Source organism: Sceloporus occidentalis, unplaced genomic scaffold, assembly GCF_023333645.1.
Source record: "Sceloporus occidentalis isolate IW3139 unplaced genomic scaffold, rSceOcc1.0.p SCAF_126, whole genome shotgun sequence".
NCBI lineage: Eukaryota > Metazoa > Chordata > Lepidosauria > Squamata > Phrynosomatidae > Sceloporus > Sceloporus occidentalis.
In genome coordinates, this window is record NW_028317106.1 from 362,559 (window position 1) to 493,367 (window position 130,809).

General features: G+C 53.2%; 5 protein-coding genes across 5 annotated transcripts in view; 3 read left to right on the forward strand and 2 right to left on the reverse strand.

Moving 5' to 3' along the window:
• LOC149281888 (voltage-dependent calcium channel gamma-5 subunit-like) overlaps nt 1-784 on the reverse strand; it is a 3,239-nt gene extending 2,455 nt beyond the window's left edge. Inside the window, exon 1 of the mRNA XM_089498885.1 lies at nt 577-784. Coding sequence (XP_089355011.1) covers nt 577-784 — 208 coding nt within the window. The remainder of the gene's footprint in view (nt 1-576) is intronic.
• An 11,961-nt stretch (nt 785-12,745) lies between these two features.
• LOC149281889 (protein kinase C alpha type) lies at nt 12,746-54,150 on the reverse strand. Its single transcript, XM_089498807.1, has 18 exons — nt 53,978-54,150; nt 50,333-50,364; nt 30,055-30,137; nt 21,726-21,837; nt 21,416-21,544; nt 19,730-19,886; nt 19,448-19,582; nt 18,967-19,063; nt 17,487-17,510; nt 16,253-16,396; nt 15,999-16,172; nt 15,801-15,892; nt 15,622-15,684; nt 15,197-15,335; nt 14,955-15,035; nt 14,439-14,546; nt 14,027-14,167; nt 12,746-12,910 (listed from the first exon to the last, which is right to left on the reverse strand). Exons 1-18 carry the CDS (start codon nt 54,148-54,150, stop codon nt 12,746-12,748), a joined length of 2,049 nt encoding a protein of 682 aa, XP_089354933.1.
• A 4,478-nt stretch (nt 54,151-58,628) lies between these two features.
• Nucleotides 58,629-62,250, forward strand: LOC149281890 (beta-2-glycoprotein 1-like). Its single transcript, XM_089498808.1, has 7 exons — nt 58,629-58,705; nt 59,182-59,258; nt 59,512-59,700; nt 60,229-60,408; nt 60,773-60,951; nt 61,534-61,642; nt 62,165-62,250. The coding sequence occupies exons 1-7, from the start codon at nt 58,629-58,631 to the stop codon at nt 62,248-62,250; spliced, it is 897 nt and encodes a 298-aa protein (XP_089354934.1).
• A 1,741-nt stretch (nt 62,251-63,991) lies between these two features.
• Nucleotides 63,992-94,375, forward strand: LOC149281891 (centrosomal protein of 112 kDa-like). The gene is made up of 25 exons (XM_089498809.1): nt 63,992-64,091; nt 64,388-64,578; nt 65,079-65,242; nt 67,124-67,187; nt 67,637-67,714; nt 69,213-69,260; nt 69,551-69,628; nt 70,563-70,649; nt 70,846-70,945; nt 71,061-71,179; nt 71,330-71,473; nt 72,605-72,759; nt 72,959-73,088; nt 73,258-73,350; nt 73,735-73,794; nt 77,030-77,109; nt 79,874-80,009; nt 80,114-80,221; nt 81,731-81,913; nt 86,388-86,618; nt 87,971-88,033; nt 89,625-89,774; nt 93,215-93,304; nt 93,797-93,898; nt 94,307-94,375. Exons 1-25 carry the CDS (start codon nt 63,992-63,994, stop codon nt 94,373-94,375), a joined length of 2,823 nt encoding a protein of 940 aa, XP_089354935.1.
• A 6,033-nt stretch (nt 94,376-100,408) lies between these two features.
• On the forward strand, nt 100,409-114,430 carry LOC149281892 (axin-2-like). The gene is made up of 12 exons (XM_089498810.1): nt 100,409-100,584; nt 101,071-101,165; nt 102,138-103,023; nt 106,243-106,383; nt 106,685-106,787; nt 107,854-107,994; nt 108,736-109,226; nt 109,360-109,533; nt 109,797-110,006; nt 110,922-111,005; nt 113,240-113,395; nt 114,304-114,430. Exons 1-12 carry the CDS (start codon nt 100,409-100,411, stop codon nt 114,428-114,430), a joined length of 2,784 nt encoding a protein of 927 aa, XP_089354936.1.
• The last annotated feature ends 16,379 nt before the right edge of the window (nt 114,431-130,809 follow it).

The following is a 130,809-nucleotide window of genomic DNA, read 5'->3' on the forward strand; positions in this document are numbered from 1 at the left end:
GCCGTGTCTGTTATGTAGATCGACGTAATCTCGCCGTGTCTGTTATGTAGATCGACGTAATCTCGCCGTGTCTGTTATATAGATCGATGTAATCTCGCCGTGTCTGTTATGTAGATCGACGTAATCTTGCCGTGTCTGTTATATAGATCGACGTAATCTCGCCGTGTCTGTTATATAGATCGACGTAATCTCGCCGTGTCTGTTATGTAGATCGACGTAATCTCGCCGTGTCTGTTATGTAGATCGACGTAATCTCGCCGTGTCTGTTATATAGATCGACGTAATCTCGCCGTGTCTGTTATATAGATCGATGTAATCTCGCCGTGTCTGTTATGTAGATCGACGTAATCTCGCCGTGTCTGCATAGGTTCTATGTATATCATTGCCCAGCATGCTTTGCTCCAATGGCCGTGTTTTACCCAGAATTCCTACAGTAAAGAAACGTATTACCCAGAGTCCCTTGCTGTAGCGGTACTATAAACCCCTATATCGGCATACAGTTAGCCACGGTCCCTTGCTGTAGCACTGCTATGGCATACAACCCAATATCACCGGCTTCCCTCCTGGCTCCGTTACCTGCCAGGAAGCAGACTCTCCACAGACCGGAGTGCAGGGACATGGTGACGTCCATGGTCTGGTTTTGGGGGAGGATGTTGCCCTCTTCCAGGTACAGCCAGTAGTCTGTGCTGACTGCAATGCCCAGCAGCCCCAGGCTGCACACGGCGAACACGCTGCTCAGGAGGGTCAGGGCTCGTCTGCTGCAGGCGCCCATCCCGCAGAGCATCAGATCCGAGATGGAGCAGGAGAAGACCTGAGGGGGCACAAGGCAGAGCTCGGCTGCGATAAAACCACCTAAAAGCGTCACAACTTACTGCGGAGACGCGAAGCTCAATTCAGCAGGAAAACCCCTGAACGGGAACCGGCAAATATCACCGTAATGCCGTGCTGGATGGGTAAAGCTTTGCCGCTTTATTCGCATAAATTAGAACATTCTGGTGCGTATGAACCCAATTAACCCCCTCATGTTGAAGTCTTAATGACCGTGCAGATGTGTGCCATCGATCTCCTGCTAGAAGCTTATTGATGACGAGTAGAACTGGCACCGCAATGTGTCCTCCGTCAGATTAATGGACTGGAGGTGTCCCCAGGGATGACGCAGGACATATCACACGTTCAGTGCGTCCGGGGTAAAAGGGTCAAGGCCTTAAATGTTTGGGCCCTTGATTTCAGTCACTGCAAAATGCAAAAGTGCATGCAGGTCCTCGAAGATACGGTTTTGCTGGGGGTACCAACCCCAAAATACTTCAGTGGGTCCCCCTTTGTTCAGGGCTTCCTCCGGGTCACTGTATATTACATATGACCAATACGTAACCGCACACTCCAGGTTTTATATTACGTATGTGTTACAATTGGTTAACTGTCACCCCGTAAGCTGCCACCCCATATTACACCATCTAACATTACATCCTCCCCATTAATATTACACCATCTAACATTACATCCTCCCCATTAATATTAAACCATCTAACATTACATCCTCCCCATTAATATTACACCATCTCATATTATATCCCCTCATTAATAATACACCATCTCTTATTACATCCCCTCATTAATAATACTCCATCCCATATTACATCCCCTCATTAATATTACACTATGAAATATTACATCCCCTCAATAATACACCATCTCATATTACATCTCCTCATTAATAATACAGCATTACGTATGTGTTACAATTGGTTAACTGTCACCTCGTAAGCTGCCACCCCATATTACACCATCTAACATTACATCCTCCCCATTAATATTACACCATTATATCCCCTCATTAATAATACACCATCTCTTATTACATCCCCTCATTAATAATACTCCATCCCATATTACATCACCTCATTAATATTACACCATCTAACATTACATCCTCTCCATTAATATTACACCATCTAACATTACATCCCCTCATTAATAATATACCATCCCATATTACATCCCCTCATTAATATTACACTATCAAATAGTACATCCCCTCATTAATATTACACTATCAAATAGTACATGCCCTCATTAATACACCATCTCATATTACATCCCCTCATTAATAATACACCATCTCATATTACATTCCCTCATTAATAATACACCATCTCATATTACATTCCCTCATTAATATTACACCATCTAATATCACATCCCATTATTATGACATCCTCTCATATTACCTCCTCATTAATAATACACCATCCCATATTACATCGTCACCATTAATATTACACCATCTCATATTACATGCCCTCATTAATAATACACCATCTTATATTACATCCCCATTAATATCATACCATTTAATAGCACATCCCCTCATTCATAATACACCATCTAATATTACATCCCCTTATTAATAATACACCATCTCATATTACATCTCCATATTAATATTACACCATCTAATAATGTATCTCTTCATTAATATTAATGAGGGGTTATAAAAACAGATGGTATAATATTAATGAAGGATGTAATATTGGATATTATATCCTCATTACTATTACACCATCTAATATTGCATCCCCCATTAATATTACACCATCCTATATTACATCCTTCTTGTTAATATTACACCATCCTATATTACGTCCTCCTCTTAATATCGCACCATCTATTATTATGTCCCCGTTACGATTACATCATTTAATATTATTTTCCTGTTAAGATTACATCATCTAATGTTGCACCCCCCCATTAATCTTACACCATCCCATATTACATCCCATCATTAATACTAATGAGGGGATATAATAATAGATGGTGTAATATTACACCATCCCATAATACATCATCCTCTTATTATTATATCCTCTCATATTATGTCCTCCTCATTAATATTACACCATCTAAAATCACATCCCCCATTAATATCACGTCATATTACATACCCTCATTAATACTACTCAAAGACATTGATCCAGTTACGAGCGGATGCACCATAATCGGTGGGAATATTTATCTCCGTGTGACAATGGAGGGAATGGATACAGACAAAGAGTAACATTACAGCTCCTTTCCCACACACAGCGCTGCGCCGGGGAGAGGGGCAAATTATAGGCTTCCATCCATCCGCACTGTGCAATAACTCCTGAGGGAAGCTAGCTGCCGGAGCGCCTCTCTGGTGTTTAGAGGGTTAAACCTGCCCAAAACACAACAGAGATCAGGAGGAATGAGGGTCCAGTGGCTCTCATCGAAGCTCACCTCTCATTGGCTGGAAGTGATACTGACCGAGCCACAACTGTTATGGGAAGAGCCCAATGTTTTAAGAGAGTCGGTGGGTTTCACATCCCTTTTGGATTTAAAGGGTTTAGAGGCATTTGGGCATCCGGGGCACCCTCTGTGAGGATGTAGACCGGATGTGTTAGAGCCGCCATTGAATGTCAATAGCGCTGTAGCGTCCTCGCTGACCCGCGCCGTTAGCCAAGCGTTTTAAAAGCCTCTCTGAAAGTGAAGTGCTTGCGGCAGGAAGGAGGCTCTCCCGACGGCTGATTGCAAACTCTGATTGCAGTCGGTGGCTGGGTGCGATTACTGATGGCGAGAGGCAGCCGAATCCGCTCACGTACCCAAAAAGTGTGTTCGATTAGACAGCGAGGTCCTTTCCCTCCCCAAATCCCGGGATAAGTGGAGCCACCGCTTCTTCTGCTCTGTTACGGTGAACATTTGGTGCTTATAATAAATGAGACCGCACAGCAACTGCGAGGCAAGCGACGGGTATTGACTATACCGGCTTATTACATCAACGCGGCCTGGACCACAAAGAGCATCCCACGCTCAAAGCAATGTCTGCAGGGAGGTCCACGTGTAATGGGGGTTGTTCAGATGCATGTCCACGTTACTGTTGGTCAGCCATGTCTACCGGCCACGTTATTGTTGGTCAGACACGTTTACTCTCCACATTACTGCCGGGGTTATCTCCAGATCATGCAGCGTGTATTTTGTTTGTGTTGCACGTAGACTGACGGGCATTTCTTAATGAGACTGATAGCACGGCGTGGAGCGGCCCCATCGGACAGATTCTATGGGCTGGTAGAGCCGGGTGCCAGAAGTTACCGGTGTTCCCGAGTGGTTATGGTTAGGACTGGTCCAGACCGGCGAGTTTATGGGGAATCAGCGGCCTGCTGGGAGATTATCATTATTTATTGTTTTATATAGCGCCATCACATTCAGTAGCGCTGTACACTGATAAAATCTGTGAATTCCCATGGACTGAGACACGGGAAGATCACGCACAGCTCTCCCAACATATATATTCTGCTTTCAGGTCCGCTGTCTTCGCGGTTCATATGGCAGAGAGGTTGGGTGATGCTTTAATAAACTTCATTGCGTGTCTCAGACGTGTCAGGGAGCAGTGATCACGGGCAGTACATGGAATACCGTCGGGTATTGGCAGAGGCGCGGTGCGGGGTAAACTGGGAGCACGAAGGGGTCAGGCAGGGGAAACAAAAACCCAGGCAAATAATGGACTACTATGTTACTACGCATCGCTGTGAGCTCAGCGGGTGACATCATTTTATTAAAATCCAAAGGAAATGTTTCTGAAAAACCCAGAACCTGCTGGCAGATCAGCCCCATTCGGCCCGTCCACTCTGCATTAGTCTCTACCACTTCTGCTGGGAGGCTGTTCCCCTCTCTATATTCAGCCATGTGTCTATTTAAATTCCTGTTTTTGTCTCTCTGCACTTGGTATGCAGTCCCTGCTCAGTGTAGTCCTGCGCGACTCGCCGATACGTTCAATTCCTGTCCGCTTTACAGTTATTGATCCGCAGCAAGTTTTACGTAAATGAAGATCTTTTGGGCGTTCGCCAGAAAAGGGGACTGTTCAGCAGGGCCGACTGTCCCCAACCGGGGGGAAAAGAGAAACGGTACACAGTGCTGCGCACACTGCCAGCCCCTGTAACCTGTATAGAAGAGCTGCGCACACTGCCAGCCCCTGTAATCTGTATAGAAGAGCTGCGCACGCTGCCAGCCCCTGTAATCTGTATAGAAGAGCTGCGCACGCTGCCAGCCCCTGTAATCTGTATAGAAGAGGTGCGCACGCTGCCAGCCCCTGTAACCTGTATAGAAGAGCTGCGCACGCTGCCAGCCCCTGTAATCTGTATAGAAGAGCTGCGCACGCTGCCAGCCCCTGTAATCTGTATAGAAGAGCTGCGCACGCTGCCAGCCCCTGTAATCTGTATAGAAGAGCTGCGCACGCTGCCAGCCCCTGTAATCTGTATAGAAGAGCTGCGCACGCTGCCAGCCCCTGTAATCTGTATAGAAGAGCTGCGCACGCTGCCAGCCCCTGTAATCTGTATAGAAGAGCTGCGCACGCTGCCAGCCCCTGTAATCTGTATAGAAGAGCTGCGCAGGTTTCTAATTCTCAATAATCTTCTGTGCTTCGCATTAATGCAACATTATGATTGTAAGATTTAAGCCTCTCCTCTCCATCTCTCCCTTCTCCTCCTCTCCATCTCTCCCTTCTCCTCCTCTCCATCTCTCCCTTCTCCTCCTCTCCATCTCTCCCCCTCTCCTTTCTCCCCTCCTCCCTAACGGATTACATTATGGTGGGACCCGCTCTGGGCATTGAATGAAAGTTTCCCCCCTTGATATTTGAAGTCGGGTACCGCTGATGTAAGGAACCTGCGTGCAGAGAAAATAACGAGTTTGGGACAAAGAACTGCGAAGGCAGAATGTGCGGCTCTGGCAATCGCATCGCGTGAAAAGGGCCCGGGAGGCTCCATCGTCGCCGGTGATTTATAGGAGAGCAGACGCACTAATGTCGCTTTTAAGATCATCTGGGTGACCTCACTTAGAATCCTTCACTTATAGTCCGGTACCAGAGACCATGAATTCAGAAAAATAACTTACAGAATATGCTACACGGTCTCGCTAACAAAACTGAGAGGGTGGTAGATAAGTGGAACAGCCTCCCAGCAGAAGTGGTAGAGGGTATTGCAGTGAGGGGATTAAACATGCGTGGGATAGACATACGGCTCCTGAATCTAAGACAAGACCAACGACTGATTAAGGTTTGAGTCTTTACAGCAGGAGAAATGAGTGACTAGGGAATAGGATTTAAAGTGACACTGCCTGCAGCAAAGTCGGTGTACCCCCCTCATACAGACTGAGCGCGCGGTGTACCCCCTCATACAGACTGAGCGCGCGGTGTACCCCCTCATACAGACTGAGCACGCGGTGTACCCCCTCATACAGACTGAGCGCGCGGTGTACCCCCCTCATACAGACTGAGCGCGCGGTGTACCCCCTCATACAGTCTGAGCGCACGGTGTACCCCCTCATACAGACTGAGCGCGCGGTGTACCCCCTCATACAGACTGAGCGCACGGTGTACCCCCCTCATACAGACTGAGCGCGCGGTGTACCCCCTCATACAGACTGAGCGCGCGGTGTACCCCCCTCATACAGACTGAGCGCGCGGTGTACCCCCTCATACAGACTGAGCGCGCGGTGTACCCCCTCATACAGACTGAGCGCGCGGTGTACCCCCTCATACAGACTGAGCGCGCGGTGTACCCCCTCATACAGACTGAGCGCGCGGTGTACCCCCTCATACAGACTGAGCGCACGGTGTACCCCCTCATACAGATTGAGCGCACGGTGTACCCCCTCATACAGACTGAGCGCGCGGTGTACCCCCTCATACAGACTGAGCGCGCGGTGTACCCCCTCATACAGTCTGAGCGCACGGTGTACCCCCTCATACAGACTGAGCGCGCGGTGTACCCCCTCATACAGTCTGAGCGCACGGTGTACCCCCTCATACAGTCTGAGCGCTCGGTGTACCCCCTCATACAGACTGAGCGCTCGGTGTACCCCCCTCATACAGACTGAGCGCGCGGTGTACCCCCCTCATACAGACTGAGCGCGCGGTGTACCCCCTCATACAGACTGAGCGCGCGGTGTACCCCCCTCATACAGACTGAGCGCGCGGTGTACCCCCTCATACAGACTGAGCGCGCGGTGTACCCCCTCATACAGACTGAGCGCGCGGTGTACCCCCTCATACAGACTGAGCGCGCGGTGTACCCCCTCATACAGACTGAGCGCGCGGTGTACCCCCTCATACAGACTGAGCGCACGGTGTACCCCCTCATACAGATTGAGCGCACGGTGTACCCCCTCATACAGACTGAGCGCGCGGTGTACCCCCTCATACAGACTGAGCGCGCGGTGTACCCCCTCATACAGTCTGAGCGCACGGTGTACCCCCTCATACAGACTGAGCGCGCGGTGTACCCCCTCATACAGTCTGAGCGCACGGTGTACCCCCTCATACAGTCTGAGCGCTCGGTGTACCCCCTCATACAGACTGAGCGCTCGGTGTACCCCCCTCATACAGACTGAGCGCGCGGTGTACCCCCCTCATACAGACTGAGCGCGCGGTGTACCCCCTCATACAGACTGAGCGCGCGGTGTACCCCCCTCATACAGACTGAGCGCGCGGTGTACCCCCTCATACAGTCTGAGCGCACTGACCGCACACAAGGGCTTACCTGGGTGAGGTGGGACAGGCAGGTCTCCCAGGTTATATTCTGGATAAACTTCCTGGATTTTCTTTCTGCCAGGAACCAGCTGTCCCGAAGTAGCAGGCTGCAGCAGCGCATGGGAGGGTGGGCAGCTGGGAGAGCAGGGTCCTGGCTGTGTCCAGTCGGGGACTGTATCCTTATGGCATGAGACTGTCCTGCTCTCTCTCTCTCTCGCGGTCTGTGTGGCTTCCCAGCTCTGCACATCACACCAAGCGAGCTCCTCCCCCGCCTGCCGAGAGACCCCACACTGAGGGCTGGAGCTGCACGCAGAACAGTCCCGCTCAGGGCATTTACAATAAACAGTGTACCCCCTGTGCCCAGCGGTGTATGTGCCAGGAACTTATAAACCTTTTTCAAGAGGACTTAAGGGTGGCAGTCCCAGCTTAGACACTATATGAGGAATTGGCAAGGAGCTGGTTACAAGAGCTGACACTCATCATGCTATCATCTGATTCCCCCTACTCCCTCTTTAGCATTTGGACAGATCTTGTCACTCTGCTCCAGAGCTGCCTCCACCCCCATCACACACTGAGCCAGAGCTGCCTCCACCCCCATCACACACTGTCCTGGAGCTGCCTCCACTCCCATCACACACTGTGCCGGAGCTGCCTTCACTCCCATCACACACTGTGCCGGAGCTGCCTTCACTCCCATCACACACTGTGCCGGAGCTGCCTTCACTCCCATCACACACTGTGCCGGAGCTGCCTCCACTCCCATCACACACTGAGCCAGAGCTGCCTCCACCCCCATCACACACTGTGCCGGAGCTGCCTCCACTCCCATCACACACTGTGCCGGAGCTGCCTTCACTCCCATCACACACTCTGCCGGAGCTGCCTCCACTCCCATCACACACTGAGCCGGAGCTGCCTCCACCCCCATCACACACTGTGCCGGAGCTGCCTCCACTCCCATCACACACTGTGCCGGAGCTGCCTTCACTCCCATCACACACTCTGCCGGAGCTGCCTCCACTCCCATCACACACTGTGCCGGAGCTGCCTTCACTCCCATCACACACTGAGCCGGAGCTGCCTCCACCCCCATCACACACTGTGCCGGAGCTGCCTCCACTCCCATCACACACTGTGCCGGAGCTGCCTTCACTCCCATCACACACTCTGCCGGAGCTGCCTCCACTCCCATCACACACTGAGCCGGAGCTGCCTCCACCCCCATCACACACTGTGCCGGAGCTGCCTCCACTCCCATCACACACTGAACCAGAGCTGCCTTCACGGTCTCCCGGCGGTGCTCATGGAGATTATTCTGTGAATACTAATGACCTATACATTATCCAGGGCCAGCTCGGCCCTTCATGCAGGAGAAGCTTCCCATGGTCAGTCCTTCGAAATGCCCAATGAAGTCGATATGAAATGTTTTGGCTCCGGGGTTGGTGAATAAACCCTGTAGACTGTATTGTGGGTGCATCTGCTTGGTACTGGAAGAGTTAAGCCTATGGGCCCCCGGCTCCTGTGTGTGATAAAGGGGGTCTTTTCACCTGCACTTGCCCTCCACACTGAGGCAGATACAAACCAGGTAGGGGATGATACATCCATTGTGTTTCTGTCTGGAGGATTTTTTGTTACCATAGCAACTACAAAGCAGCCCCCCCAATCTTTATCTTCTGCCCCTTAAAATACTGGCTGTTTTCATTTTCAGCTCCAGCAGGCGACACAGTGTGAGCAAGACAGACCCTTTACCTGCCGCGGACCACCACAGGTCCAAACCCCAGAATTTATACAGAAACCCAGACCCTGCCGGCAGATCGGCCCCCGTCTGGTCGCCCGTGTCTCCCGCTGTAACGACTCAAACCTTAATCAGTCGTTGGTGTTGTCTTAGATTCAGGAGCCGGATGTCTATCGCACGCGTGTTTCTGCTGCTAATGCCCCTCGCTACGCGCAGGTGTTGCTTTTTTCCACCCCTTTGTTGCACCCCGATCCTCCCTTCTTATTTTACATTTATCAACATTAACCTGCAGCTGCCGCTCTCCCCCATCCCTCTAGTTTGGTTAGATCGCTTGCCACTTGGCGTGTCCCACCAGGAGCGTCTCCCCCCACCCCGTATGTTGGGGTCTTCGGTGCGGCGGGTATTATTTCAGTTCCTCTCTTTCAGGCCCTGCAATTGGAATGAGTAAACTTTCAATTCTTTGGAGGGCGAGTCCGGTGCTTGGGGGGCCGCGGTAATTCCAGCTCCGATAGCGTATATTAAGGTTGCTGCAGTTAAAAAGCTCGTAGTTGGATCTTGGGATCGAGCTACCGCCTGTCCCAGCCCCTGCCTCTCGGCGCCTCCCCGATGCTCTTGACTGAGTGTCCCGGGGGTCCGAAGCGTTTACTTCAGCTAGGAATAATGGAATAGAACTCCGGGTCTATTTTGTTGGTTTTCAGAACTGGGGCCATGATGATGGCCGGGGGCATTCATATTGTGGTAGAAAAGTGGAACAGCCTCCCAGCAGAGGTGGTAGAGGGTAATACAGTGAGGGTATTAAACATGCATGGGATAGACATACGGCTCCTGAATCTAAGACGAGACCAACGACTGATTAAGGTTTGAGTCTTTACAGCAGGAGAAAAGGCGGGACGGGCCGACGGGGGCCGACCTGCTGGCGGGTTCCGGGTTTAAGGAATGTGGGCCAAGTCATGGAGTCCTCAGAATCTCCTGTGTTGTTCCGTCTCAGATTCCCAATAATTGTTCCTGAATACAGCGAGTGCGTCGGTGATCTGTTGGGGGAAGCGCTCCCTCGGACGCCGATTGTGACCCCCTTCCCTCCACGTACGGCGGCGTCTCTTGTCCAAGTAGACTGTTACCCCGCGGCATCTCTCCCCACGGCGACAAATGCAAGACTTTTACACATTAAACAACAAAAACATTTATTGAAAAGACATCGCTTGGGTACATAAATGTATTGGACGCGGAACGCGATGGCGGGCGAGCGGAGGTAAATAATTCCACGCTTCGCATGGAGGATCGGAGCCGCTCGCTGTCGGGACGGACTGGTCTTGGCTGAAACCTTAGTTCTAAGGGGTAACGTTACGGCTTAGACCGGGGGTCCGCGCCGGATTCTTTATTGAGCAGGGAGGTGTTTTGGGCAAATCTTTGCTGAATATTTACAGCGGTGGCATGCCAATGGGGGGGTTATGGGGAGGCATGCCAATTGTGGGTGATTGGGGGGGTATAGGAGGTGTGCCAATGGGGGGGCTTGTCCGGGAATTTCTTGGCGCCAGTTGCCAAGGGTAAGTTTTTCTGCGTTTCGCTGGACCAGCCCGTCTAACAGCGACCGGAGCCTCGTACCGCTTAACAAAAATACAGAGATGGCAACTAGTGGCCCGTGTCACATGTTACACGCAGCATCTGTTGGCTTGGCCGGCTCTTGCACGGGATGCGCGATACGGGGGCCGCTGCGCCTGTCTGCTAAACTGCCAAAGCTTTGATAAGGAATAGTGATCTAGGCCATTCATCTGTACGCGGGTTCTAGACTCCGTGGGACAGATTGGCGGATTGTTCTAGGTTCTCTCTGTATTCCGCTTTCTATACGCAGCTCGGCGGACGCTGCGCTACCGGCGCCTATGCCGGATTCAGAAAGTTTAATATGGGATAGTTTGCGGATTTTGGGGAGCCTGGCATGGGGAGGAATTACCGGTAAGAGGTGCGCCTGCTGTATCTCCAATCGCAAGAATTGGTGCTGAACAGGTTAATTGTGCCGTCATTAACCCTCTCCTGTCTGGCATTAAACCCGGATACGAATGCAGCTAAGCAAACCCTATATATACATATTTCTTGGTAATCTACATGTGGTCGTCGTGGCGATGTGCTCTGGCGGTAAATAGGCACTTTCAGGGTAAATACTGCGTTCTCTATGTGTTTGGCGGGGTCTGAGGGAACATCTTTTGTGCTTTAACTCTTGGTGTGCCAGGAGCCTACAGCATAACTGGCACCGCGGCCCCTCTCATCCCACAATTCCAGCTTTACGACAGTCACCGGGGGCCACGCCGTGTCTGCTTCATAAAAAAAAAAAAAGGTTTGGCACAAACTTCGCTGGCGACTTCTTATGTTTCAGGAAACACTCGGGGTTTCAGTTTTGTATTTATGGCAAATAATCCGGCATTTCCATGAAACCGTAACCATGCACGATAAGCCGCAGCCTGCGCCACATGCGACATTCACGGCATGCACCAGCCTTCCGCATGCAAGAGGGGCATTAACTAAATAACATGAAACGCGGCAAAAAAGGGAACCGGAGCAGATCTCGGCGTGAAAGAATAGAAATCCGTACATTCGAGAACGCGGCCCCGGAGCGTCCCCCCTCCCCCACCACCACATATCCCGTCCCACCGAGGTCCGTGGGACCCCCGCCACGTAATACTCTTAATGGAGGCAAATCATATTACTACAGAATCAGTAGATAAACATGCAAAAAGGTAATTATACTGCCGAGAAATGGTGATGTTTGGCGGAAATCTTCGGTTTAAGCCGCAAAGTGATTTTTTAAAACGAAGTTCCGTTAATAAGAAATAAAAATAAAAATAAAATGAGCGATTTGTGCTCATCCTAGAAAGGCATCGCGGGACAATCATGCTCCCCCCCCTACCGGATACATATATATATATATATATATATAGTACCTTCGTGCGCATGTAGAACCACCCTATCCGTATATAATATTCCACCGCAGCGGGACCACAGCCCCCCGGCCGCCAACGTCTGTATCTACAGCGCTAAGCGGACCGTCCAGGGACCAAGTACCTCAACCCGCCGGTGTGTGGACGTCCGTAGCATGCGCCGGGACTCGGTACCGATACCGTAACCAGTTCTTGCACCGCAACGGCGGCCAAAGCGTACTCGGGAATCGTAGGAAGACGGGGGAGAAAGCAGCCGCTGCGCGGGGGTCTCTCAACCTTCACTTTAAGGGTCCTCTATCTATGAAGGGCTTGTGCTGCCTCTCGCTGCCGTGGCACGTGGTTTCTCCATGGAGAGAATCGGCGGCGGATGACGCTGCCCACGGCTGATGGTCCCCGCGCAACACGTTCTTTCAGTAACACAATCGAGTTTTTATTTGATTAGATTTATAAATTTATGTAACCCTAGAATTTTCAGGCTCTGGTTATCTGGAGGTCGCGACCTTAAAATTGTAGGGTTATTGGCAAATCCCCCGGTGTCCGCGCTCACGGCATGCTCTGTAGGCTGGGGTGAACAAACTGCTGGTTGATGTAGGAGAAACCTTCGAAGTCCGCCTGGTCGATGTTGGAGATGACGAGCTGGTCGGGCGGTGTTAGGACGGGTTGGCCTCTGGTGAAGAACTTGTCGAAGTTTTCTGCGCCTTTCCCACACTGCGGAGAGAAGCAGACGTGAACTATGTACCGGCGGCACGAGCGCGGCATGCGCCCGGGTCACGCGGGTCCTCTGCCGGCACGAGCGCGGCCTGCGCCCGGGTCCTCTATCTAAGCTTTATTCATCGAAGCAAAGAGATTTCGAACAATCCACGCAGCAGGGAATTAAGGGTTAACAATTAACGATCACCAAGGATCACACGATGTGAGAATGTACGTTTAGGTGAAACGTGGCGCTAATCGGGGGAGGGGGAAGTGATTAACCGGGTATGTGGCGGCTTCTTTCCGACACAATCTTTTACCGCATTCATAGGCGTATTTGAAATGCAGCATGCGCGGCTCCCAGCCGGACACCCGCCGTGCGCGCCTTTTATAACACCGAGCAACTAGCTGATTAACGGAGCGCCGACTCACTCTGTCCTTCCCGAGAGTCGCTCAACAAACCCCCCAAGCGTAATGTGTGTCTGAGGTCTCTCGTCAGCGTAATGCTGCCGGTGGTCAGTGTGTGAGGAACGTTCCGGCACAAATAAAGCCCTCCTGTCAGCGCATCTCGTGTGACTCAGCTTCCTGCCGCGTTTGGGGGAAGCTGAGATCTGGCGCACTATATAAAGCCGAGGTGCGGTAACACATTGGGGAAGGCGAGAGGCTGATCTCCGGGACTGCGGGGGCTGAAAACGGAGCCGAGAAACGCAGAGCTGCGCATGCTGCGCCCGTCTGCTGCCTCCGTTCACTTACACGTCCATTCGGTAATTATCGGGGAGGACGCGCTGGGAGCAGTCGTGTGAATGAATTTCATTCGGTAGGAAAGTAACAACCCCACGGGAAACCTTCCCACAAACATTCTCAGGACCCCCTGGGGCGAGGGTCTGCGCCCCCCAATGACTACACTCTCCCTGCAGCCGGTTCATTTACAGAGAAATCCGACTATTAACAATCCTTGTGAAGGGGAGAGAAGAAACTTCGAGGCTGAAGCTTCGCCCGCAGAGCGCCCCCCCCCCCCAATCCGGTAACCTGCAGAGCTCCCCCCGAACCCGCAGAGCAGGTCGTTCTCAGGGTGCGGCTTGGAAGCCTGCGCAAGAATCCGCATCCCAGTCTGCAAGCCTTTCGCTCACTCACCACTTTTGGTTTAAATGGCGGCTGGATCTCTCGGTTCTCCAGCTTCTCCCAGTCGATCCTCCTGAAGAAGGCATGTTCTCGAATATCGCGCTCGCCCTCCGGCCCGCAGCCCAGGCGCTTGACGGGATGCTTGGTCATCAACTAGAAACCAGGAAGCAAAGCGCAGATTAGAGGGGACGCGGGGGCAGCTTAACAGCGAAGCCGCATCACTAAAGGCTTCCCGATGACATCATCAATACGCCGCATGCAAAGGACCCGCCGGACACTCCCGTAACACCCTGTACAGCCTGTGAAGCTCACAATCCATCCCTTCCCTCCCTGCGGGACCCTGAGAGAGTGCATCGGCCGGCGCAGGGGATGACGCATTATTTATGGGGGGATACTGCGCTGCTGCCCCCCGCTCCGCACTCACCCCTTTGCAGATGGACACGGCTTCCTTTGACATAGATTTGGGGTACGAGACATTGTGCTCCATTATGGACTGGAAGAGCTCATCTTCATCCTCTCCATCGAATGGTGGCTGCAGGAGGAAGAACATGGTACAAGATGACTGGCAGCTGCCGATTGGCCAATGGGGTCCGCCATGCGCGCAGCACAGCGGGTAACGGGTTTATTGACTAGCGTCAAATCTGCAGACAAACTGCCCCTCTAACCCAGACGCCCCGCGCGAAATAGACATAGAATATAAATATATTTCAGAGTGGAGGCACCGCGGGCTATCAGCAGAATGGAAGAAATCAGGAAGGGAAGCGTGCGCAGAGAAACGGCTTCCCCCGGATCACTTCCTGTTTTTTACTCCCCGCAGTAGACTTTAGCCAAAGACGTGGCTTTTGTCAATGTTCGGAGCACCTGTTGGGTGGTCCCACGCAACTCCTGATTGTTCCATTTAGGTGGCAGCCGTTCTAGTTATTATGTTATAACATCTTACCTGTCCGGCCAGCATCTCGTAGAGCAGCACGCCGTAGGCCCACCAGTCCACTGACTTCCCGTATGGCTGATAGGCGATGATCTGAGGGAGGAGATACGAGCGGCAGAGGATTATGCTTTTGGCTTTTGTTCGCCAACGTCCCCGGTAAATGCTGATTTCACTTTCCGCACCCCCATTATACCCACTGCTCGGGCTGCCCGTAAATGTCATTCTTTCCTATCGAATAAGCGCCGGCCACTCACCTCTGGAGCGATGTAGTCGGGGGTCCCACAGAACGTGCGAGTGGTGACCCCGTCCACCATGTGCTCTTTACACATCCCGAAATCTGCGATCTTAATGTGACCCTCGGAGTCCAGCATCACATTGTCCAGCTTGAGGTCTCTGCGGGAGGAAAGCCGCGCATTTTGGTGATGAGAATTGCGCTTCACTGTATGTACCCCCAACAAAACACTCCATGTGACACTCCGGCACACGCGTGTGTGCATGGGGCAGCTGAGTAACAGCACACACTAGATTAACACACAGGAGAGGAACGGCCAGCTCGTCGTACGAGAAGAGAACGCGGACCCCTGACAGAAACCTCGGCCCCCCACTGAGCCGCTCACCCCAACTACCTGCCTCATTCTCTGGCTGAGCGGGGCCGGCCCAGGGGCCGCCACACACTGACCTGTAGACGATTCCTTTCTTGTGCAGAAAAAAGAGTCCGACTGATATCTCTGCCGCGTAAAACCTGCAGGGGACGGAGGAGACATTACGAGCGTGTCGGCACATGTTTATTAGATTGCAGGCTTCTGCGCACAGGCCGTATACCACGTTACGCGTACAGATTCTGGGGGGGGCACTTACACTGCCTGCGGCTCCTTGAACTTCCCCACGTGCTGGATGTGGTACATGAGGTCTCCCCCGTTCACGTATTCCATGACGAAGTACAGCCGGTCCTGCCACAAGACAGCAAGAATGAGATGTGGCCCCCTGGTCCGTGTCGGCCCCTGGAATTGGGGGAGGGGGCAGTGGGATCCTCAGGGATTAATCTGTGTCACTCACCACGGTCTGGAAGCAGGAATGCAGCTGGGTCAGGAAGGGTGGCTTCTCCTGAAGAGCTAACACTCGCTTCTCCACCATAGTGCATTCCACATCATCATCCTGGATAACGACGTCCTTCTTCAGGATCTTGATGGCGTAAAGCTCGTCTGACCCCTTCCTCTCCGCCAACATCACCTGTCAATCAACAGCATCACACCCCTGCCTGCGCGGCCTGCCGTGTCCTTTAGCCCCCCCCCCCGAAGCATGTCACCCACCTTCCCGAAGCTGCCTTTGCCCAGCACCATGAGGAAGATGAAGTCGGTGAGCTTGACGCTGTCGATGTTGTTGGACGGGACGTAGGACCTGCGCTTGTCCGTCGGGCCGATCACTTTGTTGCCGGCCGGCCCCAGTTTGGCTTTCTGCAACGAGTGAACAGGTCAGGCTTCCCCGCTGACGGCATCAACCTATCCCTCCCCAGAACCTGCGCATCTCCCATGTTTGCCCCCCCCCCCCACACCTGTACATTTGTTACCCCCCCCCACACCTGTACATTTGTTACCCATCATGCATTGTGAAAACAGGGTCAGGTTCACGCGTCACCCCAAAAACACATTAACTTCTTCCAGCAATAATTGACAGACCTCTAAAGGCTCCAGCATAAGGAGTTAATCGGCGGTCTTGTCAGTTGGGTAATGCAGCCGCGATATCGCAGGGAACCGCCAGCGTATGCAAGAGTTATGTGGGCCCCGGTTGTCCTCATCCAGGGCCCCCGGATGGGGAGAGGAGTTAATAAGCGATGAAGCGGATTGCCATGGCAACACTTTATTTTTGCAAATTAGACAAAGGCTGAGAAGATGCGACGCGCCGGACTGAGTGTTACTTATCGCCGGAACCCGGCCTCACGGAGAAATAATTACAGGAATCCCACGAGCCAAACGGCATGCGCAGCCGCAGCAATCAGCGCTCCGCATATATTACAGCAGCCAGCAGATGCTCCGCATTTCGGGCCCTCTGCGGCTGCGCCGGCAGCTCTTTCTGCCCTCGACCCCCATCACTCCTTCCCCACTGGGCCTGAATCCGGCGGTGACTCGGGGCAACCGGCGGATCTTGTTATTCTGTGCAATAAATACCAGCTTTTGTTATAATATTGACAAAGCACAACATTGCATTCCAACACAACCAATCACAGCGCACGCTCCCAGCATGCGCAGCACGGCACCCCGACACAACCAATCACAGAGCCCACACTCCCAGTATACACCGCACCTCAACACAACCAATCACAGAGCTCACGCTCCCAGCATGCACAGCACCCCAACACAACCAATCAGAGCGCACGCTCCCAGCATGCGCAGCACCGCACCCCGACACAACCAATCACAGAGCACACGCTCCCAGCACACCCAACACGACCAATCAGGACGCACACGCTCTTAGCATGCGCACTCTTTAGCACGCGTGTTATCGCGGGACATGCAGACGTCTTACTTCGTCGGGTTACAGACGCACCTGATCTCGGCTCGGCCGTTTATCCTGAAACCGCAGGGACAGAGCTGTGATGTCAGAGTCCGCTGCCCCCCCACATGTTATCAGCTGCCACCGATACTGTATTATTATTATTATTATCTCTTATTAATATTATTATTATTATCCTTTATTTATATAGCGCCAACAGTTTACGCAGCGCTTAATACAATCCATCAAGACGAGAATTGACAGACTAAGACAAACCGATACATTAGGTGGAGAGACTCGGCTCGCAAGCTTACAATCTAGAGGCCCTGTCTGCGGCACACGACGGGCTAAACAGCACTCCACGTCCCCCCCCACCCTTACAGGTAACAAAGGGTTAAGTGAAAGCGGCGCTTCCGGGCCACCAACAGCATTAACCCTTTCACAGAACTACCGTTAAACCCTTTACAATTCTGCTCCATTAATATGTGGGATCTGGCACCCTCTGGAGGGAATAACGCAGCATTTACCATCTGTACTGAGTGCATGCGTGGTCTAAGCGTGAGTGTGTGAGTGTCATCGCATGGTCTAAGCGTGCATGTGTGCGTGTCATCGCATGGTCTAAGCATGAGTGTGTGCATGACACAGTGTATGGGGCTCAATGGGTTTCATTATACAGGGGACCGGTCACTGATTTATCTATACATTATACAGGGGGGCGGCTCGCTGATTTATCTATACATTATACAGGGGCCGGTCACTGATTTACCTATACATTATACAGGGGCCCGGTCACTGATTTATCTATACATTATACAGGGGCCAGTCACTGATTTATCTATACATTATACAGGGGCCAGTCACTGATTTATCTATACATTATACAGGGGGCCGGTCACTGATTTATCTATACATTATACAGGGGCCGGTCACTGATTTACCTATACATTATACAGGGGCCCGGTCACTGATTTATCTATACATTATACAGGGGCCAGTCACTGATTTATCTATACATTATACAGGGGCCAGTCACTGATTTATCTATACATTATACAGGGGGCCGGTCACTGATTTATCTATACATTATATATTATAATATACATATCACAGCAGATGCATGCGCTGCAGCCTCTGAGTCGCGCTGATAAAAGCTCCAGGCTACCAAATGACTCCCACTTTTCTGATTGGTTAGCTAAAGCATACTTCTCCCCCCAGCAGGGGAAGGGTTTATGCCCCGGTCTGGATATCGGAGGCACCAAACCAAACCTGTCTATTTCTGTCCGCAGGTGCAGCGAACGGGCGCCTGAACCAGTGACCGGTGGCCGCCATCTTTGGAAACTGTCCAAAGCCAATGAGGCTACACAGAGAACAACCCTGCCCTGCTTGGCGCCCTGAACGTACTACTCTTTCAGCACCAGACACTCCTCTACCTGTTTGCTGCGATTGCCATCAGACCCCGGCACGGACGCAGAAAATCATTAGCGTGATAAGAATTACCTGAGCTGGTCCCAGAGCCCCCCAGCTTTATTCTCACCTCAAATTTTTGCCGCAGTTCCACGTTGCCGTCGTCGTCGGCCTCCGGGATCGGGACGTTGTAATACTCGCCCTCCTCCTGATTCAGTAATTTGTACCTTGAGACAAAATGCGAGAGATCAGGGCTTCCTGCAATTAAAAATTACAAGAACTGGGGACCGCCCGCCCCCCCCCAAAGCATAAATAGCAAGTCTTGTGCAATCACCATTCACCATGGAAACCAATGTACACCCTGCACCATGTATAGCTCACCGATAAGTCTATGTAACGTTTATGTGCATGAAATGTGTTTTTATTAATCTCTGGGAATAAAGTCATCCTTGCAGCTGAATTTACAGAACTTTATCTCATCATCAGTGGCCCCCAGGTACTAATGACATGCTTAAGGGCCGGTCCCTCCTAGGGCCCCGGGTACTGAGTCACAGCGACATGTTCAGGGGCCGGGCCCCCCGGGTACCGAGTGACACCAGCAAGATACTCACCACCCACACGCTGGCATTTTCATCAGCTCGGACACCCCAAAGGAGAAGGAGCCCATGAAATCGTTTCTGGTCGTCCGGTCCCAGTCCCAGATCTCTATGGAGAGCCGACGGTCTTTATCCGACGGCTTCAATTTGCTGCAACAAGAGAAGGGAGCGGGTGATGAGATGTCCTCCCGGGGTGGGTCCAGGAGACACAGAGAAGGCGGGGGGCAGGTCCCCAATTTCAAGTCTCTTTGGAGCAGAATGTATGTGCAATGGGGGGGGTCTATATGAGGTACTCACAAGGTGAAGGTCTCGTTCCAGTGGGGGTTCAGGGAGGAGCGGATAGTTTTGGTTTTTTTCTTGCTTTCATTCTTGGGGTCGGGAATAAGTTTGAGCTTCACGTAAGGGTCCGACAGGCCATTGGGGTCCATAGGGATGAGGTTCCTCGCCTCCCGAACTAGAAACGACAGACACTTAAATTAACCAATAGACGGACACACAGAGGGGCCGTCTGCTGCATCCAGCCATCGCCCCTCACCCCCCATCATCTGCCTACTTTACCACCCAATGGGGGCCAAACAAAATCAGCGGGCCACGCGCCTCCAGTAACGCGTTCTAGCCAATGCTGTTTATTACGCCGCCAGGGCCCTCGGCCAGCAGAACGCGAGTGGCTCTTCAATCACTGAAATGGGATTCATGCAGAAAGCCGAACCTGGCGCATTTCGCCATCACTGTGGATAATACCTCCTCTGGCAGCCCCGGCTTGCACTCAAATGGTTAAATACATTGTCACCTATAAGTGCCGGCTGCACATCCTCCGTGGAACCGGCTCGCAAGTCCCACCAAAGCCGCATTTCAATTTGCTGCAGATAACCACAGCAACAGAGTGTGCGGCCACAGGAAAGAGCCGGATGTGTGTGTTTTGGAACAAATTCTGCCCAAAACCCAACAGAACCGGCAAACCAACAATGAAACGCGGCATGGGTCCCCTGTGCCCGCATCATACAGATTTACCAGCAGAGGGAGCTCTGACACCATGCATTACCCACGCCTGCCGGTGCCACAGCAGACACTGCCCATCGCACTACCCGCAAAGGGTTAAAAGGTTTACTCACAGCGGTGGCGGGGCCGCGAGACCCTACCAACGTCTGCTTCTCTATCTCTCCTATTCTTCCGTTACCTTAACGGTTATCTTAACGGTTAATGCTCCCAGAAGCAGGCGGCCTCTGTGCCGACCCAACCGGGAAACACCAATCTGCCAGAGCTGGAGAAGCCACCCTGAGCCACCCCCCCGGCCGACACCGACCCCCGGGAAACACCCACCCCTGGAGGAATCAGCATGTTAAACAAATGTATCCATACACATGTGCAGCCGCGGGCTCAGTAACGGCTGGATTACCGCTAAAGGTAGCTTGGTGATCCCAGGGGCTCCACCCCCTCTTCCTCTCCTGACACCTGTGAGCCCGGGGGCTCCACCCCCTCTTCCTGCCCTGACAGCTGTGAGCCCGGGGGCTCCACCCCCTCTTCCTGCCCTGACAGCTGTGAGCCCGGGGGCTCCACCCCCTCTTCCTGCCCCCGACACCCCCCCGCTTACCGGTAAATCAGATCGACGCACCACGCCGTGCAGGATAGAAGGGAAACCATAAGGCTGGTTCTAGGTCTCACAAGGAAATGAGGCTCAGATCCCCAGATTGGATGAGTCCACGTGCCAGCAATCCCTGTCCAGTAATCCCGTGGCCTTTATAGGAAGTCATTCCCATCAGGCTGCGATTACCACGTGTGCCACATCACACGGCCAGCGGTGCGCAAACAGCAAATCTATATGGTTACTGGTGTCGTGACTTGTCAGGACCGGTGTGCCGCCTGCTGTTCTCGGCAGGCCCTCCGGTGACTGCACGAAGCCGAGGCCCCGGAACGTCTTTAGCACATTTACCCCTGACTCAAGAGGACCGTCCGTGGCCGCAGCGTCCCCCTCCCCCGGCTCACCTGTGACGTTTAACTTGTCTTCATCGACTTCGGCTTTCAGTAAAATTCTCCCCCTCTTCTCGGTGTGATCCATGCCACACAGGCTCGGCACGTTCACCACGCAAACCTTGTGGACGTTCATGTCGCATGCTGCGGGGCAGAGAGACGAGCGTTAGTACATGAGCCCAACGGGCCCCAGATAAAGCCATGACCCACCCATACCCAACGTCTACTAAATCCACGGACCTCCCCCCCACAGATCCCGCCACGGACCCCACCACTAGCGGAATTAAAAGCTCTCAGTCCTAGAGCAGAAATATGTGGTACTCACTTTCACACTTCATGCCCTGGTGGATCAGCCCGTAGAGCAGCGACCCGCAGTGGTCACAGAACGTGGGGCTGCCATACGTGTGGATTTTAAACTTGTGTTTACTCCTCGGATCCTAGAACACAGAAAGAGAGGCTGTCGGTTTACACGAGAAACACGGAACACACAGAACATACATCGGCTTAGAACCACCGGCCCCGTCTGCTCTCACAGCTCACACCGGTACCCGCGCAGGCCGCCGAGGAGGGGGACCGGTACCCGCGCAGGCCGCCGAGGAGGGGGACCGGTACCCGCGCAGGCCGCCGAGGAGGGGGACCGGTACCCGCGCAGGCCGCCGAGGAGGGGGACCGGTACCCGCGCAGGCCGCCGAGGAGGGGGACCGGTACCCGCGCAGGCCGCCGGGCACTTTCAGGACTCCTGGCCCCCGGCGCTCTGCAGAAATCAGACAGATCAGCTTAAGATGTCGTAAAGATGACGAGCCGAGTCCTCGCTGCCAGAACAGAGAGAGGTTTCCATTCGTTTTCTCTGGGGCTGGAAGCTAAAAATACCGGAAAACATCTATTTTGGCTCTGGTACATTCACTGGGGCCAGTGAGAGCTCGCACTCCCACTCATACTCCCACTCGCTCGCACCCCCACTCATACTCCTGCCCGCACTCACAATTCAAGCCTGAAATCCAAAAACCACTTCCAGGTGCATAACTGCCACAGATCGCTGAACGTGTGCCGTAAAGCGAGGCCACGGGGGACCCCGTAACAGCGCAGGGAGCCGGGGCATCTACGGGGTGTAAGTAATTCCCGACACCCAGCAGACACAACAAGTGACACGCAGACCACAGAGTATCAAACGCCACAAACAAGAAGCGGAATCCCCGGGACGGGGAGGAAAAAGAGAGGCCAGAAATCCAGTACAGGAAGGAAAAAATGTTACAATATCCCACACGCGAGAGACGGCGGAGGGGCGAGAGACGGGGGAGGGGCGAGAGACGGCAGAGGGGCGAGAGGCGAGAGACGGCGGAGGGGCGAGAGACACGCGCAGCTGGCAATCACATGGCCTACATGGTCTGGAGCCCATCACAGGATTCAGCGATGGCGCCACACACCGGGGTTACCCCAAAGAGCACAGGAGAAGGGGGAACATGATCACCGGGGCAACAGGATGACCGGGGCAAGTGTGCCGCCCACGCTACACCTCGGGGTACAGGAGGCTCTCGCCGGACCGCGCCAATCAGCAGGACACGGCTGGGAGCCAAAAGTTAAATCTCGTGAAAAAAAATGCTCCGTGGCGACCCTCATCGGGTGTGGAAACCAAATAAAGGAGTGACTGTCCTAACACAGGGTACCAAAAACTAACAAGGGGTTAACAAAGAGTGCGTTTAATACCCCAACAGACGTGACGCGCGGGGGGGGGGGAGGCCGGGGGAAATGCGACTTCGGAGACTTTGGAGAGAGAAACGCACTTGAGACGAGATGTAAACGCGGCGGCGCGCCAGGGACGGGGGGCATGCGCAGCGCCCGACCCGTGTCATCAAACGCACCCCCCGGGAGAGAGTAACGAGGCAATGGGGGGTCAGAGACCTGTGCGGACCGGGAGGGGGGTACAGGGGGGCAGAGGCCTGCGGGGCGGGGGGTTTAGAGAGAGACCTCCTGCTAACGGGTTATTTTCTTTAACGGGATTTAGGCAGAGGAAGACGCTTGAAAAGCCCAGAACCTCAGAAACAGGGCTAATTGGCCTAAATCCTTCCGTGGCTGGGGAGGACGGCGCGGGGTCCTAAAGCTCTTGTCTACGGACCCCCAAACACATTTTGGGATTATTTTCACCTGTCGAGCCCCCCAGAAATCACACCGACCCTGCAGAGGTTAAAAATCCCTGAAATCTGTGACTTTTTGTTACGTGGCTGCACGGCACGTGGCAGATTTATCTCTTTTTAATCCCCGCCGTCTGAGGGCTTCCTTATAAAGTCAAAATCTTGTCTTATTTGGACTCGCACCTTCGGAGGAGCAAACACACGAGAACATACAATAACATTTACACATACTTTCTGCCGATAACCCTTCGCCTCCCAGACACTCCGTGTAACATGGCTACCACGGGCCATATGGGCCATCCGGTCCAAAGGGCTGACAGTCAGATAACGGCGGCAGCTGCAGAGCTGCAGCTTTCCGCCCAAACCGCCCCATCTGTCATTATCAGTATTTGTTGAGTGGGTAGTGGAGACCGGCCTCGCTCTCCGGAGTAGACACGCCAGCTCTAAATAGACACCATAAGGAATTGCAGAACTGATAAACATTATCGGCGGCCCGGCCCGGCCCCTGAGGCGAGTGTTGGGACCCCACGCCGGCGCGCAGCGTGACTGCCCAAAGACAGACAGACAGACAGACACGTGGACAGACACATCCGCACGCGTTTCCGTTTTATGGTGAATACATAAGCCACGTTTTGGGGTAGTTTAGGGGCCCCTAGCCCCATCGCAGGAGCCCGGGGGGGTGGGGGTAGAAATAAAAACAATAAACAGGTTGCCCCCTCGCCATCATAGAGGCTCTCTGGGTGGGTGGGTTACTTCACCCCAGGAATCCTATCACTAGATTGTAAGCTCTTGTGAGCAGGTCTGTGCTCCCCTGTGAATATGTACAAAGTCTTGTATATTTGGAGATGCCCCCCACTGCGCTATGGCATATGTTGGCGCTGGAGATACACCCAGCAGCCCAGATCACATCACGAAGCGGCAGGTCTTATGCCATGATATTATTAACCCTTCTGAAACCATTTAACAAAATTATGTTAAACGTTTGACAGACGTGGCGGGACAGCGGGCCACGCGCCGCTCATATACTGGAAGGGGTTAAAAAGCGTGACGCCGCAACACACCACCGTGTCGCAGCAAAGCATCGCACCTTCAGCCTCACACTCGCCTGCTGGCCTGCCACACGGCCCACATGGCCCCCACGGCCAGCGGACAGACCCCGCCAAACCCCCAGGGCCCAAGACCAGCAGATAAAGGGTGTCGCGATGTGCCCCTCACCCGCCGTCTCAAAATAGAATGGAAAAAGGTCAGGACTTTAGAATAAACACGGGTGTCACTGGAAGAGTCCACGTCTCGGGCGGACCCTCGCTCCTGTCCCAAAAGGTCACCACGTCTTAACCCCATGTCTGCCAGGGGATAACGGAATAATTTTTACCCTAGCTATGATGTAACGCGCCGGCCCCGGACCCTGTATTCACCGCGCCAAATGGGCTGGTGCCTTATATCTCTGGGGTGTTAACCCTTTCACAGCCAGAGGGACCAGGAGCTCCCCCTCCCGTCCAATGAGCTGTTTGTTCTTTACCCACCAAACAGCGCTACAGAATACGATGGCGCTATAAGCAATCTATGAATAATAACCCCGCGTCTCGCAGTGATGTCATTTGATAAGATTCCTCCTGATTGGGTAATAAGCGGGGTCAGGGAAACCGCCCCCAGAGACACATTTCATCTCTCTTGGGACGGTTAACCCTTTACATCCCACAGTGCAGGAAGGCATGGCACTGCAGCAGGGAGAGAAAGGGTTAGCATCAGGACTGGTCAATAACCTCCAGGGGCGATAACGAGAAGTCCACACAGAGTTTAATCCGCGCCGTGGCCGTCCGTGCAGGAAACTATTTCACAGCCCAACATACCCAAAGCCGTTACATAATGCAGGGTAACCGGGGCAGTAAAACACTGATGGGGCAATTAATGGCTCCGATAGCTGCCATGCGCAGGAAAAGTGCTTCGCCGCGTGAGGTCGGCAACTTCACAGCACCTTTCGCTTCTGAATGCCGTGTACAGCGCCACGGCGCCTGTCGGATCCTTGACGCACAGGGCAAGTGCCGCCGATAAAGTTATACGGCCCCGACCCAGGCTGCTGCGGCCACGGAACGGGCCCACGGAGGCTCGTGTCCTGCACCGACTGCCCTCACCCAAACCTAGAGCGCCAGCGGCTGTGGCTTCTCTGTACTAGCTGCTGCTCTAGAACGTGAATCTGTTACATGCTTTGTTCTAAGGAATGTTCTGGGATCATTAAGACCCGGGTCACGGGATTACCAGAGAACGAGGATTGTTTAGGTACACAAAGCCATCGCCTCCCATAAGGCAAACACGGCGGCTTCCGTGGCCTCGCTCCGTGTTCCTGGTGCATTTATGGAGGTTACTGTCAGAGGATAACGACTTCCATCTCCTCCCAACGCAGCGACAAGCCACGGATCCCCCCGGCAGCTCCGCAGCGCAGCGGGACTCGCATCCCACATTCCTTTGGGCTGAAAAAATGCTGTCTCTCTGCTCCCAGGATGAGCTTCGCAAACACGAAGTGCCACGGGATGATGCCACATATACGCCGCCGGCTGCACCCAACGCGGCCCAGTCACGCATAAACCTCTCTGGCCGGCGACAGCTGCTGTGTCTGACGTGAGCCGCAACATTAAACACGGAAGGTGGTGCCAGGAAGCCGTGAGGTGCATTGCGTGGCGTTATGCCACACGGCAGGGGCAAAGCGTGGCCAGGGGTTACCTCCGCCCAGCCACGTGTTGCATTGAAAGTAATAACTTATTACAGGACCCTCGCGACAGAGTCTCCCGCGATATCATTAGACTGTGAGCTCTTTGGCGCAGGGCCAGAGTTCCTCCGCACGCTGCGCATCTCGTCACCGGTCACCACGCCCCGCATCCCGCCACAACGCCCCGCATCCCGCCACCGGTCACTACGCCCCGCATCCCGCCACCGGTCACTACGCCCCGCATCTCGCCACCGGTCACCACGCCCCGCATCCCGCCACCGGTCACCACGCCCCAAATCTCGCCACCGGTCACCACGCCCCGCATCCCGCCACCGGTCACCACGCCCCGCATCCCGCCACCGGTCACTACGCCCCGCATCTAAGGCAGTAAGGGGGGGGGCAGCGGCCCGTCAGGACCAGCACAAGCAGTAAGCGCCCCATGAGAGCAGCAGGCGAGGGATGCCACGGGCGTGAAGAAGGATCCCAGGGGGGCCGAGGATCAGAGGAGCTCCGGCATCGAGACGGCAATGCGGACAACTGCCCACAGAGCGGCGTGGAACGCGTGGTGGCCGAAGGCTCCGTGTCACGCAAAAGCCCACACACTTCACTCAAGGAGCCATGTGAGAACAGCGTACCGGCCCCTGCAGGGTTAACTGGGCACCACGAGGATTAAGACACACGTGGTATCACGCTCTCCAGGAGCTTATTCCCTCCCATGCCTTTTATATCATTAGGATAAGTGCTCTCTCGCGCCACGATCTCCCCCGCCACCCCGGGATTGTTTTATAACAGCTTGTGGTCAGAATAGGACAACGAGGAAACGACCGGGATTCACGCGAACCGACGTGGCCACCGCCACACAACGCCCCGGCCACTCAAAAACCCGGCGCTTAAAGAGACAGTACCCCCCCCCGTCACTAAAAACAACGCTCGGGGGCTCCGACACCGGTGGTCACAGGAGATCTTTACGTTTATATTTTCCAGGATGGACGGGGGGGGGCTCTCAATCAAGCAGTGACGGGAGAGAGGCCGTGGAACGAGGTTACCATGGCAACCGCAGGGTGCCCGGGGGGATGCTTTATACAGGACCGGCATTTTTTGCTGTGTAATTCGGGTTTTTGTTGAATGGCGCCTGTAAAATAGACAGGTTCCCCGCGCCGCAGGCTCCGCTCTGACCACGGCCCGTGGCGTCCCACACAAGACGCTTTGCAGATGGAATTTAAGCAGATTTGCTTAATTCTGCGCCTGACGCAGGGAGCAGGACACGTTAACCCTGCGAGTGACAGAATAAACACATCGTCACCTACGACGGAGGGTCCTAGGAGAGCGATACAGAGAGAACGGGAGAGACAACAGAGCGTCACACAGAGAGAGTGACATCAGAGTGCGATATCAGAGAGTGCGACATCCGAGAGAGATCAGAAAGTGAGACAGTGTGACATCAGAAAGAGATCAGAGAGTACTACAGAGTGTGACATCAGAGAGAAAGATCAGAAAGTGTGACATCAGAGAGAGTGACCCAGTTAGTGCGGGGGGATTTTCACCATCCATAAAGCCGTCGCTATACACGACCGCAGGCCCCGGAGCGGCCCGTCCCACCGATTATCTGTCATTAGCCCAAATCCTCCTGTAAGCGATCTCATGGCCCAGGGAGGAGGCAAATCCCGGAGCCATTAACACTTACAATGCTGGCCAGAAATTCAAATCTCATGCGCAGAAAAGGAAAGGCAGAGACTTGGTGAGAGGCGAGAAGCTTGCCGAAGCCTTCGACGCAGAGGCCAGCCGTTAAAGCCGGGCCGTTTACCTGATCCCGGCGCGGTCAGCCAGGAAATGCCGCCTCCTCGCAGCGAGCCATCGATGTCCACGCGGTCACATTCCCTGCTTGGGGTACATCAGCTAAGCGGGATTATTCTCAGGGGCCCCTGGATACCCAATCGTGTGCCAGTAACAGGGGGCACGGAGCGCAGGACCAGCGGAGACGTCTGCTTTTTCTCCATCGCATCTTGCTTTGGGCGACTCTCATAATTCATTGAATTGGATTATTTGGAACCCCCGTGCAGGACACGCGCAGGACCGGCAGCCACGAATCTCCGCAGCCGGAAATAAATAATAGTTGATTTCTATAATGCGATGAGAGCCGCCGATACCCCCGGGCAGCAAACACAGGGTTACATGTTTTATTATTTTATCCCTCCCCGCACTGTGCGGGGGGGGCACCTGTGAGTGTAGACAAAAAGCCGGCAAATTTGGGGGAATTAGAAAGAATAATCTCTCCGAGAAGCGGCTGCCGCCAAGAAGGAAGAAATCATGAAATGATTGCACGCATAAGTTTATTACTCGCTTTAGTACATCCATGGGGTGGGGGGTACTTTAGATAAACTGCCCCGACGCAGCGGAAGGGGTGATAAGGCCGGGTCTCTTATCAGGGATAATTAAATATACTCAGCAGCACTATAACCCCACGGGAAGCCGCTAAAGGCACGTGAGCCATTATCAGCTTCCACATACTTACAATGCTTCTTCCGAGGCAATGGCAGAGGGCGCCGCGCACGGGACCCCAGGGCAGGAGTCTGGGCCGCCGAGGGTCATTCTGCGGGCACCACCGACACGCACGGCGGATACCGGAATACCGCGCAAAAAAACCCCCCACATTCCACGTATTCAGGTTCTGCGAACGCAATCATAAAGCAGCCACCGCTCGGCTCGCAATACGCACATCGCTGGCAGCTTCATCCAGTTATCTGCCGGTCTCCATGGCGATGCTCGCTAGACACGGCCGGAAAATGCTGCGTCCAACAAAATCACTAAATAATTATTCAGAAACTCGATTCGCTTCTAACTAAGAAAACGTGCGCGGTCCCCAAAGCGCAATCTCCTGCAGCGGCAAAAAACACGGGAGAAAACAGAGCGACGCTCCAAAGGGCCAACCAGGGGCTAAAGAAGTGGAGTAGAATCCTTCAAGCCCCAAACCACACAGCGGTACCCCAATACCCGAGACAATGGTACAGCGCTACGGAATATAATGGCGCTATATAAAACAATAAATAATAATAATAATGGCACCCGGCTGATCCTCAGGCCTTTGGGCCAACAGACAGCGGGCGGGGGGCAGAAAGCCAGACGGAGGCAGCGGGTAGACGCACAGACAGGGTGGCAGACAGACGGCTGGCGGGCGGCAGACAGACAGACGGCAGACAGACAGCGGGCGGCAGACAGACAGACAGCGGGCGGCAGAGAGACAGACAGCGGGCGGCAGACAGACAGACAGACAGACAGCGCGTAACAGCAGGTTTTATAATTGCGTCTCTTTTTAAGCATCACCATTAACCCCGTAACCTCACTAACGAGACTGCGTGGCTTCCCTCGGTCTCCGCTGGCACTAATCACTCTACACGTGTCACTCGTCACGCAAACCGCTGCCGGTAGGAGAAAGCCAGATATTTGGTTACATCAGTTCAGTGATGCGGCTTTCAACGTACCAACCGGTGGTCGCGTCACGAGTCACGTGATAAGCCGCTACGCCACCGAAAACAGCAGTTATTAGACTGGGGGTAACGCAGGCGCCATCCTTACGACCCCACGGCAACACGTTAACACGACCCAGGCAGCGGCACGCGCTTTTCACACCGCACACGCAGCACGGCCGTGTCCTTCACTTTAATCTACACGGCCGGCCGTGGGCTGCTCCACGCTTGGGATTCCTTCATCTTCTCATCAGTGGCAGAGGGGGAACCAACTCATCCCTGCGCCACGAGCCACCCCAACGGCGTCACCGAGCTGGTACCCCACATCCCAAACACACAGTAACACTCTTTACTTACGTCCGTATCCGGCCCTTTGTCTGCCCCGGGGCAGGTGAAAGTGACAAATTCATGGCACCTCTTGTGAACCACAAAGCAGCAAACTGCAAAGAGAAAAGCAAGAGGATGTCAGAAGAAAGGCAGGGCCACGGGGGCAGCCGGCCGGCCATCACACAGAGGGGGGGCAGCCGGCATTCATATAGGGGGGGGGCAGCAGTCACACAGACGGGGGCATCTGGCAGTCATGGCAATTCGAGTCGAGTCTGGGTTTGTTGAAAATGACCAATAAGACCCGGAACATGCGCCTGCGCAGCCACACAATATTAACTCTTTCAAGGAGGAGTTTTAATTCAGCAGCCGCACTGTTTAAAAAGTTCAAGTAATTCCAATAAAAAATGAGAATTAATGTCAAACGTCCCTGAAAGCAGTTTATTTACCTGCGAAGCACGGGCCGCGGCGCTAATAGTCTCGTCTCTCAATGCCAAAGCTGAAAAGGGTTAAAAAGCCAATCCAAGGACCCAGAAATAACCCGGCGATCAGCCCCCATCTCCAAAATGCCCCAATAATTTGTATTTACCCTTTCTAATAACCGGAAGCAGCGCACGCGCCGTATCGCGTTCTGCCAACGGGGGATTCATCATCTTAAAATATGCGACAGATGCTACCAGCGAAGCCTCGTAAAGCCGCTATTCAGTCCGTGAATCATCATCTTCCTTTAGAGCCAGGAACTCGAATTCATAAAAGTGACGCAGCTTCCAGCGTTTCCACGTGTAACGGACGTGGGGGAGATGGCGGCCACGGCGCTTTATACCGAATGCCACCGTCCCTTATTTACCGCGTGGTGTAAAACGTAACACCTGCACAGGTATTTTTGGCACGCAGTCGTTCGGAATTCTGCCGGTGCTTCCAGAAACTTAGTAAAAACGTCCATGGTAAAGCGCATGCGGCGCCTGCTGGAAGCGTCACAGAGATGTAAGCGGCACCCGGCAGCACGGAGATGTAAGCGGCACGGAGATGTAAGCGGCACCCGGCGGCACGGAGATGTAAGCGGCACCCGGCGGCACGGAGATGTAAGCGGCACCCGGCGGCACGGAGATGTATGCGGCACCCGGCGGCACGGAGATGTAAGCGGCACCCGGCGGCACGGAGATGTATGCGGCACCCGGCGGCACGGAGATGTAAGCGGCACCCGGCGGCACGGAGATGTATGCGGCACCCGGCAGCACGGAGATGTATGCGGCACCCGGCGGCACGGAGATGTATGCGGCACGGAGATGCGCTCACCTCTTTAAAACAGTTAGCGTAACTAGCGGGCTCAGCAAAGACACAGAGAAAATGTCTCACCGAGGACGTTATTCCACCCCACTCTACAGCGATATCCAAAAGCTGCAGACACGGGATGTGGAGGCCTGATAACACAAGACGGACTCGACACAAATCACACATATTATACATACAAAACCATCAGCGTTTACACAAAGAGGACACAAAGTATCACCGGATAGCAGTAATCACAGGGAATGTCGCACGCAGTGACATCACAGTGACATCACACACAGCAGCCATGTATAACCATGTGTCTAAAAATGCTGGCAGATAACACACAAGAGGGAACAATCGTAACATACACGCACACACACACATACACACGCATGCACACACATACACACGCATGCACACACACGCACGCATGCGCACACACACACACGCACACGCATGCACACACACGCACGCACGCACACACGCACACGCATGCACACACACGCATGCACACACACGCACACACACGCATGCACACACACGCACGCACACACATACACACGCATGCACACACACGCACACGCATGCAATGCAGCTGTAGTTTCCCAGATAATTTGGGAAATGTAATCACTGCAAAGAGAAGCTTAATGAGGTCTTCCTGTGTTTACCGAGGGCATAATTAAAAATAATCCTGATTACCGCCGTGGTACTCATCTCTGTGAGCGCAGGGAACCCTTCGCCACCGTAATTAGTGCATTAAAACGACAGCAACACATGGAGACGCGTGCCCTGGGGAGGCAGAAGTCACAGAGAACCTCCGTCACGCAGCTGGAAGAGGGGGAAATCCGAGCATGGGGGTCTCCAAACCCCGGGTCTGTGCCTGTGACCCCCCACACACACACACACTGCCCAATGGCGACCCCTCATTGGTTTGGCTTTGACCATAAATCTTATGATGTGCATATTGCCAGCATTGAAAGGGTTAGCCTTATTATAAATGGGGGCAGGGAGGGAATCTCGGGGCAAATTGTCCCATTAAGAGACTTTTGGGAGCGGCTCTCGTCTCCTCCGCAGCTGCAGGGATTGGGTCTTTGTCGGCAGAATCTTCCTGAATACGAACAAAACACCAAACGCTCTGAAATCCCCCAGAAACAGATGCAGATTATTCGCACTGATTATATTTCTGATGATCAGGCTGACGCTGTCTATTTGCCAAAACATCAGAAGTGCCACGGGGTGAGCTGCGCAGGGTTATTATAAAGACCAAATCCTGCACTGGGTTTGACAAGCGGTCTTATTACCATAGCAACAAATGACATTGTGCAATCAACAGGAGTGTTCCAATGGTTGTGATGGTAACAAGACCACACCAAAATGTTCTTTCTTCATAACCCTGAGCAGGTGGCTGGGGGAAGCCGTTTCACGGCGCACCCTTCACTTCCTGTTCAGCCTTGGAGCAGTGCTCATGGCGATAGACGAATATTCCACTGATGTATGTATGTATGTATGTATGTATGTATGTAGTATGCACATAAAACTTCATATCCTCTCTTACCCCAAGGCCACAGACTCACGGCCCACTTTTGTCGAGAATCTATCTTTATAATGCCCCAATACCGGGCTGGGCGGGGACACACTTTTTGTCTTAATCCAAAGCTCCCGAGAAACAACCGAGGCCGGCGTGTCGTGTGATCAGCGGGCGTAGAAACGATACCATGAAACGTACCGGCTTCCAGATAAGACCGACACACTATCTAACCCCGGCCACGCACCGGATTTTATACGTATTGATTTATCAGGTACGTGTTTACAGCCCATGCAAATCACGGTTTGGACAGGTTAGTGTTTGAGCAGGAGACTGATGTGCAGGGCGCGATTTGAATACGTTCCGTCCCTCTGGCTCTTTGCATACCGTTTGCTGGGAATAATGGATGTTAAATGGCGGCGATCAATAGACAGCAGAAGACGCGGGGGGGGGGGGGTGACCACGGGGCCGTGTTAATGAGGTGGCGCGTGGGCTCTCTGCCCGTCACGCATACTTATTGGTATCGAGCAGCACGATGGCAGCGAATCAACTGGGAACAGTCAGCAGGATCTAAAATCTGTTAAATAACTGGAAACATCCCCAAATTGTATCCCCCATTACACCCGGCCTGCGGGGCTCCATTATGAGATACAAAGTACCCAGCGAGACACTTCGGAGGGGGGTTTGTACCGCGCAGGATTAAGGCAGCCGGGGCCGAACAGGTGACGAAAGATTAAAATTACTGCTGAAAACGGGGGGGGGGAAATCAACAGCCGCGGAGACCGCGGTGCAGATGGCATCGGCAGGGGTTCCTCACATTATCGTAACCAAACCCCAAAAGTGCCAAGAAGAAGGACCGCGCTGCCCCATGAGGCGCGTCTCCCCGTCAGCCGCGCAGGTTCATTAACGGGATTCCTAAGCGAATCATTTCCATTTAAAAGCGAGGGACGAAGGCGATTCAGACCGCGTTCCTTTTATCTGCATTTCTGAAGCTCTTAATCAAACGCCAGGAACAGACGACTCAGAAGATGTGAAGGAAATTATTCATCAACTGCATTTTATTTCAAATAAACCCCCAAACCTGGAGCCCAATAAACCATGTGACTCGGGGCAGATCCTGAGCCGTGAAACGCGGAGGAGCTAATGGATCCCGAACGCTGCCGTTTCCAGGTAGAAGAGCGCTGAATTATTAATGGCTCTGACCCGACGCGGACCCCGTCACGAGCGAATCGCGCTTCTGTAAACACTCACAGTAATTATCGGCAGCTCGGGTTAATCCAAAAACATTTCATTCAAAAGTGACCGTAAATCTCTGTGGAAGCTTTAAAGCCGCCTCGCAGATCTACTTTCCGTGTGCTTACACAGGCTGCGGAGAGCGACCCGACTAACACGGCCTCGGCTGCTGCAGAACATCGCACCCCAGAGCCACCGAAAGCCACCCAGGACCGCCTCACAGCGCCGGCAACTTTTCTATATATTACAGGAGAAACCAGATAGACAGGTGAGGGCAGCTGGGGGGATAAACTGGGACTGGGATAAACTGGGACTGGGAGAACTGGATGAGCCACTGAGCAGCTCGCCCTAATTGCTTGGGCGAGAAGCAGCTCATCCCCCTCTTTTGCCAATTCCTCGGCCTGCGCCCTCGGAGCTCCAGCTCTCCACGCAGATTCATGTTTCTCATCAGCAACATTCTTTACATTTCCAATGACAGGGTCTCCCATTACCCAACTAGACTGTAAGTTCCTTGGGACAGGGTCTCCCATTACCCAACTAGACTGTAAGCTCCTTGGGACAGGGTCTCCCATTACCCAACTAGACTGTAAGCTCCTTGGGACAGGGTCTCCCATTACCCAACTAGACTGTAAGCTCCTTGGGACAGGGTCTCCCATTACCCAACTAGACTGTAAGCTCCTTGGGACAGGGTCTCCCATTACCCAACTAGACTGTAAGCTCCTTGGGACAGGGTCTCCCATTATCCAACTGGGCAGTAAACTGAGTATGCTTGGAGGCGACAAACCGTCTGGTAGGAGTAGAAAAAGCCCTGCCCTGCGAAGCCCGTATTATACCTCTTTACGGGGGTAATTCCCGCACCCCACGGCACAGACCTAACGCCAGCAGCTACCTCGGAAAGACTTTCTAGCCTCACCAGGGAGAGGATAAAACTCCAGCTTTAAAACCCAATCGGCTCGTGGGGCCGGGGGCCGGACAGCTGAACATTTATTGTCCCTTTAACACCCTTTACTCTCCAAAACATATAATCAAATGCAGTTTTCAGCAGAGACAGCAGCAGAAATAGAAGAATGTGACTGGCGTATGAAGAGACATGCGATTAGACTGCTCCCTGTGACACGGAGTAAGCAGACATTCGCGCTGAGCCGGGCCGAGCGGCTGCCAAGTCCGCGTCGCTGTACTTAAACTTGTGGGGGGGGGGGGCATAAAGATTATCAGCGTAATCAGCTTCAATCTCCCCCATCCATGCATTGTGAAAATCAATACAGATCACGGCAGGAAGCATTAGGAGGCTGCGCAGGCTCCATTACCGGAACGCTCTCCGGTCTCTCGGTCAGCAATATGTCCGCTCCGGAGCTGGCGGCCGACAGCTGTGTCTGGCATAGCCTCCCCCGTGACCCGGCCCCAGGGCCATTTTCCTCCCATAAGGAGCAAGAAGAACCCCCGCGATTAATAAATAAAGCGGCAGAAATGTGTGCCCCCCGCCAATGGAATGCCCCAGAATGGCCCTTTATTACATATAACAACACTATTAGTGAACGGGTAGGATATGAATAAAGTGAAACGCATCAGGGGGGTCTCCTGTTACATAAGAATAGCCAAGCGCCCCCCGGTCTGCACCGAACCTCGAACCGCCAGGCGCAGCGGCTCCTTATTATTCCCTGGAATCACAGCGTAAAGCTAATATTGACCAATTAGGCCGGGAGCTGGGATTATCGACACGCCAGCGACAGGACACGCATTTCCTGCTTCTGTGTTCCAGGCGGTGGCTGCACACGCACCGAGGGGCCGAGTGCACGCAATACCCCAAGACGCGGGCAGAGGGGGCAGTAAGGGGTACAGCGTGACAATGAATGTGGGGCGCCTCTTATAAGGGTAAGAATATAAGGGGTGGATTTTTTCTCACTGGTGAAATTCCACGGGGCCACCCTGGGGGCCACACACTTTCTATTGATACAGAAATATTTCAGCAGCCAGGCAGAGGGAATGTTTGACGGATTGATTTTTCTCGGGAACAATGAGCCGATCTGTACAGCCGGTTAATGATTGGCAGCATCTGCGACGGGAAATTGAACCCGCCGCTCCCTGTGCGAGTCCTGCTCCAGTCCTCGCCGCCGGGCACAAGAACCCAAACATCTCAGGCAGCCCACGTATGCCTGGCTTAGCAAATCCCAGTACTCACAGCCGGCAGTTTCTTGCCGTTTTTATTAAAAGTCTTAAATTGCACAAACAGCTCTGGTTCATGACACGCGGATGGACTCTGCAAGCCTCGCACCTTCACGGGTGGCTGCTGATCAAAAGACTCAGGACCGCGTGATAGCACTGCTTAGCGGTTCCGGGCCAGTGCCTCGGGCGGGTTAAGCATATTTAACCCTCTAGAAAGCAAACAGATTCCCTGCACGGGGACCTAATCACACCGACGAGCGCAGCTTTCAGTCCTAGTGCAAACACTACTTAGTGAGGCAGGCCCGTCGCACTAATGCACGTAAAAGCTTCCTGCGCTCACGGTGGTAATTGGGGGAGCACTTTAAAGCCGCACGGGCACAACGCAGAGGGGCTTTAAGCTGTTATTGCACATTTTCTGCTATTGTTACGGAAGACAGGAAATTAAATCTTTCTAAAGCCAGAAAAAGCTTTTATTACGAACAATCTCATTATTTGGAAATGCAGAGAACAGACCAAACCAGGGGCCGGAGGGCCGACAGTGGCGGGTAAAGGAGGGGCAAAAAGGTAGCCAATGTGGGTAAAGCAGGAGACAAGAAAGACAATGGGAGTAGAGAGGGGGGCAGATGCCAGACAATACCAGGTAGAGTGGGGGTATGAGGGCAGGAGGGACCAGAAGGCAGTGTGCCAGGTGAGCTTGCACTCCACAGATCTGCGGTAAAAAGGAAGGAAACAAGCAGCTGATTCTGTCCAAATTACTTGAACTGGATCCCTCAGCCGCTCGGACCTTGGGCCATGTTCACAAACACGCTGGACGGCCCCCAGGGACGGACGTGCTCAGCGCTCCGCTGTTTGCTTTCCAAACGAACTTCACAAAAGCAGCAGAGATGGAGAATAATTTTCAAAACCGGCTCGAAAGAGCGAAAGCTGCGGGTCGGGGGTCTTCGAGCTGGGGGGTATTCCTGTCACCCACCGTGCAATTCCAATGGAAAGCAGTAATAGTGGGGCAGCAGCCAGGAACATTTCACTAGTTGCTATAGTGACTGCACCACTTTGCACCATAATTGCCCCACTCTCACTTCTTTTTATTGGCTGACTAATCAATCCCATTGGCTAAGACAGGCTGTATGGGTACAGGCCTTTACATCTCCGCACGGGGTGGGGGCGGCAATGCCTGGGGGCTTTTACCCGCCCAAGAAATGGTAGCTGTTCTTCCCACAAACAGTTAAACTTCTGAACACAGAACGTTCCAAACTCTTTGGCGGCCGCGGCGGAGAAACCAGTTCCGTCATTTTTCTGTAAACATCTAACGATCAGAAAAACACATTAAAGGCTTAAATGATTCAGTTGTAATTAATTAACGGGAAATAATCAATTAAATGGATCCCAGCGTCATTTGGTTCAGCTGCAAAGAATCGCCTTAATCGCTCCTCTAATCCTTAAGCCCCACTACGGGCATTCAGCCACGAAACCCCCGGCAGTCCGAGGCTCGGGACACCTTATTTACCCCAAAACAGGCACTTTCTATCCATTCCGACACCGAACCAAAACGAGGCGGATTTTTTTGGTGTTTTTTTTTTTTTATTTACAAAACTAAAAAGGTTTGCAATTTTTTTTTTTTTGAGAACCGACCACCAACTGTAAGAAATAAGCGCGACCTGGACCCTCGCGTTGCGTGCCCCGGTGCCGGTAGCGTGACGGAGCGTCCCAGCCGGGGGAGCGAGCGAGGCGCTCAGACGCTTTCGCTGCAGGCGGACTGCGGGAAGCAATAATTAAGATCTGAAATTGTGCTGGAATCGGGCCGGGCTTCAGACACTAATGATACGTCAGGAATTAATGGTACGATTTAAGTCCAATTAACGACACTTTCTCCACCACAACAATCCTTTCTCAACCAAACCTGTGATTTACGGCCGAGGATTTCTCGCTCGGATCCCAACCTCGCCAGTCTCCGGCTTGTTGAACCCCAGATGCCCCTCTGCATGTGATGGGGATCAAAGCAGGAGGTATAACTGCCTTGGCATGGTAGGAGAGCTGCCCTTACATGAAACCCCGTGCCCTATCAATACACTAATGTAGTAAGAGCATCAATAGCGTGATATGTATCTCCTCGCAGTGATCAGCAGATACCGTTTGTCATTCGGCGAACTTCCCCGACATAAAGACTTCAGGAAACATTGTTTTACAAAGTTCCAGGACGGCGGGGGGCCATGAGACCGCAACTCAGCACAGATCAATAAATACCCCCCAGGCTGCCAACAGACCCCAACCTGAGCGCGCTGGGGAGAAACTAGGGACCCCCGAGTTAAAGATAGCGGAGATCCCGCTCCCGGTGCGTTTCACTCCCCGAAACAAACACTTTGCTGTCTAATCACATGCCGAGAAATCACTTTGTTCACTCAGGGATATGGAAATCAACGTCAATATTTACTAGAAGAGCCGGTTCCCATTAACAGCTCCGAAGAGGAAGTTCATTCATAACAAAAAAATTCAAACTCCCCCCACCCCCCCCGCACCACATGAGAAATGAGTAAAATCTGGGATTTTATGCAATGCAGAGAACGGCCGACCACGGAGCGCGGAGATTAACGATAACCAGATGGGCAAATCAAATGCCTCTTCTAGCAATATATCTGCCCCGGCGCCCCAACAACGAGTGCAGCGAGTCATGACGCAGCCCTGGCGAGCCACACATCTCAGCGTAAATACGAGGAAGGCGCGAGTGTCTGAAACAGCAGAAAACAGGCCGGACTGGTTCCACTCCCACTCCACCGAGTGTCTGTCCCACACCTGGCGAGAGAAAAAGGGCGCACCTGCCACGCTCCAGCCACAACCGTAGGACAGCCATGTGACTGACACTAATAAGTACACTCGGCGACAAATACCACGGAGCGGAGGAAGCATCGCCCGAGTCTCCGCGATGGAGCGAGCCGGCCCCTGTAGCGTAAGCATCGCCCGCGTTCGATGGAGCGAGCCGGCCCCTGTAGCGTAAGCATCGCCCGCGTTCGATGGAGCGAGCCGGCCCCTGTAGCGTAAGCATCGCCCGCGTTCGATGGAGCGAGCCGGCCCCTGTAGCGTAAGCATCGCCCGCGTTCGATGGAGCAAGCCGGCCCCTGTAGCGTAAGCATCGCCCGCGTTCGATGGAGCGAGCCGGCCCCTGTAGCGTAAGCATCGCCCGCGTCTCCGCGATGGAGCGAGCCGGCCCCTGTAGCGTAAGCATCGCCCGCTTCTCCGCGATGGAGCAAGCCGGCCCCTGTAGCGTAAGCATCGCCCGCGTTCGATGGAGCGAGCCGGCCCCTGTAGCGTAAGCATCGCCCGCGTTCGATGGAGCGAGCCGGCCCCTGTAGCGTAAGCATCGCCCGCGTTCGATGGAGCGAGCCGGCCCCTGTAGCGTAAGCATCGCCCGCGTTCGATGGAGCGAGCCGGCCCCTGTAGCGTAAGCATCGCCCGCGTTCGATGGAGCGAGCCGGCCCCTGTAGCGTAAGCATCGCCCGCGTTCGATGGAGCGAGCCGGCCCCTGTAGCGTAAGCATCGCCCGCGTTCGATGGAGCGAGCCGGCCCCTGTAGCGTAAGCATCGCCCGCGTTCGATGGAGCGAGCCGGCCCCTGTAGCGTAAGCATCGCCCGCGTTCGATGGAGCGAGTGGCGAGACCTCTCCACGAACTGATCATCAGCTCAGGTGTCTGCTGGCGCCAGACCCAGGCTGAGAGCGGCTGGATGATTTCCCAAACTTACATGATGTTTCACACGGTGTTGGCTGAATTATTCAGAGCTCTTTGGATCCCGGCCATCAGTAAGTTCTCCTGTGAAGCAGGCTGAATACGTCTTCACGCACAGCGATACAGAGTATCCCCATGTAGCTGCGCAGGCTCTCTTCAGATATACAGCACCAAGACCCAAGAGTCTAACACGACACACGCACCTGCGCGCACACCACCACAATAAAAAATAAAATAAATAAAAAGTGCCCAAAATGTAGCCGAATCCGACAGCGGCGCTCTTTCGTCACCCTTCAGTGGTCACGGTGCAGATGGCGGGACTGCTCTCATTTTAATCATTTTAATGTTTCCTGAGAAGAACGGCCAGATCTGTGCCACGCGTTTCACTCACTAACACAACATTATATCTGGAAAACAAGCCCTCTGATACATTGTTACCCGCGTTAATCCAATGCCGGACGTTCCGTTCCCAATAAACAGAGTGAGCTTGGATTCCGCTGGCCTCCCTCTGCCGCAGGTCACAGACGGGGCGCGCAGACATCACCGAACCCCAAAACAAATGTTTTTCGGGCAATCCCCCCGCGCCCTCCTGCCCCACCAACTGTATAGGGGAGAAAAAAATAAAAAAAAAACCCACACAAATATTCTAGCTGTTGGGTCCATCGTGGCAGGATCGGCTCCCGAAACACAGGCTGGCACGGGCAGCGACCCAGGAGGCCAAGTGGCACTCGTCAGCCGCCACGGAAGGTACTTCGAAGCCCTTTCTAAAATAAACTATTTAAAGGGGGTGTTTAGGAGCCGCCATCGCTGTAAAGAGAGGAGACACAAGACGCTCAGATCTCATGTTTTATACGGAAGCCAACGAGCGGCCTGCGGCTCACTCACACAGACCCAGGTTTCTACTGGATAGACCACCTTGCTCAGGTAAGACCCTTACGGCCTTTCTCAGCTGGGGGGCTGACAGCAGATACAAGATGCGCGCAGACCGCCGACACGCTGGATATGGGGGCCGAACACGTATGATTTAGTGCGACCGAGAGGCGCTCAGAGATTCCGGAACGCGGCCGCACGCCCCTGTTTGGAAGAAGCTATAATATCCTCTCCAGACCCCGCGCATGGATCGCTGTTTACATTTTACTGAAGGTACACAAATGCCAACCTGAATTATTAATTATTTCTTTCCTGCATTGTAAAAGCCTCCAAATGTAAGCAAACCCCGCCGGGGACAGTTCGGTGGCCAAGTTATTTGCCCACATGATAGAAGGTCCAGCCCTGGATCAAACGGTTCTGTGTTACTAAAAAGACATCGGCCCCGGCCCTAAAAACATGGCAGACGCGGCTTTAGCCAAACCCACCGGCGGCCGCTACAGATGGTCTTCAATCTCTGTGATTAATAGCTTGCTTTATGCATCCGTTTAATCACTGCAAAGCGATCCATAATATCATTAATGCCGTTATACGCTTGGCACACACGGGATCAGATACATTAATTCCTACCCAGGGAGAACACATGCGCAGGACAGCCAAGGGCTCCACATGGGGCCACAGGACCCGGCAGGGTACATGCCAGGGGCAGCTGCAGCCCCATGGAGGGGTTTCTCTCCTCCCCACTATATATCATCACGTATGTAGTGTCGTGCAAACACTTCCAAACCATCAGGATCGCGTGAAAACACGGCTCGCCGCTGCCGGTGATTTACGGGGCGGGTTGGCAAGTCCGAGAGACAAAAAATGAAGCCCGGGGCGGTTGGGTGGGACAGCAAGCCCTACAATGGCGAAATCCTAATGAATTCAGGCCGCCATTGGATGTGCCAGGAATAGGCGATAATTGGTGCCGCGTACACCGCCAACGCTCAGCCCTGAAACCAGCACAAAGGAGGTAGAAATGTTTATTAGGGCATCCTTGACACACCGCGAATAAACAGGCGTCAGCCGCACTTTTTTTTATCTTAGGTTGCTCCTGGATGACTATTTACCGGAGCCACGTCACGGGGCGCACATGAAACTCTACATTATCTGCCGATCGGGACCACCTCCTCGGAGCGTCAGACCCAAACCCCACGCGCGGGAGTCGGTCACTTTATGGATAGACCGGTGGCCGTTGTCGCCGGGCACCAGACTGAAGCCCCTCACTGTAGGTTCTAAAATCAAGATCCCTTCCATATCTGATCCGGTGCCATAAAATCGGGCTGTGTCCGAGCGGCACCATGCGCAGGGCTGGAGGGGGGGCAGGGAGCGGCTGAATGACATCATCCCACTAAACTCTCCATTACCTCGGATGACATTCTCCCATCACTCTGGCGAGAACAGAAAGCGACAGAGGAACCCGGAGCAGGATCATATAACACGTTACAGCATTGGTGCCGCCAAAACGTACCCTTCCCAGTGCCAGAAACGCGTGCCAAGCAGGGGGGTCTCACACTTACCCTCTCAAGACTTTACTAACGCCTGCTGGAGACCTTATAGCGAGCCCCACGATCCGTGGTGTCATTTCAGGCCCCCCCATCGGCTGCTTTACAGTAAATACGGAATATTCAGCGTTTCCCGTCACAATAAATCCTCGGAAACGTCTCCAAGTGCCCCTTGCTCCGTTACAGACGACAGGGGGCCCTCTCGGGTTTGTGCACCAGACCCCCGCAGCTTCCCCACAAGTTCAGCTCCTGGCTCCAAAGCAAACTTTATCTACTAAGAACGCAGACCTCTGTTTATCCGCTAATTAGACCTGCCGGAAAGTCAGCCGAACGTGCAACTAAATCACGCGGCCCCCGAAAGCATCTGGATGTCACGGCAGGACCGGCAAGTCCCGCCAGATGCGACAAACCTTCCCGGCTGCGTCCTGCGGGGACACGACAAGGCTGCATGGAGCTAAATGAGCCGAGTAACTTCATTAAATAAGAAAGGGCATCATTAACAGCCACGGATCTGGAGGGGAACAAAAAGGACAAACCGCTTGTGCTAATCCCTCGGCAGATCCGGCGTCTCCGGTGTCCACGCAAACCCTACGCGGCGAGACTGACTTATTTTCACGTCTTCCCTAAAGGGTTAAACCTTATAATACTTCCCAAAGATCGACTGCATTTAACATAAAGCAGGCCCTTTCTGCTGATCTGCCCCTTTCACCATCCCCGTCCATATATCCCCGTCTCCCCGTCCATATATCCCCGTCTCCCCGTCCATATATCCCAGTCTCCCCGTCCATATATCCCCGTCTCCCCGTCCATATATCCCCGTCTCCCCGTCCATATATCCCCGTCTCCCCGTCCATATATCCCCGTCTCCCCGTCCATATATCCCAGTCTCCCCGTCCATATATCCCCGTCTCCCCGTCCATATATCCCCGTCTCCCCGTCCATATATCCCCGTCTCCCCGTCCATATATCCCCGTCTCCCCGTCCATATATCCCAGTCTCCCCGTCCATATATCCCCGTCCATATATCCCCGTCTCCCCGTCCATATATCCCCGTCTCCCCGTCCATATATCCCCGTCTCCCCGTCCATATATCCCAGTCTCCCCGTCCATATATCCCCGTCTCCCCGTCCATATATCCCAGTCTCCCCGTCCATATATCCCCGTCTCCCCGTCCATATATCCCCGTCTCCCCGTCCATATATCCCCGTCCATATATCCCCATCTCCCCTTCCATATATCCCCGTCTCCCCGTCCATATATCCCCGTCTCCCCGTCCATATATCCCCGTCCATATATCCCCGTCTCCCCGTCCATATATCCCCGTCTCCCCGTCCATATATCCCGTCTCCCCGTCCATATATCCCCGTCTCCCCGTCCATATATCCCCGTCTCCCCGTCCATATATCCCAGTCTCCCCGTCCATATATCCCAGTCTCCCCGTCCATATATCCCAGTCTCCCCGTCCATATATCCCCGTCCATATATCCGTCTCCCCATCCATATATCCCCGTCTCCCCGTCCATATATCCCCGTCTCCCCGTCCATATATCCCTGTCTCCCCGTCCATATATCCCCGTCTCCCCGTCCATATATCCCGTCTCCCCGTCCATATATCCCGTCTCCCCGTCCATATATCCCCGTCTCCCCTTCCATATATCCCCGTCTCCCCTTCCATATATCCCCGTCTCCCCTTCCATATATCCCCGTCTCCCCGTCCATATATCCCAGTCTCCCCGTCCATATATCCGTCTCCCCGTCCATATATCCCCGTCTCCCCGTCCATATATCCCAGTCTCCCCGTCCATATATCCCCGTCCATATATCCCCGTCTCCCCGTCCATATATCCCCGTCTCCCCGTCCATATATCCCCGTCTCCCCGTCCATATATCCCCGTCTCCCCGTCCATATATCCCCGTCTCCCCGTCCATATATCCCCGTCTCCCCGTCCATATATCCCGTCTCCCCGTCCATATATCCCCGTCTCCCCTTCCATATATCCCCGTCTCCCCGTCCATATATCCCCGTCTCCCCGTCCATATATCCCAGTCTCCCCGTCCATATATCCCCGTCCATATATCCGTCTCCCCGTCCATATATCCCCGTCTCCCCGTCCATATATCCCAGTCTCCCCGTCCATATATCCCCGTCCATATATCCGTCTCCCCATCCATATATCCCCGTCCATATATCCCAGTCTCCCCGTCCATATATCCCAGTCTCCCCGTCCATATATCCCAGTCTCCCCGTCCATATATCCCAGTCTCCCCGTCCATATATCCCAGTCTCCCCGTCCATATATCCCAGTCTCCCCGTCCATATATCCCAGTCTCCCCATATTAAAGGCACGCGTTTATTGCGGCGTTTCCCACATCGTCCCGTAAACCGTCGGGGTGACTCAGACCGGTTCCACCAGCTCGACGGGAACCCAGCGACACGTTTACTTTTCTCTGCTAAAAGCAGTAAACATAGGAAGGAATTTGGCCTCCGGATCCAAGTCCAATCCTAATCTCTTCTGTAACCGCCACAAACGGCTACTTGGTGTCAGGCGGGTATCGGAGAAGATGCCGAACGAGATAACGGGGGCAACCTTTAATCCCTTCTGCCCACCTCAAAGGTTAGGGAGGGACAGATCGCCTGGCTTATTCTCAGGTTTGCTCCATTAACCCTTCCCGTCACGGCTCATGTCAGTCACCCCTCACACAGTTTGGGTTTCTGTGTTTGAATTCTCTGTTGTATGGAAACTCTGGCCCTGATGATAAATCCCTCTGCACTGTCCCTCTCCAGCTGCAGTAAACCAAACTGGTTTGTGATAGACCCTAAAAGGGGTCCTAAACTGCGAAGCAGAGATCAGCCATGGAGCGTTACTTTCATACATGTGCGACACAGTGATCCCCAACATGGCGGGTGTCCCACAAAAGAAATTGATCGAAAAATAAGAATCGAACAGGGTGCGAGGGAATAGGTGCGATTTGTTCCCCACGCCGCGCCGATGGGTTCTCACAATACTTCTTTGTTTCTTCTGCTTTTCTTGCAGAGTTTTGTCGCCTGCCTCTGGTCCAAGTATACAGAAAAGCCATTTATTACACTTTTTGCTGAAAAAGCAGCGAGAATCCGGAGCCGCCCGCCACGGCCGCACAAAGCAGCCTATTCTCCAGCAACAAGGAGAGGATTATTCACAAACGTTGGGGGAGTGAGGCGGACGCCCCACTTAACGAGGCAAGAAGCACAGAACGTGCGGGTTTCTGGGGCAGACTAGCTGTGGATTGGTACAACCCGGGAGGGGTGAAGTTATATAAAACATACATGTTCCACGTGAAGGTGACACAGAAGCAGGCGCTCCAACCAACAAACCCCACACCCTAAAAGTGAAGAAACACCCAACAGGACGAAAGGGCTTATTTACGGATAAACAGGAGGGTGGCCTCTCGTACCTGCCCCAGCAACTTCCTTTTACACATTCGTATTCCGGTTGGAGCCGTGCTGCCCCTCCCCGATAACAAAGGGTTAAAGAGCGTGGTTTATCGATCGGCTCCCAGGAGACGCGGAGAGGCCAGAACGCTTGCTCTCGGACCTGGGACACGTGACCTGTCTGGGCCGTGACCTGGTACCTGCTCGTGGGGCTAAAACCACCTAATAAAAAAAAACGTGTGTCGGGTTTCAGTGGCTGCTTTGCGGTTACCCGCCGGGCGCACTCATATTTTCTCGGGCAGACCAGACGGGCCGAATGGTTCTTATCTGCCGTCACTTTCTATATTGGCGGCTGAGATTTATTAAATGCGATCGCCGGGAGAGGGAGGAATCGGTGCGATGGGGACAGATTCCTGGTCACCGCCTGCGTTTGATTGGATAAGGAATTTCTTGGCGTCTCGTGAGCTTAAACTTTTTCTCACCAAAGACTCTCCTGACGGCCTCCGACGAATGCAAAAACCCATCGAACCCTCTGCAATGAGTAATCCCGGCAAACAGCCGGCAACCGCTGCGCACACAGCAGCCGAAACCAAACAAAGGCAGGTGATCATCCCAACCGCCCTTTACAATCCCATAAGGCACCGGGGCGAGCCTGGGCCCCGCGGAACCGGACCGCGGGAACAACATAAGCTAATTACACGCGTGAACAGATCATCCCGCCAAACCCAATCCTAGCAGAGCACCGATGGGAGCCCCTGCCACAGCGTATCGGGTTTATCCCCAAATCCAGCAGCCCAGAAGCTGCTTGTTGGGGTATTTCAAGTTCACAGACCTGTTTAACCCACAGGGGTGTTTGGGCAGCCAAACAGCCCAAAACCACGGCCCGGCAGCTCTCGGCACACTAAGCGCAGACTCTATTCGGTGCATGCGCTTCCTGCGCTAGAACCGGGAAACCCAACGGATCCCTGCTGGGTACAGGTTGGGCGCCCTCCATGTCAGAACCGCCTAGGGGTCCTCATCTGGTAGGTGGAGGGGGCTTCAGGCAGATAGGGCAGCACCGGGGAAACAGCCATATCCAACCGAGTGCCGTTACTGCTGTCACCCGGTAAAGGGTTAAAAAAGCAAACGATCTAAATCCAAAGGGAAAATGATCAAACGGAGCAGGAAGCGCAAACATCTCTCCATCCATCTGCCAAAAATAACTCGGCCCTTCCTTCCACTGGTTACCAGCCTGAGGCCGGAGGGGAAACTGGATAGTTTTAAAACATGGGGAAAAAAACACAATATTGTGTCCCCAGCGTAACTAAAAATTATAACATCTGGAGCTCCTTGCTCTGCGGGGCCCACGATGGATCCTGCGCAACCGGAAATGCAGGAAACCCGCAGCTTGTGATGTTAAAGTGGATTTTTTGTGACGGACCTTTGCGTCCTTGGCGGGTACTGGTAGGTAGCGCGTGACGGACCTTTGGGGTCCTCGGCGGGTACTGGTAGGTAGCGCGTGACGGACCTTTGCGTCCTCGGCGGGTACAGGTAGGTAGCGCGTGACAGACCTTGGGGGTCCTCGGCGGGTACTGGTAGGTAGCGCGTGACGGACCTTTGGGTCCTCGGCGGGTACAGGTAGGTAGCGCGTGACGGACCTTTGGGGTCCTCGGCGGGTACAGGTAGGTAGCGCGTGACGGACCTTTGGGTCCTCGGCGGGTACAGGTAGGTAGCGCGTGACGGACCTTTGGGTCCTCGGCGGGTACAGGTAGGTAGCGCGTGACGGACCTTTGGGGTCCTCGGCGGGTACAGGTAGGTAGCGCGTGACGGACCTTTGGGGTCCTCGGCGGGTACAGGTAGGTAGCGCGTGACGGACCTTTGGGGTCCTCGGCGGGTACAGGTAGGTAGCGCGTGACGGACCTTTGCGTCCTCGGCATGAAGTATGAAGAATGAGCGGTTCCTAGATGAGGTTACGCAGGCAGCGTCTCCAGGACCCCCCAGTAATGCACAGGATCGGGTTCTCTTCAGTAAAAGAACGTTTAACGTGGAAACATTGTTGCTCTCGGAGACGCATGACTCGGAAAATAAAAGCCAAATAGTTGTGAAAGGTCAGAATTCACAGAATTTTGTGCCGCTGCCAAGAAGTGGAACTTCCCGTCCGGTGGGAACCAACGCAAACTCAACAACAGCCCTGCTTCTCAACGCGACGGCTTTCTGAGCACTTCTAATACAGCCCCACAGCTGCCACACTAAATACAGCTACCTCTGCTGGGAGGGGGCACCATGAACCCACTACTGTCTCTGTTTCTAAAGCAAGCTCCAGTTATATGAACAAGTCGCGTGTAAGATATTACCTGAAAAGGTACGTGTACACACCCCCCCACCACACACACACCCCCCCACCACACACACACACACACACACACACCATGATGGACGTGCCGCTCGTTTAGACTCTCATGGAATCGTTCCGCTGATGGGTGGAAGTTAAAAGGGAAACCTTTGGCCTCGCGACATTAGATGAGAGGCGGGCGGCATACACCAGACGGGGTCCCTGATCTGCTAAACTTTTCATCTATATAAACTAAAAAAAGGAGGCGGGGCAGCTGTGAGTGGCAGCTGAGGTCAGACAGAGGGGCGGTGCTCAGGCCACCCGCTAACGAACAGAGCCGCATCACTATGGACCTTTTTATCCATCCGCAATGAGCGCGGCGCAGGCGACCAGCGCGGTGTGGAGAAAGAAAATAATTATTCAGGTTCCTCTTCATTTCGGAACAAGCTAAAGAACAAGCAAAAGAACACGCACAGGAATGTCTCAACTTCCTAAAATAAAAAACTTTAAGTACAAATAAAAATGAACTAAAGAGGCGGCTGCCGGCCGTAACGCGCTAAACACGCCACGACAGACGATACAACGCAGGGGTAAGGAGACAGATTTCGCGTCTCCATGAGATTCTCTATACCAGAGAAATCTTCAAAGAGAGTGCCTCGTTACCACGGTAACCTCAGACATCCAGGAATGATTAATGCCATCATTATACGGCGATTATTCATTCGCTAAATTGCTCAGGATTTATAAAGCGACAGATTATTCCTAAATAAAAGCTCCAGGGTGAGGGGACAGAAAAAAACGTGCTTCCCTGTCCGGTCTCTGTAACCCATAAAGCGCCAAGTCCCCTAACCGCGCACCCCACCCCCCACGCGGTTCACGCGCCTCCCGTCACAGCCGCTCCTCGCTTTGTCACCTGGAGATTTATGGTTTTATTTTAGGAAAAATGCAGCTTTTTAATCGATCAGCTGCGGGGAGTACGATACGCTTTTTCATTCTAATGAGCCGCCGCTTTCTAATTACCTACATTATTATTTAATGCTTTATGTCGCGCCATTACATTCTGCAGCGATGTACAACGGGTATATACAGATTATATATATATATATATATATATATATATATATATATATATATACACACACACATACATACATACATACACACACTTCTAAAGGTTATAGATGCATTTGCAAACCCTTAATTCTCAAGCATCTGGGGTTGTAGATGCCTGGAACTGTCACCTAGTAAGAGAGTTAGAGCAACGCACACCAACCGAGAGCCCACAAGCCACCAAAAGCCACTGCCTCGGGGTCTGCGGAACACACATAGCGGACTTGGTCTCGGTTTCTTCAGTTGTATCGTTTCCTGTCAGTCTTCCTGGTTGTGGAGCGTGGGTTTATGTTGTAATATATTCGCTGACAGTGAATCCCGGCACATAACGCGGGTTGTTTAAGCCCGTGCCCACGTTTAACCCACAGGGGTGTTTGGGTGGAACGCGGCGGGCAGGCTGGGGTATTTCTGATTCTGCCTGAGTCAGCGCTTCGGAGTCTCCAGTCTGGGGGAAACTTGCAGCCGGTTTCAATCCTCCTACTCATGATTAAGCGTTTCCAGAGCCGGAGAAAACGTCTCCCTCCCGGCTGCGTCTCCTCGTCCTCCTCCACCAACTTCCTCGCTGGTTACATCCGCAGGACGCCTGCCGGGCTCACCGACGCTAAACTGCCGGCAACGCCGCACTCACTACGGGCCGAGCACGCCACGGCTGGGGGGGGGGGGGCGACGCAACATCAAAAAATGTAACATCCCTAAGGATCAATCTCCTGGTTCACGGATCTCAATGCCAGGAGCACCAAAGCCAAATCCCTGTGAATATAAAGTGATCTCCATCCGCCCACGAGAGGCAAGACCCCCGTGCTACAAATAAACAAGGGAATACGAACCCAGAAAGAAAAGCAATGCGTAGAAGATCCCCGTCCGCGGACCCACCAATCACATCTACCGGCTCATTCACCGTGGCGCTGAACAGATACCTGCCCTGCGGTCAGAGGGAAGACGGGCTACAGATAGAGGTCCCCTCCAACCCTTTCAACGCCGAGGGGTGTACGAGCAAAGTCTCCGCTGGTAGTGAAAGGGTAAACCAGCAGCAGTCAACCCCATTAATGCCCCAGGACACGTGCAGCATGGGAGAAGAGTGTGTCCAGGGGGTGTCCAGGGGTGAGTGAGAGAGATACTACCCTGGCAGCAGGACAGTTACTGAGACGTAAAATCTCCTTACCTTGGCACTGGAATCCCTGCTTCCCGAAACCCCTGCAGACAAGAGAGACAAGAAAGGGTTAATACACAAAATACGACACATTTACAGCAAAGTGAAAAAAGGAAAAACCCGTTGCGGCCGAATATGACATCATGAGTGACGTCTGCTGATAACAGGTGGGCGATTAGGGGACACTATCCCTGCGCTGCAAACATGTGACACAGCGTGGCCCTTCACAAGCAACCTTTCAGGGGCTTTCCTGACTCCTATCACAAGCCCGTTCCAGCAGGCGTCCACGCGTGATTGGTCAAGGCTGGCGCCTGCTTCACGTGTCACACTACAGACGGACACGCTCCTCCTGCACACGAACTCTGACCCCAGAGCTGGGTTAAGGGGTCCCAAAACACAGCTTACCCGTTATTACCCCTCCCCACACCCAAAAGGGAATCTAGGAGTCCCCGCCCCCCCGCCACTGTTATACTCCACTCCCCTGCATGGCAGCGCTCCATGTCACAACCACGGAGATAACAGAAGGACACGGAATATTACCCGTTATTCCACAGGTTACACGCCAGGACAATCTAACCCATTATTGTCACGTCATGTGGCGAAGGATGTGTTTGTAACCCCCCCCCCCCCCCGGGCAGTGTTGGTGTCCTTGGGGTAATCCTTTGGCCATTTACCCTGTGGGTATGTCCACTCATCCATTAGCCCCCAGCTGTGCAGGCTGTCAGGATCTCCTCACATGTGCACAGGTGGAGCAATCAGTTCTAACCAGAGACGTCACCGAGACCCCAAGCCACGGGACGACAAAAATGTTTATTCCCACGTAGAGAACGGGGGCGCTTCCTCAGCAGCAAGGTGTGCAGGGAACGCGTCGGGAGACACCTCAGAGTACACAGAGTTATATTCCACGGAACAGCCTCACCGCGTGTACTCGATTCCCCGGAGCAGGAAGTAAACGGATCCCACGCCCGTCTCCACTCGCCCACCCTGCTCTCCAGCTCTCACCCCTGCTCTCCTCTCTCCCTCCTGCACTCTAACTCTCCTCTCTCTCCGGCTCTCCTCCTGCTCTGTTATAAATGAAATGCAAACATCCAGCATTTCTCTCTCCAAACAGCACACATAAAAGGATTCCGCCGCGTTCCTTGCCAGGCCTGCCGAGCCGCTCCCGTCTCACCCGCCGTACGAGTTACTGAAACGCTGCCGCCACCAGATGCTGACCTCTCTACCATTAGGAAGCACGTTTCGCGTGCCCCCCGCCGCGCACCCACCTGAGCAGAGCCTCCTTTCAGGATAAAGCGTGCAGCTCAAAAAACACCGGTCAAACTCCACTGCGTTTAACCCCTTCACTGCCGTGGTTAAAATATATGCCACTTTCCCCCTAACAAAGCCGCCTGATGCCGCCCCGGGCCACCCATTTCCACAAATGAATAGAGAGCGGGAATTACCGCATCCTCACAGGAGCTCCTGCTCACCTACTCACGGGTGTAAAGCACCCTGGAACGCGGGCCCCTGCTCAGTCTGGACAGAGGGGCCCTGGGTTACCCAGCAGCAGGTACATCACCTGTTGGCTCAGGCCCCAGCGTACAAACCTCACCAGCAGAGCTTGCACTCCGTCCGCCGTCCCACAGCACACACAGGGAACTAGACGTGGAGGTAACGAGCAGCGGGCACACGGGTAACCCGGGGAAAATCCCTCATACACCAGGGGACAGAGCAAGCACGGGGACGCTGACCTGCAAAAACTACCCCCCGTGGGCAACCCAGCCGACTGCAGGGGCTCAGCAGCCACACACGGAAAGGCGTAGTACCGGTAGTATTATTACACACAGCCGTGTCCTATAAACCAAGAGAGCTAAAGGGCAGGGTATGTCCGTGACACACAACATACCAAGAGGTGGTCAGGTAACCCCTGCACACACAAAGTACACGCATGCTCACACAACAACATTATACAGTCGGGACTCACGAGGGATATGTACTAAGAATGGAACATACAAGATCCGTACTTATGCTTACGGTACATACATGTAAAGGATGCATGTGAGCAGAATTTCACATACTATGTGCTGTACATGGAGGGGATACACAGTAAGCGTGTTACACTCTGCATGGAAGTCACAGCACGCCTACCACTGCAGGAAAATCCGAGATGTATGGCGGTAACAGTACTACCCGTGTCAGTGCCGGCAGAACATGGAGCGGGGGGGGGGGGGGTGGAAGACAGCCGGTGGGGGTGTGCAGGGTCTGACAGAAATATGGGGGGGTGCGCGCAGGGTCTGACAGAAATATGGGGGGGTGCACGCAGGGTCTGACAGGAATATGGGGGGTGCGCACAGGGTCTGACAGAAATATGGGGGGGGTGCGCGCAGGGTCCGACAGAAATATGGGGGGTGCGCGCAGGGTCTGACAGGAATATGGGGGGTGCGCGCAGGGTCTGACAGGAATATGGGGGGTGCGCGCAGGGTCTGACAGGAATATGGGGGGTGCGCGCATGGTCTGACAGGAATATGGGGGGGGTGCGTGCACGGTCTGACAGGAATATGGGGGGGGGTGCGCGCACGGTCTGACAGGAATATGGGGGGGTGCACGCACGGTCTGACAGGAATATGGGGGGGGTGCGTGCACGGTCTGACAGGAATATGGGGGGTGCGCGCGCATGGTCTGACAGGAATATGGGGGGTGCGCGCGCAGGGTCTGACAGGAATATGGGGGGGTGCGCGCACGGTCTGACAGGAATATGGGGGGGTACGCGCACGGTCTGACAGGAATATGGGGGGGTGCGCGCAGGTTCTGACAGGAATATGGGGGGGTGCGCGCAGGTTCTGACAGAAATATGGGGGGGTGCGCACAGGGTCTGACAGAAATATGGGGGGGTGCGCGCAGGTTCTGACAGAAATATGGGGGGGTGCGCGCAGGTTCTGACAGAAATATGGGGGGGTGCGCACAGGGTCTGACAGAAATATGGGGGGGTGCGCGCAGGTTCTGACAGAAATATGGGGGGGTGCGCACAGGGTCTGACAGAAATATGGGGGGGTGCGCGCAGGTTCTGACAGAAATATGGGGGGTGCGCACGGGGTCTGACAGAAATATGGGGGGGTACGCAGGGCCTGACAGGAATGGGGGGGTACGCAGGGCCTGACAGGAATGGGGGGGGTACGCAGGGCCTGACAGGAATGGGGGGGTACGCAGGGCCTGACAGGAATGGAGGGGTACGCAGGGCCTGACAGGAATGGAGGGGTACGCAGGGCCTGACAGGAATGGGGGGGTACCCAGAGCCTGACAGGAATGGGGGGGTACGCAGGGCCTGACAGGAATGGGGGGTACGCAGGGCCTGACAGGAATGGGGGGTACGCAGGGCCTGACAGGAATGGGGGGGTACGCAGGGCCTGACAGGAATGGGGGGGTACGCAGGGCCTGACAGGAATGGGGGGGTACGCAGGGCCTGACATTACGGTGCCCCGTGGGGTGCCAAGCAGGGGGTACCGGCAACGAATTTGCAGACAAGGGGGTTGAAGTGGTGACATTAGGGGTGGGTGGAAATGGTGACATGGGGGGTGGAAATGGTGACATTAGGGGGGCTGCACGCACTGGCAGCAGGGGGAGACACTCGGGCATCCTGCGGACCGGCACCTGTTGCCTGCGTCCTCCTGCCCCTCTCACCAGATGAAGTCGGTGCAGTGGCTGCAGAATGTCGGCTGCTTGAAGAACCTGGCGATGAATTTGTGGTTCTTCACCTCGTGGACGTTCTTCTGCCTCAGGGCCCCTTTGCGGGCGAAGCGGTTGACCACGTCATGAGACGAGGTCGAGTCGTTGTGCTGGAAGACGTCGGCCATGTCCCGGTCCATCGGGGGCAGCTCCTCGGGTCCTGGGCTCCCGGGTCTCCCTGCGCGCACTGACAGCTCCGAGCCCCGGCTTCCTGCCCTACTCCGCCCGTGACGTCACCACACCCGCCCTCTGCGCGGGGACGGGGAGTGGCCCCTGGCGGCAGAGAGCGGCGCTGCAGCCACCAGAGAACGAAAAGGTGCGGTCTGACACTTGGCGGCAGGGAGCGGTACTGCAGCGCCAACCCAGCGATAGAGATGCGGCGGCCCCTGGCGGCAGGAAGAGGCACTGCAGCCCTAGCGAAGAAATATAGCGAGAGAGAGGGGCGACATCTGGCGGCGGAGAGCGGCACTGCAGCGTCCATTTATCCCAGTGGAGGGTATAAATATTTGCAAATATGTTACACTCTTCCAGCCCCGGGGGCAAGTCCACAGAGTGTACATGAGGCGTTCTAGTTATTTCGTGGCAGACCTTGCCCCAGGAGCTTGCAATCGTTTCTATTCAGCCCATAATGTGCCAAGTTTACTGGCGTACAGTGTGATGCATCTGGTAGATGCTGATTCCTGTTCTGTGTCTCTGTAATAAAGCAGATCCCCTTGTTCCTCTAAATATCTGAGCATGATTTATTAAAGTAATTTTCTTTACACAACAAGAAAGAGAAGATGTCCTCTGGGAACTCCCGGCAGAGTCATTCTTCATTTTTAATTTAAATCCGGGATACAAAACCTTCCCCCATAGCTCTGCACCCTGGTTCTGGTGTAAGAGAATCGGCAGGTTTTGCAGCGAAGGAAACAATGTATAAGTGAGCGGCCGCCAAGCGCTGATTTGTGTGTCAGCAATATATTATTTACAGAAACCAAAAGGAGCTTCCTCCCTCTTACCAGTCAGACCGAAAGGGCCCCCAAATCCAAACATGGAACCCCATACCCCTTAGATCAACGTACCCCCGATATTTACACCATGAAGCACCCTTCACTAGACAAACAGGGTCCCTACCGGTGGCCCCAAGATCCTGTCACTATCACCCCTCAAAGAGGTTGTCTAGATGAAAAATAAAATGGGAAAAAAGGAACGTAATGAAAAGATAATAAAGGGACAGAAGTGACGAAACAAAGGAGCAAATGGAAAAGGCTGTTTTTGCCCCTGTTCGTGGTCTGGTGCCATTACTGAGCCCTCCGCACTTCCTCTTATGTTAAACCCTGTGGGTGGCAGCCTTTCAGGGGGTATCTGTATGTGTTCTGGGGTCCTGCTGGAGGTGGGGGGTGAGCCTGTGTATAATGTATAGAACAATAAATAATAATGCATTAGCTAAAAAGGAAGGCTGGCCGCGGGCTGCTAATTACCCCTTCGCTTCCCGGGAGATGAGTCACTGAAAGCCTGGAAAACATACGCAAGGGGGGGATTTATGTGCCGCACGTCAAGCTCTCGGCTCAGGGGCTAACAGGCAGGTGGGGCAGGCTACAAGAGGTTAGGGAAGAGAAAGGTATCCCCGAGGGGGGCAGAAAGGAGTAAACGGCTGGGGCATTTCGTGATCGCAAACACAGAATTTAACAGCAGATGACACCCATTTGGCCCATCTGTCTGTCCGGTCCAGGTGCCCTACGTCTGTCCTGCGCATGTTTAAATGCCCTCACAGGGTTAAATCACGAACACAGAGGAGCGATTTGCTTTGTGGTCGGAGTTCACAGAGAGTGTTTTGGACTAACAGCTCTTCCGGTTAGTATTTGGCTGGACAGCGTGCCCTGTTTCTGTGTAAATGGGGGCCACTAATTGAATATTATTGAGTGGGATGCGTGTGACACCCGGACGGCCCCCACATTATGTGACATCATCACCTGAACTCGTGGTGGTACCTACAGAACCGCAAATTCACCGCATAATGTGTTTGGGATGATGTCACAAATCTCACCGAACGGGAGCCGTGACGATGGGACGGAAAACGCCTTTTATCTGCTGACAAATTCTAGGTTTCTGTGAGTGATTTTGTTACAAATCCAGCCTCTAATCCTCGAATTATTGATTTCTGACGGGTTCAGTTCCCTAAATATGCTTTATTTGCACCCAAATATTAAATCCCCAACCTTTACCGTCGCCCCTTTGGCTGGGGTATCTCGCGTCTGCCATTAATAATTAAATAACTCATTAAACAGTAACCCGTGTTACACAAACACAGACACCCTGTGTAGGGTCATCGGGCACCATCTAATCTCTCAATCAGGACCGTTGGTTAATATTTAAATTAAACGTTATAAAGGAGAAGCCGCAGCCACCGTCCTGCATACCCGGGAAGATGCTGCTCAGATTACTCTGTGGCCTGTGTCTGCTAAACAGTGCTACGGGACAAAAACGTAAGTGTCTGAGACCCTCCAACACTGATTATTCATCTCACCCCAAATTCAACGGCCCCTTGGCCGTTTGCATCAGAAGGGGTTTTATGAGTCACAGGTATGAGGGTATGAAAGGGTATGAAAGTCCCTTATAAACAGCCGTCCCCCGTGGCGAGATTTGTACATAAGGTGGAGAATATGTTGGTGTCCAGAAGATGAACTTAAAGCCACCATTCTCCACGCTGTAGGTTCACTAGATGCCTAGGTTCCCCTTTATAAACCGGACAAGGCACCGGGCAGACACAGCTACCTGAACCAAGTGTTCACAATGTCAGGGAAGGAACGACACCTGTCCCAAAGAGCTCACAGTCATAGATACAGGCCATGTCTGTGGTTCCCACTCCCTGGAACATAATTCTGGTCGTATATCAGCCGGACTTCACTCGCTTTATAATAACGCGTGATATTTACTATTATTCACAATGCACCTGTCCAGCCACCAGGTTTTAGGGGGAGGCGTGGAAGGGGCTGAATGTTGGCTCCATCTTTTCAGTTTTAACCATTTCATGCAGATCAGGGGTGCGCTAAGGGCAGTGCGTATAGTGTTAGAGTGAGTGTGTGTGTGCGTATAAGTGTTTTAGGTGTTTGTATATGTATGTGTTAGAGTGTGTATATATAAATATTTTGTATTAGTGATTGTATGTATATGTATGCGTATAGTGTTAGAGTGTGTATATGTATGTGTATAGTGTTAGAGTGTATATGCATGTGTATAGTGTTAGAGTGTGTATGTGTATAGTGTTAGAGTGTGTATATGTATGTGTATAGTGTTAGAGTGTGTATGTGTATAGTGTTAGAGTGTGTATATGTATGTGTATAGTGTTAGAGTGTGTATGTGTATAGTGTTAGAGTGTGTATGTGTATAGTGTTAGTGTGTATATGTATGTGTATAGTGTTAGTGTGTATATGTATGTGTATAGTGTTAGAGTGTGTATATGTATGTGTATAGTGTTAGAGTGTGTATGTGTATAGTGTTAGTGTGTATATGTATGTGTATAGTGTTAGAGTGTGTATGTGTATAGTGTTAGGGTGTGTATATGTATGTGTATAGTGTTAGAGTGTATCTGTATGTGTATAGTGTTAGGGTGTGTATATGTATGTGTATAGTGTTAGAGTGTATGTGTATAGTGTTAGGGTGTGTATATGTATGTGTATAGTGTTAGAGTGTGTATGTGTATAGTGTTAGAGTGTGTATATGTATGTGTATAGTGTTAGAGTGTGTATGTGTATAGTGTTAGAGTGTGTATATGTATGTGTATAGTGTTAGAGTGTATATGCATGTGTATAGTGTTAGAGTGTGTATATGTATGTGTATAGTGTTAGAGTGTGTATGTGTATAGTGTTAGAGTGTGTATATGTATGTGTATAGTGTTAGAGTGTGTATGTGTATAGTGTTAGAGTGTGTATATGTATGTGTATAGTGTTAGAGTGTGTATGTGTATAGTGTTAGAGTGTGTATGTGTATAGTGTTAGTGTGTATATGTATGTGTATAGTGTTAGAGTATGTATGTGTATAGTGTTAGAGTGTGTATATGTATGTGTATAGTGTTAGAGTGTGTATGTGTATAGTGTTAGGGTGTGTATATGTATGTGTATAGTGTTAGAGTGTATCTGTATGTGTATAGTGTTAGAGTGTGTATATGTATGTGTATAGTGTTAGAGTGTATGTGTATGTGTATAGTGTTAGGGTGTGTATATGTATGTGTATAGTGTTTTGTATATTTGTATATATGTTTATGTATGGTGTTAGAGTCAGTGTGTGTGTGTGTGTGTGTGTGTGTATGTGTAAATGTTTAGTGTATGTGTATGGATGTGTAGTGAAATATGACTAATTAAAGCTCTCCCACCCAGTCTGTTCCAGGCCACGGGAAGTGGATTTTGCCGTTTATAAACCTTTGAAAATATTTTATGAGTTCCGCGACTCTGTCACGTACTCGTGCTCTCCGGGATATGAAAAGGTCTCCGGCAAAGACAGGGCGGTTTGTTTAATGGCCGGGAACTGGGAACACGCAACAATTAAATGCCAGCGTAAGTAACAATTTCTTTTCTGCACACATACTGGGGCAATTCTGGTGTAAAGTTGTGAATGTGGAGCAGTCACCATGGAAACCGGGGGCTTATTCCTGCGGATTGCGTTGGTCAGTAAGCTGATGGCAGAACTGGTTTGGTTTCCATACAGGTAAGCAGTGCCCGAACCCCGGCGTGCTGCCGAAGGGGCAGGTGAGATACAGAGACCTGAGCTACGGCAGCCACATCCACTTCGCATGCAATGAAGGGTGAGTGAGCGGCGCATCCCGGCTTCTCCCTATTCACACGGCAGCGAAAGAGTTAACACCTTCTTACAATATGGGATTAAAATGTGGATGTTTCGCTATATCACAGGAATGTATTAACAGCGATTCTTCAGGGTTGGCTGAGCACAATGGGAGTTGCAGACCCAGGCTGGCACCCTAGACGCTGCTGTATAACCGGATTACCGGGGAACGCAGACTCCGTGCCACAGCCCAGTTCTGTTTCAATAATAATCGTGCAATCCGATACATTTTACCTTAAAAATCCCCTTTTGGCCACAAAATAAAGCAGCGTCGTCCAGACATGCCCCCCCCAACCCCCCCACACACGTGTCATCTCACGCCGGTTCCTGGGTTATTTCAGGTATAATCTGCGTGGAGCCAATGAGAGCCGGTGTACGGAGAGCGGAACGTGGAGCCCCGAGGTGCCGGCGTGCAAACGTGCGTAGATCCTCGGAACGTACAGCCTCCTATTACTTATACTTTATTTATTTACGTTTTAAAGACTTCACATTGTGGGCGATTTACATTTCATTTACCGTGCAGTAATTGGGGTAATCAGGCTGTAAATCTTTGTGTTACGGTATCGGTGATTTCTTAGTTATTTGTCATATGAATAACGGTTATTTAGTGATTTGGAGGTTTTTTAAATTCTTGCCGATTTCTTTATTTGAACTTTTTTTTTCTCTCGCAGCCATTACCTGCCCCCCACCCCCCGTCCCTAACTTTGGCCGTCTCGTCCTGTATACTCCTCGAGAAGGGAATATGTCGCAGTATTTGGATAATGTTACCTATGGCTGCCTGCCCAAATACGCCATGTTTGGGAACGCCAGCGCTTACTGCACGGCCAACGGGACCTGGAGCCACACGCCGGACTGTGGCGGTACGATGTGTGAGCCGGCCGTTTCCCAGGACGCGTTTCACATGCTGCCGAAAGCCCGTTATTATTCTTCATTGTTTTATATATCGCCACCATATTCCGCAGCGCTTCCGCGCGTTCTAGAACAGAGCAGCACCGGGGTAGGAGAGAGGGGCATTGGGGTTTTTGGGCAAACTAAACAGGGACATTTGTCCAGAGTGGCAGATTGAGTATAGAGCACTGTTGGCCAGTGGCCCACTGGGTATTTGCCCCGCATGCTTGATGGAAAGTCTGGGCCTGTGGAGGGCTCTGAAGCCATCACCTCAGTCTGAATCCATCACCTTCCGCTGGTGAAGCCGCTCTGTGTGGCCCCCGAGGCAGGGTCCACCAACTGGGCTTGGGAAGGCTGGACGAGGGGTTTAAACGGCTGCATGCGCATATTTTACCCCCCCCCAGGGGTATGATGTCACCGCCTGCTGCCTCGCACCTGTAATTTAGCTATTATTAATATTAATATTATCATTAATATTATTATGGCGTTATATTACACAGACGTGAAATGCCGGCGTCCGACCGAAATCGAGCACGGGTTCCTGACCTACTCCCCCCCCAGGCTGTACGATTATCAGGAGGCCGTCACGTACGGGTGCAAGCCCACCTACGTCTTGGACGGTCCGAAAAACTCATTCTGCGATAAAAATGGGGAATGGACAGTAAAGCCGAGCTGCAGAGGTAACCCGCGGGTGACGGGGGGCAGACGGCGCTCTGAATGGGTATATTAGTCATATACCGTCCAAGGGCTCGGGAAAGCCATGTGGGGGGTTATTCAGGGGTCCATTTGCCCCCCTATTCCAGCGAGATCCCACCAGCCCCGTCCAATGTGCTCTCCTAGGGGCTGAGATCACAGAATAGACCCAGTGTTGGGGCGACTGCTGCCTGGGCACCGGGGCTGATGGCTTAATCCATCATAAAATAAAGGCAGCCCGGCAGCTGCCTTTCTCTGCCCCTCGCTCTGGATCTGCGGGGGGCCGCTGATCAGTGTTCAGACCGATGCCTCAGCCCAGGGGCGCCCGTTAACGGGATCTTTGTCTTATAGCTCCTTGCCACGTAACCACGAAGAAAGCCACCGTCCTGTACAATGGAAGGAAAACCCGCGTGGATAAGATTTCCGACCAGTTAATCCAGCACGGCGACATCGTTACCTATTTCTGCAAAGACGATAAGGGGGATTGCGCCCACTCGCGGGATTCCATGTGTCTGGACGGCCACTTCACCGTACCCCCCTGCTACAAAGGTGGGCAGCAGCTGGGGGGTCTGTGTGCATACATTTACTTGTAGAGCGCCAGCAGATACCATAGCGTGGTACAGTAGGAGGGGAGTGAAATACAAAATTACATAAAGAAGTACAAGTGAGCTTGCAATCTATATATAGAGGGGTTATGGAGAGAGCCCTTGTTACTGTCGGGTAGTTACAGTCCTGTGAGTCTTACACCAGTTACAGGGCTGCTGGTGGGATTACAAGCTGATGTATCGGGGACTCGTGGGGGGCAGACATGTGGGGGCACAGACCCAACAGGTGGGCTCGTCGAGGACCCCCCATGCCTGAGCACAGCGCGCCGAGGGGTCTCATTACGATCAATCGCAAGGAAAGGGGTAGAGATCCCTCCTCCATGGTTATGTAATGGACGCTGACACCATAAAGCCCGCGTGATAAATAATAAATCTCGCTGGGACTTTTGTTTGTGTCGAGTAGCGGCTAATGGGCCATTATTTGGCGGCTCCATTATCACAGCTCCCGGAAGGGAAGGTGAACGGATCTGCCTTCCAGCTGATTCAGGGCTTTTTTTCTTTCTACAGATCCCGGACTATTCTCTTTCTTTTCCACGGCCCCGCATAAGCTGCCGCCCTGTGCCACGGCTAACGCCACGCTCGCTACGCCACCGCAATAAGCACGCGCTTCTTAGCGGTAAGAGCCCGGAGAGCCTTCAGGTCACTGCGCCGGTATCTGCTTACGTCACAGAAATCTCTCTGCTATATTTTTGCCAATGGAACCATCACCTTTAATCCAAGTTATTATGGTAAAATAAAGACTTGGCTGTCTAAGAGTTCTGTGACTGTCTGAAAGTTCTGTGACTGTCCAAGGGTTCTGTGACTGTCTAAGGGTTCTGTGACTGTCCAAGGGTTCTGTGACTGTCTAAGAGTTCTGTGACTGTCTAAGAGTTCTGTAACTGTCTAAGGGTTCCGTGACTGTCCAAGGGTTCTGTGACTGTCTAAGAGTTCTGTGACTGTCTAAGACTGTCTCCCAATACTCTGATTGGACCCGCCTGCTCCTGCGTAGGTCTGCATGAGGGGAGACCCGGGGGATTTGTAGGCTGAGGGGTAAAGGGGTATCTGCTGTGTTGAGCTTTACAGCATTGCCAGGACGGGGTTCTCTTTAGGGTCACGCTCTAGTGTATAACCCTGTTAGATACCCCCATGTGCCCCTCAGCTGCGCAGGGTGACGCCCTGGCTCAGGGGGTCTGTGTATTAGACGGGCCGATGCCAAATATCTGTGATTACCGAGCCGATGATTAGGCAGGAATCACAGAGGATGTTTTTTGCGTGTTGTGTTTGTGCGTATTGTGTGTGCTGTTTGTCTGCGTGTTGTGTGAGTTGTTTGTGCGTGTTGTGTGAGTGTTTTTTGTCTGCGTGTTGTGTGCGTGTGCTGTTTGCGTGTTTTGTGCGTGTGCTGCCGAGTCCTGCACTAGTTACAAAATAAACATACAGCCAATGAGGGAGAGGAGGCCAGGTGCATGGCGGGAGAGACAGCGAAACACTGCATCCATTCTTACAGCTGAAGGTACCTGAACGACGAGCCTCGCGGAGTCCTGCGGAACTTGGCGGTCTCTGGAGATCTCCTAATAGTCACAGCTCAGGACGTCGGTCAGCGACCAAATCCCTGCGAATCAGAGGAAAAGATCATCTTCCTGAGAACTTGGGCTGCTTTACACGTCGCAGACCAACATGTTAAATACATATATGAGGGAGAAGGGCGCCCACAGCATGGAGTCCACCGGAGAGCCAACTGCATGGAGCCCACCGGGAAGCTTACCCTGCGGGCTCACAGGTCACCTCATTCGTGAATTTGGCATTTTATATCCTAAAATTTGTCAGCTACCCCCCCCCCCCCCCCCCGATCCCCTCACCTGTAAACGGCTTTATGCAGCCACCCGTCTGTGTGTATCGCGTGACATCATCAGCTGGGAATGATGTCATCATTTTTTTAGGAGTGTATAAGCAGACATTCCCGGCACATTCTGGTAACCGCGTCAGTCTGACGATGTTCTAAATTACGGAGAACCCAGTGACGCTACGTAATAAGATATACACGGAACACACTAGAACACGTTATCTAGAACACACGTTCCTCACCTGTGTCGCTAATGTATGGAGGTCGAAGGACCAATAAAAATGAAATGTGTGCTGGTTAAATGAGGTGAAAAGAACACAATCTGAGTAAAAAGAGATTCTGGCGCACAAAGTGATTTTATTGCCATAGCAACCAGTGGTCCAGTCAGGAATGCACCATTGGTTGTTCTGGTGGTGAGAGCACTTTTCAGTTATTGCACCGGAATAAGGATAGCCCCCCCGGGGCAGCTAAAACTCGGTGCAGGACACCTAGTTAACCCTTTAATAGATGACGTCGGCCATGGCAGTCACACTCACCCGCAGTACCCCCGGAGATCCGAAGGGGGCGCAGGCGCACCGCTCGCCTCTGGCAGGAGCTGTCACATGCATCTCCATGGCAACCGCCCGGCGGTTTGGCGGAAGTACGTCACGGAGTCATCTCCTAGGGTGGGAGTTTGAACACAGTCTGCTAGTAACGGGTACGGACCGGGATATTTACTCCCTGCGCTCCTTCCTGTAACCCCTTCCCTGCCAGAGCCCCTGCACCCCGTTACTCTTTCCTGTAACCCCTTTCCTGCCAGAGCCCCTGCATCCCGTTACTCTTTGCTGTAACCCCTTCCCTGCCAGAGCCCCTGCACCCCGTTACTCCTTCCTGTAACCCCTTCCCTGCCAGAGCCCCTGCACCCCGTTACTCTTTCCTGTAACCCCTTCCCTGCCAGAGCCCCTGCACCCCGTTACTCTTTCCTGTAACCCCTTCCCTGCCAGAGCCCCTGCACCCCGTTACTCTTCTGTAACCCCTTCCCTGCCAGAGCCCCTGCACCCCATTACTCTTCTGTAACCCCCTTCCCTGCCAGAGTGTTCGGCCCTGGGCCCCTGTCACAGCTGGTTTTTTTACGCTTGTTGTTCTGTAGATCTCTTGTGAAGCGCGATGGATACTCCGGAAGATACCTGGGAAAGACTGGACACGGAGTTCGACCATTACCTCGTAGATATGAAGCCGTACGTTCTGAAGCTGCCGCAGAAACTAGGTGAGGGCTTTGGGGAGACGTTTTGCACGTTGCATGGGGCCAGCCGGGCCCTCATTCCGTGTGTCTTTTAATGAGGTTGTGCTCGGCATGTGAGCGGGCGAGAGGGATACATGCGATGCTGCATGTGATCAGTTGCTCCTTTTGCCTGTCTCTTTTCCGCGTGTTTCGTTGCGTGTTTCTTTTTGCATGTTTCTCTGTGTGTCTGTTTTTACGTGTCTCTTTTCCGTGTGTTTCTTTTTGCGTGTCACTTTGCATGTGTCTGAATAATTCCCTGTAATCTGTTATCCGGTGATCAGAGCGACAGAGGTGCGCCTTGTGGATCAGAAAGCTGTGCGATCCTTCAGGATCGGGGACGGGAATCCCCGGCAGAAAGAATCGCAACCTTTACGCCAAGCTGCTGCTTCACATGCTGAAACGAGGCGTGTTGGAGGGGCCGTTCACCCAGAGGCCAGATGGAGGACCCCTGAAAACCTTGCCCACTTACATGGTAGGTGTATAGATACCCGCGCGCCACTCCGCTGTTCCCGGCTGTGTCTCGGGACTGCGGGTTGTGTGACTGGTGTACAGCTGGTATTGTAGGGCACGATTGCGGGCCGTCGTCCATCAGCTTAGCGAAAGTGCGTGGTTACGTCGCGCTAAACCCACCGTGCTGACGAGTGGCTCCGCATGCCCACAGTGCCCTGCCTGTCACTCTGTCATGGAATGCATGTAGACGTTCTGTCATGCGGCTGATAGACATTGTGGGCTGTGGACAGGCACACTTGGTGGCCAGACCTGCTGTTTTTCAGTAACCGGCGGCTTAGTCTAATGTCCCGCTAATACATCAGGAACCTCTTATTGTTGGCATTCGTTACGAATACAAACTCAGGGGTCTCCTCTGAGAAGCAGACATGTATTAAGCGCTGCGTAAATTGCTGGCGATATATAAATAAAAGATAACAGTAATAATAATAAATGTATTACTTGATATTTCTGTTTCTTCTGCAGTCCATTTATTTTGATGAGCCGAATTCCACGCGTTTTCAGAGCTCTGTTTCTGAAGGGCCGCCTGACTGGGTCCTGGGAGAACTGGAGGGCAAAGACAGGCGATCAGGGGAGTCGTGGAGGTCGCCTCTCAAGACCGAGGCCGTGTTTGAAACGTCTCCATCCAGGTAAGGCTGCGCTTTCCACCTCGTCTTTAAAAAGCAGAGCACATGGCCGGTCCTCGACCAAGTCGCACCCCGATCTACTGATTGCATTTGGCTTCAAGCTCCTGACATACGGCTCCTGAATCTAAGACGAGACCAACGACTGATTAATTCTAGCAGCTGGAAAAAGGGGCAGATTAGATGCACCGACAGTTTATCCCTGATTGTTTCTGTGAGCGAATTGGTTCCATCTACTGGTTCTGGTAGATAGGTAGATAGATATATAATATATATACACACACACATTCTGTACCAACTTGGCGTTTGGAAGTGGCAGTTTGCTGTTAATATTTGCAGTGTGGGGTTTGGCCACTGGGGGGAGCCGTTATTCTGCGGGTTGTTACTGGTACTCGCTGCCGGAGGACGCAGCTCCATGCTGGGCGATCGGCGTTAGCTGGGCATTGCGAAGCCTCTGTCTGGGGTCTCCTGCATATTATCTATATAAACCCCTCTACATATCTATAGAAACTACTCTAACTCTTCTTCCGTAACCCGGACCCCTCTTGGTTGCCAATTGGTTTGATAAAGTTGAGGCTGGGGAAGCAGATTAAGCGTTGTTCCCAGGTCTGGTCTCTATTCTTGGCCTCTTTCGGTTAGATGCATGCGTTCCTGTCTCTGGTGACGGCCTTTAGTTCCAGATATTGGCAGAGGATGACGGCGAGGGCTTGGTGTAAATCTCTGACCACATATTCTGGGCGACCGCTCGTGGCAGGAGGAACGTCTTGTATCTTCCTCACCTGCAGAGCATTCATCTTTTTCCAGACACCAGGCGTTCGCGATGTAACCTCAAAGCGTTCTCCTCCGCACCCGCAGAGCCGATAAGGATTCTACATTAATTCCGCGACACAAATCTAACAGAAAATATCCCCGGAATGCTAATCCTGTTTCCATGCTGATCATGGCTGTCGCTGGGTGGGCTGGCTGGGATTTATAGGTCTGAACTAGACTCATCCTCCTACTCATAGCAGAATAAGGTTGCCTTAAAAATCAATGTAAAATATAAAGGAATGAAATATGGAGACCTAATAAAAAAATCTTTTTATTTCCACGCTGATATATATTTGTTTGTCGTGTTATTCGTAACGTGTCAGCGTGGTTTCCCTCGTGGGACCTGCGGTCATGTCTGAGAAGTGAACCATACCTGTAAATGGCCCGTGTCTGGATGTGACATGTACCGGCCCTTAACCCTGTGTACGCTGCAGCTTCCCTTTTTGCTCCCGCGCAGGGCGGCTTTTATATATTTCATTTAAGTAAACAGCAGAGTCTTTTTGTGAGATAATCGTTTGGAAACTGTTTTGTTGGATAAACTCTCATAGAATGAATGACGCGGCTCTGGAGGAAGCGCCTCGTGCCCCCATGTTTACATGGGAGATACACACGCTTTATCTCACCCCCTGGCATGACATGAATCGCAAACACACTTCGTGACAGTAGATGTTTCCATGACACGCATTTCCGCAATCGCAGATCGAGGGGCCGAGGGATGCCAACCAGACTCCCTGGGAGGGGCCCGTGTGGCCCCGGGGCGTAGGGCCAAATTCAGGTTCAAACATTGTTTGTTCTGTGGATCGAAAACGTACGGCAATGGTTTGGTGTCAGGTGTAAAGCTCTCAATGCAGTCTTCCCTGCGAATGTTAGTGTTGTTATTTATTGCGTTCTATAGCTCCGTCAAATTCTGTAGCGCAGTACAGCGGCCTGACCCGCGCGGATCCTCTCGCTGTGAGAATGTGGCGGGGTTGGAGATTTGAAAATGCCGTTGAATGTGTGTGTCAGTAAAACGAACGATTAGTACGCAGCGGCCCTGGGCGGCCGGATTGTACAGTGACCTTTCACCTTTCTTTCTAGATTCACGCAGAGGCTGAGCTCAGAACGATGCCCGGGCGAGGAGAATGCGGCCGCGCGGCACACGGTAACCATTGTTGGGCATTTGTCTGAATAACGGATCGGCAGAAGAATAAACCCGGTTGGGCTCAAGCTCCATAACAGTTGTGGTGTTTTGTTTGTACCCCGTGTGAAGGGTTAAGTATTGCCCCTCCGGAGTCATTCGGGCTACGGGGGACGTTAACTCCTTTAACGAGGCGAAAGCTCCACAAAGAGAAGCTGATAACAGAGAGATGACTTTGATCTTCCCAGGAGGTTCTCAGTCCCCTGCGGGCGCTCATCGTGGGGGTCTGTCGCCGAATGAGAATATCGTGGATCCCCAGCTCCCTGGAGCCCGAGTTCACACTGTGCAAATTCAGTAAAAATACACGAAAATGTTCAGAAATGTACATTCTTGGGCTTTTTGTCTTTAAGACGTCTCGTTTTCACGCCGTGTCTGTAATTTTCGGGCTTTTGTTTTCTTGCTTTCACTTTTAGGGCAGCCCTCCTAAAAAGCCGACAGCGAGTTTGGACAACGGCGAACTTGAAGCTCGTCTGAGCAGCTGGAATTTGGGGGTGCGTAACTGTGTACTGAATGTTACCTGGCACAAGGGGTTAAATTCACAGCTCCCTATAAGCCCCCGTAACACTCCAGGCGCTTTAATGCCCGTGGCAGCTGATTGTAACCTTTAGATTAACTTTTAGTCTTTGTATGCAAATGCGTAACGAGATTCACCAGAATCCCCTCTGTGTATTTGCGTTTCCCCCTCACCGGATATTTCTCTCGCTGGATATAAATTCCATAGAAATGAGGATACCGACGGCCCAGCAGCGTTGGTATTGGGGTATTGATCCTGTATGCATGTGCAGAGAGCCCCCTGTTTAATCTGCTGCTGCCCCCCATTCTCTGCCCAACACCTCACCTCACCCGAGCATTTCTTTTATGGTTTATTTGTCTTTTAAATCCCATTCCTCTTGGGGTTTTTTTGATGTTTGCCGTAATTCTATTCCATTTGATGGGTGATTCTCCTGAGATGATGATGTGTCTGTAACTGCAGCCAATCACAAACAGCCATTTAGAGGGTAATCCTCTGGCATTTATAAGGTTAAAAGTTGCATTAAGATAACCACATGCCTTGTCCTTGTGACGTCTCCATAAGGGGACAAAGGCCAGACGGCACCTGAGCCGGCACTTGGTGTGATGGCGCTCGGCGAGCGACTCTGTCCGCCGTTTGATGCCTTTGAATCGGATCCGTTCGTTTGGCCGCGAAGCAGCCCCTTCAGTCTCAGGCTTTGAATGGCGTCTCTGTGATGTCTTTTCAGCGCTCTCATTGTCTGACGCTCTCACTGTTTATTGTGTCTCCGTCCGCTGTGAAGGGTATATGGTCAGAGCTCTGTAGACGATGCTGTGCGCAGAACCATTTACATGATGCTTACAAAAAGCCCGTTGTATAGGAATAGGTTATGTGGGGATTATAACGCTGTATAAATGCATTTCATGTAAATGAATAATTCTGATTAGCGGATCAGACGCTTAATATACATTTTCTGTAGGTTGCTGTGCGGGGGCTGGATCTTCCTCAAGGGCCCAAATGACATTCATGTTTGAACCATTTTTAACTCCAGTTTCCAAGTAACGTTATGGCTCCCAAACCCCGCACCACTCACAATTATCACGAGTTCGCAATATACATCCGTAGCAGGATCTGCCCCTCTACCTGTCGCGCTGCGCTATGCAGCCGGCGATGCCCGTTCCCGTGCTCTGCGGCATGCACTGACTGCCCGTTCCCGTGCTCTGCGGCATGCACTGACTGCCCGTTCCCGTGCTCTGCGGCATGCACTGACTGCCCGTTCCCGTGCTCTGCGGCATGCACTGACTGCCCGTTCCCGTGCTCTGCGGCATGCACTGACTGCCCGTTCCCGGACTGTCCGCCGGCGCCCTTTAAAAAATGTAGCGTGAACGGCAATGATCCATCCTGTCCATTTCTCGTATCTACAAACACAGTGGATACCTCCGGGCGATTTCCCGAAGAGCCGCGGCGATGGTAACATCTCCCAATCTCTTTCTTAACAGATTGAAAACCCAAGGTATTTGCGAGAGAAGCCGATCCCGCGGTCTCTGGTGCGTTCTCGTTAACCGTGTCTCCATAGGGTTGGACACAGCAGACTTTTCATTCATTCATTCGCTTTTCTGTTGTGTGATTTCACCGCATTGTCGCTTACTAAAACGGCTGCGTTTCGGATGACGGCTCCGGTGCCTGTAAAATGACTGATAATGAAGAATTAACCCATTTCATTCTGAATGCAGCTGTGGCCCTCCGGCTCTCGATGAGTTACAGCATCTCGCAACCGGGGGGGCTGAGGTGGGGGGTTACTGGCCTAGACCTAGCTTTGTTTTTCCCTGTTTTTCAGCTTTCTGCAAAGTCTGGATTGGGGAAGATCGACAGTTTTCACGATGAGCAGGCGCTGCCACTCTTACATAAAAAAGAGGTATGTCTCGTAGGATGAGAGCGACGCTCTCGTACAGCACTGAGTACCGGGGCCATCCTCTGGGCTCGGAGCGCATGTAACCTGCACAGAATGCCTCGGCCCTTTAATGCACCTGATATAATGTTACTAGCCGACATAATGAAATGGTTGTATGGTTTTGAAGCTGATACTGGGCTCGAGGTCACTCGGCGGCCAGCCCCGGAAGTCGCAGGGTCACGCGTGTTATTGCAGCTAAGACATCTCCTGTTAGAGGCTTGGGATGTGTCGGCAGCGGGCGCGCGGCTCTCCCTACGCAGGGACGACTTATTGTATCACGCAGAGTTTGGCTACCGTGCTTGCCATAAAGAAGCTGCCATAGGAATTATTCAGATCGAGAGCCAGCCAAGAGCCAAACGGCAGCTCGAGGTAGCCGGCGAGCCCTCGGTGTCTCGGCATCGCACCCACAGCCTGTTCTGATTATGTCATTCCTATTATAAGCAGATTGTTAAAGAGAAACGGTGGCTTTCGTATACTGTGAGGTCACAGCGTGTCATTACGTGACCGCGTGGATGCGGTTTTATTGCATGTTGCAGAACTTGCTCTACTTTGTCGTTTAATGGCTGCATGCGCGACAGAATGCCAAGAACGTCCATTCAGCTGCTGTACAGAGAGGAGCAAAATCAGCCTTGGCAGTCAGGATACCGGCCCCCGGGGTCAGGCCAGGCACACGCTTGGCCATATGTTTGTAGTGGCCCCTCATTGAGTTCTCAGCCAACCTGATTTTAAAGGTACTGTTCCACTAACTGTGCTGAACGTAACCTTTTAGAACTAAATGCAGCATTAAAAAAGTTGCTGCCCACGTTAATTAAGTGATTTGCGCCCCCGTTACGTGACTGTGTGGTTTGTGCCCCGTTACGTGGCTGAGTGATTTGTGCCCCCCGTTATTTCTGTATAGGTTGACATGAGAATTAAGGTAACGGAGGCCAGATTTCACGAGGAGAAGCTGAGGATGCAGCAGAAGCACGATGCGGATGTGCAGAAGGTAAGGGGGCTCCGCAGACGATGGGGTCTCTGCCTGGTACCGAGCAGTCGGCTTCGTGACACGTGGCAAATATGGAGTTGTGGTCTGTCCACCTTTAGTTGTTCCCCTTTTTTATGTGGTCTTTCTATGTATTAAAAAGTGAAATGCTGTGAGAATACTCCCAGCACAGGTGGTAATATCCTTACGTCTCTTTAAGATTCTGGACCGGAAGAATAGTGAGACGGAGGAATTAAAGTCCATTTATAAAAGCAAACAGGAGGAGAGCGAGGAGACCATCCGGCAGCTTGAGAAGAAAGGTGGGCTACGGATGTAATGGGACGAGGGTCACGTCCTGATAGCTGCTCACATCACCCACATCCGTACCCTGTTCATATGACGCCCGGCTTTTGTTTTACTTTGTTCCGATTGCAGTCCAGACCCTGGTGCGCGAGTGTCAGGTCATCCGAGAGAGCAAAGAGACACAAATTACCGAGCTGAAGATAATGTGCGAGCGAAGCGCGGACTCGCTGAGGAACGAGTGGGAGAAGAAGGTGAGGACCACCCGGGTTACCCCAAAATCAAAGATCATCAGACCCTGGCTGTCGGGGAGGGCCGTCGTAATCATTTAATATACCTGGGTTGGGTTTGGGGGCGGTTTGCCGGAGTAAGCCCCTCAGGAACTGGTTTGTGATACCGTGCAGCTTCACGACGCGATGGCGGGCGCCGAGCGGGAGAAAGTCGAGCTGCAGAAGAAACACACGGAAAACATCCAGCAGCTGCTCGACGAGACAAACGCTCGGCTTCTCAAGATGGAGTCGGACTACATGGCGCAGACCAAGGCAACGGTGAGTCTTTGCCGTGTGTTGCTTCCGCCGCGTTGCCGCGCTCTGATGCTGGGGGCGTTTAGGGATAACTTACTGAGTAACGGATCAATTCCGTCTCTCCGTTACCCACCCTTTCCGTGAACTCGGACCCCTGGCGCTGGCGTAAAGCCCCGGCTGGTGACTTGGGGTCCGTTCTGCTGTAGCAATAGTCATCCTCCTGTCTCTCAGCGTTAGGATCGTCTCCTCGCACATCATGTTGGGTTAACTTCCCCACCAATAACATGAATGCGGCCCTGCTAGCGGAATCATTCACCCCCAGCGAATGGCCGTCCGCGAAGCCCGCGCGTTTCCCTCCCTTCTAGGACGAGACCCCCAGGAACGTGCTAACAAGATGAGCTAAACGGCGAGAGGCTCCGGCCTGAGCCCCTCGCTGGTGAAATTAGCATTCCTAGTCTGTCGCTGGCAACGGTAAACACGGCAAAAAATGCATGCAGGCTGTCAGCGGGGCGGAAAAAGCATCAAAAGCGGACTCCTGATTTCATAATTAAACGAGGTGGAGTTCAAGGCATGGCTGAGGATGAAAGGCGAGCCCGTCGCTGGAAATCACTTTTCGCTTTCTCGTGTTGTTTCAGACGGTTTTCTCGCTTTTCATGCCGTTCCAAGATGCCGCTGAGCTGTTTATTGCGAGGGAGAGGCGAGCTGTTTGTCTGCGACTATAACGTGTTTTGTCACTTATTGTCCACAAAACCCGTAGTCTGTTTAGTGTGTGTGTGTGTGTGTGTGTGTGTGTGTGTATATATATATATATATATATATATATATATATATATATATATATATATATATATATATATATATATATATATATACCGCCCCTCGCAGCCTTGGGGAAGTGCGTCTTTCTTTACTATTTCGTAAATCAGGCCTTGAAGGCGCCGCAGGACACGGAGCAGCAGCATTTCCGCCCCGCTCGTATAACTGCTGTAAAGGAGAGGGGTCTGCAAGACCCCAAGGACCTTCCTGCCCCCCTCAGCCTTGGTCACTCCGTAAATACTGGTCTGAGCTCCAGACATTGCCCCCTGAGATCCTGATTACCTAGAACCGTTCTCCTTCCTTCAGCCCGGCTTCACTTTCTCCTTCGATATCTCGCAGACACAGACCGTGAAGGAGCTGGAGTGTCGTGTCCAGCAGCTGACGGTGGAGGTGGAGAGCAGCAACTCGCAGCGGCAGAGATTATCTCAGGAGAAAGCTGACCTGGACAGGTCGTACCAAGCGGTTTGCAGAGAGCTGGAGGAAGCCCAGGCCAGGTGCGTGCGTCGGAGCTTGTGCATGCGCGGAGCCGCTTGTTGTAGATGCTAAAGGGTGGGTGGCCAGATCCAGTAGCCCCTGGAGGCCAAGAATATCGAGCAGCCGAAATGTTTTTAGGAAAACATCCGTAAGGGCAAAGTTAATCGGAGCGCGTGCTGTTTGTGTATACCCGCTCTCTAAAACTCGCTGCTCTTTTAGACTTGGTGCTTTGCAGAAAGAGAGGAATCGCGTGTCCCAGGAGTACGAGAAGCAGATCCAGCAGCTCCAGAGCAAACACGAGTCTGACGTGAGCTTCCTAACGCAGCAGAACGCGCTCTCTGCGGCCAAGGTGGGTGCGACGTAACTCCGCCGATATTCCCGGTGATATTCCCGGTGATATTCCCGGTGATATTCCCGGTGCTTCTGTGCGGCCGTTCTCTTCAGCAGCGGTTACTTCTTCGGTCCTCTTTCTTTGTGCGTGAATTTATTTCGCCCTTCCACGGTTTCCTTTCCCGCAGGCGTCCGATGTGATCGAGGAGCTGGAGCAGAGAGTTTCCCGGTTAAAAGAGCAGCTCCAGGAATCGGAGCATCAGAGGCTGCAGCAGCTGCGGGTGAGACCCCTCTTACACTAGGCTGGGGTGGGTCGGAGGGTTGGGGACCTGTCCCCTCCGTCCCGCCGCTACATGTTGACAGACCGTGATTTACACGCCAGGAGAGAAGCCCCTTTCAGATCAGGTCCGGAGGAAGGCCGGTCTTGGCTTGGAGGTTCCCAAACTATCCTGTGGATTGACCCCCCATGTCTCCCCCTCGTGGACAGTCTCCTCAAACTCATTTTAAAGCAATAACAATGAAGATGTTAGATCCCGTTTTACTCCGTTCCTGAGAGTCGCTGAATTTAGGTTCTGTGTTTCCCACGCAGTGAGCAGCAGGGGGGCGCATGGAAGGGAATGGGTGAAATAAAACAGTAATCGGCTAATCTGTGATTTCTTTTGCAGGACCAAGAGAACAGGTTTCAGAAAGAAAAGCTTCACTCTGAGCGTCTGAGTGAGCGAAAGGTACGAGGGCGTAAAGTTTTCTGTGCGTTAACATTTACTTCTGTTTATAGAGATGTGGATTTTGTCCAATTTGCTTTTCTTACAAAAACAAGGGCGTTTCTAAGTGACCCCAAACTTTTGGATGGTAGTGTATGTGTACTCCTTTCACCCCACGCGCAGTGACGGTGATACACGTTTTTCTTTCCACACGTTACCCTTCACCTGTAGATTGCAAGCTCCTATGAGCCAGACGACGTGGTCACTGCTGTCCGATTAGGCCAGGGCTCTGTTGCACACACTTTTGGGTTCCTGTCTTGTTCTGGGAGCTTGCAGTCTATTAGTTTGTATACAGTTCTTAGTATGTTATATATAATATATATTTATTTATATTATAATATATAGTCAGCCCGCTCGGTCACCAGGGACATGATGGTTTTGGGGTTCTGATAAATAAGCATTGCTGGCCCCAGATGACACTGAAGACCCCGACCCACCGCGTATCCGGCCAAACCGTACAGATCTCTGCGAGGCGTACACACAGCGTGGAGCCATCTCCAAAGGCGCTCGGCGTTCAGAGCCGTATTCAGCCATTTGTTGTAATAAAATGGATGTAAGCGGACGCTGCCGGAGCCGTGAGCTCAGGGGCCCCAGAACGTGCCTCGCGCCGGTGGCTGCGTTTATAGCAGATACCTTCTTGTGTCCACCCTGGACTCTCAGTGCCCCCGGGTCTCGGGCCCGATCCGTACGTTCGGTGTGAGCCGCGCCGTCACTTTGTAGCAGAGATGAAAGGATGCGGAAGGAGCAGACGCCGGATCCACCGAGGGAGGAATTGACTTTTTATCTTTATTACGAAGTAACTTCCCATATTTGTGTCTTTTCCTTCCTCTCCTGCTGGCCACGTTGTTGGCCACCTATTTAGTGTCACGCGTATTAACCCTTTGTGTACAGTACCCACCGTGCACACTGCGGGCCCAGCAGTGGCTAAAGAGCTGGATATAAAATCTGCTGCCATACAGGCGTAATGATGTATGGCGTTTACGGCCGGTTGGAGTTTTCAGCCAGTTGGTGTTAGGTTGGCGTTTACGGCCGGCTGGCGGTTGGTTGGCGTTTACAGGCGGCTGGCGGTTGGTTGGCGTTTACGGCCGGCTGGCGGTTGGTTGGCGTTTACAGGTGGCTGGCGGTTGCTTGGCGTTTACGGCCGGCTGGCGGTTGCTTGGCGTTTACGGCCGGCTGGCGGTTGCTTGGCGTTTACAGGTGGCTGGCGGTTGCTTGGCGTTTACGGCCGGCTGGCGGTTGGTTGGCGTTTACGGCCGGCTGGCGGTTGGTTGGCGTTTACGGCCGGCTGGCGGTTGCTTGGCGTTTACGGCCGGCTGGCGGTTGCTTGGCGTTTACGGCCGGCTGGCGGTTGCTTGGCGTTTACAGGTGGCTGGCGGTTGCTTGGCGTTTACGGCCGGCTGGCGGTTGGTTGGCGTTTACAGGTGGCTGGCGGTTGCTTGGCGTTTACGGCCGGCTGGCGGTTGCTTGGCGTTTACGGCCGGCTGGCGGTTGCTTGGCGTTTACGGGTGGCTGGCGGTTGCTTGGCGTTTACGGCCGGCTGGCGGTTGCTTGGCGTTTACGGCCGGCTGGCGGTTGCTTGGCGTTTACGGCCGGCTGGCGGTTGCTTGGCGTTTACAGGTGGCTGGCGGTTGCTTGGCGTTTACGGCCGGCTGGCGGTTGCTTGGCGTTTACGGCCGGCTGGCGGTTGCTTGGCGTTTACGGGTGGCTGGCGGTTGCTTGGCGTTTACGGCCGGCTGGCGGTTGCTTGGCGTTTACGGCCGGCTGGCGGTTGCTTGGCGTTTACAGGTGGCTGGCGGTTGCTTGGCGTTTACGGCCGGCTGGCGGTTGCTTGGCGTTTACGGCCGGCTGGCGGTTGCTTGGCGTTTACGGCCGGCTGGCGGTTGCTTGGCGTTTACGGCCGGCTGGCGGTTGCTTGGCGTTTACGGCCGGCTGGCGGTTGCTTGGCGTTTACGGCCGGCTGGCGGTTGCTTGGCGTTTACGGCCGGCTGGCGGTTGCTTGGCGTTTACGGCCGGCTGGCGGTTGCTTGGCGTTTACGGCCGGCTGGCGGTTGCTTGGCGTTTACGGCCGGCTGGCGGTTGCTTGGCGTTTACGGCCGGCTGGCGGTTGCTTGGCGTTTACGGCCGGCTGGCGGTTGCTTGGCGTTTACGGCCGGCTGGCGGTTGCTTGGCGTTTACGGCCGGCTGGCGGTTGCTTGGCGTTTACGGCCGGCTGGCGGTTGCTTGGCGTTTACGGCCGGCTGGCGGTTGCTTGGCGTTTACGGCCGGCTGGCGGTTGCTTGGCGTTTACGGCCGGCTGGCGGTTGCTTGGCGTTTACGGCCGGCTGGCGGTTGCTTGGCGTTTACGGCCGGCTGGCGGTTGCCTGGCGTTTACAGGGGGCTGGCGGTTGCTTGGCGTTTACGGCCGGCTGGCGGTTGCTTGGCGTTTACGGCCGGCTGGCGGTTGCTTGGCGTTTACGGCCGGCTGGCGGTTGCTTGGCGTTTACGGCCGGCTGGCGGTTGCTTGGCGTTTACAGGTGGCTGGTGTTTACGGTTGGCCGGCTGGGGGCCGGTAACATTATCCAGCTCGTTCACGCAGATGACTCTATTTACACCGTGTTACGTGAGGCTGTGTCCAGAGGGGCCGTTGATTCTTTTCACTACTACCAACAATGCACTTGCAGAACAAGTGTCCCTTTAATGCGTGGATCCTGGCGCAGAGGATACACGTGCAGGGAACACAATCTTACAATTAAAACAATGCTGACGACCCGTTAAGTGTCTGACCGCGGCCGATAAATATCCAGACGCCTGCTCATTAGACAGTCCCGGCCTGGAAGCCGAGTGACCCCTCTCACCATCTTCTACCCTTCGTTGCTCTGCGGCGGCATCGCCTGCCATTAATGTCCTTGGACATCAAACACATTACTAGCTGTTTGATGCAAATCCTTTTAATCAGGAGCCGGCCGCTAAATGATTTTACGAGCAGAGGAAGCACCTGTTTGGGGCAGATAACAGGCCGTGCCCTCCGGACTCGCAATAACAGACTGCTGTGACCTCTGCCATCCGGCTCCTGCCTCCACTACCCCCCCACTGCGCGCCCGAGACCAGGACCTCTCATCAGAACTGACGCCCCGTAACATAAATGTATTCCCAGAGCCCGATCTTAATATTCATACGTTTTATCAGCAGAAGGATAATAACGTTACTTTATACCCGGCAGGCGCACGATCTTCACAAGCAGCTCGAGGACGAGAGGGACTCGGCCCAGAGGAAGATCTCCAAGCTGGACAGGTTACTGAAGTGAGTAAAAGGGACTGGGGGCAGTTACTGAAGCAGTGGGGTAGCTGATAAACCCGCGGGTGCGGAGCGTGAGCTCTGCGGGGCAGTTACTGAAGCAGCGGGGAAGCTGATAAACCCGCGGGTGCGGAGCGTGAGCTCTGCGGGGCAGTTACTGAAGCAGCGGGGAAGCTGATAAACCCGCGGGTGCGGAGCGTGAGCTCTGCGGGGCAGTTACTGAAGCAGCGGGGAAGCTGATAAACCCGCGGGTGCGGAGCGTGAGCTCTGCGGGGCAGTTACTGAAGCAGCGGGGAAGCTGATAAACCCGCGGGTGCGGAGCGTGAGCTCTGCGGGGCAGTTACTGAAGCAGTGGAGAAGCTGATAAACCCGCGGGTGCGGAGCGTGAGCTCTGCGGGGCAGTTACTGAAGCAGCGGGGAAGCTGATAAACCCGCGGGTGCGGAGCGTGAGCTCTGCGGGGCAGTTACTGTGAGCGCTGTTCCTCGTACTTAATAAATAAAAGTTTGAGTTACTGATCTGGATGAACATCGATCCGTCGGTCAGTCGTAATGAAATAACACAGAGCAGTACAGCAGACCTGTAAGTCCTCCCCTGACAAACTGATAAAAATGGCGGCCCAACAGACGGCCGTTTTTTCGGACACCGATCTGCTTCGTTTCCAATATTCTGGTGTCTTGGTTACTCAGATCCTGCCAGCAATAGAAGGGTTAAGAGCCAGGTTCCCGTGGCAACGACCCACTGATTTCCGAATGTTTTTTTCCGGTAACGGATCGGAGCAGCTCGGGAAAGAATGTGCTGACTCGGCCATGCGCCGCGCGGAGATCTCCCCGAATCGTTTCGGATTGGGATCCGGTTTCTGAATGGCTGAGTTTAGTCCGGCGGACCGGGTCGCGGCGAGCCGCTCGTTGCCGGACCTGTTATTTGGGGGAAAAGGTTCCGTTTCTCGGCGTGTCGCTGCCGTGAGATTTGGGGCGAGATGCCTCGGTGATGGTCGCATCGCAGCACGGGGCGGCTAATCACCCCGCGGTGTTTGTCTTGTGGCATGAAGAGCTCCGATTCCAGCGGATTTAGCCCCAGTCAGCACTTCTAACTTTTTTTGTAAAGCGCAGTTTGTTTTGGACAAAAAAACGAAATAATGGCAGTTTCTGGGCTGGTGGGTTGCATGGGTTATATTTTGAAAGTTAACACAAAATTTGGATGTGAAATTTGCGTGGGACGTGTGAAATCGGCAAAGCAAGAGAGTGAATGCCGCGGCCAGAGAGCTTAAATAGTAGTGGCTCCGTGGCTGAGACAGCCAGCAGAAGGGATGACGGAAGTAATTTTTAAAGCCAGGTGGCAGACATAGGGCTGGAATCCGTGTATAGGAAGGGTGAAGTTTAAACACTTTGTGCCGGTCATTCCTTGGCCCCAGGACCCTGATGTAGCTGCGTTTACCCGCAGAGCCCCCAGGCCGTTACCGGGCCGTATCCGCCGCTCCTTTTAACGTCGCACATTCTGGAGGCGCTCGCTGAATTAGGAGCAGATTTAAGGATCAAAGTCAGAGAACCAGAAAAGGCCGGGGTTATTAAAAACAGACAGTCGGGGCCACAAGTGCCAAACACGCTGCGGATCGCCGCTAATCTGCCCGTCCGCACTAAAGGTCTTTTTTATTATTGGAGGGACAGGTGGGGGGGGGGGGGGTTCGGCTCGAAGTCAAACAAAGACCTGATTGAGCTTCACACATCAAAGGCCAGATCCTTTCTAAAGCGCTGTCCATGAGCCAAAGCCGTGTGTCGCGCATGCTCATATAGCTGCTTCAGAAATACGCTGGGGGGCCATTACTCGTCATCAGCCGGGGGTGTATGGGGGATGAGGTGCACGTCGTGATGATACATAGGGATCCGTTCTTGGATTCTTCAGTGCAGCTATGGCGGGCGGCATGGGGTCCGTTGTGTTCCCGAAGCCTCACGGACAGGAAATATATATATGTAATATGTAATATAATATATGTAATATAATATGTAATATATAATATATAATATGTAATGTAATATGTAATATAACATGTAATATGTGGTGTCGCCACATTAAAGGGACATGCATGTGAGCGTCTGCTCACGATACAGCATAGCGGGTGGCGTGTTGGTCCCAGGCTCTGCTCAGACTCTGCCTCGTTCAGTGTCGCCCGCTATTTACCTGACGAGTCCCGCGGGGAGCCGTTTGTGTGACTCTTAGGTGGCCCCCCGGGGCCGCGGCAACGTTTGGGAGGCAGTCGGTACTTTGCGCTTTGACGTTTGGTGGAGCTGAACGTTCTGCCCCAGTGGCCTCGCTCTGAAACCCAACTTACCCCAGCTCAACATAACAGCCCCTGGCTATCCCAGATGTGCGCTTCGTGTCCGTTTACGGCCCTCTTGTGTTAATTACCCGGCTGTAAAATGCCCTGTAATTCTCTGCATTCCAAAGCTGGAAGCGATTGTCTTTCCTTCTAAATTCACCGCGGCCCCGTCGGCTTTCCATGCGGCAGAAGCGCAGCTGTTGTCCCTGGGGGTGGAAGGCATCGAGAGGCCGAATTATTTGCCCGAGGGATGGGCAGAAGAACCTCATGCACTTCTCTTCGCTGGTGCTTTTACCCCACCAGTGGGCTGTGGGCACAGGGAACCGGGCTTAGTGTCCTCCTGGCAGCCCGTCCCGGCCTTTTCTCCCGTTGTATGTGTTTTGCGGTACGTAGCGGTGTGTGGGCCGAGGGACGTGGCGCGGCCTCTGACAGTGTACTTGGTGTCTCGCTTTCAGGGAGCGAGAGGAGCAGCTGGCGAGAGTGACCGAGACGCAGAGACTCCGGGCGCAAGAAGCCGACGCCGCTCTGGAGGAGTTTAAACGGCAAGTGGAGTCCAACACGGAGAAGGTGTACTCCGAAATGAAGCAGCAGGTGAGCCGGGGGGCCACGTGGCCCTCCGTGTGGTACGGACAACGTGTTCTTAAGTGTAGAAAAACGTTATTGAGCTCAGTGTCCGGCTTTCTCTTTATTCACAGATGGAAAAGGTGGAAGCCGACTTAAGCCGCTCCAAATCCCTCCGAGAGAAGCAAAGCAAGGAGTTCTCCCGGGAGCTGGAGGAGCTCAAACAGAGCTACGAGCAACAGGTAAGACGGCCCCGTGTGTGCGTCCGCCCGGCCCTCCGCGTGGCTACAGGGGAAAAGCGCTCCGATCCGAGACCACGCGCCACACGAAGCCGACGGCGGTCCGACGAGCGCCCGGCCGCCTCCTTCAGCGGCTTCTGCCTGATCCCCGTTTGTTAGAAGAGAGGAAACGTCCCGAACCGACGATTGTGTCCGGGCAGAAGACGTCGGGACATCAGGCGCAGCCACGAGACCACGAGACGTCTTTTTTAAAACCTGAACCGCGTAATTTTTTTAGAAATTCCGTTCCCCCGACGCGTTTTCATGGTGGTGAAGGGTTGAGGCAGGAGCTGAACCATGGGGCGTTCTACATTCAGCCGGTGTAGGTGGGATCCAGCGGACGCTGATGGGTGGCTCGTGGTTACGCGGCCCCCATAAGACTGTCACGTATAAGACGAGAGAGACCCCTTGAGCCCAGACGGCAGCCCCCCCCAGGACCAGCATCTTTTCATCCCAAGCTCTTCACAGTCCGGATAGATTACCGGTTCTCACGCCACACACAGAGCGACGTGGCCTCCGCAAACACGTCTTTTTTTTTTTTTTCTTTTTTTTTTCCTTATTCCTTCATCCCAAAATCCAGCAGATCTGAAGAAAACGCCAAGTGACGGTTGTCGGCAGCTGTGTGGCCGCGGAGAGCCGGAGAACGGGCTTCCCGCTGCCTTCATTCATCACCTGCTTGAAAGGCCGCCCGGCTGGGTGCAGCGTGCCGGCCAGGTAGGGTGCCATTGTGCACAGCGCGCGAGGATTAGCATCAAAGGACCGACAAGCGGGGCCCGAGACGCGGCCCGCCATTCACACGGAGCCGGGGTCCCCGGCGAGCGGGACGCTGGGAAAGGCTTCTGAGAGAAAAGACATTTAATGCGGCGGGGGTCCGGCCGTGACGCGCACATCGCTCGCTACCGCCGTGCACTCGCTAATTCCCTTCATTCCCTAATTATCTTACTGGAAAAAATGACAACTCTACTGACGGAAGCGACCCGGATCGGCCGAAGCCGTCCTTTATCCGGGAGACCATGAAGACGCACGGAGGGAGCCGCCATCTTTCTGCCCGCTTGGGTTTTCTTTTCTATAAACTCTTTTTTTTTTTTTTTTGTGTCGCATTTCACACCGAAGCTTAACTATTTATCCCCCGTTTGGTTGGTGATCGTATTGTGCGGCGCGCCGTAGTTTTCAGCACACGCGAGGAATTCTGTCTCCCCGGAGCGGGGGTTCGGTCCCCGCGGAGCGATCGCCCGTTGGAGATGAAACGGAATCGTCTTTGTCGTTTTGTATCTGTGAGGCTCGGGAATTATCGGCGGCGTGGTCGCGTGGTCTGTACGGAGCCGTATGGACATCACTTGGTTTTGAGGGGCATGTGAGGAGGAGGGGGTAGAATGGGGGGAGCAGTGGGGGGGCAGAATTGAACCTCTGCATGAGTTGTCATGGTGACAAGGATGTTCAAGTGATGAACTGTACCCTTCATTGTCCAATCAGATTGTGGAGCTGAGGCTGAAGCACGAGGAGGAGAAGACCTACCTATTCCAGCAGCACAACGCCGACAAGGACAGGATCGCCAAGGACCACGAGCAGGCGATGGATCGGCTGGAGAAGCAGCTCCGGACCACCATGTCGGACCACGAGACCAAGACCCAGCAGTGGCGAGAGCGCGACGCCCAGGTAACCAGCGTGTACGGCCTCCGACCGCGCAGGTTACCGGCCGTTCCCAATGGAATATTTGGCATGAAATCCGTAAAGCCCCGGTTTCCGGCTGCGTCGGGGGGGAGGGGGGTTCCTCTCGTTTTTGGGGTGTTGGGAAGCTGAGCCCTCGGCTTCTCCCCTCCGTGGATCAGAAGGCCGTGACGTGTCTTCTCTCTTCCTGCGCGCACCTTGGCAGGTAAGAAACCCCCCTGGATCTCCAGCTGCCATTTTCTTTGCCCCGTAGGGCGAGGCGATGCTGTCCATGTTGCCGGTTTCGCCTGTTTTGAGTATTTTCTTGCGAGACGCGCCCCGCCGGCATCCATCTGCGCATCCCGGCTGGAAGCCGATTTACCCCCCGCAGCTGGGGGCTCGTTTGATTGTTTCCGACAAAACGCGCGGCGTGGAGGAGACCGTGGCTCGAGTAACGCTGAATTCTCCCATTTTCCTCGTATATTTTATATATATATATAATTATTTGTCATTTTACCCCTTTTTTCTCATATATGGTATTATTTTTGATGTTACCCGTTTTTCTCCTATATATGGCGTTATTGTTAGTTTTACCTTTTTTTTTCTCGTATATGGTGTTATTTTTCCCCCTTTTTTTAATATATGGCATTATTATTGTTAATTTTACTCCTTTTTCAGCATAAGTGCTATTTTTTGCCCGTGCAGATGCTTTGTATAAAAGGATAATCCGCTCTCGCTTTGCACCAAACCAAGCGACGCTGCTCAGAAATGCATAAAACGTCATTTTCACCAAACTTTGTTAAAGAAAAACAATTTGCAGATTGCGTTTAAGGAGGGATTCTGCGGTTTCGGCCCCTGCGGACGTGTTCTTTTGAGTATTCCTCTGCGTGCGACGCGCTGCGGCCGCTCTGTCTGTTATTCCGTGGGGTTCTTGTTACGCGTTCGAGCTCCTTCCGGTTATTCCGTGCACAGAACGTGAAATCTGTATATCCTTGTAACGTGTAACGCGCTGTAACATGTAACACAACACGTTATAAGACGTGTCTTTACAAACCGACGCTGCGTCCGGCTGGCAGCAGCGTCTTCATGGAACCAGTCGGCCATTTTTTGCTGGCAGATGTTCATTGATGATGTCATTTGCTTTGTGATGGGTTGCTGAGTATGATGTCGTGTATATGAAGAGGGATATATGTTGTATATAAATGTTGGTGTCGCCGGTTCTGCCGCGGCTGCCACATATTTCCTCCCGCTGAATGTGACCCCTCGGCATTAGGGGTAACGTTAGTACCAGAATCATTTAACCACATCGGGCCCCGCTGTGGAGTTTCTGGGGGCCCGAGCGTGTCATGCTATGTCACCCATCACAGCGCTAGGAATCCCGAAGTAAACCCCTAGGCCGCGCCAGGAATATTTTCTTTCTCCCTGTTGGGACGAGCCCCCCACGGCTGCTTTTACCTGTGAAACGATGAAACGGGACATTAACCCCCAGCCTTCCCAAATCAAACGGCAGCAAACTGGGCCCGGTGGTAATTAGCGGATCGTTCTGATTGGCCGTTCAGTAAAAATAGGAACGTTTTAAGCCCCGGATCTTGTTGTCCTCGTACTAAATGCTAAGTTTAACAAATTGCAGTTTGTTGGTAATTTACAAACCCTAACCCCGCCCCCCCCCCCCCCCCCCCGATCACAGACCTCGGGCCCCGCCTCGGGGTATCGAGCCCCCCGATCCCTTTACATGTCGGCTGCGTGACCTCACAGATTTATCCCCTGTGGATCCCGGATACGCCGTGGGGGGTAATTGGAATAAGTCGTTGGTCTCGTATACACCGTGACGTAAAACGTAAAATCAGATTTCTCCCGTTAATAAAACGATCAAGCGAGGGCATGCAGGGGCTTAAATACAACAGCAACACCCATCACTCTAAGCCAGGCTGCATTCAGCCCCGGAACATTCTCTGTTCTTGTGTCTTTAAGGAGTAGTCACACCTGTGCAGAGCATTCTGCTGACTTGCCCCGGCTAAATACCCCATTGATGGGATAAATGGCCCCTAAAGCATCTGCCTCCTTTATAGAGTGTCAGCTCTGGGCACCGCGCAGACCCTCATTCTGATGCTATTGGTAGAATGTGTTTACCAAACGGAACAGAAATGCATAGAACGTGCGTCGCTGCGCTGCCTGGATATGTCGTTGCCATGGAAACGCTACATCACAGCATCTGCTTCTAACTTTTAAGATCAAACTTGTCTCTTTCAAAGCTCGGCGGTCTCGCTGTCATGTGAGTTGCAGGACGCGTCTAACGGGCGGGGGGAGGGGGGTATTTTAACCATCTCCTCTCCGAGCTGCATTATGAAGGTGGAAGCGAAAGAGGCAATTTTTGGTGTCTTTGGCCCTGAGAGACGCCAAATATTTCAGAGACTTCTGTGGCGGCCGCAGCCAGCGAAGCGTCAGCTCCTCTGAGTTATATTTTGAAATCTTTGTTTCACCATCGGGGGGGGGGGGGTTTGACACGCTGTAAAGGTGAGTACAATGCGCATTCGTCAGCCAATCAGAATGTGTAAATAAGCGCGGATCCATGATGTCATCAGGCGCTGGTTGATGAAGGTGCGGGTTACCGAGTTTATAAACCGCCGGCTCATATCGGCTCTCGGGATCCCTCGTCCCTCTGGGCGCTGGATGCCGGGTAGTATTTGATGAGCTTTGTGCCGCTGTCCATCGCGAGCACCACTTAGCTAACATGTCCCCGAGGACAGGAGCTCCCCATCAAACACAGATCTTCAGAGAGGAATTCCACGCCGTTTAACTCTTTATTGGCACGTGTCCTCTGCGTAATCACGGCTCTTCCGTGACGGAGCCACGAAGCATGTACCTGTAACCCCCCCTCCCTGCACCTTATTATCGGATGCTCTCATTGGCTGCAGAAAGGACGCAATCTTCATTTAAACGGATTATTTGATCTTTCCGCGTAAATAACGACGGGTCGCCTTATCTGTAACAAAAACAAGCCGATCTTGTAAATGGAGACAGAGACCCCGTATCAGATCTGGGATCCAGACCCTTCGGGGCGCGCATGCCCAGCAGGAGTAGATCCGAGCGCATCAGCTTTTCCTGCGAGCCCCGTCCCCTTATTCCGGCAAAAAAACCCACAAATTAAAAGCAGAGGACGGTCTGCCGCGGCCCGGCAAAGCGTTTAATGAGGCGGCCGGCCCGCCCGGCCCGCAGACTCCTTCAAAGTCTCTGACATCTGTCACCCTTTGAACTACCATTAAAAATCCCATCCCGCTCCCCTTCTTTTGTGCCCATTTTTTAATTCTAGCTTTTCTTTCAAGTCGGAAACTTGTTTGCTTCAAATGATTCCGTCCTTTTCCAGCCACCCAGCTGCAGTTTGAGTAAATTGATGCAAAAAATCAAAGACTGAGGTTTAAAGCGAAAAAGGAAGGTTTGATGGACTCGGGCTCTAAACCAGATGAGGTTTACTGATGAAAAGCCGCTTAATCCCGGCTCAGTACAAAGCGCTGCGCATGCGCGCAGGTCCCACCAGCTCACACCGGGAGCTTTCGGCCATATCAGAGCTCCTCCAGGGATCGGGAGCGCGCCCTACGCCCCGGGATCGGGAGCCCTCCGTACGCCCCGGGATCGGGAGCCCTCCGTACGCCCCGGGATCGGGAGCCCTCCGTACGCCCCGGGATCGGGAGCCCTCCGTACGCCCCGGGATCGGGAGCCCTCCGTACGCCCCGGGATCGGGAGCGCGCCGTGTGATGTCGGTGATAGCAGCGCCGGGTATGGTTGATGACGCCCGGGTTTTATTATAGGATTCAGACTCCAAAATGGCGCAATGAAGCAACGTGAATGTAATTGGTGGGAATAGCTGTGATCCCCGCATTAATATTTATTCCCGGGATCTCGGTTTTGCCCCCCAGTTAATGGATACCCTTTATAGGGACCGACGAAGAAAACCCAGTAAAAGCCGAGTGGTCTTTCCAGTAAATTCTCAGCAGGGTAAAAAATCCCAACCTGGCGAGTCACGGCTCCCAATGGCCCCCGCCGGACCCTTACTGCACCTCCTTTCATATTGTGATCCGTTCTACAGAGCAGATCCCGGGAGGACACAGAGCTAGTGATCCCACTTTACAGATCCCTGGGAGATCTCCCGTAGAGTATTGTGATCGGGTCTATAGAGCAGATCCAGGAGGACACAGAGATCTAGTGATCACACTTTACAGATCCCTGGGAGATCTCCCGTAGAGTATTGTGATCGGGTCTATAGAGCAGATCCCGGGAGGACACAGAGATCTAGTGATCACACTTTACAGATCCCTGGGAGATCTCCCGTAGAGTATTGTGATCGGGTCTATAGAGCAGATCCCGGGAGGACACAGAGATCTAGTGATCACACTTTACAGATCCCTGGGAGATCTCCCGTGGAGCATGGCGATCGGTTCTGTAGAGCGGGACGGTTGTGACGGGGTCTCTGCGTCTCGTCTTTCAGACCATCGCGGACCTGGAGGCGCAGGTGTACAGACTGAAGGAAGAGCTCATCCAGGTGAACTCTCAGCGCAAGCAGCAGCTGGTGGAGTTGGGACTCCTGAGGGACGAGGAGAGGCAGAAAGCTGCGCAGGAGCATCAGGCGGCCGCGAGCAAACTGAGAGCCGACATGGAGACCATGAGACTGAACCTGCAGAAGACACACGCGGCCCAAACCGAGGAGGCTCTGGGGAAGGTGAGATGCGACGCGTCATTTAACGCCTTTATTCCGTCATAATGTCTCGTCTCCCATCATGCACCTGCTTTCTGCTTCCTGATTGGCTGTTTATCCCGTTTTATGCGATGCCTGGGGGGGCCGCAGGTTTGGACCCCGTCACTCTCTTTTATGTATATTCTGACGGCTCGTCATCGCACCGCCGCTGGCGCTTTCCGAACGAACGCTCTGGAGTTTATTGCTTTCGCAAATCAGATTTCCATATAAAAGAAGAAAAATCCTTATCGTTATTCGGCCAGATGGAGCCGCATTAACCCCCGCGTGCGGCCCGAACCATCCCTAAATATAAAAAGGCTGCATCGGAAGGCGCGGCGCATAACGCCAGTCCTTGGGATGTATATGCACTTTACTGAAATGCTGTGCACTGTATCCACCACCTTTCTGTCCCGGCGGGGACTCCTGTAGTTTAATGTCAGAGAAGGACTGGCCTTTGGTAACAGATATGTGAATTTAGTAAATCGGGCCCCGCTGCTCTTGTCGGGCGACGATCCCGATAACGTATAACCGGTGGTAACGGCAGGCACATGGCGGCGGCGGTCTCTCTCGTCCACGGCGTGGTCGGCGCCAGCTGCCGGCTCGGAGTAAATCACGTTACGTTTGGTCACGGCTCAGACATTGCAGTAAATATGAGAAAACGGATCAAAGGCGTTTGGCAATCGCAGCTGAGCGCGGGAGGAACGCTTTACTGCTAGAAAATCTGCTTTAGGTGAAGCCGCCGTCTCACCCCTTTGTGCAATTTCCCATTACTGGGGTAAAATCAGCCACGGAAGAAGTCACTGGGAGCGGGGGATGGTAAGAATGCCCCCGGCTTGTGATCCTCGCCCCCTGATCTCCCGGACCCCGGTATGAATTTCCCCCCGAGAGGCATTTACAGGCGGCAGACCCCCAGAGTGACGGTCTCGCTGCCCCTGGTGTCTCGCTGCCCCTGGTGTCTCGCTGCCCCTGGTGTCTCGCTGCCCCTGGTGTCTCGCTTTCTGTCTCTACCTCCGCTTCTCCCCCCCCCCCCTCCGCTTCTGTCTCTCTTTCTCCCTATCTCTATCTCTCCCTCTCACTCTCTCCTCTCTCTCCGCTTCTCTCCTCTCCCTCTCTCTCTCTCTCCCTCCCTCCCTCTCACTCTCTCTAATAATTGGCAGCAGACCCAGGGATTTTTTCTCCCCCTCCTGTTACGTAATGAATAGTTTGTAAGGAGATCAAAGGCGTCCCGTTCTGCCTTCCTGGCTGCAGTAAATGGGCGTTGGAATTGGCCGAGTGCCTAGCGGCTCCGGGTCAGCTGCCTCTCACCCCTAATCCCTCTTCTGTGTGTTTATGCGCAGGCCAGGGCCAGGCTGGAGCGAGCCGACAAGGAATACAGCGAGAAGCTGGCCAAATCCGCGCAGGTACGGAACCAAAACCCGACGGGCCCCGCGCCGAGGACCGGTACCACCGGTACTGATGGCAAACATTGCCGGAGGCGCCCAGTTCTTAGCATCGATGATGCGTGTGTGATGTCATCTGTATGTGCAACAATCATGTGTGTGATGTCATATGTATGTGCAACAATCGTGTGCAATGTCATCTGTACATGGTGACACGCGTGTGCGTCCGTGCACTGGTACATCTGTATCATGTGTACAATATTACAGCTGGTTTAAAGCGCCACGTGCTCGATGACACAAGCGGGTCACCTACATTTCCATGGCAGTCACTGGGTCCGCTGACCCGCGCAGGTTGCTGGGTCTGGGGGGAAAGCGTGGCTGGGCGCAGGTGCCACGTCTGGGGGCTCTATGCCATGGGGTAAACACCTCGCCCTGTTCCTTGTGCAATATCGGGGGCCTGAAGAAATGACTTCATTATTCGGCCAAATGCCGGCGAATTCCACCCTCAAACGCGCCGAGTCGGCAGATTTGCCCCCGTTAGATCGCCTCGATCTGCCCCGAGGGGCAGTTATACTTTTTATTATTACTCGGACGGAAACGTCGCTCTCGGCTGTAGCTTGGGACTCGTCGGTGGGCCGCACGTCTCTCGCTCGGAGGGTTTGGGGGGAGATGCCGAGGGTCCGGCGGCCCTTCCGGAGCTCGCGTGTTTATTATTTAAGATTTCCCCGGTTTGGGCTTTTCGCGCGTCTCGGACTTTCCTCTCTTTTATCTCTTTTTTCTCTCTCTTTGTACTTTTGCTGTTTTTGGGGCACGTTTTGGGTTCGTTTCTCCGTTTTCCGCTCCTCTCTCGGTTTCTGGGCGCCGTCCTGTTCGTTCTCTGCGTTTTTCTGTATTTAATTATTTTGCTTTATTTTACCATTTTCCGTATTTTCCGAGCCTTGTTTGCTTTGTGCTTTTTTCTTGTGGCTCTGTTACCATGGTAACTGGATGTGGCATTTCATTTTTTTTGTTTTCCACATTCCTCTTCACTTCCAATGCTGATGACGGAGTCCTGATGCTGCCGTCCCATGATGCTTCGCTGCACACAGCTGGAGGAATTAGGGACGGTTCCATAACCAGATCCATATGGTCTCCGGCTTCCTCTGTTTGCCCTTTTATTTCGGAGCAGGGGCAATAAAACGTCCCGCGTGTCGCTCTGCGGGCTGGTATGCTGTAAGTCTCATCACTGCGATCCGTCCCGCTCCGCGGCGCGTGTTCAGTATAATGATGTTCTCCGCGTCGGGTTTATCTCCGGAGCGTCGGGCTGATATCGGGCGAAACGCGGAGGGGACGCCGCCAGGGAGCAGAAATAAGTGAGCACTGTGAGTTTAGGGTGAATTGGGCTCATTTTAATGAATTGTGTTATATTTCTCTGGCCCGTCGGGGGCCGGGTTCCATATTTAGGCACCCTAAATATGGAACCCGGCCCCCGACGGCTCACAGGTACATGTCACGGGCACGCGTATGTAACACGTATGTCGTGTGTCCGGTGCCGTCTGTCCCGTACTGTCGGCGTGTCAGTCCCGTCTGTCCGGTACCGTCCGCCCCTCACCCCCCGTCTGTGTGTCTTCAGGTCGCGTCTGAGCTCCAGGCCACCATCGTGGCTCTGCGGGAACAGAGCAGCCGCCAGCAGTCCGCCACGGAGAGGAGGCTCCAGGAGACGACCCAGAACCACGAGGAGCAGAAGAGGCAGCTGACGAAAGACAACGAGAAGCTGAGAAAGGTAAAAGCCGCGCGTTGTCACCCGCCACGTGTCCCGGTGTCTGAGGGGTACACGCTGCGCCGCGAGGTCTCGCCCCCCTCCGACGCGTGTATTCACCACCGCCGCGCCGGCTCCGTCTTCACCACCGCCGCGCCGGCTCCGTCTTCACCACCGCCGCGCCGGCTCCGTCTTCACCACCGCCGCGCCGGCTCCGTCTTCACCACCGCCGCGCCGGCTCCGTCTTCACCACCGCCGCGCCGGCTCCGTCTTCACCACCGCCGCGCCGGCTCCGTCTTCACCACCGCCGCGCCGGCTCCGTCTTCACCACCGCCGCGCCGGCTCCGTCTTCACCACCGCCGCGCCGGCTCCGTCTTCACCACCGCCGCGCCGGCTCCGTCTGCGTAGCTGTTAGGCGGGCTCCGTCTGCGTAGCTGTTAGGCGGGCTCCGTCTGCGTAGCCGTTAGGTCGGCGTTATCCGTTAGTCTTCCATGTTTCTTCTGCGAATATCGGCCGGTTAGTCTGTCACGTGATTGGCCGTCCTCTGAGGTTCCCGAGGACAGTTTAGATTTAGGGGATATGTCGAGTAAGGGGGGGGGGGGGTCTGGTGCCAGCGCGTGGCGGAGAAAGCCGGCGGGGCTGGTAGTTTGGCAGAGATGTTTTCACGATGCCCACGTCTTTCTCGTTATGTCACCATGTCAGCCGTTTAACCCATTCTGACTCAGAACAGCTGCACAGAGGCGAGCGGCAGGTCTCGGCAGTCTCATCCTCATGCAGTCTCATCAAAGAGCGTTTTATTGCAGTGAATCATCTCCGGCTTTCAAATAGAATTCCCCCGGGAGATCGCTTCTGAATTGCGTGTGAAGCCGACAGATCGTTGTACTTCTGTACTGAATACACCCGCCGGGTGGGTTACAGGTCACCAAATCCGCCGCCCCGTCAGTGGCAGCCGGTGGCACGTGCCTCGGTCCTGTGAGAAGCCGCAGGACACGGACGCCGCTTCCTTCCCGTTCTGGGACCTTTCTGTTAACACGGATCGTTGGGTGAGAGGCGGTCGCTCTGTCTGTAAAGCCTCCGACGTCCCGGCCGTTTCCGTAAATACGCGGCGCCCGTCTTGAGCTGGGCCGGCTCTGCGCTTTCACGCGTTCTCCCCTCGCTCTGTAATTCCGGGGAGTCCGTCCGTCCGTCCGCCCGGGGAGTAGTAGCAGCTTGTACCGTCAGACCCCCCACCGCTCACACCGCATGCGGCAGAGCACGGTGTTACCGGGCGGCCGGGCCGGGTCCAGAGTTTGTATCCCGCACTTACGTGACCTCATACAGCAGCCCCTGGGGAACACGGGACATCCACATACGTGCCGGAAAGAGAGGAGGAAGTACGGCGTGTGGAGCATTAGGTGCCACCAGGCTTTTCACCAGACCAGACGGATGTGTTTTCCGTGGGCCGTGTCACAAGTCCCTGTATCCGTACTTCATACTAAACCCCCGGGTAGCAGAGTGTTGCCCCCAGAAGCAGCAGCGCCTCTTATAGCCTCTGCCTACATCGGGATGGTTCGTGGCACGTGAGCCGCCCTGTCGATTAATCCGGCCGGGAATAAAAGTCAAATTTACTTCCGTTTCCCAACCAGATCCGGGATCCGCCGCCCCCGTTATTGGATCCTTAGCTAGATGGACGCTTCGCCGTTCGCCGACATCAAAGCAGAGCTCCCGGGATATAAATGTCTGTCCCAAGAACGAGTTAAGAGGAAGAAAACTTCCCACCATAAAGGAATTCCGTGTGGAAGGGAGGCACGTGGCTTCGAGACATTCGTGGGCTTAGGGAACAGACTGATGGGTGAGAAATGCCCCTGACACGCCCAAGTGTCACATGCTCCACGCCTACAGCCAATCAGGCTTCACGGGGCAGGCTGGTACCCCACCCCACGTCACGTGCGTAAGGATCGTCCAAGTCACCCGAACCCCCATACCCCAGGGGTTTATCCACGTCACCCTGACCCCCGTACCCCAGGGGTTTATCCACGTCACCCTGACCCCCGTACCCCAGGGGTTTATCCACGTCACCCTGACCCCCGTACCCCAGGGGTTTATCCACGTCACTCTGACCCCCATACCCCAGGGGTTTATCCACGTCACCCTGACCCCCGTACCCCCGGGGATAGTCCACATCACCCTGACCCCCGTACCCCCGGGGATAGTCCACATCACCCTGACCCCCGTACCCCCGGGGATAGTCCACATCACCCTGACCCCCGTACCCCCGGGGATAGTCCACATCACCCTGACCCCCGTACCCCCGGGGATAGTCCACGTCACCCTCACCCCCGTTCCCCCGGGGATAGTCCACATCACCCTGACCCCCGTACCCCCGGGGATAGTCCACATCACCCTGACCCCCGTACCCCCGGGGATAGTCCACGTCACCCTCACCCCCGTTCCCCCGGGGATAGTCCACGTCACCCTCACCCCCGTTCCCCCGGGGATAGTCCACGTCACCCTCACCCCCGTTCCCCCGGGGATAGTCCACGTCACCCTCACCCCCGTTCCCCTGGGGATAGTCCACGTCACCCTCACCCCCGTTCCCCTGGGGATAGTCCACGTCACCCTCACCCCCGTTCCCCTGGGGATAGTCCACATCACCCTGACCCCGTGCCCCCGGGGATAGTCCACGTCACCCTGACCCCCGTACCCCCGGGGATAGTCCACGTCACCCTGACCCCCGTACCCCCGGGGATAGTCCACATCACCCTGACCCCCGTTCCCCCGGGGATAGTCCACGTCACCCTGACCCCCGTACCCCCGGGGATAGTCCACATCACCCTGACCCCCGTTCCCCCGGGGATAGTCCACGTCACCCTCACCCCCGTTCCCCTGGGTATAGTCCACGTCACCCTGACCCCCGTTCCCCCGGGGATAGTCCACGTCACCCTCACCCCCGTTCCCCTGGGTATAGTCCACGTCACCCTGACCCCGTGCCCCCGGGGATAGTCCACGTCACCCTGACCCCCCGTGCCCCCGGGGATAGTCCACGCCACCCTGACCCCCCGTGCCCCACACGGTGTCTGTGTTTAACCCTCCGGCTGCCTGTTTCATGGTTTGGCGCGGGCCGCTACGCCGGTGATTGCCGCTCTTCCTGCCGCTGCGGCCCATTTACCCGATGACTCGGTGGCCTCGGCTCAGGGCTCTGAGGGTTCAGAGCTCGGCGGGGTATTTGGGGCATTGTCCAGGCAAAGAGTTTAACGGCATAGCGGTGCCGAGTATCACGTCAGCATACACATGTGAACATCCCACGTGTGTTCATGCACATGTATGTTTGGCATGCCGGGCTTTCCGGATATCAGTACAGGCAGGTTTTTAATCAGGGATCCGTGTCGTCGTCGGTCTGTCACCACGCTAGCGCTGCGCACGTGGCCCTCGCTGAGTAGACTGTCGGCACTGACTGTACTTTATAGTTGTTTTTTTTGTTGTAGCTGCTGAAGGAAGAAGTGGAAAGTTATCGCATGGAGCTGCGCTCAGCAGAGAAGGGACTTCAGGAGAAGGAGTTATCTGCGCAGGAGCAGGTGGGGAATTGGCTTTTTTTTATCAGAATCTGAATCTTTTGATAACCGAAGCGCAGGCTGCCGAGGAAAATACCGCGTCCACGTCCAGAAACGGGGCCCTCGGGGCCCTTCCTCCTGCGGGGTGGGATTCCGTGAAAGCCACGCGGCGTGCGGCGCCCTCCGAGCCGAGGTCCTACTCACGTGTGGATTGGGGCAGTTTGTGGTTCTTTGGCCTTTTCACGGCACCAAAATATATAAATTAAACGAATAATTGTTCTCATTAAAAAAGCCAATGAGCAGAAATCTGAATTCCGTGCAGAAAAGTTATTTCTCGTGAAATTATCGGATTTCTGCTCGTTATCCGCCGCGTGGCCCTTTAGATGGGAATCTCGGCCCCCGGCGCGTTTGAAGCTGCGCAGAATTCTGTGAGGGAGGGGCTGATGCGTCGTTTCCGGGTATAGGGGGTGCTGAGTGCAGACGGGGGGCTTTACTCTCCCCCCCCCCCCCCCCCAGGTGACAAACGTCCGTCAGGAGTACGAGCAGAAGATCCGAGGCCTCATGCCGGCAGCCATGCGACAGGAGCTGGAAGACACCATCGCGTCCCTGAAATCACAGGTGAGTGACACGAAACCCATTCAGCCGCTGAGCGTGAGTGAGAGCTAGCTCACGGGACAAGCAAACGGGAATCCCGATTAATGCTGACGTGGTAGCGTGTGTACATGGATGTGCTGCTGACGTGGTAGCGTGTGTACATGGATGTGCTGCTGTCGTGGTAGCGTGTGTACATGGATGTGCTGCTGTCGTGGCAGCATGTGTACATGGATGTGCTGCTGACGTGGTAGCGTGTGTACATGGATGTGCTGCTGACATGGTAGCTTGTGTACATGGATGTGCTGCTGACATGGTAGCGTGTGTACATGGATGTGCTCCTGACGTGGTAGCGTGTGTACATGGATGTGCTGCTGACGTGGTAGCGTGTGTACATGGATGTGCTGCTGATGTGGTGACATCTGCTTCTTCCAGGTAAACTTCTTGCAGAAGAGAGTCCACGTTCTCCAGGAAGACCGGAGCCCCCAGCAGAACAGGAGGTAAAGGGGGGGGGCTGATCCCTGGGCTGGTGCCGTGTCTGCGCGACGGGGGGCGCTGATCCCTGGGCTGGTGCCGTGTCTGCGCGACGGGGGGCGCTGATCCCTGGGCTGGTGCCGTGTCTGCGCGACGGGGGGTTCGCTGATCCCTGGGCTGGTGCCGTGTCTGCGCGACGGGGGGCGCTGATCCCTGGGCTGGTGCCGTGTCTGCGCGACGGGGGGCGCTGATCCCTGGGCTGGTGCCGTGTCTGCGCGACGGGGGGCGCTGATCCCTGGGCTGGTGCCGTGTCTGCGCGACGGGGGGCGCTGATCCCTGGGCTGGTGCCGTGTCTGCGCGACGGGGGGTTCGCTGATCCCTGGGCTGGTGCCGTGTCTGCGCGACGGGGGGTTCGCTGATCCCTGGGCTGGTGCCGTGTCTGCGCGACGGGGGGTTCGCTGATCCCCGGGCTGGTGCCGTGTCTGCGCGACGGGGGGGGGGGGGTCGCTGATCCCTGGGCTGGGAACCCCCGAGAATCCAACTCTATTATATAATAAAATAATAATATTTATTATAAATAACCTTCAGCTCCTGGCTCCCCGAGAGCGGCCGGGCTGTGCATGCGCGTGTCACCCCCCCATACAGGTGAAAACTGCCCCATCGTAGAGCAGACAGGGGTCGTTGTGCCCCGGACAGACTCCCCCACTGACAACGGCGTTTATTAACTCTCTCCTGTCTGCATTGCAGGCTGTGACCCAGGACTCCGGCGCAGACATCGGACTTGCCATTCAAACTGTGAGAACTTTATTAATCAAAACACAAGATTTCTTATTTATTCCGTATATTTATATTTATAAATCTCATCCATTGTCGCTTTTACCTAATAAACCATTTTCTGTTATTTCTTTTTTATTTACCAAAACCCGTTTTTTTTATTAAAGATTTCTTTCGTATAGTTTAGCGTTTTTCCATTATCCATCCACTTATTCCGCGAGCGCGCTGTATCGCTGCATGCCTGACGCCCCGGCCGTGCCGTGGAACACGCCTCTTTGTATGTATACCCGAAGCGCTCGGTGGGCGCTATTGGCTGGCGCTTGTATCCCGCCATGTTAATGCGCTATGAGCCTGTGTCTGATTGGCTGATTTCCCATGGATAGCGAATGCTGCAGGAAACCTGCGTGAGAACGCTGGCCCGTGTTACTCGCACAGGCGTGTAGCGGGCCGAGACTTCCCTGGTAGGTTATTAACCCCCTGCGGCCTGACCTTTAGCACATAGCCCCTCGGTAAACGGGGTCATACAGGGTAACATGGACGATCTTCCCTGTTCATACATGTAACGGCGTGGAATGTTCCCGTGTTTGCATGCGTGTGCAGTATATGGATCTCCACGTATGTTAGAGGCCGCTCTCCGGCAGCTTTAAGGAAGTTTATTAAAGCCAACGGTGAAAGTTTTTCATGCAAAAAGCCGGGGTTTTATCTTTTTTTTTTTTAATCTTTTCTATTACCGCCTCGCTAAATTCACGACGATTTCAGGCAACTTATTTCATCGTGCAGACGGCGGCATAAAAAAACCCATCAAATGGCGCATGGGGGGGGAGTTTGAGCCGCTAAGGTCGCCGCTTCTCAAAAAGAGGATTCTTTCCTAGACTTTGATTTTCTGCACAAAAAGGTCATTTCTTTTAAAGCGCGCCATTAAGCGGAAGGCTGCTCTTTAAAGCGCGCTATCAAAGTGATTTTTTTTTTCGCTTTAAAACAAAATTGCTCGTTGCAGAAACGAAACGCGCGATCGATTTGAAATCTGCGCCGGGAACGCGCTTCATATTAGGCGGCGGATCCTTTGATAACCTCCAGCTGAGACGAAGCGCTTTACAAACCGCGGCAAACGCCTCTAATGAGACCTTTCTTCCAAAAAGCGCCTGAAAATGGATTTCGCAGAAAACGCCATATTTTTTCCCCCCTTTTCTTTACAAACTAGAACAATAGATGGGGGGAGGCATCGTTTTTGGTAAAGGTCCCACGGTCGGGCCCAAATACAGGGGAGCCCTGTCCAGTTCTTAACCCCGCGTCGTCGTACCTGCCCTCGGGCCCCCATTTGCTTAATTTACTAACGCATTTTACTGACGGCTAAGTATTTTTTTTCATTCTTAAACATGCTTATTTTAGCAAAGGAACCCCCGTATTGTGCGTTTTCTGAACGGTTTCATCAATGTTTCTAGAAATATCCTCCAGGTTGGGGTACGGAAGGAAAGGCTCGGTGTCTGAGGAAGCCCCTCGCAAAACTGCCAGCAAATCTCTTGGCAAACGGACAAATGTTTCGAGATTGTCTAAAAATCGGAAGTCGTCAAGGCTTGGATCTGAGCCGTTTATAGCGGATTCCGTGTCCCACGTGACCCACGGAGCAGGAGGGATTTCCCGCGACGCCGCTCTCTGGGGGTGTCCCGGCGGGGGGCATTACCTGAGCTTTATAAATGGTGTTTGGGTCCGGCGGGGTGTAATCAGGACCACTTTGTGCTACCGAGAGCTGCCTGATGCCCCAAGGAGCTTCATCCCAACAGAAAGTGGCAAAGCCAAGCGTTCCGAAATGACCCGGCGCGCTTTAACCTGTTGCGACGTTCTACGGACTTGGCGATGACCGAAAGGGAAATTATTCCGCCCCGGCATTCACGTGCGGTTTTAGGGTCTAACACCTGTTTGCGATTGGAGGTCGCGAGGACACACTGATGGCCGCTGGTAACCCCGCTCCCAAAGGGCTCCTTAGGAGCATCAGGGGGTTTCAGCCCCTCCGCCTCCCGTTACCGTCTAACGGGCAGAATTCTGCCGAAAGCTCGTCATTCCTACATACTGTTACCCCGATGAAGAGCGTTACAAGATTCTGCTTCATTCCTTCGCATCTACGTTACCGGAATGATGCGACTCCTCCGCACAGGAAGGCGAATGAATACGGTTCTTACGTGACCCGGAACGGCAAACAGCGGATAGAGAAGATTTTAATCTGTTTGGTTTTCATTGGTTTTGGGTTGAAAAATCTCATTTTTGATCGAAGGCCTGTGGATATGGGACCTCCAATCCCTGCGCCTTTTTTGTTATTTAATCCTTGAACTCCGTGTGAAAGTTGTGTCGGCGTTTAGCGTCGGTGCTGCTGCCGGCCCGGCATGGAGAACGGGCCGCTGCCGGCCCGGCATGGAGAACGGGCCGCTGCCGGCCCGGCATGGAGAACGGGCCGCTGCCGGCCCGGCATGGAGAACGGGCCGCTGCCGGCCCGGCATGGAGAACGGGCCGCTGCCGGCCCGGCATGGAGAACGGGCCGCTGCCGGCCCGGCATGGAGAACGGGCCGCTGCCGGCCCGGCATGGAGAGCTGCTGCCGCGCGTGACATTCCCGGCCAATCAGAGACAGCGAGAAAGCGGCGTCCAGGAATCTGCATTTATTAGCTCGTGTTTAGCATTTGGTCAGTCTCGGCTAACCCCCCCCCCCCCAAATATCTGAATCTAATATCACAGAAATAACAGAAAAATAACAAAAAAATATTCTTTCCACGGGGGGGGCCATGGGGGCCGAAGGGTGCGACAGACACCATCCGGGGCAATACGTTGTTTGAGTGTATATAACGGGGGTCCTGGTCCTGGCTGCAGAGCATTAACAGAGACCCTGCGCGATGTTCAGCTGTCCTGCGCCTAGCACCCTTCCCCGATAGCCCCAGGGGCACAGAAATCTGCATGACAGAGGATTGTAAACAGAGCCCGGGGGCCGCCACTGATTGAGAGATAAAGCCGCCCTTTCATGTTTAAACTGAGGTCAAAAACTCTGACCCCGGGAAGGAGAAGCCGCTTCAGGAGAGACACGTGGGCCCCGTAGGCCCCGGCAGCAGCGATTAGACTGCTCTGCGAAGCTGCCGGGAGCTCTCCGGCTTCACAGGTGCAGAAACAAACACTTCAGTAACGTCTTCCTAAAAACAGCCGCCAGGTAACGGCCGTTTCTTCTGTCGCGCTGTGTCCTGGAAGCCTCGAGATCTCTCACGTCAGCCGGGGGGTCCAGTGACTGCCCCAGCCGGCATGTAACTGGTCTCTTCAGGTGACATCACAACAAACAATGATGTCATTACGGCTAATTATTGAATTTTATATATTTCAGGGAGGGGAATCTGTGGCCCCGCTAGGTACCGGCCCCGTGGGGGTTCTCTGGCTCTTCCGTCCCGACTCTGTGTCTGTTCGTCTCTAAGTGGATTAGAGAGCAGGACAAACAGCCCCCTTCCATTAGAAAATATCTGGGGCAACACCATACAAGACAAAAGGGCTTTTAGTCAGTGACCCCTCTCAGGCGACTCTCCCAGCCGGCGTCCCCTCTCATGCGACTCTCCCAGCCGGCGTCCCCTCTCAGGCGACTCTCCCAGCCGGCGTCCCCTCTCATGCGACTCTCCCAGCCATCGTCCGCTCTCATGCGACTCTCCCAGCCATCGTCCCCTCTCATGCGACTCTCCCAGCCATCGTCCCCTCTCAGGCGACTCTCCCAGCAGGCGTCTCCTCTCTCAGGTGACTCTCCCAGCAGGCGTCCCCTCTCATGCGACTCTCCCAGCCGGAGTCCCCTCTCATGCGACTCTCCCAGCCATCGTCCCCTCTCATGCGACTCTCCCAGCCGGCGTCCCCTCTCAGGTGACTCGTAATTGCGTAATGCTCTCGCTGGACGTCGTCTGCCCACAAACCGCGGCGGGTTTTTTTCCTGACACTTTTTTGGGGAAAACCTAAAAGTTTTGAAGTTCTGAAAGTTGAGGGAATTTCTTCCTTTCTGAATTTAGGAGGATCCAGCAACAGATTTCCTTTGGAATTTTTTAATCTGTTGCCCTCCTGCTCCAGAATACGATTCCCCGTCTGGGGCGGCCTTGGGGTATTTGGTCCATTTCACTCCCCGCGGAGCTTTTCTCTCTCTGTGGCGGAATTTGCCCACTGAGCCATTCAGAGGGGTTTAAATGAGAAAAGGAGGGGTAAAGGGGGTCCTGGCGGGGGGCAGAGGGGTTTAAATGAGAAAAGGAGGGGTGGAGGGGTAAAGGGGGCCCTGGCGGGGGGCAGAGGGGTATATCTGTCTGGGTGTGAGAAAAAACCTCCCAGTATAAACCAGTAGACACAGAATGTTTTTCCTCGCCTCCCGTCCGTCCCGCCAGCGGCCCCCGACGTCTTGTGCTTATATTCCAGTATTTAGCCCCGTTTTGCAGCAGGTTATGATTTGCCCCACAGGCCATCCTTGGGCCGCTTTCCGGCATCCATCGCGCAGGAATTCCTCGGCGTCACAGATAAAAGGGGAACGACTTCAAAGAGACGCGTGACAGGTTTAACCCCCGAGCCACGGCGAGCGAGCGGCCCCCAGTACCCGGCTCCCTCCCGGCGACCTTTCTATTTATCAGCCGCTTACTCCATATAACGAGTCCTCGCCCGCGGGGGTAAACATGCCACGTACCGGCCACATGCCGGGGTAGATTGAAAGCTCTGTTGGTTACACCTTGGTTATTGCCTTGTGAGTGCTAGCTCCTGGGCTCACTCTAAACTTTCACTCTTTTAAATTTTATGACATCCCGCGATAGCTAGATTGTGAGCTCCTGAGACAAGCGATTCCTCATGTCCTTCTGTGTCGGTCTCTGGCGGAGTCTTTGTACTGCGCTGCATGACTTGGTGGTGCTTTAAACAAACAGATAATAGTAATAAAGTTCCGTGTAATGCGTGTCTGGACACAGTCCCATGTACAGCCCCATTGTACAGCGCTACGGAATGTGATGGTGCTATATAAAGTAATAAATATAGAACGCACTGAACCTACGGCAGGGCATGCGCCCCACACTGCACCCAACCGCAGGGCATGCGCCCCACACTACACCCAACCGCAGGGCATGCGCCATACACTGCACCCAACCGCAGGGCATGCACCCCACACTACACCCAACCGCAGGGCATGCGCCATACACTGCACCCAACGGCAGGGCGTGCGCCGCACACTGCACTCAGCCGCAACACATTCACCACATAGTGCTGCAAGGTAGGCACAGCAGAAGGGCATGCGCCACACATAGCTGCAAGGCATGCATAGCACCACGCTGCCCGTCATTCGCCGTACCCGGCTGCAATGCATGAATGCACGGCTTGAAGGCATGCACCGCACACCATGCGGCCGGGCAGCGCTGGACGAGTCGTGCATCCGCCTCCCAGACGCAGCCTTTGATGTTGAGTTTGTGTTGGATGCAGCGCAGGAAATTCGGTAAAAGAAGTGAATGAGGAGCTGACAGGAGGAGGAGAGAGGAGAGCGGCCGGGAGAGGAGGAGGAGGGACTGCAGCTTTTGTAGACAGGGAGAGCAGGGAGCACATTTGCGGCAGCTGCTCGTGCTGCACATTGTGGGGGCACTTTGGGAAGACCCCCAGCCTCCCTGCGTGAATGGTAAGAAGCCCCTCGGCCTGGGATTTGCCCCTCTGCAGATTCTGCCCCTCGCTCTCCCCACAGTTATTGCAAGATGTGACAGATCTGCCTGAAGCCCCCTCCCTCCTCTGCTGAGCCCACCCTCCCTGCTCCCTCCTCTCCACATCTACCCCCCTGTGCATGTCTGCTGAGGGCTCAGTCCTTGCAGAGACAGTCAGTGGCAGGAGGGCTTTTCCTGGGGTCCCTGCACCTCCCCCCGAGGATGCTGCTGGCCGACCTGCTCCTGGGAGGCTGTTTAGATTGCTAGCCTTTGTGGCCGCTGCCGAGGAGGTTGGGATGGCTGCCACCAGGTAATGCCAGCTCCCCGCACCGGGCATCGCGCCCCAGGCTGGTGCACAACTTCTGGGGCCGTTACCTGGATTCTGGTAACGGGGGTCCGCTCTGTGTTTTGGGGTATTTGCTCTTCGTTTCATTTGGTTTTTTTTATGTTGTTCGGTGAGGATTGGGTTAACGGCCGGGTGTATTTGGTTGATCCGGATCGGGGTCTCTTTTTAAGGGGATTTTCCTTCTTTCGTTGATTTCTTTATAAATTTATTGTGTTTTGGGTTTTTTTTACTTACGTTTCGGAATGTGCTGTTGGCAGAATTCTAGGAAATCAGCATTTTTGCAGCCGGTTGTGGTTATGAAAGGGTTAAGCGTTTTCCCTTTCACGCATGTTTTTGGGGGGCAGTTGCCGTTTCGGGGGGACTCTGCTTTGCTGTTCTGTCTGGAATACAGATGAATGGGGCAGTTTGGAAAGCAATATACTTCCCCGAAGCGGGGGTCTCTGCGCTGCTGGGGGGGCATTTCCTTCTGATCTGTATTTGGGGAATGGAAACCAGATGTCCGCCGAGGATTTTGCCCCCCTTTGGGGAGGAGAATTCAAACCAAATGAATTTCACCTGCTAAGTCCTGCGTCCCCCCAAACTGCAGCCCCTCGGCTCCCCGGCCGCTTCTGCTTCCGCCCGTCTTTATATCAGAGCGATATGCGCGTTGATTAACCCTTTATGCCGGGAGATTACAGATATTGCCCCTTTTTGGGCTTTACGCGCTTATTAAACTGGCTCGGAATGGCTCAATGGGCTCGGGTGCAAAGCGATCGCGTTCCTGTTACTTTGTAGCCGGCCTGTTTGTGCCTGTGCATGCGCGACGCTTCACCCCCGAGATGTTTTTAACGAGCTTCCAGACGCGGGTCGTCGGCCCCTGCAGCCGATAAAGGGTTAAGCCTCCTCGCCGGGCTCATCCCTACATTTTTAGTGTGTACTGCACCCTGCCTTATGTTGAAAAGCCTGTTTGCGCTGCCGTTTGATGTCGGAGGATCTGGTTTTGATTAGATCAATACTCTCTTTCATTTCCAGAGGGAAGCAGTCCTGGGGATCTCCTGCTGACTAGAGAGGGGGGAGAGCCGATTACTGTGGAATTTCAAGCATACAATATGAGCGGCTGGTCGCTGGCCGCTCACCCCTTGCATCATAGCAGCAGCTTCAGAGAAGACGCCCCGCGTCCACCGGTGCCAGGAGAAGAATGGCAGACGCCATGCCAGCTTCCTCCAAGAAGCCAAAGAACAAAGTCCACGTCCCTCACGGCCAACCCTAAGAGGAACGAGGATGGTCTGGGGGAACCCGAGGGCAGCGCCTCCCCCGACTCGCCTCTCGTCAGATGGACCAAGTCGCTGCACTGCCTGCTGGCCGACCAGGACGGGGCTCACCTGTTTAGGACCTTCCTGGACAGAGAGAGGTGCGTGGACACCTTAGACTTCTGGTTCGCGTGCAACGGGTTCAGGCAGATGGATATAACGGACGCCAAGACCCTCCGGGTGGCCAAAGCTATCCACAAGAGGTACGTCGACCACCACAGCGTGGTGTCCAAGCAGCTGAAGCCCCCAACCAAAGTCTACTTACGGGATTCCATTAGGAGGCAGCAGATAGAGTCCTCCATGTTTGACCGGGCTCAGTCCGAGATCCAGGAGCTCCTGGAGGACAGCGCCTACCACGTGTTCCTGGCCTCGGATATATACCTCGAATACGTGCGGACAGGGGGGGAAAACCTGGCTTATTTGAGCCGTTCCGGGGCAGGGAACGTAAAGGTGGTCAGCGGATATCTCCCAACCTTGAATGAAGAAGAGGAGTGGAACCGCGTGGACTTAAAACACAAGAACGTGGCCTCGGTGCTGGGTCTGGCCGGTATTTCCCGGAAGGCCTCAGCGAGTTGGAGAGCCGCGGAGACCGTGGACGGTGGATGCAGGTAAGGCCACGTTATCCCGAGCAGCGTTTCTGTAACATCCGTGGGGCTGACAGGTCCTGATACCTTTTAGTGGTGAGCGTGGCTGCTCCTGACTCGACAGATGCCCATCATTTCACGTTTAATGGGATAATCCACGTTTTTCGGGGTTTATTGAGTAACGGGCTGTTGTTCAATTTGCGTTGTTTTGGGCAAAAGCACCAGACCCCCTCTTTCCCTTCTTCGTGGCCCCTTTCATAGTAAACATTATAACCAAAGACAGATGTATGGATTGAAATGTTCTGTCTGCGTCACGCATGCCGTGGCCGCTGTGACCCCAAACCAGACACGGGGGATACCTTTCCAGCCACGGGGACTACCTTTCCAGCCACGGGGACTGTCATACGTGTCACTGCGATATATACAGTTATTGGTCATACCCTGTATCGCTGTATACCGCGGCTGATACAGGAAGGGACGTGGCTGGTGGCAGTTGTGACGGATTAACCATGTGTTGGCCGCTTGTAAGGGGCTGACGTGACTCTGCCGTGGGAAGGGATTTAGTGGGTGAGCGAAATGCACTGCTGGGGGTCGGTTACCTTGAGTGCCGCAGACCAGGCGTCCCGCTGACCCCAAACGAACTCCGTCTCCTGGTGGCGGAGGGGGCCCTCTGCTGGCCAAACCCGTACCGTACCCATTCAAAGTAACGTACAAAGAGCTAGCAATCTAGTGTGTGGAGGACACCTGCCTGCCAAGGCTGACCCCGAGCGCCGCTGGCATTTAATGACCCCAGGCTGTATTTAACCCGTTCATCGCCCTTTTGCTCGTGTGCTTAAATAGTCATTGTGGGTAACCTTGTGTTTTTATGGGTAAATTTACCTTTTTAATGAAATCCTTTGTGGCCGAGCAGCACATTTCTCTTGGAAAGCCTGGCTAGGGTTTATGTTTGTGCTTCCTTCGTTATACGAGTCTTGTTTGCGTCTGACGTGTCCGGCTGCGGGGCAAACACCGGCCGGCGGGGGCAGATAGAATATTCGTTTAGAAAGGATGATAAGTGTCACTAAATGCACGTTATATTCCTCTGTGAACGGGATGTGCGGGCACGTTATGTAAATAATTATAATTAATAATAAAAATAATAATAATTAATAATAAAATAATATATAATAAATAATACATAAAATAATTAATAATACATAATAATAATAAATTAATAATATATAATAAATAAAATAAATAATTAATATTAATAAAATAATAAATAACTTAATTAATAATATCCCGTCTTGTCTATATCTCGGAGCTGACAGCTCTGGGATTCGCAGGGTTCATGCAGATTCTCCCCTCTGGTGGCAGGAAGGGGTTAAAGAGATTAATGAAGGAAGCCGTTAATTAGAATGAATGGCTTTCTTGTAAATGGCCGGCCTTTGATGTGGGGGCCGCAGTCAGACTGCCCGCCCCCCTGTGATCTCTTTTCTATAGCTGTGCCGAGTATCACTCCAGTGGAGGCTGCTGGCTTATGAAAGGCTTTGAAGGGCAAGATCAAAGAAGCCCCAATTTTACCCTGAAAAGGGCAGCAGGGACTGTATGAGTGACCACTTCAAGGCAGGAGGGGAGGGCTTAACCCTTTGGTGTCTGGAGTCTAATGGTGCTGGCTGTGAAGGAGTTAATGGTATTTGGGGTATATAGTGACCTGTTCTCAGGGTTAGGAGAACGGACCGAGCCAAAGGGGTCCAATGGAGTCTGTAGTAGAAGATTGTAGCTTTGGGTCAACATAGAATACGATGTAAAGTTATATAATCTTCTGAGACCTCAGAGGTCTCTTCTTCAAATGGAATCACAAGGTGTATTCACCTGATTCCAAGTAGCCTGTAAAAGGCGCAGGAAGCGGAGGCAGTTTGGGGACATTTGCCCCCTGTATGGCATTAAGGGGCTGAGCGCTCCCCTCCCTCTATCTTAACTTGCTGGATCCCTCCGGGTTCAGAGCTAAAGCCCCCAAAGGGGATATTTGCCCCCCCCACCCCCTATCTGGGAGGGAAGCTTTAAAGGGCCAGCAGGAGGGAGGCAGCCAAAAGCCATCTGTACCTAATATCCGGGGACGAAGCCACGGAACGCGTTGCCACCAACTCCCTGCGTCCCTGAGATGTGTTCTGGGGATGATGTTACTGGGTCTGGGTGTCCAACTGCTGTCCACCGGGGCCACCAGTGGGGCCAGCCTGCCCCTTCTACGGGGACAAAGGGACAGACATAGGCTAAGCCTATAGCCCCCAATATGGTGTCCAGTACCACCTTTATTGGAGCAGAATATGGCGCTGGGTTCCCTGTTACTCCCAGTTTGGGGTCCAGTATGGGGTTTGTGGCACTGGGTTCCTATTATTCCCAGTATGGGGTTTGTGGCGCTGGGTTCCTATTATTCCCAGTATGGGGTTTGTGGCGCTGGGTTCCTATTATTCCCAGTATGGGGTTTGTGGCGCTGGGTTCCTATTATTCCCAGTATGGGGTTTGTGGCGCTGGGTTCCTATTATTCCCAGTATGGGGTTTGTGGCGCTGGGTTCCTATTATTCCCAGTATGGGGTTTGTGGTGCTGGGTTCCCTGTTACTCCCAGTATAGGGTTTGTGGTACTGGGTTCCTATTATTCCCAGTATGGGGTTTGTGGCGCTGGGTTCCTATTATTCCCAGTATGGGGTTTGTGGCGCTGGGTTCCTATTATTCCCAGTATGGGGTTTGTGGCGCTGGGTTCCTATTATTCCCAGTATGGGGTTTGTGGCGCTGGGTTCCCTGTTACTCCCAGTATGGGGTTTGTGGCGCTGGGTTCCTATTATTCCCAGTATGGGGTTTGTGGCGCTGGGTTCCTATTATTCCCAGTATGGGGTTTGTGGCGCTGGGTTCCTATTATTCCCAGTATGGGGTTTGTGGCGCTGGGTTCCTATTATTCCCAGTATGGGGTTTGTGGCGCTGGGTTCCTATTATTCCCAGTATGGGGTTTGTGGCGCTGGGTTCCTATTATTCCCAGTATGGGGTTTGTGGCGCTGGGTTCCTATTATTCCCAGTATGGGGTTTGTGGCGCTGGGTTCCTATTATTCCCAGTATGGGGTTTGTGGCGCTGGGTTCCTATTATTCCCAGTATGGGGTTTGTGGCGCTGGGTTCCTATTATTCCCAGTATGGGGTTTGTGGCGCTGGGTTCCTGTTACCCCATTTCATGAATGAATCTCATCGGTTAATTTCTCTTTACCCCTCGCAGGGTGTATAAAAAGAGCGACCCCGCCAGCCCCTACCACGTGACCTCTGGATACGCGTTTGCGCCGGCGACCAGCGCCAATGAAAGCGAGGTGTCCAGCGATGCCATGACGGACGATTCTGTGTCCGTGACTGAGAGTAGCGTGTAAGTAGCTGCACATGTATGTTCATCGGGATTCCGTGTCACGGATAAACATACCACTTGCTGATGCTTTCATTGCTGAGCGGTGCACGTCGAGGAGCAGCTTTGAACGCTTTTTTGGGTGGGATTACGCGGGATTTGCGATGAGAGCCATGAATGCCGCGCGTGAAACGCGTTCCAGTCGTGTCTCTGCGGTCCGTGGGGCCCCCTTAATGTAATCTTTAATAAGAGATTATGCCGTCCATGCGCGGGAGCCGCTGCTTTGGTAGCCGTGGCCTCACGTTGTTGTTCTTTTCTGGCGCAGGGACGGGATTCCTCCATACAGAACGGGCAGCAAAAAGCAGCTGCATCGCGAAATGCAACGGAGCATCAAGGCCAACGGGCAGGTGTCCCTCCCTCACTTCCCAGTAAGTAGATTGGCGGCTGTGGCAGGCGTGACACACGCGTGTCGGCGTTTGGTTTATACGGAGAGTGTGTTGTGGTAGTCCGTGTTTGCCGCTCACGTGCCAGGAACAAGGGCCACGTACGCAGCGTGCTTCGGACGGGAACAGCTGTAATTTTCCAATGGCTGCGGCCCTGGGGCCAGCGGCAAAGTCCTGGGTTTTGGGAAATTGAGTCTGATGATCATACGTGTGCATGCAGAGGGTACCAGAGACGTGTCGCCGCGTGGTGCAGGGGCTCGTGGCTGGGAGAATCTCTACATTTTCAACCTATTCTGACCCCGTGGCCCCCGCGTTAGATTTGGCTTCTGTGGGCCAGGTGGGGTATCTTCTGTATCTGCGGGGCAGTGAGGGTGCCGTGGCAGGGGGCAGTGAGGGTGCCGTGGCAGGGGGCAGCTTGGTGTGTTTAGCGTGGGAGAGCCGCGTGTCTCGGGGCAGTCGTGAGGCCAGTTCTGAATGTTTCACGGACTCCGTAACTCTTTTCTGCCCGCTGCCCTCCCTCCCTCCATCAGCACCTCCGTGCCCTCTCACCCCTCTCGCCCCTTTTCTGTTTGCCCCCCAGACGTTCTTTTGCCCCATCCGTTTACCTCCCCTCCCAGTATTCTCTCACTCCCCGTAGCCTCCTCTTCTCCTGCGTTCTGCTCTCCCTCCCTCCTCCCCGTCTCTCTCTCCCTCCTCCCCGTCTCTCTCTCTCCCTCCTCCCCGTCTCTCCCTCCCTCCTCCCCGATACATGTGTTTGATGTCTGACGAGGGGCTTTGAAGCTTTTGGAGTACGGAGCGGCTCCTGATAGGCTGCTTGTAGTACAGAGGAAACAAGCGGGGTTCCTCGCAGTCTCGGCGACTGGTGGTGCCGCGGGCGAGGGCTGCCGGGCAGGATGCCGCTCCGTGAAGCCGCCGCTCGGCGGATAAATATCCAGAGCAGACGCGCGCACATTTACTCTTTTCTTGGCGGCTCTCGGAGACGCAGAGTCGACCATCCGGCCGCGGCTCCTGCTAAAGCATGCTTCTCTGTGCTTCCCTCCGGTCCGCGTAGAGGACGTTCCGGCTGCCCAGGGAGATGACCCCCGTGGAACCGGCGGCGTTTGCGGCAGAGCTCATCGGCAGGCTGGAGAAGGTGAAGCGGGAGCAGGACGCGCTGCGCAGCCTGGAGGCCAGACTTCAGCTGATCAAAGAGGTAACGTCTCACCCGTCCCTCGGTGCTGGATCCTTGGCATCCTTGTCCCCCATGTGAGTCGTTGGGTTCCTGTCCACGTCCTCCGCGGCCGTCCATTTATACAGTAGCCTTATTTCTGTGGCCCCCATCGGTGTCCTTTAACTGAGCAGAAGTCTGCTTGTACATCCGTTACCTGGGCCGTGTGTGTCCGCCGACGTGGTCCGTGTGCCGACGTGGCGTGTGTGTGTGCCGATGTGGCGTGTGTGTGCCGGCGTGGCCCGTGTCTGTGTGCCGACGTGGCGTGTGTGTGCCGGCGTGGCCCGTGTCTGTGTGCCGGCGTGGCCCGTGTCTGTGTGCCGACGTGGCTGTGTCTGTGTGCCGGCGTGGCGTGTGTGTGCCGACGTGGCTGTGTCTGTGTGCCGGCAGGCTGTTTGTTCATAAACATTTATGGGTTATAGGCTCCGAGGCACAGAGATATTTCGCATTTTTGAGTTATGGTGTGACGCAGTTATGTACAGATATAGCACAGTGTGCTGGGGGGGACAGGGGGGGCGGCGGGCAGACCGGGGGGCCGGTGGGCAGACTGGGGGGGGCGGGGGAGACCGGGGTCACTCAGTAACGTCTAATCATATCATTGATGCGTGGATACGTGAATCTCACGGAGACGAAGCCCACTCCTCTGTGTCCTTTGGCGGGGGGCGGTTTTGGCGGCGGGGGTCCAGGGGCAGGATTTTTGAGGCTTTCGTTTGGTTTCCCCAACAGGAAGAAGAAAAGGAAGAATTGGAGACCCCAACGAGCTGCCAGCCCGGCCGTGAGACCTCCGTCCTTCCACGTAAGCCGCTTCCCGCGGTGCCTTCAGGCTCCTGCGAAGACGATCCTCAGGCCATTCTAGACAACCACTTATCGAGGGTCCTGCAGACCCCTGGCTGCCAGTCTCCCGGAATGGGCAAACAAACCCCCTGCGCCCGATCTCCAGACCTGCCGCGGCCACAGAGACCTAGCCTACCACCAGTGGCCACCGTTAACCCCTGCGCCAAGCTTTCCAAGGGCTTCATCACCAAGCAGACCACCAAACATATTCACCACCACTATATCCACCATCACCACTCCCTGAGCAAGGCCACGGAGGAGATAGAGGAGGAAGCCGCTCGCCGAGTCCAGTGCTATTGCGACGGGTCCGTGGGGTATTGCTGCAAATCCCGGTCGCATTATAGGGCGGCGGAGCATTCTCTCTGGCACATGGAGAGTACGTGGTAAGTGATAAGGGAGTCTGTGGCATGCCGTGGCCCCCGGCGTAAGCTGTGGCCCCCAGCGTAAGCCGTGGGTAATGTTATTGCGCGAGGTGTGGAAGAGGCTTATCTATTTACATCGAGTTTTTCCCTGCAGCAGCAGAGCCGGCTCCTTATCCAGGAGAAGCTGCAAGATGGCGGCAGAGTGTCCCGGCGACCTGGGGGGCACGTCTGTAATTTACCATCTGGCAGGCGAGGACCCCCCGCACACGAGCTGGCAGCAGATTGTGGAGCGCGAGAGCGAGCGGCAGAGCCGGCACAGACAGCACAGGTGAGGTCGCGCAGCGCGGTGTCTGAGCGCAGGTGCTGCAGCGCATCGGGGACCGCCCCGTATCATAAATGCTTTACCACAAACCTTTCGCCATCACGCGTTCCGCACAGAGCGAGGGGTCAAATAGTAAAGGATGTGCATAAAGCTGCAGAACCGGCCCAAAATGTGTCTGCGTGGCCCCCGCCGCGTTGCGTTGCAGATATAATTAATACAGAGTACAGTCAATGGGCTGTCTGTGATGTGTTTTGTGTCCTTCTCTGCAGCAAGAAAGCCGTCGGCTGCGAACAGACCCGAGCGGCGTCCGTGGAGCGCCCAACGTGCCATCACCAGTGGGGGGCCGTTAACGGCCACCCCAGGAACATGCAGCTCTCGCACCCCGCTGACCCCCCTTCTGCCACCTCTCCCAGCACCCTGGCCCAGCTGGAGGAAGCGTGCCGGAGGCTCACAGAGGCTTCCAAAGACCCCAAGCCACGGTAAGGATCGGGAGAGCCGCGAGTGATTGGATAAACCACACTCATCTTTGTGGGCGTGGTCTGTTTGCGCCGTGTTTGGAAAGCGTTACACATACGTGCGGATCGCGTGTTTTTTCTCTGCGCTCCTCTTACAGCCAGACCATCGTTTCCAGAATAAAACTAATTTGAAGCCAGACTTCAAAGCTCGGTGCCCCCCACCGTCCGCCCCCCCCCACACACACCATCCGCGCCCCCCACCGTCCGCTCCCCCCACACACACCATCCGCGCCCCCCACCGTCCGCTCCCCCCACTGCCCCCCCCACACACACCATCCGCGACCCCCACCGTCCGCTCCCCCCATGGTTCTGCTCCCCCACTGCCCCCCCCACACACTATCCGCGCCCCCCACCGTCCGCTCCCCCCCCATGGTCCGCTCCCCCCACTGTCCCCCCCCCACACACTATCCGCGCCCCCCACCGAACGCCCCCCCCCCTTCCTCCATCGCCGGCCGCCTTTATCAGGAATGGCGGCGCGGGGCGTCCAGCTGGTTCTGGTTCCTGCTGCTAGAAAACTTTTAAGCTCCGGAGCCGCCGCTCGGGGATCTTTTTTTCTTTTTTTCCTTCCGTTTTGTGTGGTTTTTTTCCATCTGCTCAGCACCTTTTTTATTTGTTTTATTAATTTGCATTTTGGGGCTGAGAAGAGATGAAAGGAAATGGTTTTCTTTATAGTTTGAGCCGACGTACGGAGAGGATCAGAGTTCTTGGCTTTGATGGCGCCAAAAGTGGCGTCACGCGCCGCGCAGGCGCCGGATAAATGCAGAGCCGGATAAATGCAGTGATTTCATTCGGGCTCCCGATGGTCAGAGCGTCGATTGATTTCCGATGAATGAAGTTGGGTGCGCTGAAGGGGTTAACAGGCGCATTTTTATCTTTCAGATGTCCTGCGCAGGCGCGGAGCCACTCGGTGCCGTGCCAGCCCGGATCCGGTTTCCTCACCCCAACCGCCCCAGTGTCCGAAGAGTAAGTATCTTCACGAGGAAGGCACCAACCTATTCAGTGGCGCTGTACAACTTGTCAGTGAGTTATCAGGGTCCGGCCCCCGCGCGGTCTGTCTGTTTCCCAGTGTAATCCTGACCATGCATGGTGTGTGTGTGCTGGTGTGTGTACACGTGTGCATGTATGTGTTTATGAGTGTGTATGTGTATATGTGTGAGCGTGTATGTGTGTGAGCCCGTGTGTGAGTGAGTATATGTGTGAGCGTGTATGTGTGTGAGCCCGTGTGTGAGTGAGTAAGTATATGTGTGAGCGTGTATGTGTGAGCCCGTGTGTGAGTGAGTGAGTGAGTATATGTGTGAGCGTGTATGTGTGTGAGCCCGTGTGTGAGTGAGTAAGTATATGTGTGAGCCCGTGTGTGAGTGAGTATATGTGTGAGTGAGTATATGTGTGAGTGAGTATATGTGTGAGCGTGTATGTGTGTGAGCGTGTATGTGTGTGAGCGTGTATGTGTGTGAGCGTGTATGTGTGTGAGCCCGTGTGTGAGTGAGTATATGTGTGAGCCCGTGTGTGAGTGAGTATATGTGTGAGCGTGTATGTGTGTGAGCCCGTGTGTGAGTGAGTAAGTATATGTGTGAGCGTGTATGTGTGAGCCCGTGTGTGAGTGAGTATATGTGTGAGCGTGTATGTGTGTGAGCGTGTATGTGTGTGAGCCCGTGTGTGAGTGAGTATATGTGTGAGCGTGTATGTGTGTGAGCCCGTGTGTGAGTGAGTAAGTATATGTGTGAGCGTGTGTGAGTGAGTATATGTGTGAGCGTGTGTGAGTATATGTGTGAGCGTGTATGTGTGTGAGCGTGTATGTGTGTGAGCCCGTGTGTGAGTGAGTGAGTGAGTATATGTGTGAGCGTGTATGTGTGTGAGCCCGTGTGTGAGTGAGTAAGTATATGTGTGAGCGTGTATGTGTGTGAGCCCGTGTGTGAGTGAGTATATGTGTGAGCGTGTATGTGTGTGAGCCCGTGTGTGAGTGAGTAAGTATATGTGTGAGCGTGTGTGAGTGAGTATATGTGTGAGCGTGTGTGAGTGAGTATATGTGTGAGCGTGTATGTGTGTGAGCGTGTATGTGTGTGAGCCCGTGTGTGAGTGAGTGAGTATATGTGTGAGCGTGTATGTGTGTGAGCCCGTGTGTGAGTGAGTAAGTATATGTGTGAGCGTGTGTGAGTGAGTATATGTGTGAGCTTGTATGTTTGTGAGCGTGTATGTGTGTGAGCCCGTGTGTGAGTAAGTATATGTGTGAGCCCGTGTGTGAGTGAGTATATGTGTGAGCGTGTATGTGTGTGAGCGTGTATGTGTGTGAGCCCGTGTGTGAGTGAGTAAGTATATGTGTGAGCGTGTATGTGTGTGAGCGTGTATGTGTGTGAGCCCGTGTGTGAGTGAGTAAGTATATGTGTGAGCGTGTATGTGTGTGAGCGTGTATGTGTGTGAGCCCGTGTGTAAGCGTGTGCATTGAGGAGGGGATCAGCTGATTAGTGGCAGGGAACGGGTTAATCCTCTGCTGGTCTAATTACAGGGATGATCGTTTCTTTGTAACAAGGAGCCTAAAAGTGATCTGAATAATTGAAGCGGGCTCGCCGCTGCCCTCGCCGTATCAGACCCCCGTCTCCAGCCTCTCGCGTTTAATTGGCCGACCCCGGGGCCCCCGGCTGGTTTTTCCCTTACGGTGCCGAGTATTGGTTTGGGGCAGAGCGTCCCCCATCGCCCCCCTTATTACCTGATCTAACAGGGCAGCCGTCTGACCCCCATCCCATTACCGCCCATCATGTTACCCCAACAAAGGTGCCCCCATGGTAAAAAAAAAAAAAAAAAGCCCACGCGCCCTTCCCACAGGGCCCCCTAGGCAGACCTCCTTCTGGCCCCCCGGTTACCCCCCCAGAAGATACTGCCCAGGTACTCAGTGCAGGGATATTGGGGGCAGCAGCGGGGGGACCTCAGGTGGCAGCTTTCTCTGTGCATGAAGCTAAGGCCCCCGCATGTAGACTGTGTCGTGCGTGTGTGTCGTGCGTGTGTGTCATGCGTGTGATGTGCGTGCGTGTGACGTGCGTGTGACGTGCGTGCGTGTGTGTCGTGCGTGTGTGTGTCATGTGTGTGTCGGTACCCCCAGCTCCGGACCGACGCATGGCTCTGGGGTAATAAATGGTACATTGGAGCGCCCACAAGCTAATACCCGAAGTACGTTTTCTAACTGTGGATTTTTTCTCCCGAAGTCCTAAAGAAGCCCAGAAGTTTCCGCCGGCCGGCGGCGAGCTGATGGTGACGTATTTCTACTGCGGGGAGGAGATTCCGTACCGGCGGACGCTGAAATCGCACAGCCTGACGCTGGGGAACTTCAAAGAGCAGCTGAGCAAGAAAGGAAAGTATAGGTACGGAGCCAGAACTATACCGGTGTAAGGATGTCTCGCTGAACGTGAGTCTAACCCTCTCGTACCACCTCGCTGTCGCGTAACCTGCTTCCTTATTACCCCGCGGAGGGGGGGGGGATGGGGCTTCTGTGCTGCATCCAAACCCTTTTACCGGGGGGGGGGGCTTTAAAACTCAGTCTGACCCGTATTATGAGATAAACGATCTCCGTCTCGTGTAGAGAGCGGCGCAAGTCCCCCTCCTGTCTCAGGCTGTCTCTTTCTCCTCCGCTTGAGAGGAGTGACACGCGGGGGGCGGGGGGTGATGTCACTGGCCACGCGGGGTGGGTGATGTCACTGGCCACGCGGGGTGGGTGATGTCACTGGCCACGCGGGGTGGATGATGTCACTGGCCACGCGGGGTGGATGATGTCACTGGCCACGGGGGGTGGATGATGTCACTGGCCACGGGGGGTGGATGATGTCACTGGCCACGGGGGGTGGGTGATGTCACTGGCCACGGGGGGTGGGTGATGTCACTGGCCACATGGGGTGGGTGATGTCACTGGCCACGCGGGTGGGTGATGTCACTGGCCACGCGGGGTGGATGATGTCACTGGCCACGGGGGGTGGGGGATGTCACTGGCCACGCGGGGTGGATGATGTCACTGGCCACGGGGGGTGGGGGATGTCACTGGCCACGCAGGGTGGATGATGTCACTGGCCACGCGGGGGTGGTGATGTCACCAGCCTCGCCTGGAAGCCGAAGGAGTTTCATTTCTCAGACAGGACAGATAAGGACCTGCAATAAACCATATCTCACATTTACCAACATGTACTAAACCTCGTAATGAGTAGTCCTTACAGTGACCCATCGCTAAGCAGTTACTTTTCCTTCATTCCTCAATGTTTCTTTATTCTCTGTTTTTCAGATATTACTTTAAAAAAGCCAGCCACGAGTTTGAATGCGGCGCGGTATTCGAGGAGATCCAGGAAGACGACGCGATCCTCCCCACGTACGAGGGACGGGTGCTCGGGAAAGTGGAACGGATCGACTGAAGGGTGGACATTGCTGCCAGCGAGAGCGCTCTGTCAGGACACGGATCCCCGGGATCCCATGTCTGCGAAGAACCTGCGATCTGTGGCCCCCGGGGCGCGGAGTGGCCCCCCAAACCCCGTGCAGGAGGAGAGAGTCTGATAACCGAGGTCGCCAGGAGAAACGCGTGGGGGAGACTCCTGAGATTGGGGGAGACTCCTGTACGTAATGAGCGATTGATATTTATTGAAGTGTCGGCCGCCGCGTGGATCCGGCTGATTTATGGCTCGGGGCGGCTGTGAGTGTCTTGTGTGTTCGGCGATCGGTTACGCCGACGGGTTGCGTGCAGAGGAAAGATGGCGGCACCTCTGGAAATTCTGCTGCTTCATTATTTGAAGGCGCTTGTTACCCCGGTGCCTTTAAACCCCCATATATTATTATATTTTTACATGTTCTACAAACTGACGAACTCCGCCACCCCATTCACCGCGTCCGTAATCCCCGAAAATATTAACCCATCGCCGCCGGTTACCGGACCCTGGCCCGCAGAGCGGCGCTGCGCCCTTAAATCAGGACAGGGGACTCGTAGCTAATTACCTTTCTGAGTTTGTTTTCTTTGCCCGTTTTGCACGTGGCCCAAGTGCCTTGGCACAGACCCGCGGAGCCTCTCCTGCCTGCACTGCTTCCGAATGTCGCCGCCAGTGTAGCGGCCCTGTACACCCAATAAACCGTCTTTATACACCCATGAACCGTCTTGGTACTGGACTGGCGGCAAAGCAGTTAATTAGATGGTGAGCCCAGTATGGAGGACGGATCTAAAGGGTCCCCGAATCCACAGAAGACGGGCTGATGGACAGCTTGTGTAGAATCGGTATTTACCGGTAACCGGCATCACCCGCTCTCCGCACCCCGCGTCACCCGCTCTCCGCACCCCGCGTCACCCGCTCTCCGCACCCCGCGTCACCCGCTCTCCGCACCCCGCGTCACCCGCTCTCCGCACCCCGCGTCACCTGCTCTCCGCATCCCCGCTCTCCGCACCCCGCGTCACCCCGCGTCACCCGCTCTCGTCACCCCGAGTCACCCACTCTCCGCACCCCGCGTCACCCGCTCTCCGCACCCCGCGTCACCCGCTCTCGTCACCCCGCGTCACCTGCTCTCCGCATCCCCGCTCTCCGCACCCCGTGTCACCCCGCGTCACCCGCTCTCGTCACCCCGCGTCACCCGCTCTCGTCACCCCGAGTCACCCGCTCTCCGCACCCCGCGTCACCCGCTCTCCGCACCCCGCGTCACCCGCTCTCCGCACCCCGCGTCACCCGCTCTCCGCACCCCGTGTCACCCCGCGTCACCCGCTCTCGTCACCCCCGCGTCACCCGCTCTCCGCACCCCGCGTCACCGGCTCTCCGCACCCCGCGTCACCCGCTCTCGTCACCCCGCGTCACCTGCTCTCCGCACCCCTTCACCTTTCCATCCCCTCTGGCGTTTATTTATTTGTTGCTCTGTAATTATTATGTACCATATTTCTGTATATAAGGATTGTTACACTATGTAAAGTGTGAAATGATGGGGGGCAGCAGCTGTGCCTCCCCGTATGTGGCCCGATTCTCCAGGGCTCAATTCTTCCCTTGTATTTAAGGGGTTAATGTATATCTTAATGCCTTTGTATTATGTCTCGTATTCTGTAAATGATGCATTATAGAGTCCTGTAAAGAAAGCTCCCAAGGTACAATAATTATTGTAATTAAGAGATGTAGCATTTATTAAAAATTTTATATTTTTCAAATGAATTTTGCGCTCGTGTTTTCCTTTTGCGGTTATTTATTGGATTGTAAAAAAATGAAACGATTACATCATAAACGCTGTGCCTTTTTGGGGGTAAATGTTTTGAATTTGGTTCCTTCTTAACTCTTTTCATCAGACTCCGCGGAGCAGAGATTAGAGGAAAGTCTCAGAGGACGTTTATTAAGATTAAATATGTTTCCTTTTATATTATATTTGGGGATATTCTGGGTTAAAAAAGTGCACTTTGTACATAAAATCAGTGACAATCCAGTCCATGGGGGGGAGGGGAATGGAATGTAAATCGGATGGAGATTTTAATTTTTTAGATCCCTCAGAAGCTCGTTCTCAATGGTTCCCAACGCGTTTCACTGAACTTGGTGGAGTCCACGGAACCCACAAGGTACAGAAATGGTATTTGTGAATGCGGAGCGGACCGGCTCATTGATCTGACTTGAGTGCAACCGAATCGCCAAATTTGTGATTCGCCTTCAGTTCAGCAGGTCATTAAATGGTTAATATTTTCTAAAGTCACAGGGTCAGCTCATTTCAACAGCTCCCTAGGGCTCGTGGCCCTTGTGGACTCTCCTGGGGCCCTGAGGGATCTTTTGGGGCCTCTAGTCTATAGAGCGGATGTTGAGTATAAGGAGGAACCTCATCGTGGTTGGGTCTCCAGATGACGTGGACTCATCGAGGTTTTCAAGGCCGGGGTTTATCAGCAGATCCGGGTTTTCTAGCCGTCCGGGCCACGGTGTAAACCGCGTGGGTCCGCTCTGCATTCAAAAACAATAAGACCCAAGAAATCGTTTCCGTCTTCTACGTTCTCCTCGTAACAGTGGTTGGAGCCCCGAAGAAGAACTCGACGGGTAATTCTCCCGGCCTCAGGGCCAAGTCAGGAGAATATATTATACCCCCCCCCCCCGCCCCATCCCATCCCCTGCTAATCAGCCGCACCGAAAAACCACAGCCGACTGGGGCAAATATCAGAGGGTAACCAAGCCCTTCGTTCATCTGGTAAATGGCAGAATCGGCCCCCAGTCCGCTCGTCGTAGACTTTTTCTGAAATCTGTTATTCTTAGTCGGATAATATTTGAGGATAAAGATGACTCTGGGTGTCCAGCCGTTATTTCGAGGCACAGCGCCGCGCGCACAGTAGTTGTCGGGAGCCTACGTTTGTTTCAATGGATTTTAACCTGTATTGTAGAGGACAACGAGGTCCTCGCTGCCTCCTCTCCCTCTGGCACAAAGACGTTATATGAACGTTCGGGGTGGACGGCTGAGCGTTGTAGGCTTTACCATAGAAATATCTTTAAATGAAGGACATTTGCACCAAGACTCCCAACGTCCACCGGTCTAAACGCTCCTTGACTTGGGATTCATTCTGAAGACCCTTTCCGCCCAACGTGGGACTCCCGCTTCTTCCGCTTTATGGCTGGATTATCCACCAGCCCCTCGTCTCTTTCTCCTGCCATCACAAGTTGATCAAGGGACAATTTTTTGTCAAGCGATGGACGGCGCATGGGATTCGCCGCGCTCAAACCTGTCTGTCAACAGAATCGGCCGGGAACATTGTTTTCGTTGCAATAAGACGCGTCTTCCGTCGAGTCTCCACCAAGAAGTGTTTGGCTCTGAAGTTTAATTGCAAGACAGCCATCAAAAAAAGAAAGTTCCTATCAGCCTTCAGTTCCTCCAAACAAGCAGAACGTCAGATGCGGCGTCTTCAATCCCCCCTCGTGTCTTCGTCTTCGCTTCGTGCCCATTGATTCCGAGTAAAATAGATACTTTCTGTGCCGATGTTCTGAGCAGATCAGTAAAACTTTCAGTTTCCACCAAAGGGAGCCAACGTCACGCAGAGTTCACACAACCCAGAGCCGGAAGCCGCGGGCGTCTGGGGTCCTCAAAAGAACTTTTAAGATCGATAAATTCATTTAGGGCTTTCTTTTCTCCGTGAATCGCCTCGTCGCTCGCGCCGGTCGGAGTTTTTAATTGAGTTTGATGAAGTCGGATTATAATAGGTCAGTAAGTGGACATCAACCGTCGGAGAGAATAAAGGGAGGTTTTGAAGTCTGGCCATCAAAGGCTGGAAGCAGAACGTGATATCGCATATTATTTTCCAGCTATTAAAATGAATCACACTGTGCTCACCGTCTCTTCCTGGGAAGATAAATGTTTTCCAGGCTGCTTGACTTCGCTTCCTACTCTCCGAATCTCGGCATCGCCCGCCGCCCGCCCGCGTCTGCCCGGCTCTTCAAAACAAGAAAGCGGATTGGAGTCCGCGGCGCCTGTTGTTTAACTTCAGATGAAAGAGCGTTTGAATCTTCTGAACGAGGAGCAAAGATCCCCCATCTCCAGTCTGACCGCCCTTACGGTGTTCATTAACCGGCAGCCAGCACCGGCGCCCTTAAATGGTTAAAAATGGAGATTTAGGAAGAGTTTGGGGGAACCTGAGGACTAAGGGCTTCCAGAGGCTTTCAAAGCGATTGTTATTTCACGTTTCAGAGTTTTACGGATGGTGACGAATACTCCATTTCACAAAAAAACCTAGAACCCGCCGGCAGATCGGCCCCCGGCGGCCCCCGTCTAGTCTCCCGTCTCTCCTGCTGTAAAGACTCAAACCTTAATCAGTCGTCGGTCTCGTCTTAAATTCAGGAGCCGTATGTCTATCCCATGCATGTTTAATACCCTCACTGTATTACCCTCTACCACCTCTGCTGGGAGGCTGTTCCACTTAGGCAAGTGTTGTGGCACTACAGCCCTCGTGCAAAGAGTCACGTTAGGCTCGCGTTGGTTTATCTATTGTAATAAAGGAATTGCCGGGCAAGTACCGGATATTTTAAAAGCCCCAAATAGTTATTATTTAGCATTTTATTGCTTTTATCTGAAAACAATACTTTCCCGTCATGCGCAAAAACGGATTCCGGTGCAGTGTTTTTGACACCATAGCAACCAACAGGATGGTCCCGTCAGCAGGAACGTTCCCTTGGTTGTTATGGTGATAAGATCATATTAATGTGTGAATAAAAAAGTTTTCCTTATTTGGTGATTTTGCCCATAAATGCACATAACGTGTGTATTTTTGGGGTATAAAATCACTTTAAAGCCCTTTGTGCCTCCGCTTCCCCGTCTATAGATTTACCGAGTCCAGGCCAGGCTTTGGAGGGTAACAAATCCCCAGCATGCCTCGGGGTGGGGTAACTATCCCGGCCGTCGCACCTGTCAGGTGCAGGAGGCCTCGGTGTGAGGTAGGTGCGTAGATTTGATCGATGTCACGGATTCTGTGTATGGGGTATTACAGTCAGGGGCCTGCCGGGGTAGGGGGTATTCTCTGGGGAAAGCCCCTTGGGGGTGTTATGTGGTAATTGGGGAGGGTCACATTTATACCATGCGGGGGTATCCGGCATGTCGCTGCGCACTGTGATCCTTCCAGGGTCCAAACGGTTAACGCTGTGTTTTTATATAAACCGATTATTGCATGAAATGGGCAGGGTGTGCGAAGGGTTAACACCGTGGAGCGAGGGCTTTAACCCTTCTGTCAGTGTTTGGTATTTTTAACCGCAGCACAGTCAGAGGTGGCTGCGGGGTTTATGTGACAAATGAAATGGGTATTTTTACTACCAGAGATCGGGGGCAGGTAGGCACCTGGGGGGGGGGCATTAACAAATGGATCAGACCCCAGTTACCCCGTGTGGGGTGTTTCTATCAGTCTCCGGACCACCGGTGGGTTTTAACCCCTTTCGTATGTTTTGTTGTCCGTAATGTGATGTGGAATAAGTAACACTAAGATGTTAAATGACCCTCCTTCTGCCCCAGCTGGGGGCAGATCTGTTAACCCTTCAAGTGCTGGGCTTCTATTGTGGAGAAGGTGAAATGTGGGTGACCCCGGGGTGAGGTTTTTGGCTCCTCAGTGGGGCCGTCGATGGCCCACCCGTCGATTATTTAACGTGTCCGGCGAGTGGCTTTTCATGCGTGTCCTGCCTGTGCTATCCGTATGTAAAGCGTGTTCCCCAGCTGGGAAGTCACGGTCGGGGCGACACCGCGTTCCACGTGCAGACTCTGTCCTATCGCTGTTGGGGGTCTGTTGAGTCTCGGAGTGCTTCTGGAGAATTGGTCGTTATAATTTATGGTGATACTGGCGTGTGTGCGCGTGTTTGCGCGCACGGGTATGTTCGCGTGTGTTTTGTGTGTACAGACTCTGTGCCTACGAAGCGGTTAAACCTTCCTCCATGTGCAGCATCTCTCCCCCCCCCCCCCATTCTGCGTCTCCGATCCCTTTTTTTTTTTTATTCTCTCCTTAATTTAAACCAAAGAAATCCTTCGTGTTTTTTTTTTTTTTGGTTTTTTTTTCTGATATCCCGTCCGACCTCAAATATTTCCGAAAACATCAAAAACGAGTTTATGAGCAATAAACCGAGGGGGCTTTGAAAACCGAGGGTAAAAGGACGAGTCCTTCACTCGGCGAGACGTCGTTCCGGGCGCTTTGATCAGTTCTGTGCCTCTAAATGAAAAATTATCAAATGGCTCTTTAAAAAAATAATAATGCGACCTTTTTTATTAGGTTTCCAGAGATAACCTTTTATTAAACCCGACCTGAAACGGAGGGGCTTCTGGGAGCACTTTGATGCCCTCAGGCCGGCTCTTTAATTTCCTGATCGTACTAAAGACGGCCGCTCCGCCGAGATAAAGCTCTTGGTCGGCGGATGAAGACATGAAAGTCCCCCGGCTACTCTCTGCCTCTTGTTTTTGATCTGTTTCTGCTCCTTTTGAAATTAGCATTTTCTTTTCAAAGGCCGCGTCTGATGAGAGTAACGCTTTAACCGTGATGGATCCGCTAAAACCCCCTAAATACCAGGGTATTGTGGCACGGGGGACGGGGGGGGAGAGCGCTAATAACGAGCCAAAGCCACCACTCCGCCGCCGACTTCCATTGGGTTGATGTCCCCGTTTAATGCTGATATATTCGATTCCATAACAAGGTCGGGGGCTGTGAAGGATGGCTTAAGGATTTTATGTTCAGTCGGCTCATTTACGAGTTTTTTTTTAAGAGAGGGATGGAATTTATCTAATTTTTCCCCAAAAACATCTAATTTCTTTCACTCAGTCTTCGTGAGACTGAAGGTCCCTGGTATGAGGCCCTGGTAACTGTAAAGCATTTCGCAGACCATGCATTTCGTGCGTCTGAAGAACCTCAGAAAGCAATCCAGGTCGCGTCAAGCTGCCCAACCTGTAGCCTCATTCACCCCTTATAGCCCATGGTGGCGCAGGGGCGATGGGTACGATTTGGTTTCTTGGGACATCTCCTGCTTAAAAGCACCTCTGGAAATCTCCTGGATCCTGCTCACCATGTGAGCCCCCCGAAGGTTTGCCCGGCGCGAGCCCTTCTCATCTTCTGATGGAGCCACCTTCATGATGGCCTCCTAGATACCTCCTTACCCTAAAGAGTAAGACCTGGTTTCTGGACCATTTCTGGTAGCTCCGTCCTGAAGCCTGAGCCCCGGTGACTACAGTTCGGGGACTTGGCTTCGCTCGCCCAGAAGTGATGGTTTTAGGGAGTATGGCAGAGCATTTTGAGCGAACTCTGCTCCCCAAAGCGAGCCACTGCTGGGACGTTAATGGCTGCTATGGTGCCCCAAGTCTTCATGTCCTCATGGCCACCAGACCTCCTGAGACTCCCACTGGCTTCAGCCCAATAAGTGGCAAGAAATCTCGGCAGGGGGGCATTATTCTGAGATGCCATTTCCACGCTGAGCCTAAAGACCCTAAAAAATCCGGAAGTCTCATAAACCCCCAAAAAGTTCCTTCACCGGAAGACAAACTTCACAGATTTACAGCCTGAAAATGAGCAGAAAGAAGAAGAGAAAAGTCTCTAAATATTTGTCGGTTTTTGTGGGATTAAGATTAGAGAGCTGACCTTCTCCGGCGCTCCCTCCCGGCGCGATCTGTTGATGAATAGAATCCATTTCTTTTTAGAAAGGAGCACAATGCTTTGAAACGGCTCAGAAATGAGGAACATATGGGCAGCGGATCTGAGGCGCGCCGGCGGGGGAAGAAAGGCTGCCGGGAGTTTCAGATGTCTTTGTGATGTTGGCGATTGAATATTTTAATGTATACGTCTTCGCATGGCGGTTACGAGGGGTCAGAACTCTCTAGGATGCCCCATTTTGGAATTTAATCATCGTTATTCATGAAATGCAAAGCAGAAATTACCGGTCTCAAAAACACGTATCCTAAAACATATACATCAGTGATGGGGGGGCACTTAGAACTTTTACATTTTTTCATACTAGAAAAGCCGCAAATGATGTATTAACCAATTTGTGCGCTTATTTAATTGGTGCGTATATAATAATTGCTGTATACAGTATATAATAATTGTATATAAAATGAATGTTTAATACAAAATATTTTATGTATAATAATTGGTATATATGGTGCATAACACTTTGTGTATATTATAATAGTTGGTGTATTAATATACTTTATATAATAGGGTGTAATATAATGTATAATACTTTGTGTATAACATACTTTATATAATGGGTGCATAATATATAATACTTTGTATAATGTTTGGTGTATAATATATAATACTTTGTATAATGTTTGTATAATATAATAATGGTGCATAATATATAATACTTTGTATAATTGGTGTATAATATAATGGTGGGTAATATATAATACTTTATATAATGTTTGGTGTATAATATAATAATGGTGGGTAATATATAATGCTTTGTATAATGTTTGGTGTATAATATATAATAGTTTATATAATATTTGCATAATATTTGATACTCTGTATTATACTTTGTGTATAATATACTTTGTATAATAAATGGTACATAACATATAATACTTTTGTATAATATTTGGTGTATACTATAATGGTGTATAATTTGTTTATAATTGGTGTACAATATAAAACTTTGTATAATATTTGGTGTATAATACTGAATACTTTGTATAATATTTGGTGTATACTATAATGGTGTAGAATCCTTTGTATAATATTTGGTGTACAAGATACAATACTTTGTATAATATTTGGTGTATAATGTTGGATAATTTGTTTATAGTTGGTGTATGATATATAATATTTGGTGTATAATATAATGGTGTATAATACTTGGTGTATAATGAAAACTTTGTGGAATATTTGGTGTACCCCTTAATGACAAAGCCCGTACATGTACGGGCTCAAAATGCATTGTTTTCAATGGGTTTAGGGACCGCCCATTGTCCTTAAGGGGTTAATATACTTTGTATAATATTTGGTGTAAATTATAAAGGTGGATGCTAATTTGTTTATAGTTGGTATATGATATATAATATTTGGTGTATAATATAATGGTGAATAATACTATGGTGTATAATTAATACTTTGTATAATATTTCCTGTTTTAATATACTTTGTATAATTGGTGTATAATGGTGTATGATAATTTAATTAAAGTTGGTATACAATATATAATACTTTGGATAATTGGTGTGTAATATATAATAGTTTTAGATAATATTTGGTGTATAATATATAATACTTTTGGATAATATTTGGTGTATAATATATAATAATTTTGGATAATATTTGGTGTATGATATAATGGTGTATGATTTGTTTATAATTGGTGTAAAATATATAATATAATGGTGTATAATATACTTTGGATAATATTTGGTGTATGATGTAATGGTGTATGGTTTGTTGATTGTTGATTTTGTAAAATATATAATTTGTGTATAATATAATGGTGAATGATATTTGGTGTATAAATACTTTGGATAATATTTGGTGTATGATATAATGGTGTATGATAATTTGTTTATAATTGGTGTAAAATATATAATATAATGGTGTATAATATACTTTGTATGATATAATGGTGTATGATAATTTGTTTATAATTGGTGTAAAATATATAATATAATGGTGTATAATATACTTTGTATGATATAATGGTGTATGATAATTTGTTTTTAATTGGTGTAAAATATATAATATAATGGTGTATAATATACTTTGGATAATATTTGGTGTATGATATAATGGTGCATGATTTGATGTTGATTTTGTAAAATATATAATTTGTGTAATATTTGGTGTATAAATACTTTGTATAATATTTGGTGTATGATAATTTTATATAATTATCATAATTTTATAATTGGTGTAAAATTCTATAATATAATGGTGTATAATATACTTTGGATAATATTTGGTGTTTAATATACTTTGGATAATATTTGGTGTTTAATATACTTTGGATAATATTTGGTGTTTAATATACTTTGGATAATATTTGGTGTGTGATATAATGGTGCATGATTTGATGTTGATTTTGTAAAATATTTATTTTTTATATAATTATCATAATTTTATGATTATAATTGGTGTAAAATTCTATAATATACTTTGTATAATATTTGGTGGATAATATTTAATACTCTGTATAATAATACTTTTCAGTAACTATTTAAAATTTTCTTTCTTTTTATTATGAAATAATGCTGTTTTTATTTTTGTTATTCTGCGGCTGTTCCTCTGTATCCCCCGCCGCCGATCGCGCGGCCGCCATCTTTTCTGCCCCGTTTGCAGACGTGTTTTTGGCTTCCCGGATAAATAATGATTTTTTTTTCTCGTCCCATCGGAGGTTTAATGACCTCCAGAAAGGGCTTTAGAGGCAGAAGGACGAGAGGATTCGCTTTCTTGGGCTTTTAATCCCAGCTGCGCATGATGAACCCAGCAGCGGGGGGGTCGGGGCTGACCAGCACCTTATTAAAAATGCTAATACGGCCTCTGGCTTTGAAGTCTGGTGCAGAATGAAGAGCGAGGACGCCGGCAGCCTTCGTTTGTTACCCAGCCGCGCCGCGTGTCAGAGCCGCATCAATCATCCCGCTCGGGTTCTCGCCTCCCGCCGGGGCCTGGCGCTTAAATTAGCCTCTTTTGTCTGTGCGCCGGTGAACTCCACATCTGCAGCTTCAGCAGGAAGAGATGACGGAGAGGGGCCCGCCGGGGCCCATATGCTGCGGGAGGGCTCTCCAGAGCCAATCCTAACCTTTGTAGTCCGAAGCATAAAGTTTGGCCGATAAGAGCCGCTTTTCCCGCTGGGGTAAGAAGCTGACGCCATTTAATCTTATGACGGCAAAGCCTTTACCACCTCTGCTGGGTGCAAGATCTCTGGAGCTCTAAAAGCCAGTCTGGCATTTCGCTTTCTTTCGCACCGGACTCGCCTCAGAGGGGACATCGTCCTGCGTCTCCGTGGAGGGGGGGGGGGGGGTTTGCAGGATTTTCGGGACCCTCGCGCGCTCGTTTCAATCGTTTGTAGGATTTTCCCAATAACTCTGATATTTTAGAGCGGGGCTGTGGCCCCGGGGCCTGGCATTGGGGCCCCAGAATGGGTGTTTATTCCGTATGAAGGGCGCGGACTCTTTAATATCCCGGTTGAGTTTTGATATAAAATCCCCTCTAATTACAAAGAGCGCCTCTCCGGCACATCAAAGCCTCGGCATTAGGGAGACCAGAGGAGACCTTCAAAGGCTTCCCTCGACTGGGGGTCTCGCTTCAAAGCGGATGTTTTCCTGGGGCGAATCCCCCCTTTTGTGCTGACGTTTGTTGCTCGGGGACAGTTCCTTCTTTAAAGGCTCCGTTTAACCCGTTCAGCGTCAGGGGCCCCAGCTGCGCCGACGCTCATTACCCTCCAAAAAAGTCCTATTTCTGACGAGACGTTATCTCTTTTTCTTTTGATCTTCGCGCCGAAACAAATGAGACCCAAACTGCTTACGGGGGGCCAATTCTGTATTAGTGCGTCGTCGGGCGGGAGTATATGAGGGGTCACAGAAGTCTCTCACTCAGAAAACATTTCCCTGGACAAGGTCATGGCCCCCTACCACAGGGTATATACAACTCGCTGGTATATGTGGCAGCTATACGCCCCCCGGCGCGGTCACTCGCGGGTCCTCTCAGCAGGAAGTCTGGGCTCTGAGGACGCGGCTCCGTAATCATTGACCGTTGGAAAAACCTAATTTGATTTTTAGAGCCAGAAATGTTGTTGTTCTGCGGCCCCCGACGGCTTCCCTCTGCTGGGTTCGCAGGGAGACGTCGAAGGCTGATAGCCCAGAACAACATTAAGGGGCAGCAAGCGATGGAAGCGGCGCGCCGGCATGCACCGGCGGTGATTAACTCCTTCCGCACCGGCGGTGATTAACTCCTTCCGCACCGGCGGTGATTAACTCCTTCCGCGCCGGCATGCACCGGCGGTGATTAACTCCTTCCGCGCCGGCATGCACCGGCGGTGATTAACTCCTTCCGCGCCAGGATGCACCGGCGGTGATTAACTCCTTCCGCGCCGGGATGCACCGGCGGTGATTAACTCCTTCCGCGCCGGGATGCACCGGCGGTGATTAACTCCTTCCGCGCCGGGATGCACCGGCGGTGATTAACTCCTTCCACACCGGGATGCACCAGCGGTGATTAACTCCTTCCGCGCCAGGATGCACCGGCAGTGATTAACTCCTTCCGCACTGGGATACACAGGATTATTTTAATGTTTTCCGTACATTAAATAAGAGTTCTCAGACGTGTTTATCTGGAGCGCTACCCAAGTAAGGAGGAAGCTTCGACGGACGTGGCTTTCCTGGCCCCTCAGACCCGACACGCCGTGCTCTTGGCTGCCCCGCAGCGGCAATGTTATCGGGGGGGCACAGAACCCATAGAGGGGCGCGACGCCCGGTCCTCAGCGGGTACATCTATATTTGCTTTTCTTCAGTTGCTTGCTGGACGGACAGTAAGGATTAGATTGTAAGCTCTTTGTACAGACTCGGCCCAGGAAGTTTGTGCTTCTCCGCTCTGCAGACTTTGCCACGCGGGGAAAGTTAATTTATGTGAAAATTGAATAAATTATCTTTTATGTACTTGGCTCCCGTTGGAAGGCTTTGTGTGTCAGGCGGCGCTCGGATAACGAGGCAGAGAATAATTAATAAATTGAAGCCGCGCGGGATTTGTGCCGTCGCGGTGTGTGGTCTGCCGGTCACTTGCGGGGGGGGGGGGGGGAGTAATACGGGGTGACACTCGGCGGCGGTTGGGGACGTGGGTAGAAGGAAGCTGGCGTTGGTGAAGCCCCTGTCTGGCGCGGTTTGTTAGACGTAACGCTTCGTGTATCCGATCTCCCCGCCGGGATCTGTGTGAATGGATCCCATGATTCTGTATAACATCAGCTCTTCTGTTTAGGACGCCGTGACGGTCCGCGTCGGAAACCACGTGACATCTGCCCATCCTCGCCACTGCCCCCGAAGAAATCCCACCCTGCGCGGGGTAGTAACTGACCTCCCGGCAGAGAGAGGATATAAGGTACGCTTTACGCTCTTGGCTTGCTATCTGAAGTTTTATTCGCAACACAACATGGAAACGCGTTTCACCTGACCCAATCGCCGAAGAATCTCGTACATGTTAATCTAGACCAGGTGTGTTCAGGGTGTTACACGCGTGTTCATGGAGTTCAAAGCGTCTCTCAGCTGGCGGTGCGGTTTCTGCGACCTGTTTTCAACACGTGTTCATATGATGAACGTTACCTGCTGCGTGTCTGTCGGACGGGTCGCCTCGGTGAAATCACCGCCAAAATATGTGACATCATCATTCATTCCCGGCCCCCCTGCAAACCGTCTCGGGGCCACTCCACGCATGCGAAGCTTTTCTTGGTAGCTGCAGCTTTCCAGGCATTCCAAGTAATGTGGGTATTAAGAAGCATTTACCCCCAACACAGGGGCTTCAAGGTTAATGGGGGCTATTGGGGGGTACAGTATGAACAGACGAGCTGCTCTCTCTGGGACGCAGACCGGATGGGGGCCAAATTTAGGCTTTTAAGGGCTGCCGACTGGCCAAGTTCTAGGCTACAAAATCAATTTCCGAACCTTCTGGTCGCCCGAGTCTTTCCGAGGGGCCCCGGTGAATCCTCATTAATGTCTCCTCTGCCCTAATTTTCGCTCTCAGATCCAGGAGACGTCTTTTAAATTGGAATCAGACGGAAGATGAAAACGATCTTCTCCTCGCCGTACGAATTGTGAGGTCCTGGCGGCTGCTTTACCGGAGCGTAAGCGCTTTGGAACAAAAGCCGCCTTTTTAATAAGCGTCTGCATATCGCGGCTTTGAAATCATAGAAATCCGGGCAAAGAAAGCGCTAGCCGTTAAATGAAAGGCGTTTTAGGATGTGGGGCAGGACGGATGTTCCTATCGGGTATTAAAGTCTTTTGTAGTGCAAAGTGGGTGCTGAAGGCGTAAGGAAAGTATTAATATCCACGAATCCCACTTAATTTCTCTCGTTACCTGCTCGTCGGGGCCGCGGCACCGTGCAGCCGCTTCGTCATACAACGTTTCTGCCGAGTCAGCGAAGTAAACCTCCCGACGGCCTTTCTGTCGCCGCCGCATCCTTAGAGCCGCCGGTCTCGCTGTTACAAAGTTTCTAAAAGTTACATCTTTATGGAAAATGTTACCGTTTACTGTCCTCTTATAGCTATTAGGTTCTTACGAAGGGCCGTTAGCCCCCCCCCCCCGCCCCGTGATGATGGCGCATGTGGCTAGTTTTGGTGCTGAACCCAACCTCCTGTACATTCGCAGAGAACGCGGGGGTCCTGGCGGTGCTTGGTGATGTCCTGTACATGCGCACAGAGGCCGGGGGGACCTGACGGTGCTTGCTGATGTCCTGTACATGCGCAGAGAGTGGGAGGGCCTGACCGTGCTTGCTGAATGCCCCCCCATGAGGGCAGGAGGCTGCCCAGTTCGCACTCGAGCATTTTTGCACCTTTTCTACTCGTTTGAAAGACGTTTTTAGCACTCGGCCCCAAAATGCTCTCCCAAATGCTGGCCCAAAATAAGAGGTCCACGCTGGCGTGTTGGGTCGGGACGAGGGGTCGGTGGGGAGGAATAAGTGCCAGCGTCGCCCAGTCTGGGGTTTTCGGTGGGATGAAGCCTCTTTCTGCGAGGCCTCCCGTGCGGCGGCGGTGGCTGCGAGGGTCTTTCATGTCCCACTCGTTCAGCCGAATGCTGTTTAGTTCAAAGCGCAGACAGCGAGCGCTCCTTTTGCTTTTAAATGATTAGCTCTCTGAGTCTCCCGTAATGATCCAGTTTGACTGAAGTGTGCAGTTTATTAACGACATAAAGACAATATTATTAAAGCAGAGATGGCTGGCCACGGGAGTCTCCTTTCAGAGGAGCGGCAGGAGGCTTCTGCCGGTGCTTTGATCTCGATGATTGCTAAATGTCTTTGTGCCAGAAAGGGAACAGCTGAAATTACCTTTGGCACGCCGGCCGCATTCATTATTCAGGGCTCCTTTCTTATAAATTAAAGACTTTCGCCCCGTCTCTTATCCCGTCCTGCGCCTCGTACAGATATCTGAACGGCCGTCTCACCGCCGGGGTAATAATGTTTGCCGTGGGTGACCTTTGCGGAGATATATAGTCTGCGGAGGGGGAGGACGTCTTCTGCCTGGTGGGAATTCGGTGACCCCCTTCATTACCCAGGAGGTCGAGGACAGCCGGTCCACCGATGCCCCGACAGCCAGGCGTGAAGCCAAAGGGCATTAGGGGCAGGAAAGGACGTCTTCTCAGTGTTTTCTTTTATCTCAAAACTTCTGACCATAACTTTTACACTTTTGTTGCCTGAGTTCGCTGAAACATCAGTAGAGTCCCATCAAAGGTTGGACTTTCATGGGCGAGAGCCCTTGTGGCCGGAGGTGGCGGGAATTGGCGAGAGCCCTTGTGGCGGGAATGGGCGAGAGCCCTTGTGGCGGGAATGGGCGAGAGCCCTTGTGGCCGGAGGTGGCGGGAATGGGCGAGAGCCCTTGTGGCCGGAGGTGGTGGGAATGGGCGAGAGCCCTTGTGGCCGGAGGTGGCGGGAATGGGCGAGAGCCCTTGTGGCCGGAGGTGGTGGGAATGGGCGAGAGCCCTTGTGGCCGGAGGTGGTGGGAATGGGCGAGAGCCCTTGTGGCCGGAGGGTGGCGGGAATTGGCGAGAGCCCTTGTGGCGGGAATGGGCGAGAGCCCTTGTGGCGGGAATGGGCGAGAGCCCTTGTGGCGGGAATGGGCGAGAGCCCTTGTGGCGGGAATGGGCGAGAGCCCTTGTGGCCGGAGGTGGCGGGAATGGGCGAGAGCCCTTGTGGCCGGAGGTGGCGGGAATGGGCGAGAGCCCTTGTGGCCGGAGGTGGCGGGAATGGGCGAGAGCCCTTGTGGCCGGAAGGTGGCGGGAATGGGCGAGAGCCCTTGTGGCCGGAGGTGGTGGGAATGGGCGAGAGCCCTTGTGGCCGGAGGTGGTGGGAATGGGCGAGAGCCCTTGTGGCCGGAGGTGGTGGGAATGGGCGAGAGCCCTTGTGGCCGGAGGTGGTGGGAATGGGCGAGAGCCCTTGTGGCCAGAGATGGTGGGACCTTGGATGAAGTCTCCTGCTTCTGACCACCATGACCATGCGTTGCGCTACATGTAAGGGGCCAAACACTGGGAATGACTCTTCCCTTTCCCCAGAAATGCCGGCGGAAGGGGTTAAATATAGGAAGACAGCTACGTTTAGCAGGCATTATGCCGAGTTGCCCAAATCTTGGATATCTCCAGCCTTTTTACTCATTCCCTTTCACACAGAGCGAGACG

Excerpts from the sequence above, each read along its gene's own strand:
- LOC149281892 (XM_089498810.1), top strand. The coding sequence starts at position 100,409 with ATGCATAGCACCACGCTGCCCGTCATTCGCCGTACCCGGCTGCAATGC. Across the intron at positions 106,788-107,853 it reads TGTCCCTCCCTCACTTCCCA|AGGACGTTCCGGCTGCCCAG; the intron begins GTAAGTAGATTG and ends CGGTCCGCGTAG. Across the intron at positions 109,227-109,359 it reads TGGCACATGGAGAGTACGTG|CAGCAGAGCCGGCTCCTTAT; the intron begins GTAAGTGATAAG and ends TTTTCCCTGCAG.
- LOC149281891 (XM_089498809.1), top strand. The coding sequence starts at position 63,992 with ATGGATACTCCGGAAGATACCTGGGAAAGACTGGACACGGAGTTCGAC. Across the intron at positions 69,629-70,562 it reads CACTCTTACATAAAAAAGAG|GTTGACATGAGAATTAAGGT; the intron begins GTATGTCTCGTA and ends ATTTCTGTATAG. Across the intron at positions 89,775-93,214 it reads ACAACGAGAAGCTGAGAAAG|CTGCTGAAGGAAGAAGTGGA; the intron begins GTAAAAGCCGCG and ends TTTTTGTTGTAG.
- LOC149281890 (XM_089498808.1), top strand. The coding sequence starts at position 58,629 with ATGGAAACCGGGGGCTTATTCCTGCGGATTGCGTTGGTCAGTAAGCTG. Across the intron at positions 60,409-60,772 it reads AGTAAAGCCGAGCTGCAGAG|CTCCTTGCCACGTAACCACG; the intron begins GTAACCCGCGGG and ends TTTGTCTTATAG. Across the intron at positions 60,952-61,533 it reads GTCTGGACGGCCACTTCACC|ATCCCGGACTATTCTCTTTC; the intron begins GTACCCCCCTGC and ends TTCTTTCTACAG.
- LOC149281889 (XM_089498807.1), bottom strand. The coding sequence starts at position 54,150 with ATGGCCGACGTCTTCCAGCACAACGACTCGACCTCGTCTCATGACGTG. Across the intron at positions 19,064-19,447 it reads AAAATGCCAGCGTGTGGGTG|GTACAAATTACTGAATCAGG; the intron begins GTGAGTATCTTG and ends TTTTGTCTCAAG. Across the intron at positions 15,685-15,800 it reads TTCAAGGAGCCGCAGGCAGT|GTTTTACGCGGCAGAGATAT; the intron begins GTAAGTGCCCCC and ends CGTCCCCTGCAG.